Consider the following 144179-nt stretch of genomic DNA (forward strand, 5'->3'; position numbering starts at 1 on the left):
AAACCAGCACATGCACAGTTGGGCTGTAATGTGTCATGCAAACCCACCTCTGACCCCTGTGGCGTAAAATGGCACTGAAGTGAGGCTCAGAGGGACTGTGTGCAATGCCCACAATCACACAGAACTTGTGTCTGGGCTGGAAACGGTGCCCAAATCCCCCTGGGACACCACCTCTCCACAATACCTTCCGCCCTGCTGCCTTTAGCCTGGCTTTTCTCTCCTTAAACACTAGCACTTCTTCCTATTTCCCCTGTAATTAATTAGCACAAAAAGTATTTACTCTCTTTGAGAAAAACCATTTTTCTCAGCCTGCTGTGTGTTTAGACAACTGTAGGTCTCCTGAATAAATTGTTACAATGTCTGTGCTGAATTTTTAAATCCTTATGGAAAATAACTATTACAGCTCTGATGTATGTGTGTCTCTGCGGGTCTATTTACTCAACACCTCCCCAGGAAAGCTGGGAACTGTTGGCCTGGAGCAGGCGCTGGACTGCCAGGCAGTGAGAGACAGAGGCACTGGTGCCTTACTGGCATCGTGCATTTCTCTACCACCTTGCAAGTGAGGAACTTTTTATCTGGAGCATGCTGCCTTGCACTGCCCAGGCCATACGCTCATCCTCATCCCACGGTTACCTGCAACACTATTCAGGAGGGAGACCTGGTGCCCTTGGGCAGGTGACTGACCTGCAAGGAGTGGGTTTGAGGAGTGTGGGCCATAATCCTGCCATGCAGCCATCCCCGTGGTGTACAGAGGAAGGCTGCCCTTACGTGCTTTTATATCATCTATGGCTATGCAGCTTTAAAAGCTGGCGCATCTTCACTCTTTTGAAGGCATGGTATTTATGTGTTGATCCTGCTCTGCTAAGCTGTTGTGGCCAGCTGCAGTAAGGCCAGAGCTGGTGGCCTAGGACCGTTAAGCTCTTGCTGTGAAAGCTCAGTTGCTTGTGAGCTGCTGTTGTCCTAACCACAAAAAAAGAATCAGTGAAACAGGTGGTGCCATCTACTGGGAAATGGGATTTTTGCTTTTGTTTGATTCCCACGCGGGACCATGGAGCAGGAAAGCAGTCAGATTGCATTAGAGCTGTATCAGAAATGCATACTTGTTGAGACTCTCTTCTGGCCTTTTTGGCATCTTTGCAGCAAGGTGTCCACTGGCAGGAGGCAAAAGCCATTCCCTCTGGCACTGGTACAAGTTAGGAAGAGCTGCATTCAGTTTGTTTTAGAAATCTCTGTGGGACTCTGGTGTGGTGTCTCCCCAACGCCAGTAACTGCTGCAAGGGCACGTGGAAGGGCCAGAAAGAATTGCTTCAGGCTTTTGAGCCCGGGGTACATATTTTGGACCTGGAAGTAAATAATTCACCCTGCTGTGGCAAAATAGAAATTAAATGTCCTGCAGCTGTGACAGCCTGCAGGGTGATCTGGAGGGCTGGTAGCAGGGGAGAGCACTGAGCTCACAGAGCAGCTTTTGGAGAGATTCTCCGCTGTGTTTTACTCAAGCTATTTTCCAAAAACTTGATAGAACACTCATAAAACACTGTGTAATTTTGCCACTAAAATCTGCCTCAGACCCTAAAGCATCTGAGAAGCAGGGAGCTCTGGAGCCTGAGGAGAGACCTTTTGGAGTCCCCCACAGCCAAACACCTGGGATATTGGATGTGGCCATAGTTTTGGTTATGAATCAGCTCAGTTCAGAGTGCTCAGCAGCCTCTGTGTCCTGGTGAGCACCAATTTCTCTTCTGTGTTCAATGTCACATACATTTTCTGGTCCGTAATACACTTAGCCAAACACTGAGTAAGGCTTTGCTGCAGCACACTGCCATTTTATCAGATGACTAAGTTTATAGAAGCTTTAACAAACCATTTGCTGCTGGACTAATTCTGCCCCCATTTAATTCAACGGGAGTTTCTTCACTGAAATCTGTGGGAGAATTATGGTAAATGCGTTAGAAACATCCCTTCATCCCTTCATTACTTTCTTTGTAATGTTTGGAGCCTCTCTCCATGCCTTCATATATCACTTACACCATTTGCCTAACAAGCAAGAAAGCAACTAGTTCCTAAGATTTTAAATGCTGTCTCCAGAAATGAGTTTAGATGAGCCCTCTGTTTTGCACTTTTTAAAAAATCAGTAGCTAATCAGGCTGGCTTAGACACAAGACTTCATCAGGGCCATATAAATGCTTAAATGCCCTACAGAAAAGACCTGGGAGACTTTTAGAAACACAGAATAATATGTAAGTTGGATCCTGGCTGGACGTGCAAGGCCAATATGTCATGGAGGCTTGGAGGTGCCCTCCAAACACTAAGCATAGTGAACTTCTGCTTAAATGAAATGCAGTCCTATTAACGGGAAGGGCCTGAAAGCAGCTCTTCCCAAGTTACTCTGCTGTGAGCTGGGATGCGTGGGCTTCTCAAGATGTTCAGTGTCACATTGCCAGAGAAACTTGAAGCTGGATTTGCTGTTTGGACAGGAAAAACAAAAACAAAAACTACATTGAATTCCTTTGACTCCTGGTGTGTTTTTTTTTAATCCTCTTGGAGACAAACAACACATATTCAACAGCCATAATGAAAACCTAACAACCTCCTGGTCTGTAAATCTTTCAGCCTTGTGACTTTTATAAGTATAGGTGGAAAAAGTACCCTTTTGAAATTTCTTACCTCAAATTCCCAGCCTGGAAAATTACTGTTCCTGGAAGGAGCCAAAAGCATCTGATGGAAAATTGCCTTTGGATCTCCTTTGCAAGTTGTTTGATGTGAACAGACGGTTAACAGGAAGAAGACAATATTGTCCTGATTCCTCTGCCTCCAGGTCTCTCTGAGAGCTTTAGGGATTTCAATACCTAAGACTGGTTTTCCTCAAAAATACTGTGACTTCTAGCCCCCCTCTTACGGAATGCCCCAGTGCACACTCCAGTATGCATAAAACTCCTTAATGTTCTTCCTGCTCTTAATCCTTGACTTTGAGAGAGTTTAAATGCCCCCTTGGAAGGGAGAGCTGGAAAAAAAAATAAAAATAAAATCTTAATTTGGCGAAGAAATGTAGCATTCCCAGCATTAGGAAGCGCAAATATACTGCTTTTCTGAAAACCTTGTGTAAAAGGAGTGGGGACAAGGGTGTGAGGAAGCCAAGGGGGTGAGAGGGCTGAACAAGGCAAGTGGGGACACGATACCTAAAATGAGTTCCTGCTGAACCATGATGTCAGTCTGTGTGTCACGAGGCCTCTTTGAACAGAATTTTAAGTGACAACATGTCTGAGTAATTTGTGTTTTTTCTTTCAAGAGGATAAGGAAACCCAGAAAAAAAACAACTGTTTCTGCCAGAAGTGGTTTATTTTCAGATTGTGAGGCCTGATGCCATTCTTGTTTATGTTGCTTTCGCATTCATGAAAAATACTTGTGCTGGCTATGATGTTGCTGATGATTTGCACCAGTGTCAAGCATCCTACCCAAAAGAGATTGAGAAGACTTAGGGGGGAGGAGCGGGTGGGAGCCCAGCGCCAAATGTGAATGTCCCCACGGACTTCAGATTTGAAGCTTAAAGCAATGTAAAGCATATGTCATATCCCTAGTTCTGTGAGCCAGTGACCTCAGAAACTTCAGTTTATACACCTTCACCCTTCGTTTGTTAAAAGGAAAAGGAAAAGATTGTCATGGTACATTAACATGAAGGCTGTGTGTGCAAGTGGCTCCAGGGAGATTTATAACCATGGAGCTTTCTTTACAAATAGCCCTTGAAATAGTGCTTTGGGAGGGGAGAAGTCAAATGTTCCTCTAGCACCAGATGGAAAACAAGCAGCTGAGATTTTTTTTCCCTTCTTTTTGTGTTCAAAGGAGAGTGAAGTTGGACTCCTCTGAGTTGGCTCACAGAGGCAGTGGTAATACTTACCACTGATACTAGTTTATTTCTATGCATTCCTGGAGGATCTGCTGGGGGCAGAGAGGGTATTGCCTCCTCCTCCTCTGCGAGGAACAACTTTTATTAAATGTTTCTGAGGGGGTGGCAGATCAGCTCAGAAAAACATGGTAAAGGGCATAAGTAGCAATGGAGAAACCTGTGCTGGTTTCAAGTGCTTTGCAGCAAAGGACATAATTCAGCCCAGCAGAGGCTGAATTTTACACGTATGCTGAAGCCCTGCCAGTGTGGCTGGCAGCAGAGCTTTTCAGCAGCTGCCTGGATATAAACATGTGCTAACAAAGCCCTTGTGCCCTAACTCCAGGGAGTGACTAACTCTGCCTCTTTCTGGACATGTGGACCCTATGCCTTTGCCAGCTGGTGCTCCCAGCGCTGTGGGGGACAGGAGCATGGGTATTGATCTCCTCCATGTGACATCTTTTGGTGGAGCCCAGCATCACCCTCCCTTTCCCCAGCAGCCCATCCTCCACAGTACCCACAGGACTCTGAGATTTGGTTTCTGGATGGACTGGGTGAGTTGGGTGCTTTGGAAATTGAAATTCAGGCTGGCAGCATTGCAGGACCAATCTGTAAGTGTTACATTCATGTGGCAAATAAGCCAAGTCTCAAATTCAGTGGCTTATTGTCTCATTTGGCTGTGAAGATCCCTAAACAAGGATCTCCACCTTCATGTGAAGCCTTTCTTCCTCCACTAACTGTTTGGTCCTGTCTCCCTGGTGGTCCCTCTGTGTAGCAATATCTCTGCTGCTTCCCCCATCTTCAGGTCAGCTTCTGGACCTCAATGCCTGCCTATGTCACTGGGGACAAGGGGGAGCTAGACACATTTGTAAGGATGCCATAACTCCCTCTTGTAAGTGCAAAATACCCTTCTTTGGTCGTGAGGGCTGCGCTGCCTTTCACTGCATACCCGACTCGTCCATATGGGGCCATAGCTGGTCTGGTGATGGCAATGCAAAGGGCTCAGCTTCCTAACATGTCCCACACTTCTTCCCTGCAGCGCCTCCAGCTTCTGGGACAAATTTTCCTCGTGCACAGTCTGTACCTCAAACAGGACCGAACAGCTTCTTGCCTTTGTTCTCTCGCCCTCCCCGTGTGGGGTGTAGCAGCCTAGGTTGGTTGTACAGGTCTGAACCTACTGCAGGAGTCCTGAGGAAGTGGTCAGTGAGACTGCAGTACCACAGCATCACGTTCCTGACTGCCTCAGCACCTTTGTCCAGCTTTTCAGCACATGAAAACACCTGTTGGCTACTCTGTGTATCTAAGGAATATGGAGAGAAAAGGCCAAAACAAGGTAAAGCAAGAGGATTTTCTGTACTTTTTAGGTCTGTGAATTAAAGAGTGCCCATCAAGAACCTGTTTCCTTTCTGGGATGACAGCTCCATGGTTGCATCCTGATTCATGCCATCAGGTCTGTGTGCTACGAGGTCCAACAGTTTGGAAATAGATCTGTTTTCACTCTTACTGTGGAGGCAAAACTCCTGCCACCAAACCCTATGAAGTGATTTTTGCAGAGGCTGGGAGGACCTTGTACCCTGGTGGGTATGCTTCTGTAGGGATTGATTGTCTTGAGGTTTGTCAATCTGAGAGTACCACACAGCATGTATATGCACTGGGTGTTTTCATCTCCTGCTCTGAGATCATAGGAAGGTGTGGAATCAGAGGCCTAAGACATCCCCTCCTATTCTAAATCCCTTTCTATTTCACTCTGATCTCATGTACCTGCACTCCCTTAAGTATTTTTTGTGTCTTCTTTATTAAATGATACATTTTCATCCAAAAGTCTGTGTATGTATGTCACACTCTGCTTTTTTTTTTTTTTTTTTTTTTTTTTTTTTTTTAAGGGCCTTAATTGTGCAGCTCTAGAAGTAACAACAGAAGAAAGGGGAAATTTCTGTAAAAGAGGTAAACCATTGCATCAGTTATACCTCATCTGCCTGCTCCAAAAATGTGTGGTATTTACTTAAACAGTAGTCCTTAAATGTGCAGTACTGGTTCTGAAGCCTGTGCTTTGGGGAGACTTTCCCAGTGCTTTCCTGTACCCATGACTGTTGTTTCGACATCCACTGCTCCTGTCCCAAGCACTGAACAATGTGAGACTATTGCCTAAGTGATACAGCCACAGAACTGCTTATCATCTGCGTATGACCACTGTGGGTAAGATGAAATGTCAAAAAAGACAAGAAGAAGCACTGAGCACTTCAGGACTCCATGTAAAATTTGAAGTGGTGGAGATGTGGCTGCTCATCACCCTCACCGGATATGTTCCACAGTTAAGGACTATTGACACTTCAGCAGTTCCTGTGGGACATCTCTGCAGTGAACTGGCCAGGTCTGATGGTAAGCAAGCAATCAAATGCTACTGAGTAAGAAAAGACAATGACTTGGTCTCTCCATACACTGTCAAAAGGAGATTACCCAACAGTTCTTTGAAAATGTTTAATATCTACGTGGTAATGTGAATCAAGGTGTGAGGGCTGAAGATCAGCTTCACTTCCATGAACTGATGGTGGCCTTTGGCTGCACCTGGTTGTGTCAGGAAAGGCAGGTTTGGCTTTGGGAGGTAGCTGTCTGAGATGGACATACTGCATGTTTGAAGGAGAAACACAAGATGAATCATTTCCCTCAATGCCACTTTGACTGCTTCAGTGGGGTCCAATGTTGCCTGGTTTTGACCCTTGAAAGCAGGGAAGGGCAAGAGTTGAATTTGTTGTTTTCTGAGTTTGCTGAGTGTGACATGTCAGGGAGGCCAACAGTCTGCCAGTCATAGGATCATAGAATGGTTTGGGTTGGAAGGGATCTCAAAGATCACCCAGTTCCAACCCCCTGCCATGGGCAGGGACACCTCCCACCAGACCAGGTTGCACAAGGCCCATCCAGTCTGGCCTTGAACACCTCCAGGGATGGGGCATCCACAGCTTCTCTGGGCAACCTGTGCCAGTGCCTCACCACCCTCAGTGTAAAGAATTTCTTATATCTAATCTAAACCTACATTGTTTTAGTTTAAAGCCATTACCCCTTGTCCTGTCACTACACCCCCTGACAAAGAGTCCCTCCCCAGCTTTCCCGTAGGCCCCCTTTAGGTACTGGGAGGCCGCTGTAAGGTCTGCCCAGAGACTTCTCTTCTCCAGGCTGAACAACCCCAACTCCCTCAGCCTGTCTTCATATGAGAGGTGCTCCAGTCCTCTGATCATCCTCATGGCCCTCCTCTGGACTTGTCCTAATACGTCCATGTCCTTCTTGTGCTGGGGGTCCCAGAGCAGAACGCAGTGCTCCAGGTGGGGTCTCACGAGAGCAGAGCAGAGGGGGACAATCACCTCCCCAGCCCTGCTGGCCACACCGCTTTTGATGCAGCCAGGATACAGCTGGCTTTCTGGGCTGCAAGCGCACAGTGCTGGCTCATGTAGAGCTTCTCATCAACCACCACTCCCAGGTCCTTCTCCTAAGGGCTGCTCTCAATCCATTCTCTGCCCAGCCTCTATTTGTGTTTGGGATTGCCCTGGCCCAGATACAGGGCATTGCACTTGGCTTTGTTGAACTTCATAAGCTTCACACAGTCAGGGAATGGAAACAGTGTAGGAAATACACTGCTTGAGGCATCTGAAACCATCACTGTCCCTGCTGCTAGTGGGGATTGCCGTTCCCTCCAACAGGCAAATAGTTTTGACAACTGTGATCATGAAGAACAATGTGAAAACTAGACTCATCCAGCCTTCATACCCAAAAACAAATAAAATGAATTACACCTCTATTCTTCTATCTGTTATTTTGGGCCCATCCTGTGATTTTCCATGAATCAGAACTGATGGTGCAGATATCAATGCTAAACAAGCGAGTTTAGTGCTTGCAATACTACTGCCTGGCTGGTGGTGTGTGTCGCCCCAGCTGCAGCCCTGAGTGCTGCTGCCTCTTGAGCCCACAGCCCCTTGGACGTGCTCTCCAGTGGGCTGGCTGATTCTCCCTGCTGCATGAAGAAACCAGTTTAGCAGCTGTGACTTTGATTTCAAATACAGCCTTCAGTGCTGGCAGTAGTCAAAGGTGCCTTTTGAAACGCTAAAACAAAGCTTCCCATGCTTCAGAAATGGCTTCAGGGATTTTCATTTCAAAGGAGCAACTTCCACAATGCATCCAACTGCAAAACCCAGCCATCCTCACTGAGCTCCACGTTGCTTTCCACAGGAGAATGCTGCTGCAGCTGACCAAGAGTAAGAGGAATAAATTTGTTTGCAGAGGATGGAGCGAGTTCTTTCTTTTTGCAACATCTGTGAATGATCAGCGTCAGGATTCTGTCTGATTGCTGGATAGCTAAAAACTCCAAGCTGAAACATCTGTGCATCAGATACGCATCGCTGCTGATCCATCTGCAAAACACATCAGATGGCAGTTGATTGACTTGCATCTGATTGGGCTGGGTGACCGACCAGCAGGAGAAGAAAAACTACATAGCAGAGTCAGAGCTGTTCCCCCTCATTCCTCCTTCTTTTTGGCTCTATATTTTTATTCCTCCATTCACGTTTTTGCAATTGTTTTTCTTACATGGTACAGTTGTGGTGCTGAATACGGATAGGAGAGTGCAAGCCCACATTTCAGAAAGGCAGGAACACAGCTGTTCCTAGCAAAAATAACTGCATCTGCATTACCATCACTAGGAGCATAAATTAAATATGTTACAAAATCTTCCAGACACTGATGTGGGATTTAGTAGGAACACTGGAGAGTTTTTTTGGTGTGTTTCTGTACTACAGATTTTTAAAGTTTGGGGTTTCTCCTCTAACTTTTCCTTTGGCATTTAAATCACATTGAATCAAACATAGTTTTGGTACCGGAATTAGTTGTTTGAGGATGAATTCATATCTTCTGTCTTGTTAATCCCTGTTTGTGTTTATGCAGATCACGCCTGCTCCCTGTGCTTCCTACTGCCCAGTTCCCTGGGTATATGCCGTTTGTTGCGGCCTCCATCAGTAATACCCTTGTCCTTCTGACTGCTCGCTTAGCGACCTCTGAAAGTGCAGGCACTCATGATGATGATGATGAAATAGATTCTTTCTGAATATGATGTGCAAGGTGGTAAGGCCTGGCTCATAACTTTTATAAACCTGTCATAGTAACCACAGTATTCCCACATACTGCAAAGTCAGCCTGGACCACATACTGGCAAAGTCAGCATACCTTTGCCCTTCCTTAGAGAAGGATTCAGCCATTTTCAATTTAGTAGGTCTCCTAACAGCACCTGAGAGTACAAAATAAAAATCTGTCTCTCTTGCTTATCTCTGTGCTGCTTCTGTATCACTGTGGGAATTGATATCTATGTGTTTCCATGAGGTCTTCAGGCAGATGTGATCACACAGGCATGGTATGGACAGCAGGCAGTAAGTTAGAAGGTGACAGATTTATACAGGCATCTTTCTGACTGTAGCTGCTCTTATCTGCCATATCTGGAGAACTAGCAACCAAATCCTCTGCTGAGGTCATGTCATGCTCTTGTTCCTTGTGCTGCTCTGAGAGCAATGGGAACGTAGTGTTTCTGCACAGGCAGTATTGGTAAGGCCCCAGTATTTCTGAGACAGAGGGAGATGAAGGCTTGCTTTAACACCCTGCTGGGACTCTGTGGCTATTATAGCTGAGAGAGGGGATCTGCCACACAGTTTAAAATCAGAACCATCACCCCTTTAATGATCTTTCTGCAACTCAAAGGTAGCTTGTTAGCACAGTATTTCAAGCTTCTCAGGATGACTGTGATGTCTAGGTAAGCACTTTGCAGACTGTCTTTGATTCCTGGTAGGAGCAGAGCAGTCATCCAGCAGCTGGCTGTCTTAGCAAATGATGCCTACTCCTTTTCTGTAGGCATCCCCTGTGTGAGCTTACAAATATCTTCAACAGAGGAAATCTTCCCATCTAAGGCAGTGGTTCAGGTTAATGTGCATGATCTGTTTAGTACAATCGTGTTAGCTGAAGGAAGAAGTAGCCTTTGGAGGAAAGATCTTCCTGCTTTAAAAACCATCAGCGAAGCACAAATGAGGAGAATAGCATGGCTCTCACCAAAGTGTACAAATACATTAAAGTAAGGTGCAAAGAGGATGCAGCCAGGCTGTTTTTAGCCATGCCCATTGCCAGGACAAGAGGCAGTGGGCACACACTGGAGCACAGGAGGTTCCCTCTGAACACAGGAAGCAATTCTGTGCTGTGTGGATGACTGAGCACTGGCACAGGTTGCCCAGGGAGGTGGTGCCATCTCCCTCCTTGGAGGTATTCAAAAACTTCCTGGACATGGTCCTGGTCAACCTGTTCTGGGTGTCCCTGCTTGGGCAGGAGGGTTGCACCAGATGACTTTCAAATGTCCCTTCCAACCTCAACTTTCTGTGATTCTGTAATGGTGAGTGAGGGCATTGCTTCAGACCTGTGTGATGTGGAGCATGATCCCCATCCAGGTCGTGGTATCAGAGTCTGTCAGCATAGTGGCATGTGGCAATGAAAAGCTTTAGACAAGATACTGTGTTAGTAGTGATGCTCACTCTTCTGCAGCTCCTTGCTGTTAGAAACATGGAAGCACATTAACCACATTTAACAGACAAGGAAAACTGAAGCACTGGAAAGGTGAAACTGCTGACCTGGAGTCACCTAGATCTAAGACAGCTTCCCAGGCCAATGCAGTAGGCAATGCCACCTTGTGCATGAGGTAGTTTTACAACACTCTCCTTGGGAATAAAGAGGAAATGTGTTTCAGCATTTTCTCCCAGAAAACAAAACAAACAAACAAACAAAAACACTCTGAGATATCTTCCTTTTGCTTCTACAGTTTATGCTTGGAGGCAGTTTGTCTAGTGCCTGACAAACTGTCGATTGCTAGAAGAAAGAGCAGCTCAGATCCAATATATCACCTAGAAGTAGAAGAGGAACACAACTGGAAATATTCACAAGTAATCAGCAGTAGTAACAACCTGTTACAATCTATTACACCTGAAACACAAGCAGAGATTTGTTCTGTTTTCTTTCAGAACTAAGTAATTCTGTGACACGAACAGCACGCAAAGCCAGTAAGAACGTTTTTCTTGTACAATGTGAGGGAAATGTGCTCCAGATGGTTGCACAGTCTGTTGGTAGCAAACAGTAATCCAGTGGACTGAATATATTTTAAAATGATGCCTTTAACTGATTGAAAGAATAAGTAATGACAATGTGTCCAGCAACTGCCTGGCTGGAAATAAAAAATGGAAGATAACAACAGCCTCAGAGATGGCTCTTACTGTGCTTCATTTGGGGGTAATTTTTGGAAGCTAAGCCCCAAGCACAGCCCTGATATTGAATGATTCATTCTCTAGGTATGCTGATGGGGCAGTTTTCCTATGCCTCTCTGGGTTAAATCCTACTCACTGTTTTGAACACGCAGCACAGGAAATGAAGAAGAGCGGTGTTACAACCAAGACAGTTTGCTGCTGGTGGAAGCCAGCCTTGGTTCTGTGACAGTTTTGGGGATCTTCACCACCACTAACAAGGTATTCTTGAAGAAGAACACAGACACTGAGAAGAACAGTGAAAAGCATCCAAAGACATGGAGTTTCTGAAGCTGACCCAAAGGTGAATTTTGCCTCAGAGCACCTGTTACATGAGACACAAATACCATTTTAGAGGGGTCTTCTCCTGTCTGCAGACATGGCAAATCTAATTTGAGCCATGGCCAGCCTAGCCTGTGCATAACCAGTTGCATAGCTAGGCCCTACATGAGATCCCATGTTCTCACTCTTGGTAGCTACGGACTGCCTTCAAGATAACCATGCCCCAGACTTAGCAGAGCCTTTATGGCTAAAAGAGATGTAAATGTGCACATGAGCAGCATGGTGACTTTGGCTGAATAAAGACCCTCTTAATACTCAGGTGACCACTACAGCATGGTTTCTGTGGGGGGTGACCTCTGTTATTCGTGCTTGTGGAGGTGTAGCCATGGTTTTTACAGATGAAGGAATTTTGTTGGTACTGTAGTAACCACCTAATGATTTTGCTGGGCACTGGGGGAATGCTGGGAAGACAATGGAAGACACAATGGTACAAGAGAGAGAGTTTGTCTTGCAACTTTTAACAACTAAAAGTCAATCTTCTTGTGTGAGCTAATGTGAGCCACTGGGATACTTTATACACAGTGCAGACAAGCAGACAGTGCCAGAAGATGATTCCTGTCATCCAAAGATTTCTTCCTGAAACAAGATCTTCTTCTCTGTCCTTGTCCTTGCTAAATTAAATGGGTGTTAACCTGCTCCAGTGAAAGCTATGTGAGCTCCAGTGAGCCTGGTACATCCTCTGCCTGCCTAGGTTGGCTTGAAGTACTGCTTCAATTAGGGAAGAGTTTTCTCTTGTAGGAGGGGGTTTCAGACAGTCTCCGGGGGTAAAATAAATGGGCTGACTTTGATGAGAGTGTATGTTCTCTGAATTGAGATGAGGGCTTTAAAAGACTCTTTGCTCAGTGGTGAACTCCAGTTTTAGTGAATGTGACCATACAAGTTGAGAGCAGCTCTGCAATGTGTCTCAGCTGAATGAAGGATCATTCAAGGCATTTAGAAATGCATAACCCTTGTCTTGGAAAAGTCATTGCAGAGCAGGAGGCGGTAGGCAGAGAAGATCAGCCTTCAAGAAGTTTGAAAACAGCAGTTTTCTTCAGTTCCTTTCGGAAGAAAAATCTCAGTAAAACTGGACACAAGAAAGGAGCCACCTGCCTTGCACTACTCCAGTGAGCAATGTGCCACTAACAGGTGAGTAAGTGCAGTTGCCATCAGCTTTGCAATAGCACTGGCCCTTCTTCTTGACAGGCAGAAGAGTGATGTGTCTTTAGGGGCAGGAACTAATTAGCTGACAAATGAGGCATAATGCAGAGAGAATATTGAATGTAGCAGTGGGAATTTCTGCATGAAGGAACTGAAGGGTGTTCAAGTCAGACTAAATGGATATACTTTTCTGGATTTATTCCTGTTTTATTTAAGCCAAGCGAAAATAGCATTCTAAGAATTGAGTTGCCCTTGTGTCTTTGTGTAATCAGTTTAAAAGGATATCTTAATGTAAGCTGAAGCTAGTCTGTTTGGGGGAAAGACTTCAATATAAAATTGGATCAGGCAGTAATTCAGCAACGTTGATTTCAGGTTCAATATTTGCAGGGAGAGGTGACCTCTTCTGTCACAACTGGTGACAACAGCTAGGGCAAACGGTCCTAGGCTTGGGTGTAGTGGGTTTATGTGGCAAGGTCTGGGTAGCAGGGGGCCATTGGGATGGCTTCTGTGTGAAGAATCCAGAAGCTGCCCCATGTTAGATAAGGGGCCCGCCACTGGCCAGAGCCAGGCCAATAAGCTATGTTGTTTGTGCTTCTGTGAGAGCACATTTAAGAAAGGGAAAAAAAAATGTCAGGCAACAGCTGCTGGGAGAGCGAGGATTGAGAAAGTATGGGAGAAGCAGCCCTGCAGCCCCCCAGGTGAGTGCAGCAGGAGGGCAGGAGGTGCTCCAGGCAGGCAGCAGCAGTTCCCCTGCGGCCTGTGCAGGGAGAGGCCCCTGGTGGAGCAGGCTGTCCCCCTGCAGCCCACGGGTCCCACACGGAGCAGATCTCCACGCTGCAGCCCCCCCGTGGAGGAGCCCCCGCTGGAGCAGGTGGATGTGGCCTGGAGGAGGCTGCGGCCCATGGAGAGCCCCCGCAGGAGCAGGCCCCGGGCCGGAGCTGCAGCCTGTGGACAGGAGCCCCCGCAGCAGGAGCAGGGGGTCTGGGGGGAGCTGCCGCCCACCCGTGGGGGACCCGTGCTGGAGCAGTTTGCTCCTGGGGGATGGATGGACCCCGTGGTACGGAGCCGTGTGGGAACAGGTCTTGAGGAGCTGCTGCCCGCGGGCAGCCCCCGCAGGCTCAGTTCGGGAAGGACGGCATCCCGTGGGAGGGACCCCGCGTGGAGCAGGGGCAGGGAGGGACCGAGAAGGAGTGGTGGAGCCGAAGTGCTGTAGACTGACCACAACCCCCATTCCCCCGTTCTCCTGCGCTGCTTGGGGGGAGGAGGTGGAAGAGGTCAGATGGGGGGAAGGCCTTTTTGCTTTCTTTCCTTTGTTTCTCACTTCTCTAGCTTGTTCGTAATAGGTAATAAGTTTTGCTATCTCCCTACTCTGAGTCTGTTTTGCCCATCATGATAATTGTTAAGCGATCTCTTAATTCTTATCTCAACCCTTGAGCCCTTTGCATTGTATTTTCTCCCCCTTCCCTTTTGAGGAGGGGGAAGGAGAGAGTGGCCGTGGTGGAGCTCGGCTGCCCACCCAAGTAAAACCACCACATTCAGTACACAGACTTTTGAACTAGTTATCTCAGTAAGGTGGCTTGTTTACTAGAACATAATAAGAAATTATTACAGATAGTTTCTGTATATTCCTGACTATTGGCTGTAACTAGAACATTCTGTCTCTTGCTGATATTTCAGTGAGTTTACTAAAGAAGCAGCTACTTATTGTATAAACAGAGACAGGTCTTGGATTCAATCATAAACCTCCAAGGAAACACTCCCATCCTCTCTCTCAAGCTGCCCAGTTTTGAGGGCAGGTTGTCTCCATTAGGTCTGTAAGGCACCTACCATAGGCAAGTCTTAGTCCTAGACTCCTGTTCTGCTTTCTCCAATAATGAATAGTATCATTTGTGACAGTGGTGACTGTTATAGATATATCAGCATTCTTGATTGCAGTGCTTTACCCTGGGGACACTTTGCCCTCAGTCGTCTTGGCTCTGTGACCCTGACCACCAAAGCAGAGTGCAGATGACAGAAGCAGGTCCACTAGTAGCATAGATCCTTCAGCACAATGCCGTATGGACACGGCTATGCAACCTGATCCCTGAATATGATGCAGTGTCGAGGCTTGCAGCCCTACCGTCCTTTGAACTGACTTGGTTATCTCAGCATGACATTACACTTAACAGTCTATTTATCCCTCTGTGCACCGGGGACCCTGAACCCCTGTGGCTTTCAAGGAAAATTGAACATTAGTGTGTCAAGCTGCATCCCTTAACTTTCCTGGAAACCCAGACCATAAAGATGTTATCCGATTTCTTCCATAGGGTGTGATCTGGTGATTAAAGCAAGGTGACAAATCCCAAAAGCTGTCTAGACTGTTGTGACACATGAAACAGGTTGCTTCAGCTTTTCACTATCTGCAAACAAGACCTTCTTTCAGGATTCAGAAAAGGTGTCTGAGGAAAGATGGGTGAAAACATGTCAGCCCTTCTGGAGAGCTGAGCCTACCCTAGGTGTGGAGGCACTGCTTTATGATTAGAAAACAAGGTGTAAATCCACATTAATTCTCCATTCCTACATTGCAAAGTTCCTCAAAGATGGCCAGAGGGAGCAGGCCCGTAAAGTCCTCTGGAGCCCAACAAGAAACTGGCCCCTGGGTAGGGACTGGGGATAGAGGAGGGCTCATTAAAGCTAGAAGAACTCGACCCATACATAGGGCAGGAAGTAACAAGTTATAATTGTGTCCTCTGGATCTGTGGGGAGAATCCCAGGAAGCATGGTATAAGTCCTCTCGTTTCCTCCTCTGGGGTTTTGCCAAGGATTAACATCCCTGTTTGCTTAGGAAAGGTCTCGTGGTGCCATTCATACCAGCGAGGGCCCATGTGCTGCCAGAAGCTCATGCAGATGAAGGAAACTTCTAAGCAACTGTCATGAATCAGCACTGGCCCACGCTCTGCAGGAAACACAAATAGTCAGCCCTCTAACCTCCATCGAGGGTGTCTCTGTAATTTATGGGGGCCCAGGAGCATGCTTCATGTGGAAGTGCAATCTCCTCCCTGCGTTTAGGGTTACAGCCTGCGAGCCATTTTTAGACCCAGTGGGGAGCTTGCTGTGCCAGCACAGGAAGAACAAGTCGTGGTGAAACAGAGCCCTGTGGTGGCTGCCACTACAGGCCACTAGCTGTGCCTGGTGTGCCAGCTGGGGGAGCTTCCTTGCAGGCTGTTTTTTAGCACAGGCTGGGAACCACTACCACTGAAGTAGCCCTTGTGATTCCAACATCACCACCTCAGAGATTGAATTCATCATGGGCACAGTTACCTTTTGCTATCCTGAGACACCTAGGAGACACCATCAAAAACAGAGTGGTGGTATCTTCCTGCTACATCCTAAGGCACTGGGCTCACCCTCATTCCCCACCAGATGCCTGCCCTTTAAACGACGGTGCTTTTTGAAAGTGACTTTCTTAGATGGAGATGTTGACTAATTTGTGAAAAAATGATGGATGCAACACACACTAAGGAAAGCCCTTTCAGTACAAAGCTATGCTCCAATGTCCACTATGGCTTAGTCAGTTTGCAGCTAAACCCTGCTGGTGAGCAGTCACGTCAGGGGGTCCCGCATGACCAGCATGGGACCAGAAGTGATTTTGCTGGGTTTGCAAGCCCTGCCAGGCCAGAGTTGGCATGCTGGCAGAATTGCCAGGCAGGATGAAGGAGCAAGAGGCTGGGAGAAAAAAGTCCTTATTAGCAGAGTAACCTGGGGGCATGCTAAGTGCAAACAGACAGAAAGCTTCTCCCTCGGCAGCTCAGTCCAGGAGAGAAGTTGTGCAGGCGATGCAAAGACAGAGAGGCAATGCAAAGACTGAAGGCAGAGAAGCAGCAAGGCTGCAGTGTGTGCAGCAATTAGGGGGGTTAAGAGGTGGCAAACACAGCCGTGTTCCGGCACCACAGGTTTTGTGACTTGCAGGAAAACTTTCATGCCCTGGTCCCAAAGTGCAATACAGGTATGTTGGTCTCATTCCCCCTTCCTTAGCAGGAACTGCAATTCTGCTACAGTGCACTTGCCTGGATTCTCATTTTTGTGGATGGCTTCCTACTTCAGCCTGCATATGGCTTTAAGAGAACCAACTTTGTGGAATCGGTAATGAAATTTTGATACAGACAATAGCCATCTCTTCCCAAAATCTTGCAGTCTTTGGAACACAATATCTGTTTGTTGATATTAAAACATTATCTGTCCATCTGGATGCTTCAGTTGCATGAATGTCACTCCATCTCATTGCTGTACCTGTCCAGAGACAGCCTGACACATCTAGATACTGATCATTCTTGCTTTGCCTCTATATTGTTTTGACAATGAAAAGAGATACAATCAGGAAGAGAACAGAGGAATTAAACATTCTCTTACAGGTTTTAAAAAGCTATCTGCAACTTTCCTACATGCTCTGTGCTGAAGAGTCTGGCATTTATAAATGGGACCATATAGGTCATATAGGACCAGAATAAAAACCTGGTATATTTCTTATTCCTGCTAATCAATTATGGCAAGATTGCTTCCCATGCTGCACTGTATTGGTTTCACCTGAGCATATGGCCCTCCTTCCTTTCTGTGCAGAGCTGTGAGAGCCAGCTTTCTGTGGCGCTGAATATTTGCTACCCCTCTGCATGCTTTGTGCAGACTCTATACCTTGCCCTGCTACCGGCCTGTGATGTTGGCAGCTACTGAGCAGAAGGACCCGGGGGTAGGTGGTTCATAATGTCTTCAAGATACTGGGCCACTCAGTGAAGTCTGAAGTCTGCTGAAATGGCCTGATTCTCATGATGATGCATAGGGGTGAAAATACCAGCCTGGGAAAAGTATGATCCTATCCTTTAGAAAGCACCCACAGAAATCACGATGCCATGTTCTGCTCAAGCTGTCTGTCTGTATCAGAAGAGGAGCAGGGGCAAAGAACATATCCCAAGTCTCCTTTTCTTCAAATGACTATTGGGCTCAGAGAAGGGAGACTGGAGTCAATGTGGAGTGCTCTTTTAAAGTCCCCCTCAGTATCTTGTGCGGATCTGGCTTGCACATGGGTATGTACTTAGGATGCAGTCCTGTGCAGTCTGAATCAGGAAAGTGACTCAGACCCTTTGTGTGCTGTTTCATGAAACCACATGAGATAAGCCTGTGGTTTGGCTCCTGTCACTGACAAAAGCCAACACTCAGTGGCACGGAGAGAACAAGGACTGTGTATGACAGGAGCAGCAGCTAGCTTGACTACTTCTCACTGAGGAGATGAGGACACCTGGGAAATTCAAGAAAGTCTTTTATTAAAACTTCTTGCATTATTTATATATGGGCATGTGTTCCTGCCTGGCTGAAAGAAGAGTTACATAAGACCCACAGGTCCTCCTGCTTCTGTTTCCTATGTCAAAATTGGGCTTTTCACACTAGGAAGTGTGTAAGCCTGTGGCTCATCCTAGCAAATGCCTCTGAAGTTTAAAAGAGGTGGTTTTCATTTGATATAGTTGCAGATAGCCGATAGTTGAAATAGTAACTAAATAGGAGTCCTGTCCACTGCTGCAAGGTGAAGAACCGGGGTGAAGTCGCTTTAGAGGAAGGGCCTAGGGGTCAGAATGGGCTTGCTTGCTAATGTTTTGGTACAGATGGCTTGGAACCGTTGCCTTCACATGATGAGGAGAGATCCTTGGGGAAGAAGTGTCTACCCATGAACTTCCCTCCTAAATGGTTTTACATGTATTCAGTGTTAGCCGCACAGAGCTATGGTGGCTCCAGCTTCCTTTGATTGCTGTGTTTTCGGTTTGTTTTCTGCACAACAACCTGTTTGGCTAGATCTCAGCCTCGAAGAGGAGATGTGGTTCAGATGTGGTACTGCCCATCTCCTTCAAATTAAGCATGCAATCAAGAACCCTCCTGACTGGAGCTTGTACATCTTCCTGTTACTTCAGTGTGTCTGGCAACTCATTCCCTAGAAAGACTTAACTTTAACACAGACACAACTTTAACTCAGGACGTAGGGGTCACTGAAGTACTGGACAGAGCTCTCAGTGAAGAGAGTGCAAATCGGGTCTAGACTAGTTAGCAGTTTACATTACATTACACAGCATACCCAGTAGAAATCATCACCCTACCTGATAAGGTTTGGAAACTGTTCTAGCTTCTCATGATTACCTGTTCTGAAAAAACTAGGTGCTATGTCTGAAGGGCAACTATTAGCACCCTCACCTTGAAGTGATATTTCAGCAAATAAATTCAGAATTAAAAGTTGCAAGCACTGTATGTCAAGCTACAGTTGTGCCATTTCCTGGAACAAGTAGAAAGTGTATATTGGCTCTTTTTCTTTCTTTCTTTCTTTCTTTTTTCTTTTTTATTTTTCCCCTCTGATGAGAAACTGAAGTAATTTTCCTCAATATTTAGTGGGGAGAAAGAAAATTCCCACTTGGCTGAAAGTAAAGCAAGTACTGACTTAAAGAAAATTACCAATGAAAATAAAGCTGGAATAGAAACTTAATTTCAGCTCTGCTGCACTGATGGGCTGTCATGAAAGAAGTATCTTTACAGTCGCACAGAGGATAATCACTGACAGGCTCATATCCAGCTATGTGGTCTCCTGAGAGAGCTCAAGGCTAAACCCAAATTGCTTGAAACATTTTCACCATGTTGTTTCCTTATTTTTCCTGGGACATTTTGCAGTATGTGAAGCAAGCCGTCTATGTAAATCTTTGCATTATCTGAGCTCCAAGTGTCTTGAGGCAGGGACAGTCATCTTCTGGGCATGTGTGTATAGCAAATAAGCTGGGAGGATCACCAGTAGCTTGCTGCCGTGCAAATCAATGGCCACGAGGAGGACATGTTCAGGTACTTCTCAGAAGTCAGGTCTGAGTGTTTTTGCACATACAGGGGAATTTCCTGATGCTACAAATTGCCTGAGCTGACAGCTGACCACCACCACTGCAAGAAAAATCCCAGCCTCACTGAAGTTGGTATCCTGAAGCTTCACTTCCATCATATCCCATGAGTCTGTTTCTGCCTTAGTAACAACAGGGAGATGTTCACTGCATATTTATCTGTTCGTACAAAAAAAAAAAAAAAAAAAAAAAAGCCACCTTAGTCAATGCTAAGATTACATTTTATAACAAGTTACAGCATTGCCTACACAGTGTCTTCAACCTGACAGCTTTGCTAACGTTTTTCAGAGCCAATTAGAAAACTAGGACAAAATAAGTGTTTTCACTCAGAAAACTCCTTCCTTCTTTGCAGAAATCTTTAATTACAGCTTTTTTTTTTTTTCCCTCTTCTTCCCCCCCAACCCCCCTCCCCCGCCCCCCCTCCGCTCCCCCCCTCCTTCCCGAAGACATCCTGGAAGAAATCACACTAATTCAGTGAATAAGCTGAATTCAACACATTTGTACCCATTTCAGATTTTCTTCAGTTATACCACAGACTAATTCTCCTGATATTCCCTGGAAGACATCAGACATCTACCTCTGTAAACAGAAGGTTTTACACATTGTGCATCCCTCCTGGGGGGATCAGACTTCCCAACTGCTTCCTGGATCGATGCCTATGTACACAGCACCAGGATCCACCTGGTGTTTCCAGGACTGATTGTTCCTGCATCTTTCCTTCTAGCCCAGAGAAGGGCTTGAGAAGGAAGTGGGATGAGAAGAGGGACTGCTGCATCCCCCCTTTCCATTGCCTAAGCAGCTGTTTTTCAGCCAGCAGGGCTGAGGGCTGTGCATGGGCTAGTGGTGGTGCTGTGGTTCTCAGAGGAAGAGCCAAATTAGCCGTTGGAAACCTGTGTTTCCCCTCCAACACTGCAGAGCCAGTTTTGGCACCTCGCTCACTGTCCAGGGTGTGATTTCACGATACAGCCGTGCTGAATGCAGAGGAGTGGGTGAGAGGCTAAGCCATGGACTGACCATGATGGGACGGACATGCCTTCTGTCGGAGAAAATCAGTTAAATTCACTCAGACCACTTGAGCTTTACCATGGAGCTGTACTCCTTTTCTGCTTCCTCAGCTGCAGTATTATGACTACGTGGACTAGTCACCATTTAAAATGCTCCATATACATAATACTTTCTATCTGCATAAGATATGGGTCCTTATTTACTGCATTTCATAAAATAATGCATCAATATTTATTTAGACAGTCATCTGTATTTTTTCCTCCTAAAATCATGAATTAATACCTGAATAATCCACTCCGTTTATGCTATCTTGTTAACACCTTATTCTTGCCTTCTGAACAGTTCACTTTATTCCCCCATTTTATGAGAGAAATGGGTTTATAAGCTGCCCTTTAACTCTTTCCAGACTGGCTTCAAATGATCCTCTGCTTTATTTCTGAAGTGCTGGGGCCTAGTGCAATTCAGAACCCCCTGTTCTGGTCATGTAGTTTTTCTTTGCCTCCTTTCAGTGCCCTGGAGATTTATTTTTGTTTAGCTTTCTCTCCCCATTCAAATTGAGATTGCTATTATTAAGGTGTGTTTAGAGAACAGAATTCCACTCTTTACTCTTTATTTTTGGCTTCTGGCTGACTATGCTTGATAATTACATGTAACCACTTCACTTTGTAATATATTCCCCATATTTCCCTTCCAGCTGACCTAACACTTTCATACAGTAACATACTACAAAGTTCACTAACCCTTTTTATCTTGAGGCATAATTGGGGCTCTGTGTTTCTGAATCTCTGAAGTCCACATCAATCCTTCTAAGCAAACTTCCTTTCAAATGCAGATAAAGTAGAGTACTTTTTCTCAACTCAATGAAGAAAGCTCCTTTGCCTTCTTTCTTATCTGCTTTATGATATCTGTTTCATAATTTTAAGTGGTGAGAAATCCTCATGTTATCTTCCATGGTATTTAAAATGTGCATTGAATTGAAAAGTAGTGTTTGATAGTGGGTGAATCAGCTGAACTGCCTGTTAACAGAATTGAATATATTCTGCCCCCCAAAAAATCTGTGCAAATTTCCTTTGTACTAGCTTATTTCACTCATGACCGGCTGTGTTTGGCTGTACGAGGTCGCTTTGTTTCACATTGCCAGTTAATATTAGATAGCAAAGACACATGCACAAGCTCTAGAGGTCTCTCAGAAGTGGTCATACTGTACGCAGGCTGTGCTGCATGCACAGATGGATGTGAGAGCTCTGGGCTGTACTCCTCTGAAGATGTGCTGGCAGGAACACCCACTCCAGGAGTCTCCCGCCTCTGATGTCCTGTTGGCCATCTCCATGTAACTGCTCCTATGGCTTGGGAAACTGATTAGATTAAACATCAGCTGTCTCCTCAAAATGACAAAAAGTAGCTAATTTTGTGTACAGCCCAGTCCACTACTTGGCCTCAGGTGTGCTGCAGCCAAGGGCTGCGATGCCAGTATGAGCAATTGCCTGTGCACGGCAGCTGCTTGAACCAGCACACCATTGTAAGAGAGGTGGTCACAGAGCCCCCTGGTTACCTTGATGGTACTGCCAAACCGACAACTGAGGTTGCGAGCTCTCCATGACCTTAAGGCCCCGATCCAGGAAAGCATGAAGGATATGCTTCAGTTTGCCTTTTCCGTGCAAAGTACAGAAGCATGTCCTTAACATTAATCACATGTTGAACTTCTGTTGAAATCATTTTGCAAGGGATGAGGACAAACCCAGCAACTCTACAAATGGATCTTTATTAAATAAAAATGCAGTTTTTATCTCTTAGGTCTCCGTTAATAGGTCTAGGATGTGGCTTTCTACTGAAATGTTTCAGTGAAAGTATAAATTACTTTGAAAGTCTCTGTGAAATATTCCCTTTGTCCTTCCTCTTTTGCTATTTTCCATCAGCAATTCACCACAAAGAATGCATTTCCCACCAATTTGAAAATACAGCCAAGCAGCATCTTAATCTGCATTGTCTGTATGCCTGCGAGCCATGTGTTTCAGAAAGTGTTGCTACTATTTTCCACTTTAGATCTGAAAGAAACTAAAAATAGCCAGACAGAAGGTACCTAATCAGCTTGGCAGCACATCTCTGTGCCATGGAAGATTTATTCTTATTCTTTGCAACTTGATCTGGGCACTTTAAGAATAAATGCTATCTAGCTTCCATGCCCAGAAATACATACAACCAAACATGGGTCTGGCTTATTGCATTCCAGGGCAGAAACATTTTGTTGCTGTGTTTTACACCTGTCTCCTAAGAGTTACAGTTGTTTGGAAAGGCTACCTGTCTGCTGGGCAAACTCATTGTTTGTACCCCCATTGATCGAATCAGGCATATTCTGAGAAGATGATGAAGAAAGATGTCATAAACTCAGTTCTTGCTATGATAGGTACAGATTTTTCTGCAGGGCTGGCAAATGGCACATAGTATTCTCCCTCCCTGTCAAAAACAACAACAACAACCAAACAAACAAAAAAAAAATTAAAAAAAAAAGAATTAAAATAGGTGTGGATTACAACTACCATATATTGCATAAATGCAATTTTCTTTTCCAGATAATGTTTTTTGTTCTAAATGGTTAGCATGACCTAATGAAAGAAGATGCATTTAATATATTATCAGTATCATTCTCCTCATCAAAGGCAGAAATACAGTAATGCACATAAAAGGCAAAACAATGAAGGATTTTGGCTCTTGCTACCTTCTTTGGGAGGAATTTGCTTTGTACTGCAAAACTGGGCTGTCAAGCAAAAGTTAAAACGGGCATCTTCACTCTCTTTGAGTTGGTGGGAAGTTTGCCATTGATCCTGAACCAGAATTTAACCCTAGGGACAGAGATTCAGATCTCTGGGATCGAAAAGGATGAGCTTGAAAGTAGGAATAGGATAAAGCTAAAGAAACAATGACTTCCTGAGTCTGCAAATAGCACGAAACAATTAGTCAGCAGTTTGCCCACTGCTTTGTGCATGGCATTTAATTAAAACAACTGGGGGTGGTGCAGGAGGGAAGAAGCACCGTACTTTATACGATACCTCCATACACCTTGGTGGGCAGTTTTCTAACTTTACAGACTTACTTGCAATAAGCCCTGAAAGTGCGAATAATTTTCCTATATGTGAATTATAGGTGCCATATTAAAATTGTCAGGAAGATCCTACCATAAATATTTTGAGAGGTGTGAAAGCTCACTATTATCATTCACACCTGACATGCACACACAAAGTTGGCAGATTCCAGATTCACTCAGTATTTTTAAGACTCGGATTAATAGCAACAGGGACTTTCCAGGGTTTTAAATACCAGTCTCTTCAGAATTTACGGGCAAACTTTACAAGTAGAGATGGCAATATGCGCATCAGTGTGGGCAAACTTTACAGGTAGAGGTGCCCTTCAGTGCATTTTTTATCACTAACAGACCAACCACACCGCTTGTGCAAAGCACACTGGGCACGGTTTTGCTAGATATCCCGAATCAGAAGATGGCACAGGCACCCCGAAACAAGAAAACGAGTCAGAGGCAATGCCAGGGTCAGTCTGAAGCCAGACGGACAATGAAGGGGGGCTTTGGGGAAGAACCCCAACACCCAGTAGTGTCTTCTCTTTTGGGGGAGCTGCAGGCAGGCGGGCAGGGCAGGGGGCAGGCAGGAGCAGGGCAGGGCCCGGAGGCAGGGGCCAGGCTGGGCAGGGCAGGGGCCGGGCAGGGGCCGGGGGCGCGGCGGGCAGCTCCGGGGCGGGACGGGGGGCGCAGCCGCCGCAGCCCCCCGGGGCCGGTCTGGGGCTGGAGCGGGGTCTCGCCGCGATGCGGGCGGCGGGGAGCGGGGGTAAGGGAGCCCCCCCCCCAGCACCGCGGCCCCACCGCCCGCCCCCGGTGCGGCTGTCCCCGCGCCCTCCCCTTCCTCCCCCCCCGCCCGGAACGGGACCCTTTAAGAGGAGGGGGCAGCGGCTGGAGGGTTTGGCCAGGGGACGGGGCCGCTCCTGCGAGGGCTCCGGGATTGGGTCGCCCGGGCAAAAGGAAGAAAAAAAAAAAAAAAAAAAAAAAGAGAAAAAAAAAAAAATAGAAAAAAAAAGCAGAAAGGGAATTAAAAAAATAAATAGGGGTGGAAGCAGGCGAAGAGGGCAGGAAAAAAAAAAAAAAAAGGAAAGCTGTCCCCCCAAACTGTGCCAACTCCGAGCGAGCAGGGATGGTGCACCCCGGCTGGGTCTGCTTGCTGCACAGCTCCCTCCTCCTGCTGGCCAGAGCGCGGCAGAGCCGCGGCGCCTGCCCGCTCGGCGGAAAGGTAACCGGGGGGGGGACCGGACCGGCCCCGAGGAGCCGCAGGGGGTGGCGCGGAGGTGGCGCGGGGGGGGCGCGGAGCCGCCGGGGCTGGGGGCGAGGGGCCGCCGGGGATCGGGGCGTCGCGGGGCTCTGAGGAGCGGCGTGATGGAGAGGGGCGCGTCGCTGCCTTTGCACCTGAATCCGCTCCCCATGCTTCGCTTTCCGCCCGTGGGGAGCCGCCCCGAGGCCCGACGGCCCGGTGGGAGAGAGGGAGATGCCGCGAGGAGCCCGAGCAGGACTTTTTTTTTTGCGTGATTTGCTGCCAGCTTCCCTCTCTGGGTAGCCTGTGTTGGGTGACTGCTTTCCCCTGAGCACGGTGGAGCAGGTTCAGACCAGCGAGTGACAGTGCCCTTTAAGCAGAAATGCAGTTATAAGTGGTGTTGGGTTTTGTTTGTGCTCCCAGTTGATGAACCTGACTGCTGTAACCAGCCCAGGTGGACAGAAAGCACAGCAGAGCATGATCTATGCTGCGAGTTAGGAGTGATGCTCTGGCCAGCGTGAGCCCTGCGTGTAGGGTGTCATTTCCACTGAAAATCAGGCACAGAGGGGAAAAAAAAAAAAAACAGTTTTCATAGATTCATAACTTCTCACTGAAGTTTCTGAACTGACAGCACATGAAATCACGTAGGAAAAGTCTTCCTGGACTCATTTTGCCTTAATGCATCTGTTAAAGTTGACAGAACATCCGTGCTCTCTGGTGGCATCTGCTTGGACCTGGAAGCAGCCTGACCAGCAGTGAGGGACGTGTATCTCACCACTTTTGTTCTCCTCCCTGGGCGGGGTGACCTGCACCAGCACAGCTGACACAGGGAACAAGAAGCCCTTAGAAGCGAGCGCAAAGCTGCTGCGCCACAGTGGGCTCAGTGCGGGATAGGTGCTGAGGGAGCGGTGAGAAGGCTTGGTAGCTACAAGGAAGGCAAGGGATGCTCGGTGACCTTTCTTCTGTCTCTCACTTGCTCACACTCCTGCATGAATCCCATTTCCCTCGCTGCCTCCATCTGATCATGCTGGTCTCCCTGCAGCCACCAAAGCTGAGATGCCTCCTCTGGTGACCCAAGAGTTAGGGCACAGTGACTCAAGTGTCTGTCAACCTACGTGTGCCTCACCAGAAGCATCTGCCTGAGCTTGGATTAGGCAGAGCCTGACCCGTGCCTTGGGGAGGATGCCTTGGCACCTTGTTTGTGCGTGGAACCACGCTGTCAACTGGTTTCGTAGGTGGCCAGCTGTGAAAGTCATGGCACAGATCAAGCCTCTGGAGCAGGTGCCCCCTTCCTCTTCAGGGCATGAAGTGTAACAGCTTGGGCTAGTGTGACTCTGCCGTGAGGAGCTGGAGGGAACAGGAAAAAAAAGGAAGAAACTGTGCAGAAAAAGTTGTAGTTACAGACGTGGCTAATTCGTTAATTTGGTAGGACAATGCATGGAGTTTTCCTTAGGAGCCAGTGGTGGGACCTGTGTCAGTTGCTGGCAAAACTGGAGGTGAAATATGTTAATGGCACCTCATTACCTGCTGGTTATTCTGTCATTAAAATGCGAGGCCACCTGTAGTTCTGGTATTGGCAGGCTGTTTCCTGGGGTCATTAGGAGAGCGGTGGTAACCATGTCACCTAGGAATGGCAGCATCTGCCTTATCTGCAGAGGTGTTAAACATGTCCTTAGAAGTGTTTATACCAACCCCTGAAAAGAAAAGTTCCTCTTTGCCCCTGCATTACCAAGGAAGGCTTTTCTTTTGCTTGTTTTTATCCAAATTCTTGATAGGAACTTCTGTGCATTTTCTTACCTCTCTAGATTACAGGGATGCCTTTCTTCTTCTTGTCAGTCACCTAAAGCTCCTATTGTGAAAGAAATATGTGCATCAGTGTCTGAAAGAGACAAATTGCTATTTTAAAGAGTGAGCATACAATTCTTTAGAGGCCTTTTCACCATCATTCCATATTATAATTAAAGCTGCAATCAATAATGAGCCCCATCATTCTTTCTTTCACAGAAAAAAAAAAAAAAAAGACTTTGAAAACAACCTAAAATAAAGTATGTTGGAATTCTTTGGGTTATATTGCAGTTACTAAGTAATGCAGTCTGGTGGTGCTTTCTTTTAGCTTAACGTTGGAGTGTATTGGTAAATTTAAAGCCAGAATCCAGAGATTTACAGCAGAATGCTTGTGGTTGTAGGTGGTTAATATTTTATGATGTGTTGCTTCTGATAAGGGGCCAGTTAATTTAAATGGCTGCTTCTCCCCCATATATTTACTTCAGTAGAGTAAGTGATGTCTGCTGTCAGTCCTCAACGTATTAGTTAAGAAGTTGTGTTTTATTTTTCATTTCTGGCAAGTGGAGACTGAATTCGTGTTCTGTGAATAGCTGTAGTCAGCGCAGTGTTTATCCATGGGTGAGTTCTGCTTACAGTCTTAGCTGAGTTTTAGAGTGTCGGCAATGTAAATGGGCAAAAGCTCAAGAGAACAACTGTTAAAAATGAGCCTAGCATTTCTGCATGCATTACTGTAGCTGCATGGGGCACTTTATGTGGTGAATAAAGACATGGTCTTTGCCTCAGTTAGGTATAAATGAACATGACAAGATACGACACCAGGACAGATAAGAAAGGAGAAAGCCATATAGGGAGGGCTATAGGGCTCTCTGCCTGGGTGAAATACTGCATGCCACATGCTCTGGCTTCTGTAGCAAGAAAAAAAAATTAAGAGCATATTGTGGATTGAGAAACAGGGCAATCTTGGGCTGATGTATGGAAGACATGGCTGTGGAGCAGAGTATGAGGGTTCAGGGTCCTGAAAGACACTGAAGCAGAAGAAAGCACCTATCTGCACAGTGTGTGATGTGCTTTGGGCTGAAAAAATTATAGTCAACATAAATGAGAGACAGAAGATAGAAGCCAGCAGAAATGATGTGCTTTGCTCAGTCATGTGGGCAGACCTTGGCCAGGTTTCCTGTGCCTGGAGTTCATATCCACTTCCTAACTCTTCGGACAGCAGCTGTCCTTCCCCTCAGAGCTTTCGCTCCTGGTATCTCCACAACATTTTCCTCTTGCAACTATTCATTAATATTAATTTTCATCACTCTGTTGCTCCTTTTCTAGATGTTCAGGGTGCTGTCACTAGATGCATTCTTTGTTCCTCCTGTTCTTCATAGAATTATTTTCTGGATGTTTACCATTATTTTATGGTCAGTACATCATCTGGCCCACTTTGAACTAGTTTCTCATAATAAAGGAGAAAATCCCTGTTTGGCATTACTCTTCCAGCAGGATTATTGCTGCGTTACCTGAAATGATTTGTGCTGTCTGACAAATGCAGTAGAATTTGCGTACCTGAAGGCCACAGGTTGCTTTCCCTGGTGGTCCTAGAAATGCTGCTGGAAAAGCAAGCTACTGGGAGTAATTACAGTGAACTGAATCTGAGTCTTGGTGCTTTTTTTCTTTTCTGAAATCTGAAAAGAGAAACATTCTGGAAAGATAAAGAAAATACCTCCCAGTCATAGCCTCTGCTCTATTGAAACAGATAGAAGGAAGGCAAGGAGTCACTGGAGTTCTCACGGCCACCCATGGACAATTGGCTTCCTGATTTGAGAGAGATGTTGGGATAGGAGCTACCATGCTGTGGGTTGAGCTACCACTCCATAGTATGTCACTTTACTCTCACATTCTTCACGCTTTCTTGTTCTTTCTTGGACCCTCCTTCAGCTGCTGGGGAACAAGCGCTTGATGTGCACCACATTTTTCCAGGGTTTCTGCAATGCCTGATGCTGTTGTCCTCTCACTTTGAGGAAGCGTTATCTATCTGTACATGCCCCCATCCATTCTCGGAGTGGGTGACTGTGCAGCCGTGGTGAGGTTGCTGCCATCTCATGGCAGGGGGTGGGTCCCATAGGTCTATGTGTCCCTTTGACAGTGTTATCTTAAGCAGCTCCTTTTCCTTCTCCCTCATTCCACTGCCACTTCATAGTGCTTCATGTGCTGTCAATCTCAAGAAACTGAGCTGGCTGGAGAAATGCCTTTTTCTTTCTCATTTGTTTTTTGTTTTGTTTTGGTTTTGTTCCAAGCAATTTGTGGCTCTGCTAGTTCCCTAACCAGTTCACAGTAAACTCCTGTTCCCCTGGGGAGATGAGGTACAGGAAGACACTATGCCATCGTACTGAGCAGCCAGAAATAACTTGATGTAGGACTCCTTAGCAGGCAGCTAAACTTAGGCATGGAGGATATATGCTATGGCAGAGAACATGTGCTATGCATTGTGCAATGTTACATCAAATCTTGGTGCAACAGCAAAATGAGAGACCTCATTCAGGACTGCCACTCTCTTCCTTATGCTGCTCCTCCAGTTCTTTGCTTGCTCCATGTTTTTGCTATAATGTGTAGTGCAATGCATACCACCCGTAAACTGGGGAGCAGAGACAGAAATATGCATGACAGTCTATATGTGAACCTGGCTTTTTTGTTAGTACACTACTGAAAGTGAAATTCCTGGAGCTGCCCAACCCAACTCTCCCTTCAGCCTCCAGGATACCACTTTCACAGCAGTTTATGCTGGTTTTAAAGCACCCCTTGCTGAGGTAAGAGTTGTGTAGAAGGATCCTGCTACAAAGGGAAATAGGGTTGTAGCACCTTTATCTACTGCACGTTCTTAGGGAAATGAGGTGAGAGAGAGGGGCTGCCAGTCACGGCACATGCTACGATGCTGAGCAAGCCTTGGCACTGCTCCTGTGCTATCTCACAGCCACCTAGAGCGTTGTTTAACAGCTCCCCTTTTACGGTCTTGGGGAGAGATTATGCCCTTGCCTTTCCCTTTCTGAAGCTGGACTGAAACATATGTGCTCCGGGAGGCACATTGGGATGTGAGAGGTTTCCCAGGTTGGAAACAAACCTGTCCTCTGGCCCTCACACCAGCTCTGGGCAATGTGTGAGACCCTGGGCAGTCTGAGAAGAGAGATTTCCATTGCCTTTGGGACAGGCTGCAGCTGTTGGTGTGGAAGTGCCTGCAAAGTGCCAAGACATTCTGTTGTGCAAGCTCTCGGTCACTACAAGAGGAGCGAAAAGTTTGCTGGGTCTCAGCCTGCTTTCTTTTGCTACCTGTGCTGTAGGCTCTGAAGTGTGACTGGTTTGCTCTATGCATGGTGGTCTGTGTGGTCTGACAGTGGTACCACTAATAGCTAGCAGTATTACCCTGCTTTCAGTATCAGATTGCAAAAGCTGTGGGGATTTACAGAGCAAAAAAGCATGAGGCTGCAGTGCCAAACGCCTTTCCAGCTGGGCTGTGTACAGTGGTCTGGAGCAGCACTGTCACTGGCTGGTGTCATCCATTTGGGCTTGAGTCTGCTGGGTGGCTTTATTCAGGAGCTGAACTGAGAATGTAAGAGGGCCAGTGGCCACTTGTTCCTTGCAATTCCTGTGGTTATGCCTGCTCCTGCATGTACATGATCAAACTTGCATGAAGTGAAGGAGTGTTGACCTCCTAACCTCATACTGGTCCCAGGTGCCTCTTCTGTCTTTTTGCTTGCTGGCTGCTGTCTACGTCCAGTTTGTTTCTCACAACAAAGGTGTGTCTTTACATTTTCCCTGCTGGCTAAGGGCAAGAGGGAACCCAGTCTGGTTTTCCTTCTTGCTTTCCTGTCTATATTTGTTTCCTCATGTTCTTTCTCAGTCTATGTCAGATTCATACTAGTCTTTTGTCCTGTATCTTCCTTCCCTCTCACTGCTGCATTATATTCATTCTCTTCCTCCCATGGTCTTCAGGAATGTTTTTATGGCCTGCAATTTAGAAGAGTGTTTCAGGACCTTCTGATAGGATGCAAAGATGTAGCACAGTGTTACCAAAACTCGCGTCTCTGAGATATCCTTCAGACCTTTGAAGTGCCACAGAAGTTTCTGAAGACCTCTTTGGTATTTACTTGGTTTTTCAGTCTGTGCTGGTGATCTACACTGCTCACTTCGCTCAAGTTCTGCCTGATCTGCAGCTTGGGCTTGATGTAGAGAGCTCTGGGAGAGGCTTGTCCAGGATGAACCATTGCAGACTGATCTTTAAGATTAACCTTTTTGACCCTGGTTCTTCAGCAGAAATATATAAGCAATGTGTTTCTAATAAATTCCTCCAAGCAGCCTGTTCTGCTTTTGGCAGTCAGGCAGGTGTCTTAGATCAGCACACATGCACACTTAGCCTTGGAGCTGAGGTTAGAGTTATCTGCTGGCTAAAGACTGACCAGGTGTTTGAGTGCATCTGGAAGCCTGTCCTCTTACCTAAACAAACCAAGGCTCCAGTCTGTGCAGAGAGATAGAAACTGTGTCCATCATTCTAGCAGGGACTACTGCACCAGTGATGGGTGTTGTGCCTGCTGCTGGTGTAATGTGACTTGGCAGGATCTGAGCAGGATCTGTTTTGCCCCATCTGCTCTCCTTTCCCGGGGGACTGCTTAGGGCCTAAGCCCGCACCACACTGGTGTTCTTGAGGATGGTGTGAGGCACATTTTGCAACAGAACAAACAGCATCTGATTCTGAATTCATGAGGGTTTTGAGACACTTTTTTGAAAAAAAGACAAATCTAAAGAAATAAGCTTTTCTGTCCCCTGTTTTAAAAGGGTATGCCCTGGAACCACAGGCTAGATTTGACCTGTGGAGTTTCTTTAAGTATTTCCCAAGGTATTACATATGCTTCTCTCCTCCTTAACAAGAAGGAGAATTGGGCCAATGGGTCTTGTCTTTGTGTTTATCTGCCATGTGCCACATGCTTGTAAAACTGTATTGCTACCTGCTCCATCAAGACTGTCTGCCAAATTATATCTTGTGTTACTGATTTGTTTAGAGCCTTGTTCAGACTGGATGGTTCTCCCGAGATGCTGCGGCACCCTCTGAGCGGGTGTCATGGCAGTTTCTTTGAGGCAAGCCTTGCTGTGCTGAAGTGAGAGGTCCCTAGGTGAAGGTGACTGAAACCTTGCTGACCCGCTCTACTTTAGCAAAGTGATGGCAGCTTTTGACTTGATAAAAGGTGCAAGCTGGATAAGTGTCTTGCCAAGAGCATGGCCTGCTTGGGCTGTGCCCTGGTGCTAGTTTTGACATATGCTGGGGTGATGAGTTGGGATGCTGTTTCTGTTGAGCAGCCGTTATGCTGCCTTTCAGGAGGAGAAAGCTGGGGCCGCGCTTCTTATGCTTTTAATTAATCAAAATTGATTTTAGGTCTCAAGGCCTGAGAAAGGTAGTCAAAAGGACTCTGTTTGTATGAGCAAAGCCTCTTCAGGGAAAGTCCATGCTGGCAAGCTGTAGAGCCAGGTGGCCTGCTGGTTTGGCACTATGTTTCCCTCGAGCTGGGGGCCTGACGTGAATGTCTGTCTATACTCAGCTGTGTCTCCCTCTACCCTGGCAGAACGAGCTGAACTCCTTCCTGTGGACCATCAAGAGAGATCCCCCATCTTACTTCTTTGGCACCATCCACGTCCCATACACCCGTGTCTGGGATTTCATCCCAGAGAACTCCAAGAAGGCCTTCCAGCAGAGCCACATTGTGTACTTCGAGCTGGACCTCACTGACCCCTACACCATCTCTGCCCTCACCAGCTGCCAGCTCCTGCCACAGGGGGAGAACCTCCAGGACGTGCTGCCCCGTGACATCTACCGCCGGCTCAAGCGACACCTGGAGTACGTCAAGCTCATGATGCCATCCTGGATGACCCCAGACCAACGGGGCAAAGGGCTGTACGCTGACTACCTCTTCAATGCCATCGCTGGCAACTGGGAGCGGAAGAGGCCAGTGTGGGTGATGTTGATGGTGAACTCTCTGACGGAGGTAGACATCAAGTCGCGAGGCGTTCCCGTCCTGGATCTGTACCTGGCCCAGGAAGCAGAGCGGCTGAGGAAGCAAACCGGTGCTGTGGAGAAGGTGGAGGAGCAGTGCCACCCGCTGAATGGGCTGAACTTTTCCCAGGTGAGACGGAGAGGCCTGCAGGGTGCCACGGGGCGCCAGGCTGGCTGCTGTGGAGGACATCCCGGCAGCAAGGGCACAGGGCTGGGGCGTGGGGAAAGTGGTCTCCACACATGCCACCTGGAGACTCGTGCTTGTTCCCCGCAGCCCACACCTCTCCCTCTGCCCTGGGGAGAGTTTCCTAACCGTAGGAGTACAGGCCACATCCTAAATTCGTTTAGATCTGGCCTGGGGAAATCCCTCTCCTGTTCCCTGGGAAGCCTCGGGCAGGCTCCACCCTGAGTGACACTGGACCTTTGGATGTCTGCTCTCTGACCCTGCCAGGCACATTCACAGCAGCAGCCTGGGGCAGGCTGGGACTCAGTGTCTAAACTTGCTTTTGTAATAGCTAGTTAAGGAGAAAGGTGTAATCGCCTGGGGGGAGAGGGGGCACTGTGAGTAAATCTGGGGCGAACTGCTGGTTGCAAAAGTAGCTCAGTGGACCTCTCAGTGCCCTGAGGAATAGGGGCCCACCCTCTTTATTGGAAAGAGTGTTTTTTTCTTCTTTCTTTTTTTCTTTTTTTCTCCTTTGAAGCCAGGTGAGGGTCAGTACTTCCCTCCTGTCAGGGGCTTCATGGGTTAGTGCAGGCTTTTGTGAAAGTGTGTGTTCAGACCAGCTGCGTTTTAACACAGGTGTTCAGGCAGTGTCGTGCCAGGCAAGCTGAACAACTTCAGATCAGTCATGGGGTCTGCCGTCTGGACTAACTATGCCAGGGAGCAGTGTGTGCTGCGGCCCCAGCCTGTTTGGTGGGATCACAAGCATCCAGAAGGTCATCCTCTGGCCTGGGATAGCTTTGCTGCAGGAAGGTGCCATTTGAGGGAGAGAAAGCAGCATGTGCTTAGGGACAGATGGGGCCTGGTGTTGCAGCATACCCTGTTAGCCCAGGCTGGAAGGACCTTTTGTCTTGCATCTGGGGAGCACTGGCCCTTCTCCCTGCATCCTGAGGCCTGTCCTGTCACTGCTGCAGTCTCCCCATGGTGGAATCGAAGGAGCAGAAGGGGAGGTGCAGCCCAACAGGGGCAGGGACAAACATCAGGGATGCAGCCACCCTGGCCAGTCTTCCCTGGGCCCAACAGTGCAGGGAGCAGAGGGTGTATCACTTGTACAGTCCTTAGTTGTGGGTGAATCACTCTCACTTCCGTCATTTGGAGCTCAGCAGCCCCTCTGCGAGTCTTCAGCCTTGCTTATCTGTGCTGAGTCCCTGTGCTCTCACTGTCCACTCTCAGCTGTTGCTGCCCCAGGAACAGGCCAGGCATTCCCATTTACTCCACCTTGTATCTGGCTGAGGCTTTATTAACATCATTCCCTGTGTTTTTCTTTGGCTGGCAGTGCCCCTGTGGTTTAGCACGTTAGAAAGGGGGGGCTGTGTGCTTTCTCCACTGCCTTACAAGGTGGTGGCAGGGAGGCTGGAAAACGTAGGTTGCAAATCACGGCCTGGTTAAGCCTACGCAACTGTTGACATTTACTTCGGGCCTTCACACAGCCTTTTTCAAAGAGCGTCTGTTGGTGTGGTGTTTTCCAAGCAGGAAAAATATCAGCCAGGAAGCCACGTGGGGTGGGGACACAGACCTGCAGCACACAGAGAGTTGCTCAACCTTGTGATGTTTACTGAAAGCCTTGTGAGACGTCAGAGCCCAGCTGAGGGGGTCAGGGTAACCAGCACTGCAGAGGAAACATAGCTATTGTGAAAAACCACAGCCTTTGATTACCCTGCTAAGTGGGGGTGTGCATGTGAGATGCCGCTCCTCCCATGCCTACTGTTTGGGCAAAGCAGCTGACCTGCAGGGAGAAGGAGCATGCTCTCCCGTGTGGGAGCAGGTCTGGAGCAACTAATGCACCGTAAATTCACTCCCTTCCTTCTGCCCACTACTAACTTTCCCGTACTGGCAAGCTTGAGGAAAAAGAACCACAGGCTGTTTTTTTTTTTTTTTTTTTTTTTTTTTTTTTTTTGGTTCAAAGCCAATTTCATGGTTGTTTCACATCCTGACTTGCGAACTGCTATGGTTGGCAATTCTGTAAATCCTTGATTTAAGAGCTTTCTTCTCAGTTTGTTCAAGCAGTTGAGTTAATTATGTGTTTAATATAAATCAAACAAAGACTTTGAAATAGGCTCTTTGAAATTGATTTCCTTTGTTTTTATGCCACTATTTGGGAACCCCCAGTATCAGACCACTTCTGTGTCTGCCTTTCAAGTGAACAACAAATACATAGGGATGACTTATAAAACTCTTAGGAGAATAAGGATGCAAAACCATATAGAGTGGTCTAATCCTTTGAAAGCAATGCTTTTTGTTGCAGCAGAGTCACAGAGAGATGATTTACTTGGCCGAGTCACAACTTTAGCGCTCTCAATTTACATTTTTGCACAAGGCTTGCTCTTTCTTCCACTTGTGATGTGGTCTGACAGCTGGTTGTGCTACCTGGTGATGAGGACTTGCAAGCAGTATGTTGCTATTAGTTAGGTCCCTTTTTGTACCTGTATGATCTGAGAAGGCCTTGTTGGTCTGGTTTTATAAGTGCAGATGAAGGTTTGAAGCAGTTTAGCATTGATTACCTCCCTGGGGTTGCACAACTCCCAGTAGCTGCGGGGTCCAGACAAACCCAAGCTAGTGACTTCCCTCTTCTCCCAGTGTGGAAGAGGGAGTAAGCACTCCCTGTCATGGGGCTCTTTCTCTTTGGCTGTACTTATTCCAATTTCCTCTTTATCTTTTGTTTTATGACTCTCTTATTTTACCTGCCAAGTCTCTCTGTTATTGCTCAACTTGGGCTGGCTGCCCACATAGCTAGGATGTAAAAGTATCATTTCTATATGGTACATCATGTTGTGTGCACAACCCATACAATATTTTACTGCCTCCTCAATCCGTCTCTCTCGTTCCAAGATCTAGGCAACTTTGGTGAATATGGGAAAGATCAGTGTGTCTCCATGGTAGGGTCATGGTGTCTATTGTCCTGTTCCATGCTGATGTTAGGGTGGTTTGTATCAGACTTTCTTCTTCCACCCCACCTCCTTTCATTGGCAGTGCCTCTCTTGTTGCAATACCCTACAAGGATGCAGGTTTCCTTCCTAGTTCCATCAGGGCTTCTAGCAGTTTTTTGTGCCTAAAAGTAACCTGCTACATACTGACTCCCAGTCCTGGAGTGAGTCCCTCAGACCTCCAAACTGCTCCTTTAAAGTTATGCATGTGCTATGTGTTTAGTGGATTGGAGGTGTTACTGCTCCAGTGCAAAGGCTCTGGAGTTTTGCTTTTGTCTCCAGCTGTAGTGTTGTGAACATCAGTTTGGTACTGGCTCAGAAAATGAGCTGGCCTTGGCCTGTGCTGTGCCATGACCTTGGAACTGTGCTTTGGCACACTTGGGTGGTGCCCAGGCTTTTTGTCTCCAGGTTTGAGCTGGAACGGAAGAATTTTGGACTTGTTGTGTCTATCATCTGCATGGGACCAAGGCATAAGCATGTAGACACTGCTCAGCCATCACAACTTCTCAGCCAAGGCCTGGCCAGTCTGGCTTCTGTAAGATTGAGACACTATTCATGGAAGACCTTACCTCCTAACAGTTCTTGATTTGTTAAGTGTTTTCTCCACGTTGCTGTCCTATGTCTGGACGTTGCCACAATATTCTGATCCTACCTGAGCATCAGGGTGCATGGTTGCATCTTCAAAGGTGCTTGGCTTTTGCTAGTTGGCAGCAGAACTCAGGGAGCCCCTAAGGACTGAATGCTCCTGAAATGCTGGCTCCAGCTCCAGGACTGAGCACTTGAAACTCATCTTACATCTTTCAAACTCTTCCCTGTATAGTTGGTTGTAGAAAGAAAAAGAAGCAGAAGCCTGAAAGGTTGATCATCTTGCGTTAATTAGGACATTAATTGTTCATATCTCTACTCAAAGTAACCTCTGCAAGCAAAAACAAAACAAACAAACAAACAAAACAAACCAAACAACAACAACAAAAAACACCGAGAGGTTCCTGCCTTTCTCTGAACGATTTCCATGTCTTTCAAGTTCTGGACCACTGACACAACATTTAGAGCTGTAGACTCCTGCTTAGTGAATATAAACCTCCTGACATGAAGTCATTTTTCTTGTTTGATTTATGCACCCTTGAGTGCAAGGGTCCCCCTCAGTAGCCAGTGGTATAAAACTATCATTTAGGAGCAGCCCACATCTCTGTGGAAAGTTGGGAGCCAAGAGACCCCTGCCTTGTTAGGCATGGAGCAGGGAGTTGTTTTTTTGTTGTTGTTCTTGTTGTTTGTTTTTTGTTGTTGTTGCTGTTGTTTTGTTGTTGTTGTTCCCCCCTTTGCCTTTATAAGGAAGATAGAGAAACAGCAGTGATGGCTTGGAACTTGGCCTTCACTTAAAAAAAAAAAAAAAAAGTTATGAAATTGGAGAGAATTGTCTGCTGTTTACAAACCAAGGGCTTTTTTTGCTGCATTGAGTTGATAAATTACAATGTCTGTCTTTAACTTGAGGGGTGAGGAGGTCAAACCTTGTTGTGTTTCCATTCATGAGATCCCTCTTCAGTATCATGTTTGACAACAGAAGTAACAGAGCGTCTCAGAGAAAGGAAATGCAAGGAAGGACACACAGTGGGAGCTGTGCAAGGAGCAGTTCAGATCCAAACTTGAAGCAATGAGCAGAGCAGTGGCTTGATGAAAGAGCCTCTCAAGAGAGGAGTACTCACTGCTGAATGAGAGAACAAGCTGGACAGAAACTATTTGTGGTTACCTGATTGTATCTTTGGCCCCAGGGGTGTAGCTTCAGGATCTGTTTGTCAGGCACAGCCCTCACTCCTCAGGTGATGGGCAGATCAGGGTTTTCTGCACGTAAACTGGAACTGAAACAACTGAACTGAGCCTGTTTGCATCTTGTCTCTTGCAGTCTGTGACCTAGATTTTTTTTTTTTTCCAGTTTGTGTATAAACACACCTGCAGCCTGTCTAGGCATTGGGAAAGGGGAATAGGCTCTCTGATGGGCACTGAAATAGCTAAGGCTTTGCATTTGTATTGTTGTAATTAGAGTTTGGTTAAGATATTATTAACTATAGGAGGAGTTTGGGGTTCTTTGCTCTGCAAGAGTAAAAGGGGAAATAATCTGCTGATCAGCTGTCTGTGCGTTTGGAAAGGTAGAGACTTTGTTTCAGTAATTCAGGGCTCTGCAGTGGAGCTTTGAAGATCCCAACTGCAAATTTCACTCTGGCACAGCTTTGTACTGGTCACATGCGCTATTACAAGCTCCTTGCATTTGCACTCTGCGTGCATGTCAGCTACCTGGATTCTTCCATTAAAAGTGCCATTTGCACAGACTGTTACTCAGTGGAAACAGAACACATGGGGCAGGAAATGTGGCTTTCTCTCTCTCAGCTCCCACAGATAATCCCTTGCCGGTGCCTGCCTCTCAGTGTTGTAAGGTGAGCGTGCCAATACACTTTTTACTTTTCCCCAGTTAGGAAGGCCTGGGCGATGAGTGGTGTATCCAGCCCTGAGAGCACTCATGACTGAGTTATCCCGGTCTCCTCAGACAAGTCAGCACCACGCTGAGTGGGAAGCAGGGAGGGGATGTGTGCTTGATGCCTTGCTTGCATGGTCAGGCAGTCAGATGCCCTTGTGCTGAGCTTTGGCCTGCACATTCTTGGGTCTTGGTGCAGATTTACAGTGATCAGCCATCTCCTTAACATTTTACCTGTTTTTCTTTTGTCACTAATATATTTTGTAGAAGCCCTTCTTGCTGTCTTTGACATCCTTGGCCAGATTCAATTCCATTTGGGTGTTGGCTTTCCTAACTTTATCCCTGGATGCTTGGACAATGTCTCTGTATTTCTCTCAGGTTATCTGTCCTTGCTTCCATGTTCTGTATGCTTCCTTTTCGTGTTTGAGTTTGACCAGGAGCTCGTTTTTCATCCATGTAGGCCTTAGGGCATTTTTGCCCGACATTGTCTTTGTTGGGATGTACGATGGACCTCTGTTGAGCTTGGAGCAGGTGATCTTTGAATATTAACCAAGTTTTGTGGGCCCCTCTGCCCTCCAGGGACTTAGTCCGTGGGATTCTTTCAAGCAGATCCTTGAAGAGGCCAAAGTCTGCTCTCCTAATGTCCAGGGTTGTGAGCTTGCTTTTCACCCTTCTTCCTGCCTTCAGGATCCTGAATTCCATTATCTCATGGTCACTGCCACAAAGGCTGCCTTTGACCTTCGTATTCCCAACAAGCTTCTCACTGTTGGTGAGGAGGAAGTCTAGCAGATCACCTCTCCTTGTTAATTTTTCTTTCACTTGGAGGAAAAAGTTACCATTAATGCTCTGCAAGAATCTTCTGGATTGCTCATGTCCTCCTGTGTTGTCCCTCTGACAGAGACTGGCGTGGCTGAAGTACCCCACGAGAACCAGGGCTTATGAATGTGAGGTTGCTCCTGTCTGTCTGAAGAGGGCCTCATCTGTTTATTCTACCTGGGCAGGTGGCCTGTAGCAAGCACCTGTTATAATGTCACCCAGCTCTGTCCTCCTTTTACCTCTAACCCATAAACTCTGTTGGCTCCTCATCAGGAGATGAGGAATAGAGCAGCTCAGGCAGAGCTACTCTAGCTGCTCTCTTGCATAAAAGAGCAACATCCCTCTTCCTCTCCCCAGCCTGTCCTTTCCAAAGAGCCTGTATCATTTCATTACAACATTTCAGCCTTTGGAGCCATCCCAACTCCTTGATCCTTTCCCAGCAGCGCACGTTTTCTATGCATTAACTGTTCTCTCAGCTCTTCCCAGGCTTTCTGTGGTTGAGCAGCATCTGTCTTGCATTGTGGCAGTCGTGTGTGCCCAGTGCTAATGTCCCTGCCCTCATCTTTACTTCTTTATGCATGTCAATATTTTCTGTGGCTCATTCAGACACAGTAGTTTTATGAGAGCTTATGCTTGGATGATTCAAAGTCCTTTTCACTCTGACTGCTTCCTAGGAAAGAGGGAGTGCTACCCTTATTATCATGCTGCAGTCCCAGTTCTGCTCCCTTGCCAAGATGAACTGCAAGCCAGCAGACAATCTGTTTTTAACAAGAGATCTGGACTGCGCAGTACCTCTGCTCTGTTCTCTTAATTATTTTGCTCCCCGAGCTTTGCTTTATTTGCAAAATCCACTAATGATGGTTGTTTTTTTCTGTGTGTTGTGTCCGTTCCATACCCACAGACACACACACACACACACACACCGGGATGTTGATATGTATGTTGAATACTGGAGGACAAAGGGCTTCCCCTGCAAAGATCATCAGTAGATAACACAGTTGTTTCTCATCTGCCATTACATCTTCAGTTCTTTTGTCTACCATTTCTGTTTTCCCCATCTTCAGCATATGATTTGTTGGTTTTGAATTTCTCTAAATTCCTACCGCCATATACTCTATTCAGAAGTCTGCTCGTTTATGCTATTGCCATTACTAAGTAAGCCTGCAAGCTCGTAAAAAGCTATCAAGATTTGTAGATGGAGTGTGGTGTCCATCTGTCCTTGTTGACTCACAATTTTCTGTAATCCTATAATTATTTCCTATAATCTTTATGGAGGCTTTTCATTAGTCCCTTTCATTAGGAAGGTTGATTTGCAAGTAGGATGAGGAGCCCGAAACACAATCTCCAGATATCTGTTGCTTTATCTGGCCTAACAGAGAGGGAGCAACACAAATAATTCTTCACTGTTTTTGGCAGCAGGAAGGATTGGGTCCCTCAATAAAATCCAGGCAGCAGCCTTAGCAGGTAGATGCACATTCACACAAGTAATCATTAATTTCCAGCATGCTTGGATGATGGATGCTTGCTGAACAGAAGTGTGAGCCGTTTCAAAGGGATTAGACAGATACCTGGAGGATGGTCACACCAGGGAGCCTCACACATGTCCCAGATATCATCTCTGATTCAGGACATGCCTCAGCCTCTGGCAGCATGAAGTGAGGACAGGTGCCAGGAGAAGAACCGCTCTGTCGGTGTTCTGCTGTGGTTGGAGATAGGGCACTGGGCTTGTGCACTTCTGGGCAGGCATGGGGAGGCTGTTCCCAAGACATAACTGAGGCATATTTTCCAGAGGGGTGGCAGTGGTGAGCAGCTGAAGTGAAGGGCCTAACAGCTCCGGAGCAACGCATGCAATGCTGGTGGGGACAATGCATGTGCAGCCCCTGGGCACTGCCAGGTGTCTTGCACCAGGCTCGCCTGGTGCCATTCCAGCAGCTGGGCTCTGCTGGGTGTGCCGGCCACTGGCTGCCCACAACGCGCTGCAGGCAAGCACCCGTCTTCCTCCTGGTCCTCCTGCTCGCTCCCAGAACAGAAACACCACAGAAGGCTGGGCTTTGCATTGTTATTCCCCACCCCACTGAATGTGCTGTGCCCTAGGAAAGCAGCGGCTTGTCTTTCCAGGAGGCCAGACAGTACCTGGCTGGTACAATGTCTTTTTTCCTTCCAAAGCCTGACCATGGCATGCATGATGCTCCTGGTGCATTCACTGCTGTCCACCAGGCTGTCCTCCTAGAGAGCCAGCAGCGTGAACTTGGCTTACACAGCATGCAGTGCCAGTTTATGTGCTGGCTCACAAGGATGGGTGCTTGGAGACTGAGCTGAGTGGGAATGAATGAGTGGGATGCTGAGTGCACCTTTCCAAATGTGATCTCTGCATAGTGGATTGAGTTGCTGGAAATGCAAGCTGATGCTAGGCAGTGTAAAAGTTGGTACTCAGACATAACAGCTTCCAAGCTCCACGGGCTCACTGAGAGCAGGAGATGAGCTTGGAAGTTGATGACAAACAGGCCAGCTGATACAAGTTTGGCAGTGTCCTTGCCAAGGAGCACGAGTGCTCAGAAATCCACATTTCACTACTCTTCATTAGGCTTATTCTTTTTGAGCATGCAGAGGTCAAATACAAGAAGACAAGACCGAGCCTCATGCTTGAGGGAAGACAGCACGGGATTGCATTACTGTGGCTCTCTAGCTTTACTTCCCAGTGTGCACCTTGTGGCATTTTGATGAGCTTCCCACAAACTCAGAGGAAAGGTTTGGACTTCTTGTGGAAACCAACTGTATAAATAAATAAAGGAACTCTGAACCAGCAGCAGGGCTGGAGCCCTGCAGTGATGTGTGCTGCTGGATGTGACACAGGGCTGGGTGTTGAGGACCCTGATATTGGTAATACAGCCCTGCATCCTCTGACTCAGTATAGGCAGAATTTTCAGTGATTTCACATGGAAACTCGACTCCTGCTGGGAGTGCTGGATTACCTACTTGAAGATTTTCACTTCTGTAAAAATTTAAACTTTTATCTGGATGTTGTCTAACCAACTCCCTACTTCTCTACCTGCAAACCTTTCATTGTACCATTGAGATCTGGCTCCCTGGCACACCTGAAGATACAGAGTGGAAGTCAAGCTTTTTTCCTGCTTTAGGCTTCCTTTCTCCTTGCTTTGCAGGGGAGAGCTGCCCAAATCACTCAGGCACTCAAAAAACTCTGGCATCTTCCTGAAGTTTTACCCAGCAGAATGCTTTGCACCCAGAAGGACATATAAGTTACCTCAAAATCAGTGGTAAAAAAGGCTAAAGCAGCCTAGCTCTCCACAGTTGCACAGGATCAGCACAAAACTAACTGTCCCAGGTCTTTTGCTGTACATCCTGGGGCTGTGGAGCTTTTGGAGGTTGTATATTGTAGCTGCTAGCATGCTTGAGGAGGGCTGTCTCAGCAGGGAAGACCAGCTCTCAGCCAGCACCGGACAAAAAGGTTTGCTGCTGATGGACTGAGCTCAGTTTTGGAGCTCTTACCTTATTCTGGCCAAACCAGCTCATTCTGCTGGGAATTTGCAGCAGTACGATCATCCATGCGTACTGGTTAACTTCAGCTTTGTGATATCCCATGCCTATGATCTTACAAGAATTCTCCCTGACTTCCATATATGCCTGGGGAGATTTCTGACCATGAAGAATTGGGGTATACGCTAAAGTGCAAGCGTGTCAAATTCCTCTGTAGTTCTTTGAGAGAGCAGTTGAAGTCCTCTGTTGGCCAGGTGGTGTCTTGCCTTGGTGAGAAGCCTGTAAGTATGCATCCCCGTTCCTTCCAGTCTGGTGTCTTGCTCCCAGCCCCTCACCAGTTTGTGCTCTGTGACAACCTGAGTGTTTGAACAAATTGCGTTGGGCACATTTCCAGCTTCCCACATGCCTTCACAAAGGCTTGATCCTGCGAAGCACAGTGATGGAAGGAGTGGCTGGGAGCTGCTAATACAGGCATTATTGCTAAAAAGTAATAATAATAATTATTATTATAAAAAATTATACAATACAGCCTAAGGCTGCGCTCCTGGACAGTCTCTGCCGTGCAGGCAGCGTACAGTAACTTGTTAAGCTAGGGTAATTTGATCACAAGTTTCAGCCTTGTGTGAATTTATAAGGCCTGTTTATTAAGTTAAATGGGCTATTGTTACAGATGGGGTCTGGTGGGATGAGCTGCATATTTGGGATGTTTAAAAATATAGCATCTACAGCCATGCTTTCTAGGAAGCACAAAATGGAGAAAGAGGGGAGGGTTACACTGTGAGTCTTTATTTGCTCTGAAGCTGTTGGCAAGTCAAAAGATGATGACCTGGAGAGCTCAGGGTTGTAGCTGATCAACACCACCGCAGGGATAGATCTACTTGTTAGCAGTATTGCACACGTTTATGTGAGTAGCTCCTTAAAATTCTGCCAGAGAAAAAGAAGGAGAAAAAATGTACTTCCAGTTGGGTTTTTCAAGCAGGTTTTTGCAGCACTGGAAGAAACTTTCTCCTGACATCCTAAAAAGCATAGGTGAATAGCACTCTGTCCAGAAGGTATCACAACTGTCTTGGAGTAATGCAATTTTAGACCCCATCCAACTTAAAAAAATTGATTAGGAACTGAACTGGAAGGATGTTTGCTTAGGTACAAGTAATTGTGACTGAACTTAATTTGCAAATGTGAAAAAAGAATATATAGTCCCAACCAGTAATATGTATGATTGATGCTTTAAAGGGGCCCAATTTCCCCAAGCTGAAAATAATTATAGGCCAAATAAAGCAGGAGGAAAAACTCAAGCATAAAAATGTGAATGATAATTGGTAGTTGTTCAAGAATCCTATATTAGATCCCTGAGAAACCATGATTCCACATTTGCAGAGATGATTTCTTTAGTTAAAAAAAGCTGTTTTGGTTAACAGAGGAGATGAAAGCAGCAATAAAAACCCCAAAATACAATGAATGGAAAAATAGAGGAAGCAAAGTAGACAAGTAATCTGCAAGGAAATACAGACAATTGATGAGAGAACTGGAGAGAACCAATGAAGAGCCTTTGGGCAGTGGGTTTGGAACAATAAGAAGGGATTCTTTAAATGTATCAGGGACTCATGAAATCCTAGCAGTGGTAGGGGCTCCATACTGAATAGGGTTGCAGAATTGTTGCTTATGAAGTAGAAAAGTCAGAAATAACCAGTAACTGTTTCTTGGTGTTTGGAAAGAAGACGATGTTGCATTCATAGCATGGTCATAAGGGAGTATTTTCTGCTCCAGTAAGAAATTACTTCCAGTAATTAGGAAAAATATTAAATGTCAGTGTTTTTAAATGTACAAAACATTAACAATGGTTAACTTACAGTCCAGAATATTTAGAGGGTAAGCCCAGAAACTCTTTTAATCATTAATATAAGTGCTTGAAAAAATTCAGGGGAATAGAAAAAAGCCACTGTGTCAGCATTATTCTGGGACAGTGAGTGGGTAGCTCGTCAGGCCAACCAAACCAGTTTGGTCAAAGCATAAAAAGGCTGATAGGCACTGGAGCTGGTGAAGAGCTGAACAAAGGCAGCACGATGATAGCCAGTTTCTCTTGTAAGGGAAGTGGGCCTTGTCTGGCTTGTGGTCCCAGTTTTTGATACGAGTTTTGATGACAGAAGTCGTCATGCTGACATAATTATACGTTGATTTGAAGGCTTCTGACCTAGTTCATGGTGATACTCTGGTATAGGAGTACACACTATACAAATCAAAGTGACCTATTGCAAATGGCTCAGGAAAAGTGACCATTCTCATGAAATGGCTGCAAACTGGCAGTCATCCTCCACCAGGAAGGAGAGAAGTTGGAAGCTGTTCGTACAGAAGTACCAAAGGTATCTCTTCACGGCCCTGCTCTACCCAGTGGCTTTGTGAGTGCTGTAAATGACAAATAATTGTTTGCTCAGAGATGCAGGTCATGCAGGAGATGGAGGGGAGGTAAACAAGAGCAGGTCAGATGTGGGAGCAGTGCTGAGCCACCCGGAAAGCTGGGCTTCTCTGATGCAGCCACATACAAGGCCATACATCTAGGAGCAAAGCATGGAGGTCAAGCTAGCGTGTCTGGGGGCCGTATCTGAAATGCACGGGGGCTTGGAAAATATCTAGCCAAGGTGAGTGACAAGTGCAGTGCCGCAGCTGGGAGGGAGATGGCAGTCTTCAGAGGGGTGAATAGTGGAAGCAGGGGAGAAACGTGCTAGGGAGCCGAGTCCTGGTGCTATCACTTCAGGGAGTACTGAAGGACTCAGACAGAGTCAGAAAAAAGCTACAAAATCAACTTGAGGTCTGAAGGATGCCAGTACAGAAGGACAATATAGAGACTTGATCTATAAAGTTTGTTGTAGAGAAACTGACAAGCCATTTCATGAGCATGGTTGGGTGTCTGTCTGAGGGAGAAGGAAAAAGCAGCAAAAGACCCAGGCCTAGTGGCCTATATGCTGAGGATTCACACTATCAGGCCGGAAAATATCATGGATTTTTAGTGGAGGCAATTAGCCAGTTGAACAACTTTCCTCAGGCCCTGGTGGAATTGCCATCATTCAGGTTTTAAATTGCCACCAAATAGCTCTCTGTAAAGTAATATTTTGTCCAAAGAGAAAAGATTGCTAGGTAGAGTTCAAGGGCTGCTGATTCATACATGGAATCAATGTACGTTTCATTCTGTCATATAAAATACTAATTTGGACATTTAGACATCTGCAATTAAGGCTAGACAAGCAGTTTCAAGCAGCCTCCAGGTTCCTGATCTTTTGTGCTTATTTATTTATTTATTTTTGTAGGTCTTTATCTTTCAGGTTAGAGCTTTGTAAGTTTGTTTTCTGTACTGCTGTGACTGTTTTCATGCTGACCTGAAGCCAGCCTGTATTTTCTTTTGTCAACGACAGGTAGGAGAAGAAATTGTTATGGAAGAGAGGTACTGTGACTTGAGAATGGGAACAAGTGGAGGGAGGGCAGCCGTAGCTCAAAGCTGAGTGCCTTCTGCTTTACATCCTCTGCTCAGGGGCTGAGATTTCAGCAGCACTGCGACAATGACACAAAGTGGAGAGGTCTTGTGTGTGCTTGACCTACTGGAGGCCTGTGCTATCCCGCTGCAAATACCCTTCAGCATCAAGCAGATGCATGTGCATGTATGAGCAGGACCAAAAGACTTGCTGAGCTTTGTTCAGTGCTGCAACACCTGCAGAGGAAGACCCCGGTGGAGCCATACTGCTGTCCCTGTCTGGTGCAGAGCAGGGGATGGGGAGGTAGGTCCCCAAGGCTGGCTGCAATGGGGAAGCACGGCTGGTGGGCACTGAGCACCCTGAGAGCATGCAGCATAGCACCGCTCCCCTCTTCTTCACAAACACCCCTGCCTTACCCCTGTGCTGTCAAGTCGAGGGCTGGGGTTTTGGTACGTGACCACACAGCCCTTGCTGTGGGCTCTGTTGGCTTGCTGTTGACTGGTGGCACGGAAAACAAGCAGCCGGGTCCCCTTTAGTCTAAGGCTGTTCTGGAAGACAAGAGCCTTTCCTGGATGTTCCTGTGAAAAGGGCTTGAGTCAGTCCTCAGAGCGTTTTGTGGTGCTTACTGGGATAGTGACAGGGACAAGCAGACACTGGTGGGTGCAGGTGAGAAAACGCAGCATCAGCGATGCTGATAAATAGCAGGAGTCGCTCTTCTTGTTTGTGCTGTCTGGGAAACCTACAGCATGTCTGCACGGTAACATTGCAGTGATTCCTCTGAGAGTAACCCAGTTTCCTTTGCCTAAAATTTGGTGGTTATTTTATGCTGGTGGGTTCCCCAGACAATGCAGTGAAGTGATCATGGTGACTTGCTGTTACCTGCCTAGCTATGCAGTTGTGAACCCCTGTGCCTGGCACTTAAGGTATGTGCTAGAGATCTCTGCAGAGGCTGTTTGTCCACGTCTGCATAGAATGGTCAAATGTCTGTAGAGCTGCTGCATGGTGCTAGGTTTCCCTAAATAAGAGGGTTTGCCATGTGATGTGAAGCCAGAGTGGTGGATCCACAACGTGCCTGCCAAGCCAGAACAGTCTTGGCTTAGGAAAGACTGCACAAAAGGAGTCCTGCAGCTCCTGAGCGGTGCCCGGAGGGACCTGTGTAGCCTAAAAATGTGAGCTGCTTCAGAGCTGCTTTAAATTTTGCAGGGAAGCTACCATAAGCTGTGGTGACATTTTCTTTTCTGTCTCTGTGACCAGCCTTGGTGAAATCCATTGAGCTTGTAGCTGCTCCTCTGTGCAGGTGGTGGGGCTGACCCTTGCTTCTTGTCCCTCCCTGCAGACTGCTTCCCTGCAACATGTCCCAGAGAGGCGAGGCACTCATTTCCCCTATCAAAAAACTTCTGTTTGCACGGTCCTGGTGCTATCATGTGGTAGTGCCTTGGTCACGCAGATTCACATCCTGAAAACTGTTTACTAGGTCAAATACTCAGTGATTGCAAATCAGCATTGATTTTTTTTTGTTTTTATTAGAAATATGAGTTTTCCACTCTCACTTTTTAGTCTTTGTATGAGTACCCATGCCTGAGATTTGGAGGGGCTCAAACAATCTCAGCTTGTCAGAAAAGAGACCCTCCTGTTTCCTGCTCTGTCAGATCAATCAGCTTTCCCCTGCTTTCACTAAAACTTCACTATTTCACCAGTTCATGTGGTCAAGAGCCTCAGACCAAGGGTTAAGAAAAATGCTCTACAGTTCCTCTTTCCCTTGACTCACGTTTTCTCCCTCTTCCTCTCCCCCTCACCCCATCTCAATATAAATGTGGGCTGGGGCACGCTTTGCTGCTGATGCAGAAGCTAAATGCTGCTTCGCAGCGCCAGTCCCTGAGGCATGTGTGCTGCATGCAGCAAGAGGGAAAGGGACAGGGATCTGTGTTATTCCTGCTCTCTTCCTTGTGCTGTTGCTCTCCTCCTCCAGGGCTCTGCTTCTCAGAAATTCTTGGTCGGCTCTGGCTCTCCTGGCACCCTGGTACCAGTTCAGTATGCATGTTCCTGCTGTGTCGTTGCTTTCCTCTCTTCCTCGGAACTCCACGGGCATTGGGAAATATATTCCTGTTCCCCTTCAGGGCAAGCACTTTTCCTTTCCTCTCCTCTCCTCTCCTCTCCTCTCCTCTCCTCTCCTCTCCTCTCCTCTCCTCTCCTCTCCTCTCCTCTCCTCTCCTCTCCTCTCCTCTCCTCTCCTCTCCTCTCCTCTCCTCTCCTCTCCTCTCCTCTCCTTTTTTTTTTCCTTTTTTTTTTTCCTTTTTTTTTTCCTTTTTTTTTTTTCTCCCCCGAATACCGGGCTCATGCCCTTTTTTGGAGTAAGCACAAGGGGGCAGAGCTAGAACTGAGTTTTAACTGTGTTCCTGCCTGGCTCCTTTTTTCCAGTTCAATGTTGCAAATCACCAGAGTATTTGTTTTTTCTTTTTTTTTTTTTTTTAATTTTTATTTTTTCTCTGGAAGATGCAGACACATTTATTCCCAAGGCAGGGAATAACAGGGTCTAACGCAGGGTCTAACGCAGGGTCTAACGCAAACCAGTGGTGTGCCTAAGGAATAACTCCAGGCAGGCACTTCAGCCTCCAGCAGGGCTCATATGTAAAAACAAGGTCCGGCATTAAGCAGACATCCCAGGACCACTACATGTTAGGGCTCTGCTCCACAAAAGTATCTCTGCTGTCACTAAGATGCTTCAGCTCCGTGCCGGAGCACTGCTGATATCTGTCAGGGTTTTCCTCTGCCAGCATTTGGCACAGGCACATCTGAGGTGCTGGCAGAGGGCTGGAGAGCTGGGGACAGCAGGTCTTCCTGCTGCATTCCTGCCCGCAGTATGCGTGCTCCATGTGTAAGTCCTGCTTGCCAGGAGATAACCAAGTCCAGGTCCCTTGCCACTGCCATCTCTGACTATGCCAGGACATCATCTAGGCTGTGTTCCTGGCCTGATGACCACCCCTGCATGCTCTGCAGATGGCACAGTCAGAGCTACAGGGAAGCAATCCAGCTTCCCTGGATGTGGGGTTATGGCTCAGGTTTCCACTTGCTGACCACTCATAATGCATAAAGGAATGCTGTTTCCTCCAGATATGAAAGAGAGGACAGAGCATCAGTGGTGAGACCAGGGCTCGTAGACCATGCTGTTCTGAAGAGAGTCAAAGAGCTTTCCAGTGTCTGCAGTGGCGGGAGCTGTGCAAGCACCTCTAACTTCTGCCTGGTGGAGGGAGCCCAAACGTAGCTTGTTCCAAGGTTGGGAAGAAGGCAGTTGCTCTGGTGCTGTGGCGTTCCCTTTCCAGCTGAGCTTCCTGGTTCCTGTGCTCACCTGCCTTTCTTAAGGACTTTCAGAAAGAACCAGAGATAGCCCATTTCACGTTTTTGTCCCAGAGGACAAGGCCATACTTACGTTCTTGTTACTGGTCCAGAGCCTGTCTTGAGGCTTTTGGTAAAAAGCACTTTCTTCCCTTCTTGTGTCACCCATGCCAGGCAGAGGTGCAGATTTGCTGAATTAGGAGGAACATCTGCTTTGAAGCTGGGATCTCACACCTGTTTGAACAAGATCCTCTTCAACCACAGCACCTCTGCTTGCGAATGCCTGCCTCTACACTGCCAGAGTGTGAGTGTGTGCTTCAGAACTGCCAGCCTGCTTGAATCCTGGTTTGTTTTCTGTTCCCAGTGATTCCTAGTCCAGCCAATTTATCATCCAGAGTCCAGTCACAGGTCAGGTAATGGAAACCTAGAGACTCACCAATGTATGAGTCTTTACCTTAGGTATTGTGAGCATTATGCAGGGCTTTAAACATCCTGTAGATAGCTCACAGTGTTTCTAGCTGCATTTGCCCTGGCCAAGATGTTTTCCTCCATCCACTTCAGTCCCTAGAGGAAAGTAATTGCAGATTAGTTAGGTGATAACAACATCCTTATCTTGGCCGCAGAAGATTCCAGCAGTGGTTTTATTGATGGTCTGTCATAGCTGATAATTAAAGCTGTTTGGAAAAGCCTCTTTCTGAAAGTTGTGGTGCATCTGCTTTTAATGGGGGCAGAAACTATTTGCTTCACGCTGATTTGGGTAAAAGCAGCAGTCCTGTATCTCTGGTATGATTTCTAATTTGAGGTGTAGGGAAATTGTTGCCAGGACTCACAGGAATAAGAATCAGGTAAAGTCTTTAGCTCTTAGATAGTAGTGTCTGAAGCCAATCTGTTTGTCAACCTTAGCTGATCTTATTTCAGTTATTTTTTATTGAGCAGCACAACTGTTCTGGTAAACAGCTCTGTCTCAACGTGAGTTGAACAGCACAGGGATTGCTCGGTTAGGCTTCAAAACTGCACAGCATGAGCAATGAGAAGATGGGTTGTGAAATGGTTAGTGCCAGAGTGGAGAAGGCAGAAGTCAAATCCTTCAAGGACAGCGGCTGCTGAGCCTCAAACATGTTGCAGAGTCATTGAGTATGTGAGTGTGTGCAGGGAAAATAGTGCAAGAGACCACCTCCCAGGTTTGGCACCACTGCTTTCCCATCCACCCCTCCAGTCTGCAGGCTATGCCAGTTGCGTGTCTGACATGTACTTCATAGGCCTGTTTGCTTCTAAGTGTTTACACTTCATGCATACATGCTCATACTGTTTTTGTTTAATTTTCAAGAAAGGTGAAACTTAGCAGAATTTGGCTCTGAGACTCTTCAACATGGCTGGCCTTGGCCTTCTTTAGGCCAAGGGGAAATTGTGTAGAAATAGAGGTGAGTCATTTAGCTGTTATGCTGTACGTCATCTGGCAAATGCAGTGGCAACTAGAGAAAGCAGTGCTTAACTGCAGAATTAAAGAGAGAGTGTACAACTGCTAGCATTCTCCATCACTCTGTATCCCTTAGGGTTTCAGATGTCTGGGTCTTTTGAAGGCCCCTGCAGAGACCCTCACAATTTCTACTGGAGTGACAGTAAAGACACCAAGTGGCTTAGCTGTCCAGTGGCCCCCTGTGCTAATGTGTAGCTGGGCAGAGCTTTTCAGGCTGAGTGCCTTACGAGAGGAGTGTGCTGCGAAGGAGCAGTACAGCTGTGATGAGAGGCAGAGATGGGGCATACCACAGAAATAGATACAAGGGCAGCCCATCGTGGTTTGCATTTCGAGTGCAGGCTTATAATGCTGTACAGCAAGCTGTCTGGAGAAGCGTGCCAAAGATTGCCTAGTGTTGTGTCAATAATTTTTAGCAGTGTGTCCTATGACAGCAGAGTCCTCTTATTGTGTAGTTGGTGAAAGTCTTTCTCACCTTTTCACTCACTTGTTTCATTCTTGAAACAACCTGTCAGGCTTCCCCTGATTTGCAGCATGCTACTCTGTGGACTCTGCTGAATTTAACGTGCAGCTTTACTTTCCACCAAATCAGATATCTTAGGGAAGGCTCCGGCTCCGCTCTGCAGATCAGTTCCCTCTGCCTGGGCTGGGAGTGTTTTAAACTGCAAAATGTACAACCAGACTAATTTCATTCACTTACATTCTTTCCAGTGAGATGGAGAGAGCAGTGAAACATTAAATTCTTGGACATATAGTAAACGTGGTCATTCTCACTGTCCCAGATCAGAGTAACTCCTTAATGACAGCTTTGTGTTTACTGCTTAGCTATAAAAATGAGTAGCTGTGGTTCTAGCTGGATATCACCCACTGGGTATCTGGGGAATGAGCCTAAGAAACACAATGCGCGTAAATGTTCTTCTCGTTGCTTGATCTTCTATTTTCTGCTTGAAAGCAACTTAGGGACTTTCTGAGCTAGAGTTTTGTTACTGTTGAGATAGTGAATGCATTATAGCTGTTCTGCTGAACTTGGCCTTGTAATATGATTAGAGGAAACCAACCAATATTAGCAAGGCATGAGCAGATAACTTTTCTGGAGCCACATATCAAAATCATTCTGAGTTTGGAGGTACAAAACACGTAGTGGGTTGCTTAGCCAGAGGAGAGCTGCTGAGAGGAGGCTGTAGGCAGAGTGCAGTATGTGGACCCAGCAGAAAACTGTGCACTGGGGAGTACAACTGGGATGTAGGGAAATCTATCACTGACGACCTTGAAGTCCATGCTGGCTTGTCACTCCCAAATGTAGGGACAGAGACAGCATGGGGGAAAATGCACTTGGGAGCAAGGAAAGAAGAAGGGAATGAGGGGAGGAGCCGTATCAGTGGTGTACTGTTAAAATAGGTCTCCATATCTTCTACAGGAGCACGGCGTGTGTAACAGACTAAGCCTTTCATCTGTCGCTTCTGTTAATCTTTCAAATCTTTCACTAGAAGTGAGAAAGCAGTCCAGGAAAAGGGTCTGGTTTGATACATGTTTGAGAGAAGAGTTTCTATTCAACTGTCTTCCTTTTAGTGCGATTTTTATGGGTGTTTGTCTGGACATGCTGATAAATAGTGTTGGCTGATTAAACAAAGCATGTTCAAAACATGTGACTCAATTGAGTCAGATGAATTAAAGAAGTGTTGGCCTCTACTTATATTTCTTCCAGGTTTAGTATCCTCTAAGGTCACCGTTTTCTAGCTTTTACTTCGTCTGCTGCGGGCAAGCAGTGTAGCATTTTACTAGGCAGCTGGGGCTCGATGTGATTGCACAAGGGCAGACAGTAGGGTAGGCTTTCAACCCCCAGCAACAGGAGAGCTGGTAGCACAGCTGGGACATCCCACTGGGGATGGCTAGCATCTTGTCCTGGTGTGCATGAGAGGGAGAGTTGAACGAGATATGATCCCATACAGGAATGAAATGCAGCGTAATAAATGCTATCAGATTATGAGCTTTCTGTTCAAAGGAACAGCAAGCTAAAGTGTCCAGCTTTGGTGTCTCTATATAATTTGATCTGTCCTGAGCCCTGCACTGCAGTGAAGAACATTTTGCAAGTGTCCTACCCATGCAAAATGCATCTTCCTTTGAAAAATGGAGAGCATGGAGCAACTATATTATTGCAGAGTTGGGCTGTGTGAAGAGGGAGGGAAGGCATCAGATGCTCCAAATGCATGCTCTGGTGTCAGAACAGCAGGCTGCATGGTCCTTTCTTCCTTACCTGTTTCTGTTTCTGTCTCCCCCGAATAATTCTGAGACATATCAGAGAGTTGCCACTAGATAATAATGAAAGGAGGCTGAGACCAAAGAACATGTACTAGGATGCCAAGCGGAGCTTGCAAAACAAGGGCTAGAGGAGAGGCAGGCTTTGGTAGTCAGGAGAAGAAAATGGAGATCCTCACTTGCTAGTGGTGGCTGAAGGCAAGCTGCCTTCAGGTCCCATGGGCTGGAGGGAAAGCAGATGCTGTAGAGATACTGCTGACTTCAATATATCTTGTCTAGGATGGCAGCATGGTGTTGTGTTCTCACCTCACCCACCCCTGTTTTCTGGGGCCAGCTCTGTGGCAGCAATGTAATTCCTCAGCAGCAGACCTGTAGAGGTCATATGGTTTGCTCTAAGGATTTGAGGTGAACTCTTTTCTACCAAAATTTTTGTCAAAAACTTAGGTAGTCCTCAGTTTGAAGACAACTTGTCAAATGTAGTCTTGATGATGGTTTGAAAGAGACTTTCTAGGACAGTTTTTTGGGGGGTTTTAGTTCCCAACCCTGCCATAGCTCTCGTGCCATTTCTCAGCCTACAAAACATCAGGATTAACAATACTCAGTAGAACTGGTACGAAGATATTGCAATAAATAGACCCATCCAGTAGTTGGAAATAGCAGTAGCAAAAACCGTGCACAGGAAGCGGAGGGGTGGTAGCAGCATTCTGCTGTTGGCTATTCAAAGTGGGTACAGTGTGTGCACATGCTTTAGTCACACTCCAGGTTCATTTTTTCGAGGAATCCCGAGAAGTTGATCCTTTCCTAGCTTGAGAATCTATTTTCCTGAGCAATTACAAGCCATTCCGGTCATCTTTTAGAGAGGTGGAAGTAGGGTTGTTACTGCAAAGCTCTGAGTGAAGGTGGAGTTAGTCCTCCAGTAAATGTGGATTTTTCACATGCACTGGAACTATGTGAGCAAAAGAGATTTCAAATGTTTTACTTCAAGATCTAGGAATGCCTCTTTGGACTGGAGAAAAGTAGAAAACATGAATCAAGACGTGCTTGCAGATGTGCTTTTGTAGATGGATACAAAATCTGTTTTGTAAGCAACAACCAAATAATTGCTTAGGAGAAATGGAAGTACCAGAGCAGAGCTGTTTTGCTTACTTTCTCCACTATTTGGTTAATGGGTTTATTAACCTCAGGTGATGCTGCTCTTGTTTGTGCTATTTTCTGTTTTAGAAGATGTTTCCGCCTTAAATGATTTAGTGAAGCTGGATTCTGTTGATTTATGGTGGTTTATTTTTAGCAAAGAATTTATTAGGATTGACAGTGGCCCTGAACATTGCAGAGATTGAGCTGTAGCATGTATTCATTATATTTTGCCCCTTTATAGATCTGTGTTCCTCTAATAGGGATTAAATTGTCATTTTTGAGAAGATTATCTTCTAAAACATTGTTATGTTAGAGCATAATGCTGTACCAGAGTGACTCTCTGCATACTTTTTTTGGGAGGGAATTAGGTAATATCTCAGATTTTCTCTATATTCAGGGCTTTAATTGTGGTAAATTAAACATTTTTTGTGGAGACTGGATCAGCATTTCACAGTTTTGTTACCACTAGTCATGTTGAAAAGCAACATGAGGATATAACCCTCAGAATACAAAAGAAGTTAAGTGTTTTTCTGGAAGATGTTTTAGTATGTGTCCTGAATTTAATATTCCTGAGTGCATTCTCTTTCATAGTCAAATGAATGATGCTAGGTCACAGTAAGTTTTAATTCAAGCCTACAGATGCTTATGCTGGGTTTGTGCTGTCTGCAGGGAGTGGTGCCCAGTGACTGCAAGTGCAAAGCTGAAGAGAAGATCATTTGGCAACATGCTGAACACCATCTAGCAAATCAGATTGCAGAAGTAACCTGAGAAATTATTTGAAAGTGTTTCTGAAGTACCTAAATGTTTTCCCATAGGCTTCTTGTAGTGTGAAAGCGGAACACAGCCTTTGCTCCTAGTTTTGGTGCTTTCCAGGTAACGAAATGTGTTGCCTAAAGCAGATTTTGGAAAATGCTGAGGGATTTAGAAGAGCATGTCCTTTTAGTCTTAATAGGATTTAGACTTCTAACAACCCTGTCAGCATCTGAAAATATTTGCTCATTAGGCTGTCTGGGATAAACCAGTCTGCATAGTACCGTGTTTTGAAGGAGCTATTTAAAGTGCTCTTGTTCTTTTCAGTGACACAGTTCATATGAGGATGTTATGTCTGAATCTCTTCACAGGTACTTTGTGTTGTGACAGCCCCATCGTCAGTGTCAATGCAAAGCTGCGGACAAGTGATTTTTCCAGCTGTTAGAAAAGTGCAGTGCATGTGCTCAGATTTCTGGGGGTGAGGGGGAGACTGTCTGCTTCCTGTTGGCTTGCTTTGCTCTCAGGTGTGTTGCTATATTACAAGGATGCAAAGGAAAGGCATCTCCATGCTTTTTGGCTTGAGGCAGAGGTGAAGGTTGTGGCTTGCTTTCAGCTGCTTTCCTGGGAGTCCTTTCTGTGGAATATGGTTACAGAAGAGAGAGCAGGATAGACAAAGACAGGTGCAAACAAGCATCTCCAAGTGATCTTAGGTGTTTCTTTGACTTCTTGAAAACATGGGATTGGTATAGCACAGAACAAAGGCAATTTGGACCTTTTGCATATACAGGTCAAGACTTCTATTGGGGTACAGCGTTATACTGAGAGGGAGTAAAAGCCAAGGGTGCCTGACTTGGGGAAGACAAGCCATGTCGTTGAGTTCTGCAGCTTAAATGGTCCATCAGCATATTCCCTGCTAGCAGAGTTCCAGTAGTTGATGCTTATTCTCTGTCTCTACTGGATTGCTTATAGCCCAAAGCCAAGAAATGATATTTTCTGAGGTATGCCTTTGAATATTACAAGTAAAAGTGAGCAGGAAAGGGTTTATTTTGCCATGGCAATTAATCTCGATGTTATGGAGACTGGAGACATAGAAGTACTTTGACTTAGCTGAAAATCCCTTTGATAGCTCCAAAATGACTTATTTTTTAAATTATTATACCATTATATTTGTTTGCAAAAGTTAAATTTTGTTTCAGATCTACTGACTCCTGGTGATTTGAATTTGGCCTAGAGGGGTGAAGGTTTTTTCAAATGTAGGGTGCTTATATACAGAAACCAGAGTTTAGGTTGACTTTGGAGAACCAGATTTGAAAATACTCACTATACCTTTGAGAAAACTGGCAGAACGTGCCTTGTGCTGACTTCCTGGGATAGTTCTGTAACTGTAGTAGGTTTGATTTCCTTCTGCCTCTTGGGCATTTCCCAGATCACCTGTTTGCTTGCTGTCTTGGCTGGCATTTAAAGATCCGACTGTGAATGCACATTTCTTCTGGGCTTCCAAGTCACTGCTTGTGTAAGGCAGCATGGAAAGACAAGTTTCTTGCCGGAAGATTATTCTGGAAGTCAGTACTGTGGAAGGAGATAAAAGATGTATCCTCTACGCTGAAAGAAGACATCTGCAGATTTTTGGAAGTTGCAAGCAATTCCTTGGAGACTTCGAGCTCTGTGTGAATGCCATGGGACAGAATCCTTTAATGTCTGCTTTCCTATTCTGTAATCCTGTGAGCTTTTACAATTCAGGGCTGATGTCATTCCAATCAAGGGAAACACGCACGCATGGTAAGACCATGCATGTTGCAACACCTTGGCAGCAAATCCTGTCTTCGGCCAAGAATTAAACTTGGCTTTTGCCTCTGCTCCACAGTCCTTCCTGCCAGCCCTCTCCAGCAGCAGCCTTTCCTCCCGTAGCTTTCTGGTTGCTGCTGACAATGTCAAGCCTCCAACCACCAAGTTTTTTGTATGTGGGAGCTGGCATTGTGGCAACATGGCAAAATGAAGACAAACTGCTGGTTCTTGTTTATCCGTCTGCCAGTCTCCACGACAAGAAAGAACTGATATCCAGGCATGTGTGTGGTGACATATTCTCGTCCTGCTTCCCAGCTGTCTTCAGGTAAAGCAGCCAGGCACCCTGTGGTGGTGCATGGTAGACACCAAAGAAGTCTCTTGGCTGAATTCACACTTTTAGCAACCCTTTCTGGTTGCTAGAAACGTGTCAGAAATCTGTCTCTGCTCTAAGAGCAAGTTGAGGGGCCCATGAGCCCTCTGAGTATGTGTGAATGGTTTCTGTTCTGTGGCTAAATTAATAGCTTATTTAACAGTGTCATTTGGCGTGTGAGGTAGATTTATAAATAAACTAGTTTGATTTATTTAAGTAGTTTAATAAAATCAAAATTTGAAGGACCTGTTAACTGCCTGTAGTTGCCAGTTATTAAAACTCCTAACTGAGCTGGTTTGCAGGCAGCTTCTGTGGGTACCCAGTGCAGGTGATAGGGCTGTTTTTTTAGCCATTAGACGTCACTATGCAGAGAAGATGCTAACCACCAGTATGTAGGTAATCTCCAAGATGAAATTATCCTGCCATGTAGCAAACAGAAACGTTTCTGATCTTATGGGTGTGTTGAGTTTAAACAGTTTTAGTAGGAAAGGTATACTTTTCCAGAGACTCTCTTCTCTGAAATTATTCTCTGGGAAGATTATTGTACTAATTTCTACACTGCATCTCCACGTACAGTTATTTCCCCCACACTAGATGGATCTAAATTGATTATTGTGCGTATAATACTCTGTTCTTTAGCCAATTTCAGTTTCACATTACAGCAGCATCTGGAACTTTTTAAATAAGGAGGCACAAATGTACAAAAAAAGACTACAGATTGGAGCAGCCTACGACTGTTGGCTTTGTCTCAGTGCTCAGTTTTCAAGTGCTAGAGAAATAAAATATTCTGGTATCGTTGAAACAAGAAAGTTCTGGGCGAAGTAGGTAGGCCTAGAATATGGAGAATGTTACAGACTTAGCTGGGAAGATAAGGCAATAAATGTTTACAAAAGAGAAAATCCTCAAGTGTTGTGTCAATTCAAAATGAAGAATGATTTGAGGCATTCATTTGATCCTATTATGGTAGAAAATGCCAGTTTGAGGCACCTTCCTTGATTTTGCTCATGCTTTCTAATACAATTAATAAAAACAGAACTTGCTTGGCTGGACACAGGTAGTACCTGTATTTTAATCAGTTCACTGTCTGAAATGATAGCCTGAAGGATGTAGCCTGAGGCAGGTGATAAGTAGATGATGGTTTAGGTTAAATGGTCAGAGAATCATAGAATCATAGAATATCCTGAGTTGGAAGGGACCCACAGGGATCATTGAGTCCAACTCTTGGCACTACACAGGTCTACCCCAAAATTCAGACCATATGACTAAGCTGAAAAAAACATCATGCATGCCTTGCCACACAGAGCTTTACAGCAGGCAGTGTTAGGTCACATCAAGGCATTCCCGATGCACTGGCAGGACGCAGCCAGGAGCGGTAAGCTGGTGGCTCCCTGGGAAGTTGTTCAAGCAGCTCACAGAGACCTGCAAGGTGTGTCTGGGAGCTCATTCCTGTATCTCAATACTTCTGCCCACGGTCCCATCTTTCCATCCTAACCTGAGAAACGCAACTGTACGTTTGAGCCATACACACAAACACATACAGACCTCTGAGATGACCGTCTCACTTCTGAATCCACTTTTCTACTTGAAGCACTTAACAAGTGAGATGACTTGACATCAGATGAACAGACATTAGATGAGCAAGATGTCAGGTAGATGAATAGCTAGATGGAAGGAGAGACAATGGACACTGGCTGTGAAATCTCACAGTATGGCAGATAGAGTTTGTGCCTCCAGCAGAATACAAATCTTTGTGTATTAGGGCATCAGAGAAGGAAGGAACGTTGAATGAGGGAACCATTTTCTGAGTATTATCGAGACCAGTATTTATCTTATTAGAAATGCACAGTAGGCTAGACAGATACACTCTGCAACTGCTAGGCGGAGAGCAGAACTTTGAATGAACTGTGGAGCTCAGAGGCAGGAGGACCAAGTGCATCCCACATCCTGTCTCTGCTGAGTACACTCAGCCTTTCCTAACAGCAATACATCTTCCAGTCTGCAGTTATTGGCTTCTTACTGAAGAAGCAGTTACTTGTAGTGCATGGGCATTTGGGAGCAAGAGTGAAAAGACGTGCGGAAGATGTGGAGACCATCTAATTCATCTTCTTGTCCCAATGCAGGAGAAGTACACCAAAAGGGTGACTGGGAAATGAAGCTAATGGTGTCTTAAATCCAGAGATGGAGACTTTCAGTGACCCTGGAGAATCTGTCACTGCTTCATCCCTTCCCATCTCAGCTTCCCCCAGTACCCAAAACATTCACTGTTGCAAGCTGAACTGTCTTCTTGCCACCTGCTAGCTACAGATCACAACTCATTGCATTTTCCACTGTAACCACTGTTGCAGGTAGAGTGAATTGTGGTTATGCCTCTCTCCTTCCTCAAGCTTCCCTTTTCTAAACTGATTAAACCAGTTTCTTCATCCTTTCCTGTAGCTTGTGTTTGCAGACTGATGAATAGTCTTGCTTGTTTCTGAACTCTAACTTTATCTCTGCCTCAGCAGTGTCCAAAATTGAACACAGGTCTCTGGCAGAGGCCTTGACAGGGCTGGGTAGGACAAAATAATTACTTCTCAGTATTTGCATATGACACTCTTGGAAACTGCCTTTTGCAAAAGCATCGTGTTGTTTACTTGTACATTTTATGGTGCCCTGCCACCCCCAGATCCTGTCTGATAGTATGGCTGCCTTCCCAATTATTTATCACTTTTATTTGTGTACTATTTTTTTTTCTTCCTAGGTTATTATTTGATCTGAGAGTATTCTATTATTTTACCATTATTGTTATGAAATATTTCTCTTTCCAGAGGACCTTTTTGATCTTGGAATTAAAAACAATGGAAAACAAAAAAGTATTTTTCATAATAGATCTCCTTGTACTGAGATAGAGAGACAAGAGTACACAATTAATTTTGAGCTCTCTAGCCTATTACAGAAAGGTACATTCAGTTTGCAGTGAGAGCCCTTGTCCTGGGAAGACCTTATGAATCAGTTTGCTTAAACATGTTGACTGTTTGTGAGTGCGGAAAGTCCTTTGATAAAGTTTCCTCTTTGCTTTGAAAGCTCAAGAGTTGTGGTGGACGTCAGACCCAAATTTGTCATAAATGTTGCAAATGAATTGTAATTATGCATTCAATTCCATTCTGTACTATAACCAATAAGCTTTTGCTGAGGAGGAAATATTTATTAAACTGTGTTAGAGCATTTCAAGAATAAAGTGAAACAAGGAAGGATTATTACATTTTAAAGCACTCAGCTATACTAGATCATGCAGTGATCGGTTTTCACAAGCTGTGTGTGATCATGGACTCCCCACCGTGTGGTACACCTACCTGGGGCTAGTAGCACAAGGTGGTTCATGAGTTCTGGCTGAAGACTGACACGTGTCACACTATGAAAAGAGTAGAAGCAAATGTTTTGGGATAGCTATTCTAAATGAGCTGTATCAGTGTGTTTGAGAAGTGGTAGTGCTAGCAGCCCGTGGACCAACTTTCTGGTAGTTCCTGGTGAGATGTTTCATCTGACCTGGTGCATCAGTCCAGTCACTGTGTGTGAAAGGGGAACTTGGTAGTAGTCTTTTGAGCTGTTTGCTGCCCGGTGGTGTTTGTTTTATTTTTCCACTGTAGAGTGTGTGCTTACTGCAAAGCCTTCTTTCATGCATTGGCTGTAGTGCTTGCCAGCACCTTTGAAAGACATCCAATTCTCCATCGAGGGGCTTTTAAAGAGAAAGGGACTGAGGAGGAAGACCCTCATGACAAAAGCAGAGGTGTTACCTTGTGTCAGCAGTCAGGAATTTACCAAATTACCAAAAAACTTTACGGAAGTACACACGGAACTTCCATTCTCCTTCTCCCGCTCAGCCCCTGCCACCACACACGCTCTGAGGAGCCTGCAGGTGTCTAGCTGCCACGTGTAACCTTGGAAGAGTCTCAGAGAAGACTTCTCGTGGTCCAGCCAAAACAGATACTGCTGAAGCTGATGCTTCGTGTTTCCTACCACATGAAGGAAACTGACTGTATGTATTTGTGCTTATTTATATCCAGTACTTTTTACCTGACTTCTTAAATGCAGAATTTCCTTCAAGGGTAGATAAAGTTATGCAGTCTAATGGCTGTGATAAGAAAATAGAGTGGGCGGAAGCAAAAAGTGTTTTAAAATTGATCTTCTGGTGACCAGATTTTTGAGAACCCTCCACCAGCAGGTCTGCACAGGTGTGAAGTCCTTTGTGATGCAGAAATACTCATTGCTCCATTTTGCAGAAGGGGAAGAAAAAAAAAGTAAAGACAGATTGTGGAGGTAGGAAAAAAAGTAAAAAGAGAAGCTCACAAAAGAACAGCTTTGGAATATCTGAGGATGGTGGACAGGCTGAAGCAAACAAATATTTTAGTTAAAAAATAATGCAGTTAAGGACAATAAGGAAATAAATATAGGTTTAACCAGAAGAACTTATTGATGGGGGGAAGGTGAGCAGGTAATGGTTAAAACTAAATATTTCAAAACCAACAGAACCTGATGATGCAAAGCAAAGGCTTTTAAAGGAACTAGCACAGAATATCATGGACTGGTAGCCAGCATATTTGAAAATTCATGAATAGCAGGTAAGTTTCAAGAAAACTAGAGTAGGTAAGTGTAGTAATAACTTTTAACAAGATAAAAAGATGCCCTAGGAAATTGTCAAACAGACTATTTGAATTAAAAAACATTCTCAGAAATAACAAAAGGTCAACCATGTCAGCACATTTTTCAACTATTTTAAATTGAACTTGAATTAACTCTTTCTGGTGGTGTAAAACGCTGGACGTCTTGTGCAGTGCTGTTGCAAGGATTCCATCAGAGCAGAGGAAAATCATGCTGGCCTTAAAGCGTTAATTATTTTTACTTTCTGATTGCTTGGATCTGTTTTTAGACGATGGCTTTTAAAATGTGCAGTCTTTTCATGGACCATCGTTGAATGTCCTTGGATGACTGGTCTGTCTGACCACAAGTTGAACAAACACCGAACTGCACCAATACATCCTTGACACAATTTCTACTTAGGGTTGACCCAGTGGCTTTTGAGTAACATGGGGTCATTCAAGATAAAAGACTGTGCTGACAAAACTTTGATGGCCTCCAAATAAACTGAACACTTGGGACTGGATTAACTGGACCATAAATAAAATTGTCTGTCTCTTCCTGCCTGAATCTAAAATAAATGTGCTGATAATATTTTTAAAGTGTCTACAGAGGAGTGATATAGCCCCAGCAGAGAGTGCGTATAGATAGACTCAGAAGGCAGTTACTGTGATTTGGGTTTGCATTTATTTGATTATCTTTCGTGCAATTAGAGAACCTGGGATAGCTCCAGTGTCCCAAAGTGTGGATGACATGCCCGTGTCCATAGCCAAGGACAAGGAATGAGGGAATACTTTGCCAGGGTGTGCAGCCTTCAGGTTTTTTTTCACTTGGTTTCAAATGTTTGGAAGCCTATATATGATTGGACATACTAGCTGTGGGCTTGGTGACTCAGATTCGAACCTCTGAACCAGCAGTGCTGCTATTTTTACATTTGTAAACTCACAGTTCCCTGGCGTGCACATTAGACAAGCTGGACACTTGTCTGATAGTGGTGCTATCTCTTAAATCTGAAAGGTCTCCAAGAATTTCCTCCTTCTGGAAGGAACTGTACAACGGGTTGCAGTAAAAGCTGCAAGGGATCGGGGTTCTGAGTTTGGTGCTAAGCACTGATGCTGACCAGACAGAGGACATACCAAGGGAGTCAGTTGTCTTCCTTGGATCTCACTCTCACCGTTTAAGCTTGGGTGTGGAAGCGCTTCCTTCCTCAATGCTTCTTGTCATCTGGCAAAGCATCAGTGCTGTCATGGTAAAAGAATCTGACACGTCACCATTGCAACTCATTTGAAATTGATACTGAAACATGGACACCTATTACCATTGAGTCTGGAAGGTCTGAACAGCTTGATTATAAGAAGCAAATGTGACAGCAGTTAGCATATGAAGTCAAGCACATGACAGTCAGGAATGAACCCTACTCTTCTCACCTTTGGAGCAGCAAAAATGGGGAGTGTTGAACTGAGTGCTGGCTGAGCTGGTCAGGTCTTCAGCCCATCAATGGCAATTTCAGTAACTGGGGCTTATTTGGGCAATCATGCCAGCAGGTCACACACAAACCAGCAAAGGGGGGAGACTAGGTCTGGAAAAGGGAGCTTGAAGTGGTAAGGAAAGGGGATTTATGTAGAGTTCTGTAGGATGACAGGCTTCAGACTGTGTCAGAACCAGGTCAATGTGCAGGTATATTGTGAAATCCTACTTCTGAGTGAAGGAAGGAGAGTACAAGCAATGAAGCGAGATGCTAGCAGGAGTGATATACGTAATTTGCAGCACTGCTCAGTTGGAAGATTGTGGCTGGTTGGGACTGATGTTTTGAGCAGTGGTGGCAGATTCAGTCACAGAGTACTGATGTATTTTCCAGTTTGAAACTTTTTTTTTTTTTTCAGGAATTTGCATTAAAATCCAGAGGGCTGGTTTAGTACTGATCTGTGGATGCCTTTTTTTTTTTTTTTTTTTTTTTTTTTTTTTTTTTTTTTGTGTACAGTGCAATTCAAAGAGAATATACTTATATACTTTCTGGAAGGTTACATCTAGCAACATAATTGATAAACAAGTCTGGTATTCTGGGCATTGAGTTGCATCTGGAAAATTAGCAGTAAGAACCTAAATTTGTCTTGTTCAGATGGACACCTTTATACATCGGCATTGACTGTAAAATTTTATTGAGCTGCTGAGTATAGTTCAACTTTTGTTTTTTGTTTTGAATTTTTTTCTGTCTTTATTTTGAGCAATTTCACTTCTAATTAAAACATGGACTCATTTTTCTGCTTTTCAAGTTTGTTTTAGCAAATATTTTTATGAAGAAGTAGATTCTGAAACAGTCTATTTTAGAGACACTTTATAGCGTTTGTTACAGAGAATGAATAAACATGCATTATATCTAAATTCGCAACAGAACCCTTCCTCCTTGTGCCCTGCAGACCTTATCAAGGTATGAAAAATCATCATTGTAACTAATATATCCAAACAAAACCAGTTCTTAAAAGCTGAGAGGAAGGATTAGTTACTTGAGTTTGCTGCATAATTTTGAATTACGGAGCTAACTGTGAAACTAGTTAGATTCCTTCACATATGTTGGTAATGTATTAGTAGAGAAAAGTGAAGGGCTGATGAATAATTTGCTGGCTATTTCTGGGTAGATTAAAAGTGAAACCCAGGTTAACCTACTTAGCTTTTAGCAGCATTTTACCCATACTTCATCTGTGTACCCACAGTAGTTCACAGATCTTCACTGGGCTCACATAGATCCCAATGTGGTTGATGTGCAAAACTTCCAAGGGCTTCTGAAACTTCTTGGGAATCTTAAATTTCTTTCTTGCATTGATTCCAAATTGCTCAGTGGGTCCTGGAAGTTTGACCCCATTGCAGGTTTTTTGGATGTATACAGACTTTGAAATGCTGTTCAGAGGGATGGTGATTTCAGTCCTTTTTTTTTTTCCTTTTTTTTTTTTTTAAAAAAAAAAAATCTCTGACAAACAGATGTTCTTCTGTGTAAGGTCCACTAACGAAATGTTTGTTTGATATGGATTTATTTTTCAACACTAAAACATATTTACTAAATTAATAAGTACATCATGCTTTGAACAGAGTCTCTGTTGTCCTGCTAGGTTTGTATTTAGTTGTATTTAATCATGAATGGTGCAGAGCCCAAAATCTAGCCTCACTGAGAGCAACTCGTGCCTGATGTTGTCTGGGTGTTTTTGGATGGGTGTCCATAGGACAATGTCTGTGAAGACTCTTACACCAACAGGGCTCTTGTGGACTTTTCTTCCAAGCTGAAATGCTGCTGAATCTGGAAGAATTTGGGAAAATGAAAAATTGACTTTTCTCTGTCTTCATTGAGTTCCTTGTCTTGCTCCTGGGAAAACTGTAACTACTGGAAAGGATGTGGAGGTCTGGGGCTAGGGATGCTTTGAAGGGTGAGTGAGCACCGATTTGGAAATAGAGTCCTGTTAAGGTGCAGCAGCAAAACACACCAACATAACTGAGCATTGTGCATTGTAGGATACTGGTATCTTTTGTCTCTGAGAAATGCTGGGTTGATCTGCCATTGAGCTAGTCCAGTGGAGTCCCCCTTAATGTCACTTTGTTATTAATGACTTTGGTAAAAGAGTGTTGCTTCTCTTACTACTTGAGAATCATACATCAAATATCAGATGCAAAATGTCAGAAGTCCTATTCTAAGGAGACAACTTCATTTCAAGAATTGTTTCTAGTTAGAAAGGCTAAAGGTGAAGCTAATCAGAAATACCAACAGGACAGCATTTTTTTCCAAGGTGATAAAGGCAGGAATTTCTAGTTCATGAATTATAAGATATTTTATCTTCCATTTGTTGGATTTTGACACAAGTTTCTCAATGCCAACTTTATTTTCATTGTATGTTAGCTTAGAGTATCATTTTAATCCTTTCATATGAATATTCAACAAACAAACAAACAAAAAAAACCCTCTAGGAGCTTTATGGTGGGAATATGTCCTCCGAGCTTTGCACAATTCTCAGTGCATTGGAAATTTTTGCTTTGGTATTGAAATTTAGCGATCTTAAGCTGATGTATTTTTGCATTTTTCTACGCATGGAGCAATTGTTGATTTACTATTGGTTGCACTGTAGCTTTTACGTGTAGCTTCAGTGAAAACATTGCCCTTCCTAGTCCAGGATAACTATTAAAGTGTTCTTCTCCAAAGCCAAAGTTCAATATGCCCATGAGATAAATATGGCTGCTCTTTGTTCATGTTTTTCCCGTCATGTTTCATCACACCCTAAAGCCATCCTCCTTCTCGTAGTTCATTTTAATCTTAACAGACTTTTGTCATCTTGATGTCTGTGTGAAAATGATGGGCAGATACATCTCCTTTTCTCATGGATCCTTGAGGAAATGTTTATCTGGGACACTTAACCCTGACAGTGAGTGTGTTTGACCATGTGCTGGAACTGCTGAAGGGAAGGTGAACTGCCCTAGCCTTTAGCAAAACAATTTGACTATGTAGGCCTCAAAAGGGTGAAAGAAGACTGGGCTAGCTCATTGAAGGGATTGCTGTCTACCCTTTTCATTGAGCTGATTAAGAAATCTCTGTTCAGTTATTTTGAAGGGTATGAGTTCATAGATACTCCATGGTTTTCATGCTTGACAAAATCTCCAGATAATTTGTCTGTGATGCTTTTTGTTCCAGCTATTCCAAGTGACAGTGTTGGTACATGCCTATTAAAAAGCTATGGCAATCTAATTTGAGCTAACATTGTTCTGACTTCGTAAGTTAGTGGACTGCAATTACTTTTTAGTAATATAATACACTTGTAAAAGATGTATTTAGTGGGGGAAGGGAAATAATAAAGTCCTGTTATACAGCAGATAAATCATCTAACAGGGCTAACAGGGGAAATAAGTATGCTTTCTTCTAGCTTTGGATGCATTGAAACTGGCACAGAAGTCCACAGGTTAAAAATGTTCCATACTTGAAGAGCATCAGTTTACCTAATCTCTGAGGTTTCTTGCAAATCAGTTGAAATTAAGTGGTCTCTTAGAAGTGATATAGGCAACCTTGTTCTTAGAATAGTAGAACCATAGAATGGATTCAGTAGGAAGGGACCTTAAAGATCATCTAATTTGAACCCCCCATCATGGGCAGGGGCACCTCCCACCAGACCAGGTTGCTCAAGGCCCCATCCAACCTGGCCTTGAACGCTTCCAGGAGTGGGGCATCCACAGCTTCTTTGGACAACCTCTTCCAGTGTCTCCTCACCCTCATAGGAAAAATTTCTTCCTAATGTCTAACCTAAATCTACCCTCGTAATTGATTCTTAAAGTCAATACTCCTTGTCCTATCACTACACTTTCCGAAGAGTCCCTCCCCAGCTTTCCATTAGACTTCCCTTAGGTACTGGAAGGTAGCTGTAAGGTTTACCTGGAGCCTTCTCTTCTCCAGGCTGAAAAACCCAAACTCCCTCAGCCTGTCCTTGCAGGAGAGGTGCTCCAGCCCTTTGATCATCCTCAGGGCCCTCCTCTGGACTTGTTCTAACACATCCATGTCCTTCTTGTGCTGGGGGCCCCAGAGTGGAATGCAGTGCTCCAGCTGGGGTGTCATGAGAGCAGGGTAGAGGGGGACAATCACCTTCCTTGACCTGCTAATCGTGCTTCTGTTGATGCTGCCAAGGTAATGGTTGCCTTTCTGGGCTTCAAGCACACATTGCTGGCTCATGATGAGTTTCTCATCAGCTAATGCTGCCAAGTTCTTCTGCTCAGGGCTGCTCTCAACCCGTTCTCCACCCAGCCTGTATTTGTGCTTGGGATTGCATCAGCTCAGATGCAGGACCTTGCACTTGGCCTTGTTGAACTTCATGAGGTTCTCATGGGCTCATCTCTCAAGCCTGTCAAGATCCCTCTGGATGGCATCCCTTCCCTCCAGTGTGTCAGCCACACCACAGTTGCTGGCATATAGTAACCCTTTCAAGAATAAAACTGTAAGACAAGAAAAAATACTAAACCAGATACTTTTAAAAATTATTATTTATTTTTATTTTTATTTTTATTTTAACAATAAGTAGTGTCTTTCAGAAGTGCCGAATGCCCAGCTGTTCCCTGATTGCACTGACAGCAGGTGAGTTTTCATGGGTCTGAAAATCAGAAAATTTCAGATTTTTCCACGGTGTGAGCTTGGTGCGTTGACTAAAGTAGGACCACTGGTCACGTACTGATGTGGACAGCCAATAAATTCTAAGTACTTGCTGCCAGGCATTGGAGTCAGCTGCCTCATTCCAAGAAGATCCACTCAAGGAGGCAGCACAGCACAGCTGGTGGCTTTTAAATTCCAAATCTACCTTGGAATACACTAATATTACCGTGGGACTGAGTGCACAATTACTATGAAGAGTATAGTTTTAGGCCTACATTTTACTGTGTAGAATTTTTGTCAGCAGTTCCTCTTGGAAAGCTTCTGCACTGAGATCTTTCAGTCTCTGATCTGCCTGAAAACAGCTAGGGACCATTTCAGTGGTTCTTGTTCGTGTTTTTTCTTGGCAAGTCTACCACTAATATAAACCGTCTATTTTACCTATGCACCTTGAAAAGGTCATCTTGCTCTGTTGTGCTCCATTTGGAAGCCAGAAGCATCTCTTAGAGGTGCTCTGAGTTGCTTTTGCCATAAACACTGGTTCAAAGTCCTAACTCTGTTTGGAACAGCAGCCAGAGTCCCCAAACGTAATTGTTCTGTTGAGTGGAAAAATATTTTATCAATGCTGAGTGTTTTATATGGAACATGCTTTTCCCAGCTGGCAGAACTTCAAGAATATCCAAAGTATCTTGTTGCGTGGTTACTGGAAGGCATATGATAACTGTCTAGGCTTGTTCCTCACATTGTAAGGGTAGGTTGTTTACTCTGTTAGCTTTATGGTCTTGATTTGCTCATGCGTACATGAATTATGCAAGGAACGTACATCTGTTTTACAGAAGCAGGGAGAAGAACTCAGCCCAATGTAAAGTTTATTTTCTGAATTATTCCATTTTTACCAGTAGAAAAAGTATACAGAAATGGTGATAGTTGTTTAAAACTTCAGTCTGCTGCATTTTTGAGACATGCAACTGTTCTAGCAAGCTTTCAGATGGTTCTCAAGTTTAGTCCTAAACCTGTGCTAGACAGAAAAAGTGATAAAATAATCTATTCAGAAGGGGACCTGTAAGACTTTTTTCTTTCCTCTAGCAGCACTCCAAAAAACAACTGTGATTGAGTGGAAGAAAACTAGAGGCCAAATCTCAATCATCATGTTTATTGAATTACATTAATTGTTTTTTAGGATGATAAAAAGTACAATAAATGCTTCCCTTAAAGCTATGGGCATAGGTTAGGCTTTAGCAATGCTACTTACTCACTACTTAGGGTGGTAGCTACAGTAATGGCTGCAGTTTGGAAATCCAAATTGTTTCCTTTCTAAGAGAACTTTTCTGTAAACTTGTTTAAAAGTAACGTTTTTTCTGTGATGGTTAGTACTGCAGCATCAGCAGAAGCCAGTTATGGATTAGACTCTGCAGAAATGAAAGTAAAAACAGTGCCTGACCTGTAGCTTACCTTTGTGAAAGCCCGTGTATCCTCTTTTGCAAAATATCCTAGGTCTGCCAGGATTTTGTTGAGTTTAGTTACACTATCTTAATGATTTTTTTTCCCTATAAGAAGAACCTGTAGTCTCAAATTCAACATCATCTTAGCATTTGCTGTTTTGACTGTTTGCTTTGGGAGATTTGTTTCACCTAGGGTAGGAAATTCTGTCTCATGATTTAGATCAGGACAAAAAAAAAAAAAGTAAACTGGAAAGAGGGCAGCACATTGGTTACTGTGAAAGAAAGAAACACTTTCTACTAGTGTACTGGTGACTGGTGTCCTGTGAATTGGAAAGTGGAGGCACTCTGAGAGAAGTCTGAATTGCAAGCAAGTCTTCTTCATTTTTTTAAGTGTTCCCAAGACTGATGTTAACCTGAGTTTAGGAGATATATGGCAATACTAACACAAAACAGGCTAGGCATTGCTAACTGAAGAAGTGCTGGACAGGAGACAGTGAGGAATTCAAAGTGTAAATTATGGAAAATCCATTTTTTGCTTTGAATTGTGGCACAGGACTGTAGAAATGTGAAAATTATACAAAGGCATGGTCTCTAGTTCCAATGGATGTGCTAAAAAATGTATTTGATGAAGGTTTGGTTTGTGAAGGTTTAAAAAAAATCTTTGCTAATGTTTACAAAATCCTTTGCAAAGATGGCAATAATAATAAGAAGAAAAGTTTAATACTTCTCTAGAAACATGCAAACATGCACCATCAGGTCATTTCTAGCACAGAGTGAAGATTTTCTGGAATGAACTGGATGAACTTCATGAAAGCCTGGGGCATTCCTGCAGCACGAGGAGGAACCCTAATGAGCACCTGGATGCAGAGTTCTCAGGGAGGAGAAGCAGCAGCCAGACTCTGTGGGCTCACGGACACATTTTTAGCTCTACAGACAGAAAGAAGCAAGTCCCAGCAAGGTCATGGAAGTGTCCATGTGAACTGCAAGCTGACCTGCAAAATGGCAATGATCTATTCCACTGCTGGTCTCATTCCACATTCAGCACATAATGGGGCGTTTATTTCTCCCACTGTCAGTGGAAACATAAAAGCCTCTAAATCCATGTAAATTGCTCAGACAAAAGGTATATCAGTGCAGTCTGTTACAGTCCAGAGTTGCATTTCTTCCAGCAGCACTGTAAACAGCATTCCCCTGATTCAACATCATCTACCATTTTCCTGCATCAGGAGGAGGAGGATAAATTCATTCACTGCTTCAGCAGTGCCTGATAAATTTTTGGAAGTCCCTTGATTTTCGAGCTCCTAGTTGGAGAATGGTTGGTTTGTGTATTGCCATAAATCTCAGATATAACCGTCAAAAATATTGTTATCAGAGATTTAGATACTCAGATTAACAATCAAAAATGTTCAGAGCTTCTTTTTGTTCAGTTCTGGAAAGAAATAGAGCAAAATTCTGGCACCTGGAGTGGCCAGGGTGAATTTGTTGTCAGCAGACCAAAGACCAAATTCTTTGATGCCGTTATCTCTACCACCATCTACATTGTCTGACTTGAGGCAAACAGAGCATCATCTAAGTGCCTTGGATGATGATGTTAGGGAAGAGGTGCTCCCAGAACGTGTACTGTCTTCTGAGAACAAACTGCATACATAAAAACAAGACCATGGGAACCTTGAAGCTCGTAGGTGACCTCTAGGGTAGTTTCTGTGTCCTTGTGTTTTCATGATTTGAACTGCTCATCTCTTGTCCTCCAGGTGAGCCGTCAGATCACTAGTCTTTTCTAGACACCTGAATTCAATTTTTCTCACAAAAATGGTCCTGATTTTGGAAGATACATCTTTTTATCTGTTCTTTGCAAAAGCTGGTTGCAGGGGTGACCAAGAGCATCTCGTCTGGTGCAATAGCCCTGAAAGTGGCTTAGGTGCCTCTGAAGGTTGCAGGCGGTGGATTAAATCTCCCATTGGTATTCTCAGCCCCTGCCAAAATCAGACTTCCGCCTGCCTGTGCAGGCTGGTGTTTGCAGGATTCCTCACGACAGGTGGGTTCAGGTTTTCAGAGTCTGAGGCCAGTCCCATCTTTCTGCCTCAAAGGCAGCTGAGGCATGGGCACCAGACATCTAAGGAGCTGTGTCACACTGGAGCAAGGAATCCCACTTTCTTCTCAGCACTCAGCCTGCTGGACCATTACCATGACAAAGGAGGATTATTGACTTTCATAGCCATGATGCCTTTGATTTGAGGCTCGCTTTGATTTGGGGCAGTAGGGTTCATTGGCCCAGAGAAGCAATGGTCTCCTCCAGGTGAAGAGCAAGGATAGAAACACATTTTTGAGAAAGAGGAGGAAGAAGGAAAGAACTAGAATGGAAGAGAACTGAATGGAAGCTATAATGGGTGCTGTTAGTTTCTGGGAATGGCCCAAAAGCAGACTGTGATTCCTTAAGACAATTAAAAGCAAATTGTCTGGCTGAGTGATCGCAGGGCAAGGAAGATGCTCCCCCAGACTATAATTCAAGGGGCTGAATGGCCCTCAAAAACTGAGAGGAGAGAGGGGAAAGAAAAAAAAAAAACAGAGGATGAGGCAAATGATGGAACAGATGTGAGTGCTTTTGTTGGCAAGACTTGGAGGCTAGCGGGATGGCGATAGGCTAATTTGAGGCGCATAATGCCAGGTTCCTTTCATATGCAGAACAGCACTTTGATCCAGTGTGGATGAAAGTGCTCAAAAGTGGAGAGGATGGCAGGGGGTCTTTTGTCTTTGACAAAAAAGGCATCTGCCGGGCTCTAACCCCCTTTTCTCCACCCCCTTAGCCTAGCAGGCCACTCCAACAATGCTAGCAAAGGGGACAAGTGTCTCCTGACAGCTGAAGAAATCTCCAGGAGGAGAATGAGGCTTGCAGCAATATGTATACCAGAGAGCTTAATCGATTTTTTCCACAGTACAAAAAGGGAAAGGGCTTGGGGAAGACAGAGAGATCACAGTGGAAATGGGAGGTGGGAGGAAAAAAAATCCCTTTATAATAAACTTGTTACTTTTGTTCTCCAAATACATCTTTTCAGGAGATGCTTTGATGCTAGTATGAATACACTTAATGGAGCGGGGTAGGGTAGAGTTGCTGGGGCGGGGGAGGTGTGAAGTAAGGAAGAGTAGTCTTGCAGGGAGGACAAATGTAGAGTGATTTCTGTGGATTCCAAAACAGGAAAGATTTTGGAATTAATAAAGCACAGTGCAATGCAAAAGACACCCAGAAGGTAGACATATAGTTTGTGTAACATTTGTTTGAGGAATTCAGATCAGTACAAGTTCTTGGGTTTGATTTCCGGGCAAAATTGAAAACTTTTCTTCAACCTTTCCTTCTTTTTCTGTTCTCTTCTTAGCTTCTTGGACTGATTAGAAATGAAAGCACTTCAGGACTAAGAGGGGATCTGGCAAGGCAAGTTCTATTTGTGCTGAGCAAATACAGCAGTTGCAGATCCGCTGCCGATCTGATTCCTGATTCTCCATCTCGTGCTCTGTCAACTCTCTTCCAGCTTTTCACATCTGCTAAACAAGACTAGGATCGAATCCCCAAAGTTTGATGACTGTGGTCTTCCTTAAATACCACTTTGTACCTAGTCTAATGTTTTCTTTTAGAAATAATGACAGATAAGAGTTATCGACATCTGAGTGAGACCCACCTCAGCAAATTAAATCATTTAAGAACAGAAGGTTCAGGGATCTTCTTTCTTTTGAGATCCTGACAGCGTTTATCCATTGCTGTTTACCAAAGATAACCTTCACACCAGGGCACAGCTTTAAGCAACACCTGGTGCTGCTAACAGCTCCTCCCTCTCTACCCCCACACGTCCCTTTTCTTTCTACCCGGGATTTACCCTTCCCCCAGGAAGGTGCAAGTGATACAGAAATAAGGAGAAGCTATCACGTTCCTTGACAGGCTTTACACACACTGATGCTAAGCTGTAATCCTGTGGAGTTGTTCAGGGGGTGTGCCATGGTCACCCTCCAGGAGATGCCACCATCCAATTCAGACCAGCTGATGTGGAGAGTATTTTGGCAACAGCATCTCCTACTTTCCAGCTTTGAAATGCCTGCTGACATGAGTTACTATAACTCATTGGGGAAGACTTGGAAGGCAATTGATGCTCCTTTGATTCCTGCCTATTTGTCATTCCTTGACTTTTCGAGCTCCCAGTGCTTGAAATGTGGTTGAGAATGGTGCTGAGGGACTTTGTCTGCTGCTGCTGCTGTCAGCAAGGGAGCTAAGACCACCCCTGTCCTTCACACACCTCCACGTGAAAGTCACCACCCCAGGTGGGCTTCAGGTGTTTCTTGTGTGGTTTCACCCTCAGGTGCTACATACAGTGATAGGATGCAGGACAAGAACCAAATTGGGAAATACATTGCTCATGGGGAAGCCCATGAGCAATACATTTCACTGACCTGGCAGGGAATAGCCTGCCAATATATTTCCCTGTCCCCTGACCTGGCAGGGAACAGCCCTCTGTACTCCTCCATGCCAAGGAAAACCAGCCCACACGGCACCACAATAGCCAGATGACAGTGCTGAGCAGTCCAGGGCAACCTGTTACGTCCAGAGGCAATTGTGATCAGGACAGTGTGTACGAATCTCAGGGAGTGAGCTTGGACACTTTGTTCTTGGAGGTGAAACATGAACCACCTCATTGTGAAAAGTCTTTGGTGCTTCCCCAGCTGGGCAGACACATCCTTCAGCTGCCGCCATCTTGAGATTTCTCTGTGTGTCCAGTGCCAACTCTTGCATCTGCACACCAGAAAGAGACACCCTTACCATAGTCCAGACAGCTGCCAAAGCTGCCTTGCCATGACTTCTTTGTGTCATGCCAGCAGTATGTCTGGAAATATGAAAGGAGTGGGTTGTTGCTTTTCCTGTGTAAACATGTGCAGTAACTCTTCATAACTGCAGGTAGTCATTTCAGTTTTAAACTGTGCCCTTAAGGCAGGTTTATGTAGCCATTCGCAGTTTACTGTGTGCTAGTTTTTTGCTGCTGTTATGTGGGCCTGAGGAGAGGAAGATGCCTATGTGGTTCAGCCTGGTTGCTACAGGCCAGGCCAGGTGGGTGAGCCGGTTTGTGGGAGAGACTGAGTCTGTTTCCCCTGAAACATGCTGCAAGGCTGGAGGAAAAAGGTGTGTGTGGAGCAGAGAGTAGCCTGCAGACAGAGAGCCAGCCCAGATAAAGCGACAGCAGGAGTGCAGGCTGTGAGAGCACTGGAAGGTTTGCTTTGTTTTCATGTCTCATCCAGCAGGCTGGTGTTTTCTCCACAGAAGATGGCTACCCTCTGCCGGTTTGTGTTTGGATAAAAATCGAACTGTAAAGATTGCAAAGCCTTTGTGATGTGCATACTCTGCATTGAGGCAGAGCCACCTGACCAGCTCAGGAACCCCTCGCAGATCTTGCTGCTCCGTGGGCAGGGTCAATCTGGTCATTGTTTCAAAGGCTGCAGCGTTTAGTAAGGACCATATTGTTTTAGTGGTACGTTGTCCCAGTGGATGCTGCTATGGTAGTCCAAATAACCTACAAAATCAGCCATACCCATGGAAATATTTTTGGCTGCACTGGTTGTACATATGAGCTTTTCCTGGCATAACCTAGCAGTCCTGGCTGTAGAAACCTCACATTTTCAGCACGGATTTGGCTTCTGTCTCAGTGAATCTCATCTGGTCATTAACATCCATTAGAGCTTCTCTGTGTGGGAAGTGAAGCCAAACAAATGGAAAACAATGGCTTCAGAATGCAATAAACCCCAGCCTCCATGCAAACTTTTGTGCAGAAATAAAGTGGTTTCAATTTGTTTTTGTTTAGTTTAGTTCCAAATAAAGCAAACATCCTTTGTTAGATCTCCTCAGTTAGCCTGATGTAACTTTCCTGAGTGGTTAGTTTAATATAAGTTTCCTGAGTGTCCTCCTGCAGATAATCTTTTAATCAGGTGCAATTTGTGACTTCTTGCCCCTTTTAAACACACGAGATGGGAGTGAGTGTTGCTATTCATGAACACACTTCCAGAACTAAAGATAAATTTTGTGTTCTCATATTCAGTTACATACACAGTTGTTTGGATCCAGGTGGGCATTGTAGTGGGGACAGCATGATTTCAAGCTCTGTGCACTTTTCTGGATTGTTGTCCTGGGGAAGGGCAAATTATGCCTGTTTGTTCCTATATCTGTCCTGTCCTGGGAAACCAAGACTTGGTTCACACAACCTGAGTACATGAAGACTCATGTGTGAGTTTCATGTTATTGACAAATACCTCTAGTTTCAGAATGCTTTTGTTGGTGTCCAGGAGTTAAATCCACAGAGACCTTGTCAACCTGCACAGTGCCATCTTGGAAACAGAGCTTGGAAAATAAGCCCTCCTAAGAGTAATTCTGAAATGTGTTTGAAGACATCAGCAGACATCCCTCAGCTTACTTTCTTTAGAAATAAAGAATACTCAGCCAGTAAATTATAGGAGAACTTTTTGCTTTCTTGTGCCTTTCAAATAGAGGTCATCTGTGGGGATGCCTGTGCCAGAAGCCAGTGGGGTGGCCGATCTCTGGCTCAGGCCCTGAGGCCACCACCAAGCAACACTGACAGAACAAAATCTGTAGAGGATCTCTGCTGATCTCCCCTAGGGGTAGGATCTGCTCAGCCACCACTCCGGTGGTTGTTCTAGTGGATGTACAGCTTTAGGCAGAGAGAGTGGGAGCGTTTATTTTCCAAGGTGAATGCTGCGGAGGAGGGAGCGTACGTCAGGGGCTGCCCTGTCCTTGGGGAAGGTAGCAGCCTGGGGCCCTGCCAGCCACTCGGCCTCCCCAGGCAGCTCCTGGAAAGGATGTGTGCTGGGAATAACTGGGGGATCCAGGGGAGCATGAAGCAGGAAGCAACAGGGTGAAATCTTCCATGTGGATGAGGAAGAAGGGGTGAACAAGGGAAGCCATGCTTATTTGAGGTGTGGGGATCAGAGCCTGTCAGGCCTAGGCCTCTACGATGACTGGTAGGCTGCTGTCTAGTGGAGCAAGAGTGCCTGTCGTTCAAAAGACTGTTTAAATAAAGAAACCCCTCTTTTGTATGAATCACATCACAGGCAAAGCCACCCAGCGCTGCGTGTTGCGAGTTAATTTCCTATATTCAGGTCTGTGGGACATGGCAAGTAAATAGCTGCAGACCTGGAGGTCTGGGCTGGAGGAGGCCTGGGTTGGTGAAACGTGGATTAGGGTACTCGGAGTGGGAGCAGCTTCAGAGAGTCCTCAGAGGGCGGTTGCGTGTTTGTGACCTCCTCGAGGAGCGAGTTGAGAACTCACAAGGAACTCTGTCTTTTCCTCCTTCTCCCCTCCCCCAGGTGATCTTTGCTTTGAATCAGACTCTCTTGCAGCAGGAGAGCCTCCGAGCAGGCAGTTTCCAGATCCCCTATACGACAGAAGACCTTATCAAGCATTACAACTGTGGGGACCTCAGCTCCATCATCTTCAACCATGACACTTCTCAAGTGAGTCTTGCCACCGCAGCCCTTGTGCTATGCACACGTCCCGGTAGCGCTAACCCCTGTCTCACGCTTGTCTCTCCTCAGGCAGGCCCTTTGCAGGCAGGGGCCAAAGACAGCTAGCCTGTCTTTTTCCTGTGCCTGCCCTTCCAGAAGTCTGCGCTAGCTCACCACCGTCTTACTGCACACAAGCAGTGAAGGCGCACCTGGCTTTCCCTTTTGGACGAATGCTGTGTTTGCTTTAGCATCAAAGCTCTATGAGTTAATCCTTTGTTTTCTTAAGGATCCTGTGAAATTGTGCTAACTTGGGTAGGAGCAAACGTAGTGCCAACAGAGGGTAGAAGAAGCAGGCTCTTTTGTGCAAACAGTGATAGAGAAATGCTCTCTTGACTTTGACACTTGTGTAAGGCTGGGCAAGTTGCAAGCTTTTTAATTTCTCCTATCAGTATGATCCTGCACTGTAGGTAAGGCGCAAAGAAGAGGAATGGAGTGAAACAAAGAAAAAGATAGATTTAGACTGAATGTCAAGGAAAAGAAAACCTCAGAGGCCTCACAGACTTCATTTATGGAGACGGTTTCCCAAGCAGCACAGTGGAATGCAATGCTCTGATCTTTAAACCACAAGAAAATGCCCAGCAGGGACCAATTTGGCCTGTTTGGGCTGTTAGATAGCTAACCTCAGACTGAGACATCAGGCCACTCTTTATTCTTGTGTGTGAGGTACTGCCTGGCAATTTGTGCACTTCAATGAAAATGAGGCTCTAGCCTCGCAGTGCTGAACAAGTGTGTGTTGGTACCTGGGCTTTCCCTGCTGAGTAACAGTTTTCACATGGCCTTTTGATACGTGCAGTGCAGTGCTGCAGAGCTGGAAATACTGTCATACTAACCCTTGCTTCTCTGGCACTGAGCTTTGTGCGCGCGTTACCTTCCTGTCCTGTACACCCTTCAGCCTGCCAGTGCTGGCAACCTGGTCGTTAATAATGCTTAGCTCTTACGCAGTGCGTTTCATTCATAGATTTGAAAGGGCTTCTCAAAGGAGGCCAGCACTGTAACAGCATACAGATGCTGCACCACTGTACTGCTGAGGTGTTACAGACTGCAGACAGCTGATGTTGCCTTGGGGGCCTTGGAAAGAACAGCTCTTGCCAAGACATGCTCTCCAAGGGAGCAAGTGCCCTTTACTTAGACAAGCGGCTCCTCCGCAGGGCAGTCTCCATCACAGCAAAGTTGAATAGCCTGCAAGTTTAACAGCTTACATTTTTAAGGAGAACTTATCTGTGAATTGTATATGACCCTGTGTTTGACCCACTGTAGGCTAAACACCCTTTTGCAACAGACGGTTATAGTCTATGAGTCACTCCAGAGCCTCTTCAGGTGCTGCATCCTTGCAAGGGAAAGCACCTGGCTTAGTGACTCTGCTCCCCAGCAGATGTCTCTTGCAGACCCTATTCTTAGCAGTCCCTGTAGCTGCAATGTCCAGAGCTACTTGTGGGAGAAGGCAGGGTGACTGTGACTCCAAATCTGTGATTCTCTCCAGTTGTAAGAGGTTGGGGTAGTATGCAGCCACAACAGTCCTGGGGGCCCCAGGAGATGTACTCAGTATTTGAAAAAATACCTTGAAGACCGGAGAACTACAGCTGGTAAAACTTTATTTCCTGACAAAATCTGGCTCTCCTTTTTTCCAGAAAGTTTGGGGATGTTTTTGTTAACTGGTTCAGAGTGTGCACTTATTCTTTGACAGCCCCAAGGGTCTGATACTAGTCAAACTCTCCTAGAAGAGTGTAATTATAATTATAGTTATGTCATACCCAAGGCAATTTAAGGAAGAGGTATGTAGTTAAAGATAGCCAGGGGCAAATATTTACTTTCTTCAGCCAAGCAATCAGGATTTGGGATCTGTGGTGTGGCAAACTGAGAAAAATTTGTTGACTTTGCCTTTAAAAAAAATAATAATCTGGCTGGCTTATGAAATGATGTGTTGAGAGAAATGGAGCACTATGCATTATTAGAAGTTTGTTGAGTCATTTTTGGCTTTCTTTGGGTTTTGTCCTACTGGATGTGTGTTGAAAGACAAGGCAATTGCCACAGTCAGTGATGGAGCAAAAAGCCTGTGCATGATGTCTGCCTGAAATAAGTGGCCCTTTTTGAAGACTTTTTTTTCTTTCTATCTTAGGTCCCAAATTTCATTAATGCTACACTGCCAGCCCATGAACGTATTACTGCCCAAGAGATAGACAGCTACTTCCGTCAGGAGCTCATCTACAAGCGAAATGAGCGAATGGGCAGGAGAGTGAAGGACCTGCTGGAAGAGTACCCAGACAAGAGCTTCTTCTTTGCATTTGGAGCTGGTATGTGATTGAAGTGCTCTTCAACCTGAACACATTATTTCCACATCCCTTAGAAGCTTTGTACAAGTGGTTGCCCCAGTTTAGAGAAGGGTCAGTACTTTCACCTTGGTGGACACAGAACACAGCTGGGGTCTGGTAATTGCACCATACTAGGAAAACTTTCTGCAGTATGCAAAGAGCTCACAACATATGCATTGATGATAATATTTATTAGTTACAGACTTGTTTCTTCTATTTCATATGCACATAGCCACAGATACTGAACCAACTGCAGTGCATACACAAAAGGAACAAACTCTTACACAAACATGGTTATGCTCTTGTCAACCAAAGTAGAAGGGCAGAAGCACAGAACTGAAATGAAAGGTAGCAAGAGATTGCGTCAGCAGTTGAACAAACCTTTCAAGAACACATCCAAAAGAATAACATCCCAAAGTGTGTGAATCTAAGGGACCTTCTAAATGTAAGGGGAGATGCAAGGCACACTTTCATCTTTCTGCTGCAGATCACTGCCTCTTCCACTGCACTTTCACAACTACAAGGGAATTTTGTCTGTCCCTATTTTGGAGCAGAACATTGTTCCCAGAAAGGGAAAAACTACCCCATCTGCTCCTTAGCAGCCAGCAGGAATCCATAGGCACATCTAGTGTGCACATCCGACTCAGTGAGGTTAACACCCTTAGTTCAGACTAGGAGTGGGTGGAGAGTGTAAACAGGATTGTTTTGGCTTGACTCCCATGCTTTGTTCTAGCTCCAGGGAAGAGAAAAAGTGAGAATGAGTGCAGGTGCTAATTCCCACAGAAGCAGTGCATCCTTTCCAACATGAACCATGTGGGCCTTGTGAGAGAGGGAGAACTGAAGGCACTGTCAGGACCCGTGTGATGTTTTCTGCTCTCAATGGCTACTGCTTTAGTGAGGATGGAAGATCTAGACAAGGAAAGGAAAATATTTACTTAACACTGTAAAAGCATTAGTATTTGAAGTCTGTGACAACCTCCTCACTTGCAGCAGGGAGCTGTGGTTACAAACTTAACATAACAAGGGTCCTGTGTGTGAGGGCAGAGGTAATGAAGGGTGGCTGATAGTGTCTGTTCAGGCATGCATGAAGATTTGCTATCTCCTTGCTGTATCACTCTGCTCCTTGCAGCTCCCTATCAGGAAGTAAGGTGAAGCAGGTACAGCTTGTATAGATTTTGGACTCGAAGCTAAGGCAAGGGCTTGGCTGTACTCCAGTAGCTGATGTGGTTCTGACCACACTTGTCCCTGCTGGTCTGAAGTTCCTGATACATCTGCCCTGAATGCCAGCTGCATCAGTTGCAGGTAGCCATTCCTCTGTGAGGAGGGCTAGTCATGGATGTCAGGGCTCCAGTAACTGGATCACAACCGAGGAACGAGCAGCCCAGGCTCAGATGCAAATGGGCAGACATGCATGCCAGTCTTGCTCTGAGTTGGTCCTGTCCCAAGAGTTGGAGAGAGGAGAGCCTCTCCACCTCCTCGCACACACACACGGCATCCCAGTAGCTGGGCTGGATAAATCACCTATCTTCAAGGTGCTTTTTTATCATTTGTCTTCCTTCCAATCAATTTCCTCATCTTCTCTCTCTTGTCCCTCAGACTTCCTTCACTGTCATTAGCGTGCACAGTACTGTCCCCACAGCCCAGAAGCGCTGCAGGAGCAGGACAGGTGTGTGGCTGTCAGCACCCATTGCTTCTTTCCCTTTCCCCTTTTCTCCCATGTTCTTGCCAATCCTTCTCTACCATCATGACAGGTCCAAAAACCATCCCAGGCTTCCTGGGTTTTTGCTTTACTCCTTCCTATTATTTTGCCTTTCTCAGCTGCTCCCTTCTTTGTCCCAGTTGCCTCTTTCAGTAAAGCAGAGTTAAGATTCACCGAGCACTTCACTGCTGCAGTGCTGCCTAGAGCCCTGGGCCCATGCAAACGCACTTAATGAGTGGCTTATGTGCACATGGCTTGCTTTCCAACCACCACGCATCCTTTTCCATCATACTTTTGAATCCAGACAGGTTCATTCGCTTCTCTGGGGACTCTAGATCCACTCTAAAACTACCTCTAATTACTCTCTGGCTTTGCTACCAGTCTGGCCTCCATTCTCATCTGCTCTTCCAAATAGCTCTGCATAAAATACAGTGTCAGCCTCCCCCTGCCCCTTCTGCACTAGGGAATTAAACACCCATACGCAGAGATACTTGTGAGCAAGTTATCATTATCCCCTAATTATCCCCTCATTATCCCCTTGTTTGTTTGCATAGGGACTTCTTTATTTGTTCTGCATTAATTGCCCAAATTAGGTAAGTAACATCACAGTACATAGTGCAGAAAACAGATCAATTTCTGTACAGTTCTGAGGTTTTCATAGAGCACAATGCAAATTTGAGTGCAGGCTTTTATTGTTTTCCAGAGAGCTAATTTAGCCTTTTGCTTATCCAGATTCCTGTATGATAGGTGATTCTGCACAAGATTTATTTTCATGCCAGCAAGTAGTGAAGATGAACTAATAACTTGAGCCCAGTTCTTTGCACTGCTTGAGTGTTACTCTCTTGTTCAATTACTGGAAGAGGGCTCCAAGAAAGTGATAGTACAGGGCACATTACAATGAGCTGCAGCAGAAGGTAGCAAAAAAGAGAAAAGAGGAAGACTATAGAAGTGGGACTAAATCATCATTGCATTGTAGCTTTCCCTCTCTTGGCCACCAGTGAAAAATCTTTCTCACAGCGATGATTGGTAAATTGCAGGACAAGATTGCATTAAAATGGTAGTAGGATATCAAAGGGTTCCAGGCTAGAAGGGAGAAAGGACTTTTAGTTGTTTCTTTTCAGATTTTTCTAGTGTGCCTTTTATTTTTAATAGTCCTACACTTTTTTAAGGAAAGTTCAATATTCTCCATTAACCAAACATCACTGAAAAAAAAAAAAACACTTCTATCATCAATTATATCCAAAGAAGGTCATGGTTTGTGGATGGCTGAGATATTACAAATACACGCTCTTGTTATATAAAATACTGTTTGCATTTGTATTTTAAATGGGAGAAGAGCAGAAAAGATTTATTATTTATTTTATCTTCCCAAATGGACTGATATGGTTTAGAGATGTGTAATGCATTTTGCACAAAAAGCTCATGTTTCTTTTCAGGTCTTAATATAGCTGCATGGCTATAGATCTTGGCTTCTTACATAGAATTACATGTGGTAATTTGCTCAGAAATAGATTTGATAGTTAAATCCAGTGTATTTTATGCTTTTACTACATTTTAACAGATCATACACATTCACCCTGTATTCTGTTGAAAACGTTTCACAGTCAGATCTCATTTCTGGAACTGTTTTTTAAGTTTTTTAAGAAGTAATTTAAGCTTGCACAAAAGTATAGAGGAAAAAAATAACAGATTCTGCTGAAACTATCCAAAAAGCTTTGCTTTTGGCCAAAGTGCAAACATGGAAAGTCTCAAGCCAAAGGAAGTCTGTTGGAGGGAATTACAAAAACTTATGGAAAGAGAGAGATGGTAATGCCAGTGACATTCCACAAGGTTCAGTAAAGATTTTGTCTTAATTGTGGACAGGCCTTTTTATATAGCAGCACTTAGAGTCACAGGTTAGATCTACTTACTCTTGCCTGTGGAAGAACTTGGGGGCAAAGCCAGCTCTAATCTTTTACAAGCAGTCTTCCTTTTGTATTCATTTTTAATTTCTCAGAACTGTATGTGCAGTGTTCAAGATCTGAATGCTAAGCCAAAGTGGCTGATGGAGTTTTTTAATCCATAGACAGCCATGTCAGTAGCAGTATAGGTTTCTGGTTTATCCAGCGGATACAAATCGAAGTAGAGAGGGCTGCATTGTGCTACTGTGCTGTGGATTTTTATCACTTATACCAGTCTGTTACAAGGGTGCTGCCTGCTTGCTGAACCATCACAGAGTCACATAATAGCTGAAGCTGGCGCATCATCTGGTCCGACTCCCATGCACAGGGTCATCCAGAGTAGGTTGCCTGTGTATGACCAGGTTCTGAGTATCTCCAGAGATGGAGATTCCACAACCTCTCTGGGCAAGCTATTCTAGTCCTTAACCACTCTCATAGTAAAGAAGCTTTTTCTTAAATTTCTTGTGTGTCAACTTGTGTTTGTTGCCTCTTGTCCTTTCATGTGCACCACTGAGAGAAGTCCTGCTCCATCTATTTTACAACCTCCTATCACGTATTTTTACATTGTTAATACCCACGTGAGCCTTCTTTTCTCCAGGCTGAACAGTTCCAGCTCTTTCAGCCTCTCCTAGTATGCTAAAATACAATAGAACAGAACAAAACAGAATAGTTCAGTTGGATATTAGGAAAAAGGACAAATGTCATCTAGTCCTACTGCCTGACCACTTCAGGGCAGTATTATTATTGAGGGCATTAGGCAAATGCCTCTTGAATACTGACAGTCATGGGACATAAACTACCTCACTGGGAAGCCTGTTACAGTGTTTGGCAACACTCACGGTATAGAAATTTCCCCTAGAGTCCAGTCTGAACCTCCCCTGGTGCAGCTTTGTGCTTTTCCCACATTTTCTGTCATTAGTTCGAAGGGAGAACAGACCAGCACCTCCCTGTCCATTTCACCTCCTCAGAAAGTTGTAGAGAGAGAACAATGAGGTTGCTTCTTAGCAGCCTCCTTTTCTCCAGACTAAACAACCCAAGTGTCCTCAGCTTCTCCTCACTGGATGCTTTTTTCATTTATCATCTTTGTTGCCCTTTGCTGGACTTGCTCCATTTTTTCCCTGTCTCTCTTGTACTAGGGAGTCTAAAACAGGACCCAGGACCCAGGACCTAGATGTGTCTCATTAGTGCTGAGGAGCAAGGAGGGATCACCTCCCTCAAGCTGGTCGTATCACTACTCCTAATGCATCTCAGGAGGCCCTTGGCCTTTGCCGCAAAGGGCACATTGCTGACTCAAGGTCAGTTTGATGTCCACTAGGACCCCAGGTCCTTTTCTGCCAAGCTGGCCTTCAGCCAGCTGTTTTCCAGCCTATCCTGGTGCCTAGAGCTGTTCTTTCCCAGGTGCAGGACTTGGTTTGCTGAACTTCGAGAACCAAGATACCACCATCCATGCTGACTATTCCCAATCAGCTGTTTGTCCTTAACGCATTTGGAAATGTTTTGCAGAATGATGTGCTCCGTCACCTTCCCCAGGAAGAGATGGGAGGTTTTACCAGTGTGTAGTTCCCCAGATCCTCTTTCTTGCCCTTCTTGAAGATAGGAGTGACATTTGCATTCTTCCAGAGACCTTCACCAATTATTGCAGCCTTTTAAAACCAATCAAGGTTGACCTTGCAGTGACGTTGGCAAGCTTCCTCAGTTCCTGTGTATGCATCCTCTGAGGAATTGTGCATGCCCAGTTTGTATGAGTGTATCTTAACCAGACCATCCTTCCCCAAGGTTCAGCCTTCCTTGCATAGAGCTTTCCCTCTGGTCACAGGAACCTGAGATTCCTGAAGGCTGGTTTTACCAGTAAAGAAGGCAGTTATGTACTGAATACCTTGGCCATTTCCATGTCCTTTGTTGCCAGGTCTTCTGCCCCTTTCAGCACGTTTTATATAGTCTACATTTTACTCCTGCGGTACCAATAGACGCATTCTTTGTTTCCCTTGATATTTCTGATCATGCTCAACTCTAGATGGACTTTCTACATGGTCACTTTTATTCCAGGATGAATGTGGCTCCTGTTGAAGAGGCTAAAGAATAAGAGAAAAAAATAGCTTTTTTTTTTTTTTTAATTCTTTTTTATTATTATGCAGGTGGAAGCATACTTAGTGGCATGAGACAGACTTTTAGTTAGGTAAGGCCTCAGGTGAAGCCAGAGTCTCTAGGAGCTGAGTTTAAATTCCTCTAGTCTCTCCTACTTCTTTGAACAGCTGAGAAACTCCAGAACTGCCAGCTCATGAATAAGCAGTATAGAGGGATCTAAGCTGCCTTATATCCCTGTTGATGAAATGACAGACTTTACTGAGATATGCTGGCTGATGTGTGAACTTCAGAAGTTGGCCCTCTTAATCTTTTAAACACTGTCAAAATCCCTTTTGTCTCAGAGCTCTTTTTTATTATTATTATTATTTTACTGCTCCTGAAAAAATGCATCATTTTGACACTTTAAAGTGTGCTGGATATCAGCAAACCACCATTAATGCTAAGAAAAGAAGGATGACAGTGAAAGCTTCTTCAGCTACCATTTCTTCTAATTACTGAAGGAAATAATGAAAGTATTTACTTAATGTTACCCAGATTTGTATGGATTCAAACCTCCAGGGACTAGCTGTTATTTTCCCATTTTTTTTTTCCCCAAGACCTCCCAAAAGAGTTGTTATGAGCAGGCTGATTAACTGATGTCTGAATTAGCAATTCAGCAAGTTGTTAATTCACTTAAAACACTCCAGGATCTTAGTTGTCTTACTCTCAGCAGTTGAGTCAACTGATACTCTCTAAACTAAAATTAACTCTCAGATGGTTGACAAGTAATCCAACAACATGCAAAAGAAACACAGAATCTAAAATAGAATCATAGCATATCCTGAGTTGGAAGGAACCCATGAGGATCAAGTCCAACTTCTGACTCGACACAGGGGAACCTAAAAGTTAAACCCTGCTTCCTGAACACCAACATGTTTGGGGCCCTGACGACTTCCCTGGGGAGCCTGTTCCAGTGCCTGACCACCCATCAGTCTCCTCTTCTCTAAGGATTTTTGCGCCCCTGTAGAAAAGTAATTGCCCCTGCCTGAGTTGAAGATGGCTGCATAACCCATCTTCCTAGCCACTTGGACAAGGAAAAGAGAGAACATATGACCACCTATGGTCACCCCAAAGTCTGTCATAGTCTACCAAATGGCTTCCTCTGATTCGTCTAGGTTTTGAAGTAGTCCTTGGGTTGTAGGGGACACAGTTATGTGTCATCCTCAGGTGCCAAGTACATTGGACACACAGACATATGTGTAACCTTTTCCCTTACCCCTTACTTCATAACAAACAAAATAATCCTGGAAAAAAAAAAATAATTGCCACAGGGGGAATTGGGATTGTGCTGAGTCTCTGTCTTGAATGTTGAGTAAGGTGGTGTCATTTCCGTATAAAGCTGTTTGCTGTTACTTCTTGAAATTTGTTCAGTCTGGCATTTTTGCATGGGAAATTATGCAAGAGGAGCTATATTTATGATCTCTGAAAAATAAAAGATCAGAGAAAGGACCTGTTAACAGTGTTTATAAAAATTACCAGCAGTGCTATTCCCAGGATGTCTCTGTCCAGCCAAACAACTGTTTATACCTGTAAAACAAAGCCAAACAAAAAAGCTGCCATGGCAATATGAAAGTTACCCAGGTAAATGGGATGTCAGTTGGACCGTTAAATTTATTGGGAATTCAGAGACCAACATGGAAGCTTTGAACCTGACCTCAGCACATTTGGAACTGGAGATGAGGGTGTGCACAGGGAATATAAACATATATATGTCTTGTATAAGGGATTTGAAATGTGTAATGAGGAAGTTCAGGAACAATCCAAGCAAAGCTGAACCTTGGCAGATCCTAAAAGAGAGCAAAAATGGGGGCAGGGTCAGGTAGCTGACATAATGATAAAACAGATTGAGTCCTGTGGGGCCACCTTGCTTCTCCCTAGGCACAAAGGGCTTGCTGATTGCCTGCCTCTGTCTGTCTCTGGAATGCAGCATCGTTTTAGCCTTTTTGGGTGGGAAGAAAAGCTGAGTCCCTGAAGGTGTGCCTGTACCTCTGTAATCTGAGAATGCCAGATACAAGCCAGCAGCTTTGAGACTGTTTTCCTTAGTAGCTTCTTTGAGTCTGCAGAATGCTAATGACAGGGTTTATTAGAACAACAACCCCAAAGGGAATAGATAGTGTTGTGTGAAGGCAGGACCCACATCCAAAGCCCCAGGGTTCACATGAAGGGCACTAGTCCTGACATCTCTGACACATGAAATGAGGAAAGCTTTGCATTTCTGCATTAGAGGCAGAAACCTCTGGTCCAACTTATTAGTGGAACTGTCAAAATCAACCAGGTGAAACAGCTGTGTGTTGTTTCTGCTCAGGTACTGACAGTCTGGTGACCATCAGCTTCTTGTGTATGCAAGGGTTTACCCTTTGCTAGCTCTACTAGGAAGCAGTGGTAGGGAGACTTTCATCTTGTAATACATTTTTAAGCTTGTGGAATTTCAAGTCCTTAATACCTTTTTTGGGGGGAAATCACTGGTGTGGAATAGGAGCAGGTCCAGTGGCAGAGTTGACTGTGAGAGCCACAGTTCAGATGTAGCACTGGTATTTCCTTCCCTCGTTGTGTAATATAATGCTGGCTGCTAGCATAGTCACCTATGTAAGTGTCTCCTTGCCTAATGAAGCTGGGGCTTCAGCAGTGGAAAACTCTCAGTAAATGTCAGTACAGATGGAGCCTTGGTGGCTAAGCCTGCCTGAACAGAAGCCATTTCTTTTAACTCGGTTTTTCTAAAACATACCATATGAGGTTGTAAACTTTTTCCTTATGTTAACTTTGCTACAAATTTGGCCTTATAAACAGTGGAGAACTTTTTCCCAGCTTCAGTTTTAGTGGTTATCAGGAGGTTTGACTTTGTCCCAAAGTGAAAATAGGAATCCAGGGAACCAAATATAGTCAGACAGAGACCTAGTTTTGACAGAAAACTCTTGTCTGGTAGATGAGAATATTTAATCATAGAATCATAGAATGGTGTCTTCTTGTCTTGCACTAAGAAAAAATGGTTTCATTTTATCTTATGAAATTGTAACTTTAAAGGTTATTTTTTATTCTATTAGGCAAATTTTCCCATGTTGTGCAAGGCCTACATCATGAAGTGTTTCTTGTTTACATGATTCTATTACAAGCAAATGTGGAAAATAAATCCTAGTAATTGCATATATATGAACTACTTAGCAAAGGACATCACTTTTTAAAAGAAATGAAAAGTTATTCTTTGTTTTCCCCTGGGTGAATATAGGTCTGAGATGCTTTCTTTAAGTCTCTCCATATCTAGTGAAAATATTTTCTGTAGGTGAATGTTTTCCTGCCCACCAGATTTTCCCCTTTGGTTTCAGAGTAGTGAAGTATAATCCACTAAGATGTTATACTAAAAATGGAATGTGAAAGAAATAGCATTTTTTGAAAAACAAACAAACAAATGAAACCCCAAAACAAGCAAACAAACAAAAACCTCTTATCCCAGCCTTAGTGGAGTAAAACCTCAAGTGAACATTTATGGAGTAATATTTCAGCTTATAGATAACCACAGGGACAAGTACTTTTGGAAGTGTGCAGACTCAGGAAGTTGGGGGCTGCGGGGAATTTGACCTACACATATGCAGAGGTCTTGTGATGCAACATACTTACACACCTGCACCTGACGTGAACTGAGGAGTCTTTAAGTCAACTTAAAACACCCCTAGGACCAACCCCCCATTTTTAATTTTTCCCATTTCCTTCTCCTGGCAGCATTACACTTGTAAGAGTACCATGCTTTTGGTGTCTTGGTTTGTGTTCCTGTACCTGAGCTTTTCATGACTTGGAAAGTACTGCTAGAATAATCAAGAAGTGTGTTATTTCTAGGCTTGTCCATTAGAGAGACAATTGCCTGTTTTAAAATGACTCGATGTTCTTCATCCCAACTAGTTTTTAAAAGGTATGCCCGTGTGTATGTGTGAGGCAAAGTGGTGAAATTTGCCCCTGGGTTTCTGAGCTCCAAAGATAGGTTTCTTTCTCTTATACTTCTTCTAGGCCAGTTTGAATTGTCCTTGGGAAAACTCTATCCAACTAGGGAGGGTGTTTTACTGGCTCAGACAAGGTTCCTATATTGTGTAAGGATAAAACGAGGAGGTGTGACTCTTAGACCATGGAAGAGCTAAACATCCCCCTCAATGTGCATTTTGCTGGTTTGGTCCTGGCATGGCACCATGTCTTTCAGTCTGTAAATCATTCAAGGTTAATTTTCCAATCTCTGCTAAGTGGATACAGCATTCTTTTCCACCACATCAGGGTGCTCAGCTGGGAATGTTTGCCACTGCTGGTGTTACCAGCCCATGTAGGAAGCCTCTTCCAGCTTTGCACAGGATTTTTAGGAACAAAGTTTCGTAGTAATGTGGTTATACAAAGCCAAGGACTCTCTCTGCTTGCTCTAGTAATATGACTGCCTCAGATATGGCATGCTAAGCTCTGTCAGTAAAACATGGTTGGGGTTTCCCTTCTCTGCTCACTTAGTCTGATGGGAGCTGAGCCAGGTCATTTGGTGATATGTTTGAAAAATGGGCTTTGCCTGTCACTCACAGAGCATGAGCTGTCCTTTGTGTGCCAAAAAGGTTAGTATCAGTAAAGATCTGGGGACCATCCTTTTCTTTCTGCAGATTTGTTTCTGTTTCATCCTGTTCAGCTCCTGTCAGGGAATAACGGGCCATGGAGTGGGATGAAGAAAATTAGCCTGTAAAGGTTGTAGCCTGTGGGGACACCATTCTGTTACTATCATCCTGCCTATTTGACTGAAAACCTACTTTCTGTGTCTTCCTACTCAGTTCTTGTCCTAAGAGCTGTGTCTTCTGGGAACTCATGTTAACTTTGTAAGCTGCTGATGTAAGTAGGGATCACTTTTTCCACCTCCTGGGCTAATGGACCTAACTTGCTGGTAAAGTGGTCTGGATCTGTAGGAGTGGGGTGTCTGTTTTGTGGTTTGGCTTCCATTCAGTGAAACGATTCTGCGTTCTTGAGGTCCTTGGCTGGATCTGCTGTATGCTGAACTTTCAGCTCTTCACAGCAGCTGCCTGTGGGACTGACTGGGGTCATACATGTCCCTCTTCTTCAGGCCATCAACATTTCTCTTTTGCTTTTTTTTTTTTTTTTGAGGGAGCTCTGATAGTTTAGGACCCTTCACCATGCATTTATTGGTTTACAAACTGCTACTGGAGGACATGTAGGTTACTGAAGAGTAAGAGAAGAACACTTGGATGGGAGGCGCACAGACAGATGAACAAGCTGCTCTCCTTTGTGACTCACAGTCAAGTGACAATTTCTGCTGAAGTTTCTCTTTTTTTTGTTCACATGTAGCTTAGTCAGCAGCTTCATGTCAAGCCTTTTTTACAGGCCAGTAACTTTAATCCAGCCACCTACAGGTGTCTTGTTCACCCTTCTGGGGCAGATTATATGCGTTTATATATATCATTTTTGGAAGCAGTCTAGTAGGAATGCTAGCAGATGATCCTTCCCACAGCCATTTCTAGGAAGTTTATTCCAAAATATTCTAAATAATGCCAAAATAATTGTAAGATCTGTACCTCTAAAACAGCCTTGAAAATGTTTGTTTCAGTGACCCATGGAGACTCTGGCAGCATAAGACCATCTGAAAATTCCCAGTCCAGTCAGAGAGAGAAACATCCTGCTTTAGGGTGTCCCCAGTGCCTTGAATAATTTGTACCATTTTGTGGTTGCACTGTTAGAATCATGTGCTGTAGCTGTTCCCACCACTTCTTGCAGAGCAGCAATCTAGATCAGGTTTCCTAACAAACATTTTTGTTTCTTCACACGTTTTTCGAGTGATTTACTGTCTTGGGGTATTAGTTCCTGAGTCCAGTTGTGGGGCATATGGGAAATGCTGTGTTTCTACTAAGGAAAACACATCAAACAAAGAATTATGTGGGCTTGGGGGTTTCCTTTTTACATAACTCTAAAAGAAGGACAAGGAAGTTTATGCATCAGCTTGAAATAATGCATTTGGTTGAAATTCAGAAAAGAACAGCTTTCTTGAGTTTTAAAATCTTGCTTTATATGAAAAATGAAAAATCAGGAACAGAAACAGAACATCTGTTGCACAGTCTTTCCTTGTTCATTTGGCTAGATTTGGAAAACTTACAGCCTTACAACCACTGAAAATTGAGTTCAGGAGTCTCTGCTGAAACCAATAAACCTTGCAGACTTACCTAGATGAAAACACCACCATGTGCACTGGTAGTAAAACCTGCAACCAGGTGATGTGGGTAACCTTCAGCAACAGTAGTAGCCTGTGTTCTGCAAGATCAGGTATTGCTTCTCATGGAGGTCAGGAGCACTCAATACGCGTTGGAGTGTGTGGACCCGGCTGCAAGAGCACTATAGTCAAACAACATAGCTGTTTGAGCACGTTGCCTGTTGCGGTCCCTGCATGCCATCTCCTTTCAGTGCAGATTAAAGGCTGGGGTCTCATTTACTCTCCAGTAGAGTGCATGGCTGAGCTGGTGCATACAACAGCTTCTTAGTTTCTCTTTGAGCTTGAACACAGAAGAATAGAGATTCATGGCTCCCCACCCCCTGCCAGACTAAATTGACCTCTCAGAGGCATCTCTTCACCTAGCGGTGTGAGGATAATGCAGGGCTGTGTACAGAAAGAAAAGAGCAGGCTTTCTGATGGGATAGGGCCTGGGGCTTTTCTTTTGGGGTGCATTCAAGTGTGCTAGGCTAAAATAGAAAACAGGTGAAAGAGGCCTACTCCCTATCACATGGCTTTGGGCTAATTCTCCCTTACCGCATAGCTGCTTGATCTTAAACCTTGGGGAGTGAATCTCTCTCATGTTTCTTCCAGTTGCTTTTGGTGATCACATCTCTCACACACCACCAAGCTCTTTTTATGCCAGGGCCCAGAAAAGGGGTGAAAGTGCTAACTCAAATCAGAGAGGATCCTGGTGTCCTCTTGTACCTGAAACCCTCAACCATCTGTCGTGTTTTCATTTTACACCAAACTTGGGTTGAGCCTGTAAGTCCCCTGGGCCCCAGGCCAGATCTGTCTAATGGAGTGTGCATGGCCTGTCTTTCGGCTGGAAAAACACTGACATCTCATAATCCTTTTTTGTGCCCAGCCTGAGCTGTTCCTGATTGATCATGTCTTCTGAGCAGTCTTGTATCACATACCTGTATGTATTTATATGCATATATGTTTTACATAGTCTGTTCATTTGGTCTGTTCTCTTCTACCCATATTAGCACTCCATTTTTCTTTAACATGCAGGCATAACATTGCATTGTGAAGGCTTCCTGAGAAGTCTCTACATGGGTATGATATAGAAGATATTCTTATCACTCCATCAAATTAAAATGATTAAGGCCTTGTTTCAGGAAATCGCTAGAGCATGTTGATGGATTGAAATGGGATTCATCTACGTGCTACAGTCATTTCCTAAATACTGGTCTAAATTATTACTCTGAGCAAGGGTAACCGAAGATCAAGGGGAGACAGTGAATTTGATGGTGTGATGTGAGCAGCTTGATCTTGAAATGCGTGAGAACCTAAGCATTTAAACTGGCAGAAGGAAAATTACTTTAACACTAGAGATTGTCAATTAGATTGCTTATTTTTGCATCTTGTCTCCTTCCTGATGAAGGGCTTGGGTTAGGAAATTAAAAGTTCAGAGCCTTGGCACTTTATTTATTTTTTATTTTTTGTCTAATGCTACTGCATGAGATGGGTACCTATTCTGAGGTTGCTATATACATTGCCTCTGTCCTCACCAATAGGGACACACTCCTCTAAGAGTGTTTTTTCCCATTCTTTTACAAGAGGGTGAATCACTCTTTGGAGATGCCCATTTTTCTGCTGCCTGGAGGCAGGGGAGTCTGGAGATCAGTAAATTAATCCCCTCCCTCCTTCCTGACGCTTGTGTCTCCCCTGTGTTAAAAGTAAGAGATAACAACTAGGTTTGTCACCTTATTTGCTTAATGTTGACCTTCCAATGGCTACTGTTACTTGATTATGATGTTTAATTACAATCATTCCTGTTCCCTAGTACATCAGGTCTCTTCACTGACATGAGGAAACTCTCACTTTCCACATGTTAACTGGACCTGAGGCTGAAACATTAGCAACCAACAGATAGCAGCAGTGTTAGGTTAAGTCCACATCCTAGTCAAGCTTTCCTCTTTCTGAAGGCAAAAGGTAGACTGAGGGGTTGGAGGAAAATGGAGTTATTAGGTGAGAAAATATGCTACCTGTTGGGTGCAATTTACACTGCTTCATTAAAAAGTCTCATTTGAGCTAGATCTGCTTGATTTCTTGGGCTTGTTTAGGTAAATATGTATGCTCAAATTATACCATCCAAATATCATGCCTTAAGCTGATATTTCCTATGTCCTTTACTGTTGTGGCATGAGAAACTGGAATTTTATGCTTCAGTTCATTCAACCTGTTTTGGACTGAAAATCATAAATTCTTTGAGCTTAGTACCTGCTAATTTCATCACCTCTGGACTTTTTTTCTTAACTCCTTGCTTTTCCTGTCCACTAGAATCATTCTGGTGGTTTTATTCCCATGTATTTTTGAAGAATATTAGCAAAAAAACAGTTTTTCTGAAGTTACCAATTTTAGTGCTGCCTATATCTACAAAGGCAAGGGAGCTCTTTAATAAGTCATTTGCTCAAGCCTAGCTTTAATTAATGCAGGCTGTTAAATGAACAAATGCTTTCAAAATGCTAGATTTATGAGGGCCCGTGCCAGGCCTCTGTTGCTTCTCAGCAGCCTTGTTTGATTGTGATTGTGAAAGTCAGTCAGCATGCAGAGCGTCTAGTCCTTCAGAATCCCTACACCCTTTTTAGTAATCATTTATTCACGATGATGCCAAATTACAGGCTGACCAGCCACCACATCTGGATGAAAATGGAGTGGAGCCATAAATCACGGAATTAGAGCAGAGCTAGCTAAATCCTTCACAAATTTTTGTCAACATAACTGAAGTTTTTGTCCCTGGTGGCTTATACGGAAAAAATGAAAAAGAGTTGACCCAAGTCATGGGCTTTCAGAGCTGTTTTCTCTTTGCTGCGGTTATACGCTTCTTAATCTGTTAAAAATTGTCAGTGATGCTGACTGACATCTCAGTTAGTGCCTTTGTGATGCCTGAGATGTTAAAATGGCACACACATTGCGGCCAGATGCTGACCTAGTTTGCACCATCCCCAGTCGTAGGCTGGCTGCGGCTCCTGATCAGGTCTCTCACAACTTAATCCTTTATTGCACCAAGAAATCCGCAGTGGCCTGAGAATGCAACAGCCTGCTGGATGGGAGACATTTCAATCACATCTGCAATTTAAAATGGCAGAATGTGGTAACTGAAAAGACCTTGGGAAAGTTCAGTAACCACTCGTTGCAGATCCTGTGTTTCTGGTACGTGCTAGCAGGGAGTGATAAAACACTGCCTGCCCTGAGTGCAGCACGGGTCCTGTGATCAGGAAGGACTTTGTTGCTCTCCTGTCTCTTCCCCTTTGCTCCTTGAGTTCTGATGTCATTTTTTTCTTAACTGCAGGTCACTTCATGGGCAACAACACAGTGATTGATGTTTTGAGGAGAGAAGGGTACGAGGTAGAACATACTCCAGCTGGACAAGCCATCAACAAGTAATGCATGCTTTTATTGTAGCTGAGCAGCCACGGGGAGGGTGGGTTTGTAAACAGTCATGAAGAGGTAGTGGCAGCTGAAACTATACCAAACAGTGAGCCAGGCTCTCTCTGTGCTCCCAAGCAGTTTACTTTTCTCACCCATAAGCAGATTTGGAAACAAGATTTTATTGGGCTTGGCTTGTGTGGTTTTTGATAAAATAAATATTTTTCCTGGTAAGTTTTTAACTCTTTAACAGCTGTAGAGTATGCATGCTTGGTTCAGCAGATCTGGATGCTGTCTCATACCACATCGGTATGAGAGAGGCTTCTCCTCCATCGCTTATAAGTGCTCGGTTGCCCTACCTTTCAACACTTTCTTTCTCTTACACTGCCATTTTCCATTCTTTCTGATTGCTGTCTCTCAGCCTTGAATCTGACTGCCCAGAGTCTACCTAGTCTCTTTCCAAGCTGTCCCCATGAATGACTGCTCTCACGTCACCTGCTCTTTTCTGCATTTTTAAGCCAAGGTACTTGCTGTTCTGGTTCATCTTGCAGCTCCTTCAGGTTATCCCCTTAGTGCCTCTCTTTCTCTCACTGGGTGCCTTTATCTATCTTCATGGTTTCAGTTACTACAGAATGCCAAAAAATCTTCTCCTCCACACTCTGCAGAAAATTACATGTGCTCTCAACTCACCTCTTCCTGGACTTCTTGCCACCAGCTTAGGATCTGCAATGATTTTCTCCCCCTTCTTTGGTCTCTTACCAAACATGTGCCCTTGGCGTCTCTCAGATATCTCCATTCTTCACTACAGTCACTGTTAAAAGACGCAGTGGAAAAAAGGTTTCATTGCAGTTATGGTGCTGTTTCCCTTTCATCCTCTGTGCCAGGCATGCTGTCCCTCACTTCTTCCCTCCCTGTTCCTCCTTCCCCACACTTCTGATACGGGGCTCTTAGGATAAATGATGACCCTTTACTCCTATGTGGATTGTCCAGGGGGCACATTCAAAGTCTTGGTCTATGCCAAAGGCTCCAGAAAGATGTGGTGCAAAATAATATCTGATATTTTTCTCCTGCTCTGGTTGCTTCACCTTTCTCTTTGCAGCACTTTTGCTGCCTTTTTCAGACCACGACATTCAAACTCTGCCAAGTCAGGTTTTTGCTGTGATTCCTGACCTGGACATACATCATTAAGGCTACTTTCACTGAAACAGTGTCTAGCCAAGATCCATCCCTATAAGTATATCAGCACTTCCCCTAGCCCTGTTGCCCTCAATGGGTAGGTAATCTGACATAGAGAAACACTCTGTGCTTACACACAAGACTTAACGATCCTGTAATACTGACTGAAGTCATGCTAGGCAACCCGGTGTATCAGTGTTTATGGGGATAATCAAAAACCCGCACTCATTTTTTGTTGTTATTTTTTTTGTATCTAAGAGCATTCTTAGCTTAGGTATTCCTTAAAACAGCCATAGCAGCTTCTAAAAGCTTAATGAAAGGGAGTTCAATAGGTACTTGAGAATGAACAAAATCTTCCGCTGCTCTGTAAAGGAGTAGCTGTAAGGAAATTAAGGGCAGGCAACTGTGGAGAGGAGGGCAAGATTGTTCACCCATCAGCCACACAGGTGATCAATGATTCTTAGGGTAAATACGCACCCATTTCCTCTGACAAAACCCTGGGAGTTCACTGTGCAACCAGTTACTGCTGTGCCTTTGACAGGACTCCGTTTGGCACTGATTGCATCTCAGACACTCCATCAGCAATACTGGACAGAAGCTCTTTCCAGGAGCCTTGGTTTTAAAGCTGACGGAGTGAACAAGCTGAAGAAGAAGGCCCTTCAGTATTTTCTTTGAGAAAAGGCATTAATATTTCTGGATAACTTGGAAACAGATTTAAGAATATGCAGAGTTTCAAGAAAAATGGGAGTTCTGAAGGAGAACATTTGAGGTTAGGGTAAGACCCATGTCAAGAGTATGTCAGAGTCCTTGGGGGAAAGATGAGAGCACTTTTGTATCCGTGTGCCTTTTTCTGCAGTTGCTTAAAGGGTCTCTGGAAGAATCACCTGCAGGAAGTGTTGAAGAGGAGGTTATGTGCATGAGTGTCCATTGTTCATAGTGCTCTGAGGTTGCAGGTATCAGAATAAATGGCTGGCAGTGCATTTTGGAGGTTATTCTTGCTGTGCTTGTAGCAATGCTGAGCTCCAGCATCTCATGGCCATGAATTTTGGTAGGGAGTATGCAGGCAGGAAGGCAGTCTTATCTGGAGAGGAGGTGTAGTGGAGCCCACTTGGAGATTTTCACCAGTAAAGGACAGAGATAAGGGGAAGTGAAATCAGAGAAAAGGGAACCATATGCAGAGGACCTTTAAAGTGATCAAATCACATCCCTAGAACTGGGTGAGTGTCACTCAGTAGGGGGAGCTGGGGGATATGAGGATGTTGTGGAGGAGAGCTGAAGTGTTGTGACACCTTAGAGGTGGTAAAGTGAAACTGTGACAATCACAAAGATTCTGAGAGAGATCAGTAGCCCACGACCCATTCTGCAGTGGTCTCTGTCACATAAAGCTCACCATATGATCTGTATGTGATTTTCTGTGCAGGAAATAAGATCAGATTCTCTTCATTTTCCATCTACTCACTCCCCCATTGTCCAGTCCACAACCTCATTTATCCTCTTTCAGGATGAACCCTCTTTACTGTCCATAAAAGAGATGTGTCCACAGTGATGGCCTAGCTTGAAAACTCAGCCATGCTGAAATGTGTGCTGGATTTCCTTCTTTCCATTACATTGCAGGGCAGAAAAGAAACACAGCCTATAATTCTGAGAAGGCTTCAGTGATTGAAGCCATGCTTCTGCACAGTGGCCTGTGCTCTTTTGTTATTTTTCTGGATTTCATCTCAAGCCAGTCTCCAGCCTTGTCCTCTTACAGAAAACTGCTGCATTTTTTCTCTTTATGAAATAGCCTACAGATCAGTCTATTTGTGTTGTGCTCTGTGTATCCACGGAGTGGATAGAGCATGTGAGTTTGCTCAGGAAGCTCACAAATTAGAAAAGAGGTGGAATCACTTTGTTCCAAACAACAACGAGAAGCGTGGGCCAGCACAAAGCCAGGAGTGGACAGGAGACTGCATGCAGACTGCATGTCTCAGAGTATGGATGAGGAGATGTTGCCTGCTTGAAGTATAATGAAACAGAGCTGGAGTAATCATGGTGGAGCTGATTGTTTCTTTGATATATCACCTTCACACTAAGCTGGGTTAGAATAGCCCTGACAGCCTTTCCTTGAGGCTTGACTGAGTTCTCCCTTGGGCTTCCTAGACTTCCCGTGTGAGAGAGCTTGTGTATGCATATAGTCTCACTGTAGCATGCTGTAGCTGCTTTGAACTTCCAGATAATGCTGCCAGACATAACCAGACATTTCTAAATCTAGGGCCTATACATCCAGAAAGCTGAAGCCCTGACTTCTACTCCTTCACTACTTAACATAAATGCATGCAAAGCTTCCTTCTGCGTTGTGGTAGAGCTGCGATTGCTCTACTTTCTTCCCCTCCGCCCCCTAAGTGGACCTCCATACTTGTCTGAAACAGTCCCCTAAAGACACAGGTTCATGCTCCTCAGTAAGCTTATCTGAATAGCAGGACAGCATTATTTCTTTCTGCAGATCAGCATGGTGACAATAAATGTTTACACTAGAAGTAAATGCTACAATAGTGAGTTGAGCTCTGATCCCTTATGTTTCAGACATGCCCCCTGACCTGATGCTTTATAAATGCTTTGTATTCACTACTCTGTACCACCTGGCTTCATGGGAAGAAAATGCAATGATAGCAATTTTGTCACTGCTATAGCTAGTCTACAGCTAGTTGCTTGCAGACTAGATGGTCCAGAGTATTGTTTAATGGTATATTGAGCTATTTCCTTCTAAGATAATAATTTGCAAGATGCATTTCTGCAACCATGACCACCACAGTCTGGGCTAGCTCATTGCTTGCCTTTTCCTCCTGCCCCTTCTCCTCCCCATCAAGTTAGTTGGGTCTGGGCAGGAACTGGTGAAAGGAATAGTCTGGGCTGTATTCTGCAGGAGGTCAAACTAGAGGAGAATGATTTGACCTTCTCTGACTTCAAGGGTGATTCCTCTCTTGTCTCTTTCTAGATATGCAATGTTATTCCCAACTGTTATTCTACTTTGAGCCAGACTGCATCCTTTACTCAGGTCCAGCTTAACTATTTCCAAAGCTTTTTTTATTAAAGAGAACCATTTTGATCAGAATATTTACTTTAGGAAGAGGGGATAGGAATACAACACAAAGAAATAACTATCCAGCCTGTATGCCAGGGAGAAACACTTGTTTCATATATGGTATCTGTACAAGGATTCTGCCTCAAAGCCCTTTCAAACATTATCCATGTTTCCTCCTTCTTCCAGCGGAAAACCCCCCAAAAGCTTGTTAGCCTTTTCATCGTCCTCACCAGCACACAGCCCCTATGTAGTGTCACAGGAGCTACCTCCGCCGTTGCATCCCCGGAAGGAGGAGGAGGAAGAGCTCTTGCCTCACCTGCTGCTCCCTGATGGCATCGATGTTCTGGAGAAGGTAGACAGGAAGTACAAAAAGAAGAAGAAGAAGCAGCAGAAGAAGCAAAGGCTGCGACAGTTTAATGACCTCTGGGTTCGCATTGAAGAAAGGTAGCTAATGGGGCAGGGGAGGCGGGCTTATCAAACAAACTCAATTTTAACTTGGGCCGAGTGGGCCAAGCTTCTGCAAAGGCTAGGTACATGATGAGGATAGGATCTGATCCTTTCCCTCACCATGATTCCTGCTGGGACATTTACTTAGGGCTGCTTGTGCTTTCAGTGATTAAATAGCTTCTTCATGCATGGTTAGGTTTGTGGAAAATTATCCATAATACAGGTGGAAGCCTTGCCTGGACCATTTTCTGTTTGAGCTTGAGAGATTGTAAGCATATGGTAGTACTCTTCATCACACACGGCTGGCTCCACTGGTAGATGGTACAGCCTGCGGTCTTGGACCTCTATCCAAGAGCTGCTGCATATGTGGAAACTCCTACATCTGGCATATGTGATCCTTGCATTTGGGCAATATTTATGTCCAGAGAGGATGTAGATGCCCCATCCCTGGAAGTGTTCAAGACCAGGTTGGAGAAGGCCCTGGACAACCTGATCTAGTGGGTGGCATCCATGCCCATGGCAGAGGGGTTGGAACTAGGTCAACTTTCAGGTCCCTTCCAACCCAAGCTGTTCTATGTGATCTATATGATTATTATTCAGCATTTCCAGTCGCTATATTCTTCCAGTGCTAAAGAATGTGCAATCCCCATGGCATTACTGGAGATCTGGAAAGGGGGATGACAACCCAATGCATGATTGAGTTAAGATGAAAAATGGAGTGTGCTGTGGGGAGAAGTTTCACACCTTCCCCCTACTTTTCTCTCAGAAGAGCTTACTCACTTACAGGAACTATAGCAGCCTGGGAAAAAAAAAAAAAAGTGTACTTCTCCTTCACAAGCTATACTTAGGCCTGTGGCTAAACGTATACCTTAACGTTTCCCTCCTGTCGGATAACACACAGGCCTGATTCCAGCTCTTTTTATATCTCTGCCACATTCAAGTTGAAAACATTTTATTTTTGTGGTGCTGTAAATAACCAAGGAGGTCAGGATGATGGGGAAGAACCTACAGTTCTGGGACTGAAGTTTTTATATTCATTTTATTCTCCCTCAAAAGTGTATTCCTGATCCCCAAGGTACTGAGTATATCTCCTATGCTGTGTTATATCTTATCCCTTGGTTCCAGCTCTACCAGTGCCTTGAATAATAAAATTGCTCAGACTGGCTGCAAACAAGTGCAGCAGCTGTTTTTTTTTCTGATCCAAGCATTCAGACCTTGTCAAACTTTTTAGACCAGACTCCATTCCCGCTTTTCTAGAGTAATTTTGTGCACTTTCTCTCTGTTCCTCCTTGCAACCTAAGTGTGAGTAGTTTGGAGAGAAAGGGAGACAAATGCACATGTAGGTTTGCATGCTCACTGGCAGACCTATACACAATCCAAAATTCACCGACACAATGAATCATTATATTGTTCACATCTGATTTAGTGTTTAACATTTAATTTCTATTAATGTAGCTGATACCAGCTATTAATGAATAGGTTTTTGGAGCCTCTGTTGACAATTTGTTTAGCTGAAACAGTAAAGAATGGTTTAGTCTTTCTGAACTCAATCTCTCATCCTACCTGCACACCAACATGTTCAGTTTTTCTCATGCAGCTATTCCCATGATGTTCAGGAGCAAATATGGGTGCCCTGATGTGAGTATCAGTGCCTTCAAGTGAGAGAATATGGGAGGATGAGTTACTGTGTCTAAATCAGAGGTGTTTTAGGGGAACATACTGAACTGCAAGTACTGCAAGACAATAGTGAAGTAAAAGCAGAGCTAATGACGCTTAGGAAACTCTGGCATAAATACGGGAGCAGCAAACTCCTCCTTTCCTGTTTGCTTGCAATGTTTCCTATCTTCCTCTACTAACTGTCATCCTTTGAGCTAGAAATACACCCAGGTGCTAGATGATAGTGAGGCAACTGTCATTTGGACATAGCTCTTTGTAAAGCAGGGAGCATCGGCAGGCTCTCTGCCGCCAGATCCCAGGGGTGCAGGCAGCCCTTGCTGCATCGGCTGTCTGTGCAGCCTTGGGCTGTGATGAGAGCCCCATCTGCTGGCACTGCTGCCCCGTGTCCCCACGGAAATCCAGACACGGGTCTCAGCCCTGTTCGCACTGCCCTGGGTGCCCTGCCACAGGTAGGTAGTGTGCTCAGGTTTCTGATGCATGTGCCTGGGACGCTTGTAACTTCAGACCTCTCAGCATGGAAGTGTGAAAGGCGTAGCTGGAGTGATTTAATGCAACCTTGTAGAGGGCTTGGCTGAATTGCTTTGGTTCGTGCTCCTGTATGCATGTATCAGCTGACAGCTGTATTTCTTTGTTGTGCTGCCAGCTGGCTTCTCTGCTGTTTCTGTTCAAACCTCCTGTGGGGACGTTTGCATATAGAAGGGCAAGAGTTTTTGAAGAGGGTACTAGTTGCCTTCAATTTCCCAAAGCGTTTTTGCTTTAAAGTCAGCCAAAATAAGGCAAGAATGGAGCACAGCAGCTAGGGACTGTGTGCAGGAGAGATAACTCCTTTGTGTTTGGCAGACAGGTTTGCTTTTAACTTTGTCAGACGTTGTCTTCAGCTTCCAAATGGTACCACAAGGCGCTGGGATGTATGCCAGCCTTATAGATGTGGGGTAACACAAGGCTTTAATCCATTGATCAAAGAGAAAAACACCTGTTTGGTACCCAGCCCTTCTGAATCTTGACCTGCAGTGCTACACTGTTGGAGCTCACCTGGCTCAAGGCAGTTGGTATTAGCAACATGAAGTGTAAAATTCTCCTCCTCCACCATGTGCTGTCATGGTGGGAATGTAGCATTACATAGGGTTTGAACAAGAATGCAGTTTCTTGTTCATTACCACCTCAGAGCCCTCAGTACTACCAGAGATGCTTGGGGGTGCAGAGATCTTTTTTTCCCTGTGACTTTTCTGTCTTGGTCTCTAGGGAGTGCTTCTGGCAGTGACTCTTCCTCTCCTTAAAACATGTCATTTAAACCCTTTGTAATTCCTGACCCGTGGAAGGGAACACGCAGCATAGGAGCGCGTTTGGTCCAGGTTAAGCTGCATGTACAGAAGTATGACTGGGAAAGATGGATTCAGCTGAAAGCAGGTGCCTCCTCCTGTAGAGCCGTGTTGAGAAAGCGCTGCTGCAGTGACACTGCTCTGCCGCACAGGTGCTTTTGTTCTTCTTCCTTTCTGCTTAGCTGAGAGGCAGGCTGCAGGGTGCTAGGGGTGCTCACGCACCTGATGACTGTGGGTGCATCACCACCTGATGAGGCAGCGCTCTGACATTGGGTGACACAGTCCTTTGGTGAGCATGGAGACAGTACAAGAGACCATGCCTGGTGTCTCAGGATGCCAGAAGATGGGTGTTGGGGAACAGAGGCTGGAGTTATCCTGCTCTGTGGGCACCAGCCATTTCTGGGCTGAACCTGGGCTGACGTCCTTCTCTGCTTGCCTTGCAGTGCTACCGACCCTCCTCCACGGATCCGCATCATCAACGGGTACATCACCGTTGAACCCCAGCCCCGGGGCCACGGACGGTTTAGCCACGCTCGCACGGACACCAGCGGTGCTCACCGTCTTTTCTGCCCTCTCTTGGCCTCGCTACTGACTTCGGCTGTGCATATGATAAGGCTGCATTGAGACGCAGGGGGAGCCGAGCGGCAGGGCTCTCACCTTAGGAAGCAGAAAAGGAACTTTTGTGACAAAATAAACATAAAAGACTCTCTGAGAGGGACGCCTGTTCTTTGGGGCGTTCTTGTACTGCCTCCTTTTCCTGAGTCTGGATCATTAACACTGTTAACTGGTTTGACCTGCCCAATACAGGAGAAGATATTTTAATGGAAGTGTTATTTATCCTTCTCTTGCAGAAGAATGATTTCATGTTATCCCATAATGCTTTGGGGAAGTTTATAATGTCGCTATAACATAGCTGCTGTTTAGCTGTATGAGCCCGACTGAATTACAGTTTTTTCACCTTTGTTGCCTTGTGTGAAGATTTACACACCACTAACTTGTTTATTAGTACCGTGTATTTTGGTCATATGAGCACAGCTGGGAGAAAGTTTGGTATTTTATGTCTCTACTGGTAATGCTTTTAATTCTTGCTTATTAGGGCTCCAGATTATATATAAAGGTTCACGACAACACCTTCAACAATAGAATAAAACAGTAAAGACTTGTGAACAGAATGTTTCTGCTGTTTCTGTTTAGTGCTGTTATAAGATGGGTACACCTGAACCTCCAATGGCCAGACAAGTCTCTGAAGCACTGATGTATATATATGGAAAAATAATTTCCTGGGGATCTTCACAATCTGCAAACCGTTGTTTGCTTCCAACATAAGAAATTCTCGAGAGGTGATTTCAGAACACCAGATTCAGGTTTCCCCTATCTTTCAAAATCGAGATTATATTGTTATTTTATGGTTGGATTCACTTTCTTCAGGAAAAAAAAATCCTTTATACTACTTTTCTGCACAGTTAGACTGCACTCCAGAAAATTTTCTACTGATTAAAATGGAAATCTCTGTTGTCAGACTTTTGAAATTGTTTTAAGTCTTCTGCTGTCTATTTGCAAAGGGCATACCATTGACTCTTGGTTCTGTGAGCTTTGGAAATAGTGATGTATGTTTTTCTGTCTCTGTACGGGACATTTTCTTGTGACCACAATGACTCATTCTATGAGCAACATATCTCTCCCTCTTTTTAGGCGGGTTTCATAGCCTGGGAAGGTCTCATGAGATTTTTTACGTCACCCACGATGTAAAAAGGGCTTTGAGCAAATTTGGGACTGGTGTCTTGCATGCACAAGAGTCACCTGCCCCAGTGAGACAACAAAGTATATGATTTTTTCAGGTTTCTCTTCCAATGCATGTACAAGTGCTTCACTACTTTTAATTGTCCATAAGAAGCACCTCTTTTCCTCATCCTTCTACTGCATTTACTGGAGGAGTAAAAAAAGTTCTGCCTTTCTTAACAGACTTTTCATCCCCAGATCTCAAATTCCAGTCCACCTCCAGGAGGACTGGACCTAAACAAAACCTCAGTTTTCTGAGGCAACAGAGAAAAACATCAGAAGCAGAGAAAAGCAGTGCTATTGCAGTTTGCAGCAGCACTGTGGGGAAATAAGTTTATCTGGGCTTGAGTAGCAGACAGCACCAACTCATGGCATACTCCTTCTTACAGGAAATACTACAAAACCTCAGGATCCTAGAGACATTCTGGTTTCCTTGGCATTACAAAGCAGCCAGGCTGGTGATGTGCTCCTCTGTCTCTCTCTCTAGCTGATCTTCCAGTGGTGTAAATTCTCAGAGAATTGGTCGGTCCAGACCTATTTTCCTTGGGCTGAGCAGACCAGATCAGAGTGGGGATAATTTAATTACAACAATGCAATGTAAGCCCAACAAACTGAGCAAATACTTGTGTATTTACCAGTGTATCTGAGGGGCCACCAAAAACATTATGTGAGAGTGTGTTCTGCCACCTGCTAGCCCATTCATTGGTTTTGCTTCTCCTCCCTCTGTCCTTCGTCCTTCAGAAATGCACGATGAGGTGGGACACATATTCAAAGTGCTCTGGAAGCACTTGAAGAAGGGACTGAGGGAGAGCTTCTCTGTCCTTTCTCCATTACCAGACAATGGCTGCTCTTTGTAAAACAGTCGTAGGCTGACTCTTCCCTTTCTTTCCTCCTCCACAGTTGCTCCTGAGCTGCTCTTCTGTGCTGAGCGGAACAGCCACCATCACTTCTCTTAGGTTGGCATGAGAGAGGGGTAACTATAAAACACCCGGGAATAACAAAGACCTGAACTACTACTATGGATGACTCAGCTCTGGTGGTGTCACTCGTCTGTAGCTTGTTTCCAAGTGCCTCACTGTCAGAAAAATAGAGATATCCTTAAACTGTGGCAGACTGCTTGCTTACAAAGGCTGCAACATAACAGTCTTTCTGCAAAGCAACCAAATTCATTCAAAGTATTTTTGAGGATCCTACAGGCTTGATTTGACACCCGTGGTCTCGACTAGTGGTTCATACCCCTCACCTTTTCTTCCAGACCAGTCATTGCTGACTGAAGTCTTGAAACTGTGACAGGCGTGGAGAGCAGACTGACTGTATGTGCTACTCAGCTGCTAACAGTGGCCACTGTGGAGTAATGGGTTTGGCTCCAGCTGTTTCACTCTAGTTCCAAAATGAGAAAAGTTTTCTAGAAGCTGGGACAGCCCGAGCTGTCATCCTAATGGCCAAGGCCTGATAAGTTACCAACTTTTTCTGGACAACACAGCATTAGGAAAGCAAGCATTCCCATCGTGTCCCCAGACAACTTTACTATCTATCCCTCCAAACCAGCCAAGGTAGCTTTGGTTGCCTTTCAGTGTCTACTAAGATTCTTTCAGGATTATGTGGAGTAGCAGACTTGATTCAGAAATCACTGTGAAACTACAGGTGCATCCTTCTTCAGTACAGGGAGTGAAATCTGCTGTCTCCTGAACTACATGCCTCCACATCTAAGTGTACTTTCTTGTGTCTGAACATCCAACTCTCCCTTTCCCATTTGCTTTCCTTTGTACTTAATAATTAACCTGTGCACTCTGATCTTTCCTTCCTTCCTGAAGCTGTTTTTAGGTGACGGGGACTGTTGCCATGGGTTCCTTGTGGTCAAGATTTCTTTGTCAGCTGGGAGGTTGGTATCTTCGAAGTTATTAACAGAATTTGAAAACCCACTCAGTTCAAAATGTACTGGTTTGATAATATATTTCCCTCTGGATTAAATTGTAGCCTTGGCAAATATAGGGTTTCTCTTTATTTTGGCAGTTGCCGTGCTCCTAAGAAGTTATAATCATCACTGATGTTCAGCAGCATACTGTGATTTCTTGTGAATATTTGTTGCTTGACTAAGCTTTGCTAATGGACTACTTTGCTATGACGGGTATGCTATTTAATCATTATAAAACTTCACATTTACGTACATAGCTAGGAGAAAAAGGCAGACAAACATCCTCTTTGGGAAAAGGCCTTGCTCATAAATTCGTGTTTCCTTAGTTGGAGTTTGAACTTTATCTCTACTTTTTGGTGAAATGGACCATGCGTTAAACACCATTTGTTCTGAACTTGGTTCACCTTCCAACAGCCACCTCCTGCAATTTCACAGCTTTTCTTTTCTGCTCCTTGTAGCTTTTAACACATTGAGACTTTATTTTCTGGTATGATATTTGATTAGCAACTTGGACTTCTTGTGAAGCATTGTGGGAGGCAGGACTTCACTCAGTGTGCTTTCTTAAAAGTTAATGTGCTCCTTTATGACACAGCTTTTCTCTGAACTGTGAATGCCCCTTAGCGAGCTGGGGATCCGGTGCTAGTTTATTTTCATACCCTTTCAGAGTAGGATTTGAAAAATAAAATTACTGAAATAAAATAAATGAAATTATTGTTCGTCAGATAGGGTCTAAAAATACTGTACACATCACTCCTAGGTGCTAATGTTAACAATGTGAGAGGAGATGTGTGAGCTGTGCGGATTACCTCACTCTAACCTCTGACACTCCTTAAGAATCTTGCATGGTTTTGTTATTTTAAAGGCGTGGTGGCATAAAAGATCACAAATTAATGGGAAAAAAAAAAACAATAACAAAGAAAAAAAACACCTTGCTCAGTGATTCACATGTCTTTTTTCACTGAAACTTTGCAAAGTTTTTTGGTGGTGGTGGTGGTTGGGTTTTTTGTTTGTTTGTTTGTTTTGTTTGCTTGCTTTTTTTTTGTTGTTTTTGTTTGTTTTCCTGTTTGAAACCATTAGTATAGGAAAATCATACTTCCAAAACTGATCAGGGGAAAAAGCACAGGGATTACAAAAGGTGGGTAAATAAATAGAAATGAATAAATCTAAGCATTATTATTATTATTTTCTTCTCTGTGCTTCTTCTGTACCCTCTGCAACAGAGCTTAAGGGGAAGATACAGTGCTCCTCAATCAGGGCGTAAGAGCAGGGAACTACAAGAGAAGAAACTTGTCTTCAAACACTAGGGTAGTCTTACGACTGGTCTGTTCTGTGTAGAGTTTAAACTGACATTATTCCATGAATAACTGGCATAGTTCAATGGGTTGTTGTTGTAGCCTTTTTTAATCAGTTATTTAAAACGCTGTGACACAGTGTGTAGAAATCATGCTGACATCTCTTACTTGAATAACCAAGGAATGTTCTTTAGAAGATGTTATTTCTCTAGCAGCTTGTTCTCTAGAAATTTCAGACAACTCGTGTCACTTACCCTTACCTGGCTTTATCACAATAAAATACCTAATCCATGTAAATTAATAAAAGCAAAGGTGAATTTGCTGTATCTGTGGTGGAGCTGACTAACATATTCTACCCTTCTACCCTGCTCCATCCAGATGTCTGTCCTGTAACCACCAATGAATGTATGTGAGGTTTATTCAGGTGAGGTCTTGTGCTGCAACTAATGTAACTTTCAGGAACACAGTCCTTTCATGGTGCAGGTTTGTCCTTACTGGAGAAGACTGTGTGTATCCCTAAGGGTTGGAAAAAGGCTCTAACACAATGTGATAACACTCCTGCTCACAAGCAAGCCACAGCTATACCTAGTGGGATAAATGGAGTAAAATTAGAAGCGTATGGTGTTGCTGGGCGCTTCCTGTGCTTCAGGTTAGTAACAGACATTCAGCATTTATTCTCTGACGACTGCTCAGAAGATACCTATGGTCTAGATAGAGAATTGCGGCTCCAACCTCTCGTGCCCTGAATCTTTCTGATGTGTGTCTTTCTGTATGCATATTATCTTCGCCACTGTTCAGCCATACCTTACTGAAGAGCTAGGTTTTCCTGAGCTCAGGCAAGTAGCTGTTTAGTGTCCCCTGTTAGTGTCCGGGCAACTGGGCATCAGACAGTTCAGAAAGCCTCCAACCTACAAACACTTTGTTTGGCTATGGGTAAAATTATGGGTGAATTACCTTCGATCATACAACTTGTATCTGAAGTCACTTAATCCTACAGGTCAAAACAATGAATAAACAAAAAAAACCTAAGAGTTAATTCCCTCCTTCTACGCTGAAAAGCAAAGCAAAACAAAACAAAAGCAGAGCTTTGAATTTTAAAACGTTGTTTGTGTGTGTCTTCATATCATTTGTCAGTAGGTGAATAAGTAATTGAATAGCCGGGATGACAAATACGGTGCGGTCACAGCTTCCCGTCTGATGCTTGTGACAAATGACTACAGGTGGTTTGTGCATTATCTCCTCACCTTTTTGTTTTAGCGCTGTTCCCTTCAAGTCACTATATGTTTATGCAGCTGACAACAACAACAACAACAACAAAATGTATTTTGCCTTTGTTTCCTGACAAATGTCATTGTATGTGCAACATCTCGTTTCTCTTTAATCCTCCTCTTCTTCCCTCTGCCAGTCCCTCCCTCCCCCCCTCCAGCTCTGAATTAGTTTGTGCAATTCTAGGCAGTTTCAGCAGAAGGTCAGGGCAACTGCCTTCTAGATGTAGGCACCCATTGTGGGAGCTACTTTTGGGGTCCCCCAAAAACAAGAAGCAGAGCTAGCACCCTTTTGCTGCCAGATAGCTCTGGAGTTAAGAGTACTCCTTTTCAGCTCTCTCCTGGAAGTGATTTGAAGCCACAGCTCCTCCAGGGCCTAGCACACACTGAGAAGTTAAATGAGGGGAGGTACTCCTTTCCTGTTTAGGGTGCATGGAATATTTAAATACTTTGTAAGCAAAGGGCAAACAGGACTTATGAGCACTGTGGTTACCAGCATCTGCCTGGGACAGCTGACCCAACTGCGGGATGGGCGCCTTCCTGCAGCCATTTCTGTACTGTGCATTTGATAGCCATTGGATCCAACATGTAAACATTCCTGAGACATGTTCGAGGCTATCAAGTGGTGGCAGAGTATCTCAAAAGATGCATGCAATACAGACAATCAGCCCTCTGAATGACTGAAACCTTGCGTACTCACAGTGACTAGTGTTCAGGACTAGCACACACGACGCAGCGCACACTGTGGAGTATCTGCTCTGTCTGAGGTGGTTCTGCTGACTGTATGTCTTCTCAGGACAGCACAGTGGGATGTACTGACACAGGCTGAAGGCTGCTGGTGGAGCTAGACTCCTTGAGGACTAAGTGCTAGTGCTTCCTTTGCGGAATTGCACCAGGTGTTATAGACACAGACAGACAGAAAAGCAGCTCTGGCCCTGTGATTAATGGGGAAATAGTGCTCTTAACAAGGCTGTACTGAACATGTCAAAAAAAAAAAAATCACAAAGTGCTTATCTCCTTCTTCCACCTTCTAGAAACCAAAGCTTTGAATTTGGCTCCCCCTGTACTCGGCTCTGGTGAGGCCGCACCTCGAGTACTGTGTTCAGTTTTGGGCCCCTCGCTACAAGAAGGACATGGAGGTGCTCGAGAGAGTCCAGAGAAGGGCGACGAGGCTGGTGTGGGGTCTGGAGAACAAGTCTTACGAGGAGCGGCTGAGGGAACTGGGGTTGTTTAGCCTGGAGAAGAGGAGGCTCAGGGGAGACCTCATCGCTCTCTATAGGTACCTTAAAGGAGGCTGTAGCGAGGTGGGGGTTGGTCTATTCTCCCACGTGCCTGGTGACAGGACGAGGGGGAATGGGCTAAAGTTGCGCCAGGGGAGGTTTAGGTTGGATATTAGGAAGAACTTCTTTACTGAAAGCATTGTTAGGCATTGGAATAGGCTGCCCAGGGAAGTGGTTGAGTCGCCATCCCTGGAGGTCTTTAAAAGACGTTTAGATGTAGCCCTTAGTGATATGGTTTAGTGGAGGTCTTGTTAGTGTTAGGACAGAGGTTGGACTAGGTGATCTTGGAGGTCTCTTCCAACCTAGACGATTCTGTGATTCCGTGATTCTGTGAATGCATATTTAAAGCCCCTGATTAACTTAGTGAGTATTGACTAAAGTCTTATCAACATTTGTGTAGAGTTCAGTGAGAGGAGGCAGTCTCTACTAAAGAAATGGAAGAAATTGGATATTTTGGTTATGTTTAGGTGAGCAACAGAAGAAAATATGCCCCTGTCTTTTCACGTTACATTGCAATAGATGTGCTACTGCATGCAGGCACACATTATGTTATTGTGGTGACCTGCCAAGTCCATCTGGAACATGGTATTTGAAAACATAGCAGGAGATGCATTTTGTACATCTGATTTGAACACAGTGTAATATTATAAATTATTATGAACTAGTGGCACATCCCAGAGCTTGCTAGCAGGTGAGGCAACTTTCTTAGACCTTCTGATGGTGGGTACCAGGCCTCAGCTCCACATGGAAGATTAAACGGTATGTTCAGCTTTGTGCTGAACGTTGGTAACGTACTGGCTAATTATCTGCAAGCAAACGTTCAAGAAGATAAGCTTTTATGCTAAGTGGATCAAACTGACAATGGCTTGTAAGGAACTGGAGCAGAAATGCTGTGAGAAACAAGAATCTTGAATATCAGGCTCCAACCCTCTCATGAAAGGTGAAAAGATGTTACACATCTGTAATTTAGCAGGGCATGTAAAACAGCCATCTGTTATGGGTCTGTAAAGTTTTTAACCACTTTGCTACTGTGCAAACCGCCCACACACTCTGAGGTACTCAGAATTTCCACTGAAGACAACCCATATGCAGGCTACTTTCAGACATGCATGTCCACAGGCTGTTTTCCCCACATGTTAGACTGAATGCTGAAATGTTACTCTCATAAATATCATCCAGCACCTCCTGTTACTTTTCTGCAGTGGTGTGTACTCCCTCTTTAGATTACATGGCTCACTGGCACAGCTGTGCTGCTTGTGACATTGGAATATGATCATTATTATACAGCTTTGCAGAGATACTGTTCCCCAGAAGATGACATAGGACCAGTGAGAAGTTTCTTCATATTCATAATGATGCAAGAAAATATGAAGTCTTTGCCACCCAAAATTGCCAAACATGATTTAGGATCCATTCACATTTTTTGACAGTCTGACAAAAAATTTTTTTGACAGTCTGTCAAAAAATGCATAGCAGGAGAGCCTCTTCAAGTTCAATTGGGTTTCTTCAAGCTTGAAGCTTGAATTGCTTAGATGTGTGGGGTTCAAACAGAATAAAAGTACTCCATTTGACTGCACTCACAACATTTCTCATTTATTGTGGATGCAGTTGTCCATTATCTGCCTGGGAGATAAAGCCATAATCCTGGTATTGTTTTACAGAGTAAAACTCAGATTTGAGGAAAATCAGTTGTGTTAAGCATACTGAAAACATTGCTTATGATCAGCCTAAGAGCTCAATAGGTATTGAGAAAATTAGGCAAATGAAGCTGTTCACAGAAGAACAGACAACTCTGTCTCAACAGTTCAGTACCTGGGACACAGGAATAGGAACAGGTAATCCAGAGAAATGTTAGGTGTATTACAGTGAAAAAATACACAGTAATCTTTTCAGGAACCTGTGTCATGATGAACTACATATAGAGATTGGTTTACAACTTTAAAAAAAAAAAAAAAAAAAAAAAAAGACTAGTATCCTTTCCAAAATTCCAGTGGTGATTAGTTGCAACATGCTAAATATTCTCCGGATGCCCAGTTCTTTAATGAATTTGTTATCTGTTTAGTCTTGGCCATTTCCTTTGGTAATTTTTTCAAGATCTGACTCAGTTTCCTACACCTGAATTTCATTAAAACTCAAATTTGTTTTGAAATTTCTTCATTCTTGCAATTTGGGGATTGCATTTCTTGATACATCGGTTCTGATTTCTAATTCAGAATAAGTGTACTGTAGAACCCAAGATGTTTAAAAACAGTGAGCTCTTTATGTGGTAAAATTTAATTCATTAGAGGTAAAATATAATGCATTATTATTAAGTGAAATATAATGCATAAAAACACCTGTGTCTTGCTGCAGATATCCTGCCAGATCTCACTGGGGAAACTATTACTCCATGACCCCTCCTATATGCAACAATGAGCGTTCAATCCAGACTGATTGGTGGACTAGCAAATTAAAGATCAAGGAAGTTTCAGTGAGTTTTATTTCCTCTGATATGATGAGATCAGCCTTCAAGTGGGCAAATAAAGAGGTGGGTTAAGAATTTAGGCTTAAAACCTACTGACATGCATTAAGGGGTATTATGAGTGGCCGCTGCCTCTAGAAGATCCAGAAGCTGGAGATTCCTCCTGCCTGGCAGCTGGAGCCTGGTTCAGGGTCTCTGTCCCAGCCCGATGGACACAGCTGCTGCTTTCTCATTTGTGGGTTCAACCAGTAGAGAAGCTGAGCTCCTACGCCAAACACACACACACAGATACCCACAGTATATTGACGTGGCTGGTCAAACAGATGGCTAGCAAGCAGATCCAGCACTCAGGCACGGACCCTATGCCCATTTGGTACCTCTGCCCAGAACCAGGGCCTCCCACTCATCAGCTGATCCAGCCTGAAATTTGCCAGCAAATTGCATACACACACCCACACACCCACACACCAATTTTGGTGAGGATGGTACAGACATTCTACTTATTTCACAGCAGCTGGTACAAGGCATGTGTACCTGTGATGCGCAGCCCCATGCCAGCCTCTGGAGATGAGTCCCTTGCTTGCTTCCTTCTCCCCAGTCCCTCCTGGTATCTGGTTTTCAGGACACATATGCTGTTCTCATCCCAGTGGCTGGTCGACAAGACCCCCACCCATTCCAGTAGCTTTCACTCCCACTTGCTCAGTCACTGGCACCACAGACTGGCCTGTCCCCCTCAGATGCCTTGCCTCCACTCACCATGGTCTCTCCAGCAGCTTACATTTAGTCCTTGCAACACACGTACACACACGAGGTAAGAGTAAGATCATGCGGAGAGATTGTCATGAAAGGATTTAATGAGGAGATCGGACAGAATGCAGTGACTGGGCACAGGGCTCAGTCAGACAAGCATAATGGTTGGCAATGCTTTTCAAGTGACCAACCCCTTTTATGCCCTTTTATGCATATCTCCTCTTTTGTTCTTCCCCAGTCCCTTTCTGCTAAATGTTCCTTTGTAAATTTTGCATAGTCCTACAGAATCCCCCAAATCCTCATGTTTCTCTTGTTTTCCCTCTCTTATCTGTTACAAAGTCCAGGTGGCTCTCTCCAAAACTGTCTCTGGAGTTTCTTTCAACTGTCCATCAGTTAGTAACTGGATACTTTTGATCACTGGTATCACCTCTTTTATGTGTTGCCTACTAGGTTTATGTCTTTGTGTGTTCTTACTTATCACTTCCCCTTTTAATTACTACCTCTTTTGCAGTGAAAAGATCCCTAACCGGGTGACATTCATGAAGCAGAGAGACATTCTTCCACATACCCATACAACACCTACTACATAGGATATTCTCTAGACAGAATGACAGATGACAGTCTGACAAGTGATTTTTATGCTGGCAGTTTGTATTTGTGTCACAGCAAGAGCAAAGTCCAGGGCACAAGATAGATCTGGAAGCAGGCATCTCCATACATCACGGACTTCAGGACCTGTTAGTCTCTGGCCATACCAACACATTTTGTTGCTGGGGAAAATTATACCAACTGATCACATCCTGCCTCCTCCATCCCCAGTAATTTTCTCCTGGAAACAAACAGCAAAGATCATGTTTTTCTCTATTTGTGTAGAGAGCTGCAATATAAAACTAGCAAACAAGGTGTTTGGCCTGACTGGATTGTTGGGTCAGCACTGGCAGTATAATGTGCTGCTGAGAGAACAGATTCTCTCAGTATTGAGGCCTGGGTAAAAGTTTTGGGGTCCCAAATATTTCCCCTAGTCTTAGTTCTTTGCCCCCAGCCGGGGCAAGGGAAAGTTTCTCTCAATCTTAGACAACAGATTGTTCTGGAACACCAGAAAAGGCTGGACCCACGCTGGATAGCAGACTGGGATATGGCCAATGCTAACCCTCTCCAGCAAGGCAGGAGGCATGCCTCTACCTAGACTTCCTAGAATTTGCAGATTGAATGACAGTATCTTTGCCATTTATTCTAGCTTATCCAACGTGGTATTGCCTGTGTGGATAAGAAATTTGTTCATCTAAACCAGATCCATTTTGAGTTGATCCTGTTCCTTTGACCTGTTTTCCCTAGGCTTCTGATTGTTTACTTACTACTAGGTCTGAACAGGATGCCAGTAGAACTGACCGCTACCAGAATTCAGGCTTTGAGAAAAAGCAAGTAAATATACAGCATGCCTTTTGTAGTAATGTCTGACTGATCTCTGGGATACCATCTTGACATGGGGTAAGAGGGCCTGATTTTCATAGAAACTCTTTCATAGTCATTGGTTATGCAAGATTCAAATATTTAACCATTCATGGACACCGGAATGTGCAGTATCCATCAGCTAACACTAGATGTTGCCCATGTGCTTTAGAAACTGGTAATCATCGTGACAAGGGGAAGGGCTTTAGAACACCAAAAACCTAACCAATGCACAAGCTACTGCTATCTTATTCCAGAATTATTTCAGTCAGCAGTAAAAATATCTCTCTGCCTCATTTTATTTGGCAACTATTTCTTCTTATTTTTCTGTTATTCTTCAGGCAAGTCCCATCTGAATGGTGATTTGGAAGGAAATTCTTAATAATCTTCTTAAAATATTTACTTATTCATTTGTTACCTCTGTAGAAAGCAGTGCTATCCAGGATGGAAATATGTACACCTTAGGTGTACACTTTAGGAGAATATGTTAAAATTTGTACTAAGCCTCCAAAATATCCTCGCCATTTTCTAAACCACAGAGAACAACTTTGTGCTCTATCTGTCTTTCTGTTTATCACATTTTCCTCTCTGGGACAGGAAAGTGGATGTGGTTGAGGCACTGAAACAGGAATTTGGAGATTTTTTTCAGATCTTTGCTTGGGCACACATCTTTTAACTGTTTGTGTTCAGACAGCATGTGCAGACTCCACTCTGCTCACTTCGGTGGTGGCCAGCACTTATTTCTTCACTAGCCCTCGCCCACAGCCCCTCACATCAGACATCTGTGGTGAAGGCCTTCACCTAGCTCCACAGGGCTGTTGCCATTCTGGGCACTGGCAGTGCTACCCACCGTTTCATGCCCGTTGCTGTAGGATAGCAGACCCTCTGAAAAGTCTGTAGGGACATGCCAGATACCATTGCCAACCATCCCCACCGTCTGTGATTGAGGCCATATAGAGCCAGCAGCCGTGGGGCAGGCAGGTTGCCTAGGCCACTCAGGAGGCGGGTGGTGGTGCTCCTGCCATGAGAGACACAACTGGACTCCTCAGGGAGTTGCCTCAGCAGCTGCCACACATCTTTTCCTTTGTGCTTTGGCAGGGAGGCTCTCCCACACCAATGGCCCTGCCATATGCAACTTGCAAACTTGCAGCCCAGTTACAGGCATTACCCAGGTGCTTTCATCTCCTGTGCCCTGATGGGCAAAACAGACTCAGCGTAGGAAGATTAATGTACTTTATTGCCTATCACTAGCAGACTAGAGCACTGAGAAACTAAAAGCAAACTAAAAACCCCTTCCCCCCATCCACTCTCCTCCTCCTGATCAGCACAGGGCAACAGGGAATGGGGGCTGCAGTCAGTCTGTCTAGCACTTCATCTCCACCGCTCCCTCACGGTCCCTCTGCCCCTGCTCCACGCGGGGTCCCTCCCACGGGATGCCGTCCTTCCCGAACTGAGCCTGCGGGGGCTGCCCGCGGGCAGCAGCTCTTCAAGACCTGTTCCCACACGGCTCCGTACCGCGGGGTCCATCCATCCCCCAGAAGCAAACTGCTCCAGCACGGGTCCCCCACGGGTGGGCAGCAGCTCCCCCTGACCCCCTGCTCCTGCGTGGGCTCCTGTCCACGGGCTGCAGCTCCGGCCCGGGGCCTGCTCCTGCGGGGGCTCTCCATGGGCCGCAGCCTCCTCCAGGCCACATCCACCTGCTCCAGCGGGGGCTCCTCCACGGGGGGGCTGCAGCGTGGAGATCTGCTCCGTGTGGGACCCGTGGGCTGCAGGGGGACAGCCTGCTCCACCAGGGGCCTCTCCCTGCACAGGCCGCAGGGGAACTGCTGCTGCCTGCCTGGAGCACCTCCTGCCCTCCTGCTGCACTCACCTGGGGGGCTGCAGGGCTGCTTCTCCCACACTTTCTCAATCCTCGCTCTCCCAGCAGCTGTTGCCTGGCAATTTTTTTTCCCCTTTCTTAAATTTTCTCTGTTAGAGGTGCAAACAACCTCACTTACTGGCTTGACTCTGGCCAGCAGCAGGTCCCTTTGGAGCTGTCTGAAACTGGCCCTTATGTAACATGGGGCAGCTGCTGGATCCTTTTCACAGAAGCCACCCCTGCAGGCCCACACTACCAAAACCTTGCCATGTAAACCCACTGTGTAATGGAATTTTCAGCTGGGCCTATCATGTTTGTATGCAAAAGGTGTTTTTATTTCATTTAAAATGTTTCTGATTTAATATGCCACTGAAGAATATACTTTGCAGGATACTAAGAGCTTATTTTCCATAATATACTACTAATAACAAAGTAACATGACACAGCTCTCACCAGATTCTAAGGTATTACATGTCATCTGGGAACAGACTTCTAGTAAACATCCTGTTTTACCTGTTTTCAAGTGTTATTCCTACAGGTCTTGTCCCTCCATCTCCCATTACACCCTCCATCCTTTTCACCCCTTACTATAAATTTTCACAGGTCTCAGCTCCTTCAAAATGAGCATTGTATCCATCTATTCCCAGATACCTGCTACAATTTTCTTTAAAATTATCAAAGATGAGCATAGTGTCCATCTATTCCCAGTTACCTTCCACAATTTTCTTTAAAATTATCAAAGATGAGCATAAATCTTCCCATTAAAGTCTCCTTCTCTATTCCCTACTTGCAGCAAAGCTATGCTGATATAATATAGAGACCAGGAATCCATCATAGTTAATGACTCGATTGTAATGTAATAACTACTTTTCTCTCATCTGAAAGCTCAGGTAAAGGAGCATAATGGGCCAATCAATGGTTTGAAAGGAGCATACCATGTTTTATCTGATGATGGCTGTACTAGCCCACAGGCTAATAGCTAATCTGTCTGCCTCTGATATATGCATTCAGGCTGCTTATGATGCCAACACTTTTAATGCAGGCTAGAAGGAGGAAAAAATACACAGGAAGATGAAGATTAACACTTTCATAGTAAATTTTTGGTTTTTGTTAACTTATACCTTTGCCATTACCTTGGAGATATTTAAGCTTGGGTAGCACTGTATGAATAGTTCTATGAGACTGAGTTAAAAGGTCAGATACTAGAAGCAGCACAGATCCAAGTTTCAAATGAAAAATAAGAGTTAGGACAAATATTTGACAGTTAACTATTGCTAACTTCTGACTTATTACAGTTGAATTTCTACTGCTGCTCCATTAGACTCTACCAACAAGTGCTGTAATATTTCCAAAGTTAACATAATACACTGCTTTCAGAGCATATCCTACATTTTCTTTGCCCTAGCTGAAATTACTTGTGAAAATTTTCGTTTGAAAACAGTTCAGCTATTTCTAAGGACGTATGAAGACAGCAAGAGCCTTGTTAAAAATAAATGAGAGGATATGTTTTTTCACACAGGAGGAAGTAGATTTGTGGAAATATTGGCCAAAACGTATTGCAGATGCTAAGCTGACAAGGGTTCAAAGAAAGGTTGAACAAATTTATGGAAGCTAAATCTGTCAGAGGTTCAGAAAAGTATACAAAAACAACATCTGGTTCAGAAAAAAATGCTGAAGACAAAACCTTGTTGGCAGCTGGGATGGTATAAAAAGCCAGATCTACCCTGTGCTTCTGAGTATTCAATGTCCTTAAGCAGTTTCTGCACCACAAGGGCTACCAAAACCAGAACAGACTGTTCACTGTATTTTCTACTTCCTGCACAGCCCTTGGACAATATTTTCACTTCCTTATATATAGCCAGGTGCTGCAAATTCCTGCTTTAGCCACGCCATAACCCATCAACACAGACAAAACATCTTTAAGTGTCAGTAACAAGAAACAAAACCTGGCAGAGGTCTGTAATATTGCAGTTTGGAGATAGTCAATTAGGGATAAGCACTTTCAGAATAAAAGAACAGGCTTAATTCAAAAACCCAGAATTCCAGGTCTGAACACTGAACTCATGGACACCTGTATAACATACTCAGCAAAGTGTCGCATCCTCCTCTACTGCCTAGTGCATACAGAGGACAATAACTTCTACCTGTTTGCAACTCTCTTGATATAAACAGTTAATGTTTGTGCTGTGATTTAAAGGTTTTTCATTCCCCACTGTCCCTTTATCAAACTCAACAATACCGTTATTTTCTAAATGAAACAGAAGTTTACAGTTTCCCATTTATGTACGCTGTAATAGATCTTGAGATGAAGCAACAACATTTCAGTCATTACATGTTAATAATATACTGCAATTAATAGTATTTTAATTAATCCTCACCCCAAATTGATCAAAGTGTTGGTCTTCACATCCCAAGATGTATGATGCTGTGTAAGTTACAGTCCCGCTGAAGACCTTGACACACTGGAGTATTGTATTGCAAACCCAGATAAACTAAAGGAAAATAAATTCATTCCTTCAATCCAGTTAGCTTATCCCTAAGGAGCTGAATGATTTGACGTGAAGAGAAATGTTAATTGGTAAGACTAAAGTCAGAAAGATTAAAGGAAGCCTGAAAACAAAGGAGGTAGGTAGATAAAAACAGAGAGGAGAAAGTCAGGCCAATCTATATTATCATCAATAGATACATTCTAAGTCTTTTTTCTTCACTGCATTAAGCTGCAGTGCTACAGATTTCAAACAGTGCACCTTTTTATGATACAGAGGCTTTCCCTCTCCAGAAAATTCCAGTGGTGTACTAGTGATTTTAAAAAGATAATTAGTAACTTTCCTCAAAGCTGTTGGTGGGGTCTTTGTGACTTTGTGCTTTCAGAGCTTTGTGTGTGTGTGTGTGTGTTTCAAGGAAAAAAAAAAAAAAAGTCAAATGCTGTATGCTTCTTATACAGAAATTTTGTTTTTTTTCACCATGGCGAGCTTTACTCGGCACCTGGCCTGATGGCCCCAGACGGGTCCCTATCTCCAAGGGGAAAACGGATCCTAGGCCAGGAGCTGGCGGGGCTCATAGAGAGAGCTTTAAACTAGGCAAGAAGGGGGACGGGGCTCAAAGAAGGCTTGTTGGAGCCGTGCCGGGGGAAACAATGGCTAGGCTGGGGAAGAAGGCGATGGCCCAGCTGAAGTGCATCTACACTAATGCACGCAGCATGGGTAACAAACAGGAGGAGCTGGAAGCCATCGTGCAGCAGGAGGGCTACGACTTGGTTGCCATCACGGAGACGTGGTGGGACCGCTCCCACGACTGGAGTGCTGCAATGCCTGGCTATCGGCTCTTCAGGAGGGACAGGCAGCACAGAAGGGGTGGTGGCGTGGCTCTCTACATTAGAGAATCTTTTGATGTTGTGGAACTCCAGGCTGGGAATGATGAGGATGAATCCCTGTGGGTTAGGATCCGCGGGAAGGCCGGCAAGGCTAGCGTCCTGGTGGGGGTCTGTTATAGACCGCCGAACCAGGATGAGGAGACGGATGAGGAGTTTTATAGGCAACTGACAGAAGTTGCAAAATCGTCGGCGCTTGTCCTCGTGGGGGACTTCAACTTCCCAGATATATCCTGGAAACACAACACGGCACAGAGAAAGCAGTCTAGGAGGTTTCTGGAGAGTGTGGGAGATAGCTTCCTGATGCGGCTGTCAGTGAACCTACCAGGGGTGGTGCCCCGCTAGACCTTCTCTTCACAAACAGAGAAGGACTGGTGGGAGATGTGGTGGTCGGAAACCATCTTGGACAGAGTGACCACGAAATGGTAGAGTTCTCTATTGTTGGCGAGGCCAGGAAGGGGACCAGTAAAACTGCTGTATTGGACTTCTGGAGGGCTGACTTTGAGCTGCTCAGGACACTGGTTGGCCGAGTCCCTTGGGAGGCGGTTCTGAAGGGCAGAGGAGTCCAGGAAGGCTGGGCGCTCCTCAAGAAGGAAATCTTAACGGCACAGGAGCGGTCCGTCCCCACGTGCCCAAAGACGAGCCGGCGTGGAAGAAGACCGGCCTGGCTCAACAGAGAGTTGCGGCTTGTGCTTAGCAGGAAAAAGAGGGTTTATAATCTTTGGAAAAAAGAGCGGGCCACTGAGGAGGACTACAAGGATGTAGCGAGGCTGTGCAGGGAGAAAATTAGAAAGGCCAAAGCTCATCTGGAGCTCAACCTGGCTACTGCCATTAAAGACAACAAAAAAATCCTTTTACAAATATATCAATGCGAAACGGAGGACTAAGGAGAATCTCCATCCTTTACTGGATGCGAGGGGAAACCTGGTTACTAAGGATGAGGAAAAGGCTGAGGTGCTTAATGCCGCCTTTGCCTCAGTCTTTAGCGGCAATACCGGTTGTTCTCTGGACACCCAGTGCCCTGAGCTGGCGGAAGGGGATGGGGAGCAGGATGTGGCCTTCGCTATTCATGAGGAAATGGTTGGCGACCTGCTAAGGAGCTTGGATGTGCGCAAGTCGATGGGGCCCGATGGGATGCACCCGAGGGTACTGAAAGAACTGGCAGAGGAGCTGGCCGAGCCGCTTTCCATCATTTATCGGCAGTCCTGGCTATCGGGGGAGGTCCCAGTTGACTGGCGGCTAGCCAATGTGACACCCATCTATAAGAAGGGCCGGAGGGCAGACCCGGGGAACTATAGGCCTGTCAGTTTGACCTCAGTGCCAGGAAAGCTCAGGGAGCAGATTATCTTGAGGGTCATCACGCGGCACTTGCAGGGCAAGCAGGCGATCAGGCCCAGTCAGCATGGGTTTACGAAAGGCAGGTCCTGCTTGACGAACCTGATCTCCTTCTATGACAAAGTGACGCGCTTGGTGGATGAGGGAAGGGCTGTGGATGTGGTTTACCTTGACCTCAGTAAGGCTTTTGACACCGTTCCCCACAACATTCTCCTCAAGAAACTGGCTGCGCGGGGCTTGGACTGGCGTACGCTTCGCTGGGTTAGAAACTGGCTGGATAGCCGGGCCCAGAGAGTTGTGGTGAATGGAGTCAAATCTGGTTGGAGGCTGGTCACAAGTGGTGTCCCCCAGGGCTCGGTACTGGGGCCGGTCCTCTTTAATATCTTTATCGATGATCTGGATGAGGGCGTCCAGTGCACCCTCAGTAAGTTTGCAGATGACACCAAGCTAAGTGCGTGTGTCGATCTGCTCGAGGGCAGGAAGGCTCTGCAGGAGGATCTGGATAGGCTGGAGCGATGGGCTGAGATCAACTGTATGAAGTTCAACAAGGCCAAGTGCCGGGTCCTGCACCTGGGGCGCAACAACCCCAAGCAGAGTTACAGGCTGGGAGATGAGTGGTTGGAAAGCTGCCTGGCCGAGAAGGACCTGGGAGTATTGGTTGATAGTCGGCTGAATATGAGCCAGCAGTGTGCTCAGGTGGCCAAGAAGGCCAACAGCATCCTGGCCTGTATAAGAAGCAGTGTGGCCAGCAGGTCTAGGGAAGTGATTGTGCCCCTGTACTCGGCTCTGGTGAGGCCGCACCTCGTGTACTGTGTTCAGTTTTGGGCCCCTCGCTACAGGAAGGACATGGACGTGCTCGAGCGAGTCCAGAGAAGGGTGACCAAGCTGGTGAGGGGTCTGGAAAACAAGTCTTACGAGGAGCGGCTGAGGGAGCTGGAGTTGTTCAGCCTGGAGAAGAGGAGGCTCAGGGGAGACCTTATCGCTCTCTACAGTTACCTTAAAGGAGGCTGTAGTGAGGTGGGGATTGGTCTGTTCTCCCACGTGCCTGGTGACAGGACGAGGGGGAATGGGCGAAAGTTGCGACAGGGGAGTTTTAGGTTGGATGTTAGGAAGTACTTCTTTACCGAAAGGGTTATTAAGCATTGGAACGGGCTGCCCAGGGAGGTGGTGGAGTCACCATCCCTGGAGGTCTTTAAAAGACGTTTAGATGTAGAGCTTAGCGATATGGTTTAGTGGAGTGCTTAGTGTTAGGTCGGAGGTTGGACTCGATGATCTTGAGGTCTCTTCCAACCTAGAAATCTGTGTCTGTGTCTGTGTCTGTGTCTGTGTGTGTTTCAAGGAAAAAAAAAAAAAAAAGTCAAATGCTGTATGCTTCTTATGCCCCCTTTTTTTTTTTTTTTCCCAAAAGACAGGGGAAATTTACTTCTTTTCTACTCTACCTTATTTAACCACTTGAACAAAATTAGACAATCAATCTATCTTAGCATTTGTGAGCTGGGAGATTAGTGCTGCAGTCAGTAAGTGTCCGTTGGGGTGAACCTGGGATTTCTGCACAAACCAAGATTCTGGATACTTAAAGTCATCATCATCTGTGCTAATAAGTCGACACTGTAGAGTGTTTACAAACTTCTGAGAATATTATTGCTGTTCTCTCACCTGAATTGCCACATCTGGCTGATCAAGGCTTATTCCAAACAGTGATATCCATGGAGATTATATCCTAAGCTCCTAAACTCCTCTCTCATGTTGTCACTCAGAGATTTACAGATTTTGTGGTGGTCTGATGGATTGGAAAGCCTAATTACAATCTTGAAGTTCATTATATAGACTTATTTGATATTTCTCCTTTTTCATATGATTTCTATGTATATAACTGTGCTTCCTCCTCAACTATTTCATTATCAATGAAGTGTAAACATAGTGTTCTTGATAAATACCAAGATTGTATCTGCTGAGATAATTACTTGTAAATTAAATCTGTAGAGTATGTCAAACTACACATCAAATTAATCTCTGGAAAGACTGAGTATTGAATACCTGGGAATGTTCATGTTTTTTAGATTTATCAAAGAGCATAAAGACTCTCCCATCATATGTTTAACCTATCCTTCAAATCTGGTGTAAATGAGAGAAAACTACATCCTGATCTCCTCAGTTAAGAAACAAGATTCTAAAATACATTGACATTGCTGTTAACTGAGCTCATAGTTGCAGAGGAATTTTTGCTTTATTTCTTTATTTTACCACAGCATTCTGTGAGCGAATTATATATTATTATTTACATTAGATTATAGATGTTCAAATGTTTGCCATTTCAGTACTATGTATATTAATATCTAATATCTTAAATCTACTTTTCTCAAGTAAGATTAAACTTCTCAAGAATTGCCAACTGCATAGAAAATACTGCTTCCATTCTTTATGCTATTTTGCACAAACAGCCAAAATCTCAGACTACCAAATGCAGTTCAAATTCAATGGTATCAGTGTATGCTCAGTACTGGAGAATTTCCAAGCTCATAAAAAAATGTGAAAGAGCTTCGGATTTGATTTTATGACTTTTAGTGTTTTTTTTTGTTTGTTTGTTTGTTTTTTCATTTAGTGAACTAAATACCATAATAGTGAACTCTATGGATATCCTGACTGTACAATCATTACTCTTTTGATCCACCTTAGTCATAAGTTCAAAAAGGCACTGACTGTGTTGATTAATGTTTCTGCAGAGAAATTTTTTGCTGGTGTTTTTGTTAAAATATTACTATTACAGTATATCTTTCACTTGCATGTGTATTTGCTCTAGTGCTTGACATTGAAGCAAATGGACAGGATTATTTATCCTGTGTGAAAGCTTTGAGACTTAATTAATTCACATTTGAAATTTTACTTTCTCTCCCCATCCTGCTGTTATATTTGAAGGTGACGTGCGCCATATGAAGATTTTCTAAAAAATGTGTGCTTGAGCTCAAAGAATGGAAGAATTCTTGCATTCCTGGATTGATTTTTTTTTTTCCCCAAGAAACTCATCTTCTAGACGTTTTGTTTTTGTTTTTGTTTTTGTTTTTTCTAGACGTTTTGTTTTTGTGCTACGTCTCTCACAGTCTTTTCTGGAAAACCAAAGGAGACACTTGTACTGACTTTTGTGAAACAAGTCTCTGGATGGCAACAAAGCATAGCAAAATTGCTGCTGTCTCATAGGCAGAATCTTCTGAATCTGATTTAGATCTAATTTAGCACACTGGAAAAAAATCATAATTCTTCTGGCTGCAGTAGAGTTGCCATTTATCTTTCCCTCTTTAACTGAAGTCTGATAGAAATCTCCTGAAGTTTGTCCACATTTCCATTCAGAAATACAGGGAAGTTTTGGCTTCCAAAATATATTATATATTTGAGAATATATTAATAACAAAATATATTATAATATATATTATAAATATATATATTTTTTAATGAAATTAATACATAACATAATGTAATATAGCCATAAAATTACGGAATGTCCCCTAGCTCCACCTTTTATATTACTGTTCACTATACTATTTTACCTGTTTTAGAACTCTGAAGCTGGTGACCTTTCAGTTTGCTTGTTTGTTTGCATGCTTGCTGCAAGGGACTACCAGGCTCAATGAATCATTACTACTGCAAGATGCATAAAATCACTTTTCCCAAACTGAATACCAGTACTGTATAACCACAAAATAAAAGTGCGCCTTGACATTTCACCAGCATTTATTACATAACTTCTAATTGTAAGAAAGACCTAGAAAAATTGTAACTGGTCTCAGCTTTCCTCCTTCTCCTTTTATAACTATTCTTGTCTTCTTAGCTCTCCTGTTCCCATCATCCCAATACACTATCATGAAAAATATGTTTGATGCCAATTCATGCAGTGCCCCAGTGTCCTGCCATACCTCTCTCTGCAGGAGAATAAAGACCCACAGCAGTAATTTCATTGTCAAGGGAAAAATGAGAGAATAAACTTTTCTTCTTCTTTTTCTGTAAATATTGATGTAATCTTTTATAAGGCCACAAAAGCTGACAGATTTCTTCTGTCAGCCTTCTTGTATTGAGGGGTTCGTGAAAAATGATTCTCTGCATTGCTAGGGAAAAGTTGAGAAGAAATCAGCTTAATTAGAAAAAAGAAACTGTTCATTTACCAGGAAAAAATCTTCCTTGTGGAGATGGTGGTGCAATTCCACACAGAAAAGTATGGAATGTTTGTTTCCCAAAGTTGTTGTTGTCATTATTACTGTTGTTGTTGTTATTATTAACATACTAGACAAATGTTCAGAAGGTTTGACTTTTCTCAAGCTGCTTCAAAGTATGTTTTGATTGGATGACTTCTGGAGCCCTGTGTTTCTTTTTCTAACTGCACAGAAAATGCATGTCAGTTCTTCTGCTAGAGCTCAGGGTCTCCAGCTAAATGATTTTTCTCCAGCTACATAAGAGTTTTAACATGGATCCTGTGCCAGTGCTGGGTGGTTGTGACGAGTCCCTCCTGTATAAGGAAATTACCATGAGCAGCTGGGCTTTGTTGAGTTGCAACCACCTGGCTGTGTGTATTTTCCTATGGGGGCTCAGGGTCTTCTCGAGTTTCGTTCACTTGCACCACTGGTCTCCTTGGAATGCTGTAAGTCATATGAGTCCTCTTGACCATGGTGTGCTGCTCACAGGAACAGGAAAGTTGGACATCTCTGGTGTACAATATTGCCACTGAGCAGAGTTTATCTCGTATGATAGATTCATAGAATCACGGAGTCACAGAATCACAGAATCATAGAATGGCTTGGGTATGTTCTAAAATAAAGGGTGCAATAAGTGTGGTTTTCTATCCTTTAATATATGTGATTTCCTTTCACACTTTTCCACAGCTTAAAGCTTCTAAAGTTTTTTAAACTTGTGTTTTGATGTGTTCATTTTTTACTAGGTCACAATGCCCTGCTGATTTATTGTGAACTTCTTGTGTCTGTTTTCTGCTTTAATTCCAGTTTGATGTGATTCTTCACTTAGATAAACATAATAGTTAATATTATAGCTAAGAAACTGAAATAAATAGTTCTAATTTCTGTATTTCTGTGACATGTTCATTAGTGCACAATCTTACATTATATTAAACCTTCCTATCTTAAAGAAGATTACTTGTCCAATTGCTGATGCTTCCCATTGTATGTCCTGATTCAGGAGACACTGGAATGCTTTAGAGAAAGAATGTGCAGAGCTGAAACTGAAACATATGCCTTGGAATTCTCTTGCTGAGTAGGAAGCACTCCATGGAATGGACAAAGCTTTACTAATGTAATTGATTCCTAAGTGAAATATTATGTAAAATATATAATGAAGTTAGTAATATAAAATTATGTTCTACTATAAAAGTGAAAAGCAGATGTCTTCTTTTTCCAAAAGTCATAAAATCACAGAATCATAGAATGGTTTGGATTAGAAGTAACCTTAAAGAACCCCTAATGCCAACCCCCTTGCCATGAGCAGGGACACCTCCCACTAGACCAGGTTGCCCAAAGCCCCATCCAGCCTGGCCTTGAACACCTCCAGGGGTGGGGCATCCACAGCTTCTCTGGGCAACCTGTGCCAGGGCCTCACCACCCTCCGAGTAAAGCACTTCTTCCTAACATCTAATCTAAATCGACCCCCTTTTAGTTTAAAACCATTCCCCTTGTCCTATCACTATCTGCCCAAGTAAAAAGTTGCTCTCCATGTTTTTTTGTAAGCCCTCTTTAAGTATGTAGAGGCTGCAGTAAGGTCTCCCCAGAGCCTTCTCTTCTCCAGGCTGAAAGTCCCCAGCTCTCTCAGCCTGTCTTCATAGGAGAGGTGCTTCAGTCCTCTGATCATCTTTGTGGCCCTCCTCTGGGGTTGCTCTAACAGCCCCACATCCTTCTTGTGCTGGGGCCCCACACTTGAATGCAGCGCTTCAGGTGGGGCCTCACAAGGGCAGAGAAGAGGGGCACAGTCCCCTCCCTACACCTGCTGGCCACACCTCTGTTGATGCAGCCCAGGATGCAGATGGCCTTTGGGGCTGCAAGCACACACTGCTGGCTCATGTCGAGCTTCTCATCCACCAGAACCCCCAAGTCCTTCTCTGCATAAGTCCTTCACTCCATTATAGAAAGCCACCAGGTTGGTCAGGCACGATTTGCCCTTGCTGAAGCCATGGTGGTCATCTTGGATCACCTCTTTGTCTTGCATATCCCATAATATGTCTTCCAGGATGATCTGTTCCATGAATTTCCCAGGCACAGACATGAGGCTCACCAGTCTGTGCTAGTAAGATGTCATTAAAGGTTTTGTGTTACCAAGCAAAATAGATACTACCTTTCCAGAACTGTTCCTTGGATTCTCTCTGTGAACTAATTGATATAGCTAAAGCCTGGTTATTATCATAGAATAATTTAGGCCATTGTATTGGAGGTTCTCTGTTCCAACTCCCTTCTCCACACAGGGCCAACTTTGAAGGTTACCTAGGGACTTCTACAAGTTTTGAATACCTTGCGGGATGGTGGTCCATAGGCTCTCTGGTGTACCAATGCAATGTTTGGCTATCTTTGCCATGAAATATTTTTTTCCCCTAATTATAATTTGCTTTTTCCGCAGTTTTGCCCTTTATCTGTTGTCTTTTACTGTGCACCTTTACTTCCCCATTAGGGAGCTGAAGAGCCCCAAACCCTCCCCTTTGCTTTCTCTTTGCCAGGCTGAGCAAACACAGTTGTCTTAGCCTTTCCTGACACGTTGTGTGTGCTGCAGACCCATCGCACTGTTGGCTTCCACCAGACTTTCTCCGGTATATCAAATTTGTCTTACATTGAGGAGGCCCTGACTGGAAACAGCAGCCCAGATGTGGTCTTACAAGCATGAACGGAGCAGAACAATTACATCCCATACACATCTGTCTGCACTCTTGCAAACACAGCCCAGCCCAGATGGAATTCATTTTTACTGCTGAAAGGGCACACTGCTGACTCATGCACAAGTTGTTGTCCTCCAAGGCCCCCAGACACTTTTCTGCAGATACTTTTTCAAGCTACTCAGTACACATCCAGTCCTTTCGCATGAGATATTCTGTCCCATGTGCGGAGTTTATCATTTACCTTTTTTTGAACTTCATGGGATTGCTGTCATTCCATCTTTCCAGCCTCTCAGGATCCCTCTAAAATGCAGCTTTGCCTTCCTGTGTATCAGATATGCCCCTGACAATTAGATACCATCCACAAACTGGCTAACAATGCATTCTCCCATCATCCCAGTCATTAACAAAGACACAAAACCCTATTCATCCCCATATAAAACTTTGAGAGGCACATATAGATTGCTGTAAATTTAGCGTTGTGGAGAAGCAAAGTTTATTCCAGCTGCTTACATTGTAAGTTCAGTGTGTCAGTCCAGTGTTTCTTGATAACTCAGTACTTCATGCCTTTAGGGCAGAAATGTATGAAACCTGTAGCATGTGTTTTACTTTGTAAGGGTGGCTTTCCCTCAGTTGTACTCTAAAGTAATAAGTTGTTCCACTGTAATATCTTCTGGCTCCCTTTTGTCCCATTGTGCATTTTGAAAAACCAAGCTTCTGCAGCAGTGAGTTGTGAAAACATCTGTCCTCCTGAGCAACGGCTGTGCATATTGAGGTCTTGCTTCAGGGACATGCTCAAGCATCGCTTGTTGATGGGAAGCAGAGAGTTATTTCTTTCTTCTCTCTCTGTGCTTCCACACTGCCTTTGATTGTTTTCATTTTTGTTTCCTTTTTTCCCCATTTTCTTTTCCCTTTAGTTAAATTATTTACTTTTCTCTCTTAATAATTTTAGCTTAGTACTATTTTTCCTTTAATTAAATTATCATTATCTCAACACATGATTTTTTTTTTTTCTTTTCTTCTCCTCCTCCTCTTCTGGGGAAGGGGAGTGAGAGTGGTTGTGGTAGAGTTCAGCTGCCTAGCAAGGTAGAACCACCACACCATGGCAGGGGGATTGGATCTAGATGATCTTTAAGATCCTTTCTAACCCAAATCATTCTATGATTCTATGAATTTCAGGTCCTGGCTCAGAAACACAAATATTGTATTCATTTAATTTCAACTTTTGGTACTCTTACTTAGCCTGCTCATACCATATTTTGTGAACAATTGCATTGATATCTATTGTTTTCTGGTGAATGAAGTTTCCATTTGAAGTTGTGATTAATTTTGTTTGTTGGCCATTAATGAATACACTTGTGTATGTGTTTGATTTTCACAGTGTAAGTTTGAAAGCATGGATCCAGAACAACTAAATTCCCAATTTTCCAAATACACCAAATTTGTGAATCAGCTGCATTCACATTACCTGCAAGGGTGCTACCGAGGGTTGTCTCATAGTGCTGCAGCTCAAAGCAAGGCTAGAAAAGATTCAAGAAAAATATATGAAAAATAGAAATTTGAATGGTTAAGAGAACAACGTATTTTTTAATGTACTAACATAAAGAGAATTTAAAGAGTTTTGGGATTTTTCATTTTGCATATACCTCTTCCAAGGATATATAGAATGGGGCACAGGGGAAGTCTTAACTCTGGACAGCAGAGAACTTGTCAACTTGTCACATTTTAAAAGCTAATTTTTTTCTAATTCTGATCCATAATGGAAAAAACAAACAAACAAACAAACTAACTAACAAAAAAACACCGCCACCAGAACCTTTCCCAGTGTCTCCACTCCTCCGTCTCAAAAACAAAATAAAATAAACAAACAAACAAACAACAACAACAACAAAAAACATAAAGTTATTTTAAAATTACGACAACAGCTCTCAATGCTTTTTTGTAAGACTGAACTTTCTATGTATTATTTTCCAGGTAGCAGTGGTAAAAGACATGAGAAACCCATTTTTGAAACCAAGGTATTGGAGTGTTTTGGAACAAATAGTTTGTGCTGCATTGACGGATGTGGAAAAAATGTCGTATCTTTAACTCAATGTGTTGAACTCAATGCTTACAAACTTGCTCAGTTTGTAAGTTTGTAATTGAGGAAATTTCTGGAGAAGTGTCTGGAAAAGACTTTTTAGAGACAGTTCTCAAAAATGTAGTTTTAAAGGAGAGATCTTTGGTTTTGATCTTTGGGATTTTCACTTTTTTGGATTACAAAATGTTAATACTGCATTGATATTATGATTTTTAGCTGAATAGATAGAAAGCAAAAGACACATTGTGTTATTGTACTCAAAGCTGTTATGAGAGAAATTTTGAGACTTACTAGAACCCAGATGGAATCTGTAGTTCTGCAGTGTAATTAGCAGTGCACACTAATTAACACAGTTTTCTGCAGTTGCTAGAGCAGCAAAACTGCCATAATGCATCTAAGCCTAAGTCAAAGTTGTATTTTGGACTGGGAGCTTCCAATATTAATTGACTTTATTGCAATTAGACAAAAACAAAGCACATGTGATTTCTTTCCTTAGCAAATGACCATTTCAGTCATCAAAAGGAGATTTTGTTACTTATGTATAGTTTGTAAAATTAAACATTTCAAGACTCTAAATAGATTTAGAGATCCTATAAGGGATGTCTGCTAGGTGGAACATTCTTAGAAAAGAACTGAGTTTATTTTTCTTTCTTGCCATTTTTCTGAAGATGTCTTGATCATTGGTGGCACAATGATATTGAAGTTAATAAATGGTTTTACTTAAAACTTGCATTCAGAGTAGGTCAGATGAAAGTAGCGGTGATAATTATTACATTGCTGTATAATCCAGTAACAACATTAGCAAAAATTTTCTGAGATGAAAAATGTCACATGCAATGTTTAAATGCATGCATTTTCTGATAACTGTATGATGACAAATTATTTTCTTAAGGCAAAACTTATTTCTGCAGATGTCCTGCTGCTTTATTAATGGTTGTACTGCTTATCACAATACGACATTTTTTGTAGTCAAAGAGAAATGCAATGACTATTGTGTAACTTTGGCACTAAGGGAAACAAGAAGCAGTTTGATGGCTTAGAGCCCCCTATGAGAGAGCTAAAGTTTGGTCCTGTTCAGTCTGACTCTGACACAGACCCGCTGTTGGTGCTTCTTTCCAACTGGTCAGAGTCATTCCAAGGCCTGGAAATTGATCTGCCCTTTCTCTTTCTTGTTGATTCCTGTGCTCTTGGGTTCATCTTTGTTCATAAAACCAACTTCTTTGAGATGGCTGAAAAGACATCACTTTCTTTTTGCTGATAGAATACTACATCTAAGCTCCAGGTCGCAAGAAACCCCGTCATCTGCAGAAGGCAAATCATCATTTAAAATATACTTTTTATAGCATGTGTTTATATGAAATAATGATAAGGTTATTTACAGTCAAATTATCTTAAGAAATATTCTTACTTGGCAAGCAAGTGGGAACCAATGACACTGGGAACCTGGCCTAAGTGCTGATTGTGGAGGCAGAAATGCTGTGCAGTTCTCTTTTTGAGTGCAGAAATTGACTGTTGGGCTTTTCTGCTGAATTCAGAATACAGTATGTAAGTATTTTAAGAATGGTGTCTTACTGAACAATGGTTGAGATGTGGACCATTAAAAACTTTATATTATGAAGAACTAAGTGCTTCATGGTACAGAGGTTTTTCAATTGTAGGGTTCTTGGAAGTTAAGTGGTTTGAACACATAACATTTATAGGAAATCAGTAGGTCAGTAAAGTGTGGCGTCTGGAGGTGGGAAAATATTCTGCTTTGCAAGAGATACCTCAAATAGGAGAGCATTCAGGGCCTTTGTGTTCTGAATAATAAAACAATTCTGTGAATCTGAATTTCACAATTGGAAAGATCTGTGATGGAAAAAAATGTTGGTGAGGAAAATAAACATTTTTTTAATGTAGAAAAATGCAAAAGGTTGTGGTTTTTTTGTTTGTTTGTTTGTTTGGGGGTTTTTAGTAGGTCTCCCATCAGTATCAGTTGTCAGAAACACTACAGAGAATTTATGCTTAATACTAGAAATACAGAAATCAAGTTCTATTTTCAGGTCTCTTCTTCGTAAGACTGAAAAAAGGGAAATAATTGCCCATTCTTTTTCTTCTTTCAACCTTCCTCAGGAAAAGTGGTAGAGCTGTCAGAGAAAATGGCTCTGCTTAGAAGGTATTTTTAATCCTCCTAATATTCAAAGCAGGCTTCCTAAAGAGGCAAAAATGTTCTTACACATGGATACGTCTTGGAAGGAGATAATGTGGACAGTTTATCATCTACCAAGCTTTCATCATGCTGCTATTCAGCCTAGTGTAAAATAGTCCATGACATAGCAATGGATGTTTTATATATAGCAGGTTGTGTTCACCTTAACTCAAAACCTATAACCCTTCAGACTGAACTAATCAGAGATGAAAAACCCATAATGCATTTTGTTTATGACAGTATTTCTTTTTTTTTTTCATAGCTGAGAACAGGGGGTGTATACTCTTCATTGTTACTTGTCTTTGGTTACCATGTGTTTTCAATCATCATTTTCATTATTTCACTTTTACATTTAATTTGCTATGCTTCACTCATCTCACGATTCCTTTTCCTAGTGGTATTTTACATTTTTCTTTCTTTCTTTTTCTTCTTCTTCTTCTTTTTTTTTTTTTTCCTGATCATTGCTGCATGACTGCATGTATGTTCAGATCTCTTCCTTTTCTTGCCTTACAGCCATTCCTCTTTTTCTTTCTACACTGTGTATTTTTGACTTCTTTCCTGCATTTCCAGTGCTCCCTCAAGTTAGAGGGAGTTGGTGTATACTGGTAATGTGAAAATGAGTTTCCCTTGTTTTTTCCTTGATTTCCTTTCAGTGCCATCAGGACTATGTGGGGATCTCCAAACTTAGTAAATATACTACATGATACAATTGTATTTTGAAATTCATTCTAATTGCAATACTCTAAGACAGTATGACAAAATCTTACTGTACTTTTTATCTGAAGTTTATCATTAAACGTTCTATCTTACTATATTTTTTATCTGAAGTTTATCATTACTGTCATTTGCCAAGCAGATTTTATTTTTAATCAAATGATGAATTGGAAGTTTTAGCTGAAATTCTTAATTCTCTGGCAGTTCAGATTCAAATTCAAGACTGGATTTCATACTTACAGTACCAACTAGGGGAGAAAAGGAAAAAGTTTTCAAACATGATATTGTAACAATGTTGTCACCTGAGGGAGAAAATGTACATGACTTCCTTTTCTGTGTTGATTTGTTATCACTAACAAAATAAAAACTGTCTTCATATATTGGTCAGGACCTTGTCTAGTTGGGTTTCAAATATTTGTGAGGACAGAGACACCACAACATCTCTGAACAGCCTTGTCCAGAATTAAAACCACTTCACATTGAAAACAATATATATATATTATTTCTTATGTTTACAAGAAAATTCAGCTCTTCCAGTTTGTGCTGAGTGACTCTAGTCCTTTCACTTGACACCACTGACAATAGTCTGGTTATGTCTTCTTTATTCCTTGCCTCCTCAATCAGGTATTATACACACTGGTTGAGTCTTCTCTTTTTCACACTAAATATTCCCAAATCTCTCAGTCCATCCTTGTATGAAATGCTCCAATGCCTTAATCACCTTTGTGACCTTTACCTGGATCTACTCCGGTACACCCATGTCTGTCTTCTACTGGTGGCCCAGGACTGGGCACAGGACCCCAGATGTGGTCTGACCTGTGTTGAGCAGAGGGAAAGGATCATCTTCCTGACTGCTGGTAGTTCTCATCATCATGAAGACCAGGATACTGCTGACCACCATTCTCACAAGAGCTCGTTTCTAGCTTATGGTCAGCTTAGTGTCTACCTGAATTTGGTGTCCAGAGGATTACCTAGCAGCACAAAAGCTCTTTCTAGACTCTTTTCAATGGTTGTTCCAAAATGTGCCTTAACTGCTAAGGTGTCTGTAAATATCTACAATTAGGTCTTTGCAAGATCATTTTTTGTTAATATTGTTGTTTAGTATTAATGATTTACTGAAAGTGTTGAAACTATTCCCTACTTCTCCATGTATATTTTTATACACTTACAACTGCTGTTCATGAATTTACACTTATCCATAATCATTTCCTTAAACTATTTTCTTCAAAGTTGAAGATACTTGTAAAAACCAACTGACTTAGTTCTTCAGAAAATTCATTCTCCTGTGAGCACAAAATGCATTAAGTATAATTTAGAAATACAGGTCCAAAAGTTTTTCTGTTTGTTTGTGTTTTCCTATATTGACTTAGAACTTTATTTTTACTACGCTGTCTTCTGCAGTTGCACTTTGGGACATTTACCTTCACTTTTGACAATTTAGACACTCTTTTTATTTATTTATTTTTAGGTATGATAACCTGAAATGCACGTGTAACTTCCTGACTTTCAAGTTTAAATATTAATCAGCTTTCTTGCAGAAAACATTAAATATATTTTTTCTTGTTGACCCTAATGCTTCTACATGTAAGAATATCTAATGGTTGTTAAAAATGCCCTTGGAATGAATAACTGTGAAATCTCCAACTACTGTATAAATATTCATCTATCTCATTTGACATTTTGCTCTGTTTAGGGTAAACTGTGAAAAGCACACCATCTACAGCTACAAAAAGTTTCAAATATAAACAGAATGATACATGCTTTCCTCCATATTCTGAAGAATTTAAATCTAGCTAAACTCTTGCAAGGAAGGTGAACCAAACATAGAAACTCTGCAGTGAACTTCGCTATCAAAAGAGAGCAGCTAAGTCTGTATTAGCGATGGCTAAGTTTCTCCATACTCTGCAGTTTGTAATAACTTCATGAAAATCTCTGAAAATGTATCCAACTCAGACACTGATTGTTTGTTAAATGATACAATTTCCTTTAATCAAAAGGAGAAGAAAATTAGAAGCCAATGGAAAGATCAATAGCATTTACCTTAGTGGAACTCCCAGCACTCTGCTAGGTAGCTGTGATTTGCTTTGCTGACAAGGTTAGCTAACTTTGCTTGTTCATTAGTTTTAGGAAATAAGCAACAGACAATACTAGTGAGTGAAAAATGGGAATTTGTCAAATGTAAGTAATTTTCTGGCTATTTGCAGCATAATTATGGAGGGATGTGAATAAAATAAAGTAAAATTTTAAATGAAATACATTTTTTGGACATTATATGCATTCACTTGGTAAGTAGTCCACTGTATGTTTATGAACAATAGTGTACCTAGTTAACAAATGATTTAGTAAAATTAAGTAATCTTTTTTCATTATTTATTCTCCCATTTTTCTAGGTAACTAAAGAGGGAAAATCCAGAGCTGCATAAAGACATAATGGTAGTAAAAGCCTTAAGAGACTCTAAAATTGAAAGGCTTCTTGCAGATGGTATACTATTATTCATCCCTTTTAAAATTATAATTCTTTAATTAAAATTATATAATTTTGATATAAATGTTACCATAGTATAACAACAGTAAATCTGTTAGTGTGAGTTTCGTTTAACTTGTTTCATAGTTCAGTTTAACTTCTGTGATGGGTAGTAAAATGGGAGTTAAATTTAGTCTCACACAGCCCCGTCTGACACTCTTTTCTATTGGTTGTAACTTTGGGAAAATCCATTCAGTCATTTTGATCCGTACTTTTTCATCTTTGGATTCTGAGATCTTTTTTATTATTTTAGAACTTTTGAATAACAAGTTATTTCTGTCAAAAATAAGTACTTTTATTAAGGATGGATACTCTTCCAGCTTTTTTTCCGCACTATTAATTTGGTTCAAAATTTTCAAATTCAGCTTTGATATAATTTTACATCAAGGAAGTGTGGTTTTGCTGACTATTAAAAAAACCAGTCTCGCTAAAGTTGTTTGCATTGCAATATTCTGAAAATTGTTTATATATGAGAGGCAGCTTTCTTTACCTTTTTAATTTAGTTTTATTTTGTTTTGTTTTGTTTTATTTTATTTTTTAAACCAAATAGGCTTATAGTTTAGAAAAAAGGGACAAGATGACTTTATCTCTTCCGTTGCTTGGATGTTAGTACATGACCATCGTCCACTGCCCTTATTGCTGTTCACAACATCCCTACATACTTAAGGGAAGGCATACCACTCCTTCTTCCTCCCCCAGCCTCATTCAGCATCTGATTGAAGGCCTAGGTTTTTTCTAATGTGATAGGAAGGACCTTTCTTCTTGACCTATATCTGCTTTGAGTCTCAGTTACCAAAGGGACTTGCTGTGTCTGTGTGCTTGACAGTGTCATACACAAAGCTGTATTCCTATGTAAGTAATTTGGAGTGTATTGGCAAGACTAATATTTTACTGCTTTTTGCCACTCATTAGACTGTTGTATAAAGTTACAAAAAATTCACAATTACACCTGATTTTTTCTCCAATTTCTTTAAGAAAAAACACAACATACACACAAAAATCTCTCACTACAAAAAATAAGTGAAAGATTTTAAGAGAACTATCTCACACTCTGAAAAGAAAATAAATGACTGAGTTAGGTTTGTTACTTAATTTTGACCACATTTTCTTGTGCATTTCATCGGGTTTTCATGGTATCATGATTATCCACTGCTTCACAAAAACCTTCCCTGACTTAATCTGATTTTAAGGTCTGTAGCGTTCATAAAAACATCAATATACTTCTGTGAATAGAAGAGTTGCTTGGAAGGATTCTAAGTACTTCATTTTAGGACCTGAAAGGAAAGTAGCTAGTATGAAAACAGGGATGCAGAAACATGGTTAAACCTCCAGTCTGTGTCTCAGGTGACTTGGACTCTGTTGCTATCTTGCCCATTTGCTTCCTAAAACTGGTGACAGAATCAAAATTAAGAGAAATATCACAATTTTCTCATTTTAAGAGTACTTAACTTCACCTATTGTGAGCATCTATTTCAGACAGAAGAAAATTTTCAAAAAAGCATTTCTTGGAGAGGTACTAGTGGTTTCTCCTCAGGTCAGATCCAATTTCAGATTTTGCACAGGAGGTCAGAGCAGTTGGAGGGAAGGGATCTGACAGCAGCCTCCCCCAGCACCCTGCTGCCCTCCAACATCCAAACCTACTCACCAGCCTCTGCAGTGAGGGTTGCAAACAGCTGTCTGCATAGTACCTCCATGTATGCTTGTAAAGCTGGAAGAAGGTGAGTCAACAGTTTTTGAAAGTGTAGTTCCTGCACTTACTGAAATGCTCCTGCAGAAGAGATTGTGGTCAGGAAAGGATTACACTGCCTGGTGGTGCCTTCTTTCATGTCAGCTGAGACAAAACTGTCTTGGTATTTAAGGGAAAAGGACCCATATCTTCCACTTCTTGGAGAACTATAGTGGAAATCTATTTCCTTTGCCTGCCATGTTTGTGCTTTCATTTCAGAGAAATGCTTCCCTGTTGATTTTAACATTTAAGAGTAGACTAGAATTATAGTTATTGTCCTTTGACCACAAGAAGGAAGATTATAGTACAAGTAGAGGCATTTGTCAATTTCAAATTTTTGATCTGTGTAGGTTTTCAAACATAGCTCCAGACAGGCTCTTGCTGCCATGTAATCCCCTCCAAGGCATCAAGGAAACGAGTGTATCTTGCTGAGCAAATCTGTACACCATATTTTGCAATTTTACTTAAAATATTCATGGAAATAAATCAGTAGTTTACTTTATGATTTTGATTTCATCAGCCCTGGGCTTTGAGGATTTGCATAATTTATTTGTCTTGTAGTTAAAAGCAAGTACTTCATTCATGATAGATGAACCTTTTCCAAATGCTTCTCTGCAGAATACTGAAAATATTTTTTACTAATATTTATATCTTACTGCTGTGCTCAAAAATGCATACCATAACCTGCATGACTTTTCTGCTTTTTTTGGTCAGTAGGTGGAAATTAAACTCAATGATACATTTGTGGGACAACTACCTGAGGAAAAACCCGATGCCAAGGTAAAGAACACAGGTGACATGTTAGATGGGAACTCTGGGAGGTCAAAGTAATAATTGTGAATGCAGAACAAGAGTATTTTCTCACTGAAACATCATTTCTCAAGTACCTGTAGTCATTAGAGACACGTATTCTGTTTAAGCCTCACAGCCTGGTTCTTTATTGCCTGTGTGGTGCGTATTCACTTTCACTATGCAGACGCTAATTTATGAAAGCACAGATTATATCAACATTTGAAACTTTACATTTTAGGTGTTGAATGATTAAACAAAATTGCAGAGCAGTGGCCTATCAGTCTACTGCTAGGCTCAGCATAGGATTTTTGTTTCTGAGAACTCTTACCTGGAGTGCAGTCACTTTATGATTATCCTTAATTCATTCTTATGTTCATATGCTAGTACTGCTAGATGGCTGTCACGATGTGACAAAGGTGATTCTGTGCATCAGTAAAATGTGTGGTGTTTTTATGGATCCCTATACCCCTCTGGGATGTATCTTTTCCCTAGGACATGATTCTTTCTTCTGCTTTGAAACTCTGCTCAGATTATCTCAGAGGTGTAGGAAGGTCTGCTGATGTATGTCATTATTTTTGACCTCCGAAACAGCTGCACAAGTCATAACAGTGTGGAATTGATCATCCTCTCCTCCACATATGCATCCAGGAGTCCTGCCTAACTTCATCTCACCTACCTTGTCGGCAGAGCCCAACAGCACTAGTCTCAGCATTTATGATAGTAGGGAAATAGGCCAGAAAGCAAGTTGTGGTGGTACTGCAGCTTCTGGGGAGCACACTCATGAACCACCAGTGAGTCCTGCACTGGAATCCTTTCTCTGCCAGGGGAAAGTGACTCAATGGCCCGGGAAGCTCGGTTGCAGCTGCACACTCCTTATGCTGCCTGAGAGAGGCTTCCCAGGAGAACATACAGAGCAGTGAGACTTTTTCACCCCCTGCAGTCCTGTTTCTAGCACCCAGGCTTCCTGTTGGTTCAGTGAGATCATCTGATATTGTTCTGTTAAGGGATGTTTATCGGTGAAGTGGTACACAAATAAGTCTGTGATTGGTAGAAACTGTCTGTGAGAAAAAAACCTCTAGCAAAATTAGTTTATTTAACAGCAGAGTCCTTTGAAATTGTCTGGCATTGAACTTCAATACATTTATTAATGGTCTCAGAAGGTGAAGGGAAGATAGTTGTCCAGATTTCTGTGCAGTAAAATTAGAGAGGACTGAAAAAAGAAAGTATGTCAAGGAGTTGTAAATGGCAATTTACAACTCTCAGGAAAGTGTAACATGATGGCAAAGGAAATGCGGTGCTGGCACATGCAGAACAGCATTATCTGTGACAACATTTTTTCTCTATTCACTCATCTTGCTTTGAGTGGATCTTGGAGAAAGAATCTTTTGCACCATTGTGTGACTAAGCATGATTTTAGGATACAGCAAGAAGAAAAAATGTTGAAGGAGAAAAAACTGCCAAATTCTTTTTACTTTAAAGAAGTTACCTGGAGAAAGTTATTCTTTAGAGCTCTTTCTCAGCTTTATTTCCTCTGGAGTTTGTGTTTCTGGTTAAAAACATGTTCCTGAGTTTATATGGAATTTCATTGCTCCTAAGCAACAGGCAGTGGCAGGTGCAATGTGAAATATCCTAGGCACAGTAGCTGATGGGAGTGGAGAGGAGTGTCAGAGCAGCCTGTTGCAAGGTGAGCTGGAAAGAAGAAGGATTGGCATCTGTTTCACTTGTTCCTTTGAATAATTTCATTCAGCTGTGTATATTATGCATAATGTCACATAATGAAGCATGAAGCGTATGCGTGTAACTATACACAGCTGGAAATGTGCTGTAGTTGTTACTAATAATCTTAGAATTTTAATCTGTTTTTTATTTTTTTTTTTTTGTCTGCAGTGCAACATCCAATTCTTCACAAAGTATATTCACTGCATAACTGAAAGAACAAATACCTCACCACAAAAAATATGTTGGTGTACAGTAAACAATAGGTAAATGACAGTAAATGACATTTTAAGGTTGCCAAGGAATACATATACAAAACATAGAAGTGTGCAGCAGAATAAAAGAAGTGATAAACCTTGTATGTTGGTCAATTTTGTTTCCCAGAATCTGGCAAATCATCATGCCCCATATATTCTTCTGATCTGCCAACCCTCATAGTAAAATTAAACTTTTTTTTTTTTTTTTTTTTTTAAACAAAAGCTGAAACTGCTTTTGTTTTGCTCGACTTTGCTAGACTACAGTTAAGATATCTGGCATAATAAAATGTCTTGCCATAATTTACTAAAACTAAACCAGAGACTGTAAGAAATACTGAAAAAAAAAAAAAGTGTTCATCAGGTTATCTATGATTTTGAGTGATTCATGTAAATTAATTGCTTGATATAATTAGTTAGCAGCTCTTTCAGCTTTTAGATGAAATACCATGAAATCCTGATTTCTTTCTTCCATCTGCTCTTAATCTACTCTTTCAGTGTACTTTGGGTTTTTCTGTTGACTAGTATGTTTTGCTCTTGAGTTTTGTAGCACAAGACTTGTGAGTAAAACTGTTACCTGGATGCCTGCCTCATGACAAGAATTTCCAGGTGTTATTCCCTTGGTCTGAAACCACACCTTGTTGCATACTGGAAAGAAAGGTGCTACAAAGATAAACAACTACATTGTTAAGAAAGTTTTTCTTCTTCAATGAAGACAAATGGGTTCCAGAGATAAAATGTAAAGTGTTACTCCATAGCTGTAATTTTAATTTCATGAATCAAAACTTTAACAGTTATATGTCTCTATTCATTCTTTCTTTGCTTTCTTTCTTTCCTAGATACACCAGAAAAAAAATATTTTATACTTTTTGTGGATGATTTAAACATGCTTAAATTGGATCATTATGCCTTTGAGCCTCCTCTTGAGCTGTTTTGACAGTCCCCCAGTTTTGGAGGAATCTATGACAGGGATAAATGGGTTTGGAAATAAACAAAGGTCACCTCAGCTTCTAAATTATTCAAGTGCTGAATCTGATGAGGATGTTTGGATTCCTTACTGTTATGCAGTTATGGGGTTACTGCTTTCTATTGTTTCTAAGCTTAATATTAAGGCTGGTAAAAAGATGTTATAACAATTTCAAGGACAGAAATATAAAGCTGTGCAGAGTGTGAGTGATCAGATGCTTTTTTTTTTTTTTTTTTTCCGTAACACAAGTAACGGTGAGGCTGATGCAGGAGCTGTTTTTCAGAATTTTCCTATAACAAGAGAGCTTTACATCTTTCTGGTGTGGAGGAATGCTTGAAATTCATTTTGAGAAGGAGTAACCTGGTTGCCAAACTTAGAGCTGAAGTGGATAATCAATGAGGGTGTTGATTTTTTCTCTCTGATTTCTGCCTTGTTCTTAATGTAAATGAATGGACAATTACCTTTCTCTTTGTGCAGCCATTCACTCTGAGCATTAACTCATTAAGTTATGAGCTTAGCATATTGCAAGACCATTGGCAGCAAACAAAAGATTGATCTGAAAAATTAGCAGGGTCCTTATGCTATTTTAACTATCTTTAAGAAACACCATACAAGCACACTCAACCATAGTGATTTTTGCTTAAGATTGTTGTGATGTTTAATTCCCACCTGCCTTCTCTTGAATCATTCTTGCAGTGACAGTAGCAGTTTGCATGTAACTATTGAAGAGTGCTTCCTGACTAACACTGTAACTGATTTTTCTTCCTCTTCTATGTAAGAATGGTACCACCTTCTGTCCCTCCAGGTGGTGGCTGTAATTCTACAACTCCATATTTTATTACAGCACTTTGCTGTGCTGTGTTTTTTAACACTTTCAGAGCATAACGTGAAACAGGTTTTTCAGTTTGGTAGCAACTTACATTTTACCTGAAGGTGGAGAAAATGATCTTAAAAATGTTATGTTATATTGCAATATAACTAAATATATAGATAGGTAAAGGGACCACCCTGTGATGTTCATGGAAATCTTTCTTTTCATAATTGTGGAATTTGGATAATAGCTCTCTAACTGCATTTCTCCACTTGCTTGGTGTCTTTTTTATTTATTTTTTATTTTTTATTTTTTATATGAAATGTTTCATGAAATATTCCTAGTTTATGTATGTATGTATTTATTTATTTATTTATGTGAGTCTATCAAAGGGCCAAAAAAGATTTCCTGGCATTTGTAGTTTTGTACTCCTTCAGGAATCTATAAATAAGCATAAGTCATACTGTCTTATGCATACATACATACAAGTACTTGTATTTTAGGACTTTTCCAGGATGGAACTGCTTCTATGATCTTTGAGAGGTGAGGGCACACCTGGAGTGCTGTGTCCAGTTTTCTGACCTCTGGTACGAGAGAAACATGGACACACTGGAGAGAATCCAGTGAAGGGCCACAAAGATGTTGAAGGATCTGGAGCAGCTCTCTGAAGGCAGGCTGAGGGAGCTGGGGTTGTTCAGACTGGAGAAGAGAAGGCTCCGGGCAGACCTTACAGCGGCCTCCCAGTACCTAAAGGGGGCCTGCCTACGGGAAAGCTGGGGAGGGACTCTTTGTCAGGGCGTGTAGTGACAGGACAAGGCATAATGGCTTTAATCTAAAAGAGGGTATATTTAGATTAGGTATAAGGAATACATTCTTCACTCAGAGGGTGGTGAGGCCCTGGCACAGGTTGCCCAGAGAAGCTGTGGATGCCCCATCCCTGGAGGCGTTCAAGGCCAGGCTGGATGGGGCTTTGAGCAACCTGGTCTGGTGGGAGGTGTCCCTGCCTATGGCAGGGTGTTGGAACTGGATGGTCTTTAAGGTCCCTTCCAACCCAAACCATTCCATGATTCAATTAAACTGTCTTTATCTCAAATCACAAGGTTTAATTTTTTTTAACATATATATATATATATATTTTTTTTTTTTTCTTATGCTCTTCAGCATCCCACTGGGAGGCACTTAGCTGCTTGCCGGGTTAATCCCCACAGAGTACACACAGAGTGAATAGAAATTCACTCAGAGTACACATACAGTGAATAGAATAAAAAAACATGCCTTTAAACAGAAGTCATAGACTTCCTTTTCTGAATCTGTCTCCTTTTTGCCTTTGTAGTTAATTCTGCCTCTGCAGTTTGTTCCTTATTCAAAAGGATAATATAATTCAAAATATCCTTATGTGGTACAGACTGGTAAATGCCAGAGAAAGGCAATGAATTGTGAAAGTGATGTGATTATATTTACATATAGCATATTGGCTTGCAGGGACAAGGATTATTTAGTTGATAAACGAGAACAGTCAGTGTAAATTAGCTGAGTTTCCCATAATTCTGAATGTCACACTGAAAAATGATCATTTCTTCGTTTTCTCCTTTTCTCATCACTAAAAGAAGAGTGGTCATAAAAGAACAAAATGGGAAATATTTTGTAACTAATAATATTTCATTCAGACTATGACCTACCTGTGGTATTCACAGCGGAGCCAGCCATCATACACTATCATGACAAACCAGTTTTATTACTGCAAGTAACATGGGTAGTTCTCTAAGCTAAACTAATTAAAATAATCCAGTTCTGCTTCTTGCCATTCAAAGAGTGGTTATTGAAATTAAGAAGGATATATTTTTAAAGCATGGTATAAATACACTTTGTTGGAGCTTACTGCTCCTTTCATTCTGTCCCTGGCCAGAATTATAAAAAAAATTAACTTTTAGTAAACACCCAATCTACATGACCAAAGTTATTATTATAGATTTTTCCTCCCTGTTTATGTTTGTGCACTACATGTATTTTAATAAGCATTATAAACATTTTAAATAACATTTCTTGTTAGGTAAGCTGAACATATTTGTCAATAACAAAACACACACTGTAATATTGAAATGTTAATAATGTCAATAATGCATCAACATTGCTGTTCCTTTTTCTTTGTTTTCACTTATAACTGTTCACTTTGTGCAGTTACAATTTCTCTGCCAGCCCATTTCAGTTCTTCACTCACAATTCAGGAGTAAACAAGGGGTAAGTATTTCATGTCTGATTTTGATTTTTTCATATACTTAATATATTAACATTTCACACTCTTGCTTTTCTTCCTCCGTTAGTATTATCCTCCATGTGTTTTCTGCCATAGACATTTGCAGGCACTGTCATTTTGTATAAGGTCTCACTTTTCATTTTATTCTGTTTCTTTTTTATTCTGATCTTTGATTCTGTTGGATTATTGAACACTCTTTGCTGCCAGTAAAACTGCTAAATGGACCTGACAAATTCTTTTCCCACTTTTAAAGATTTTTAGAGGCAATTTCAATGTAGAATGAAATATTCTGATTTTAACAACAACAAAAA

At 43.6% G+C, this 144179-nt stretch overlaps 1 protein-coding gene across 2 annotated transcripts; it reads left to right on the forward strand.

Annotated features, from left to right (window-relative positions):
- Positions 1-24516: 24516 nt before the first annotated feature.
- LOC121062131 (metalloprotease TIKI1-like) lies at positions 24517-103446 on the forward strand. 2 transcript variants are annotated; one of them, XM_040541773.1, is made up of 7 exons: positions 24517-24856; positions 32257-32814; positions 76682-76828; positions 78996-79170; positions 94479-94569; positions 98979-99236; positions 102679-103446. In XM_040541773.1, exons 1-7 carry the CDS (start codon positions 24761-24763, stop codon positions 102857-102859), a joined length of 1506 nt encoding a protein of 501 aa, XP_040397707.1. In that variant the 5' UTR covers positions 24517-24760; the 3' UTR covers positions 102860-103446. The 2 variants fall into 2 exon arrangements, with proteins under 2 accessions (XP_040397707.1, XP_040397706.1); XM_040541772.1 differs by lacking the exon at positions 76682-76828.
- The last annotated feature ends 40733 nt before the right edge of the window (positions 103447-144179 follow it).

Source organism: Cygnus olor, chromosome Z (assembly GCF_009769625.2).
Source record: "Cygnus olor isolate bCygOlo1 chromosome Z, bCygOlo1.pri.v2, whole genome shotgun sequence".
NCBI classification, from domain to species: Eukaryota; Metazoa; Chordata; class Aves; order Anseriformes; family Anatidae; genus Cygnus; species Cygnus olor.

Bases quoted from the DNA above. Each gene is read 5' to 3' on its own strand.
- LOC121062131 (XM_040541773.1), top strand. From the start codon at position 24,761: ATGGTGCACCCCGGCTGGGTCTGCTTGCTGCACAGCTCCCTCCTCCTG. The intron at 24,857-32,256 runs GTAACCGGGGGG...CTACCCTGGCAG, and splicing joins CCTGCCCGCTCGGCGGAAAG to AACGAGCTGAACTCCTTCCT. The intron at 32,815-76,681 runs GTGAGACGGAGA...CCCCTCCCCCAG, and splicing joins ATGGGCTGAACTTTTCCCAG to GTGATCTTTGCTTTGAATCA.